Source organism: Coffea eugenioides, chromosome 1 (genome assembly GCF_003713205.1).
Source record: "Coffea eugenioides isolate CCC68of chromosome 1, Ceug_1.0, whole genome shotgun sequence".
Lineage (NCBI taxonomy): Eukaryota > Viridiplantae > Streptophyta > Magnoliopsida > Gentianales > Rubiaceae > Coffea > Coffea eugenioides.
The window spans coordinates 45,896,208-46,004,229 of record NC_040035.1 but is presented as its reverse complement, the minus strand read 5'-3'; the positions used below and the strand labels follow the sequence as shown (position 1 = coordinate 46,004,229).

Sequence of the window (108,022 nt, the reverse complement as noted above, 5' to 3'; positions counted from 1 at the left end):
ATATATCATATCACAAAATAAAAAGTACTTTAATATTATAATAAATAACATTTTTCAAATAATAAGTAGTATTATTATTGTCATTTGCTTTCCTCATCTAATTATTTTTCTTTTTAGAATTTGTTGAACAAAATGGGATTCATGTAGTTTCTCTCGGTTACCTTGAATTATTTCGCCCAATTCTTGAAATTGTTTTTTTTAAATGTATTATTATAGTATTGTAAGTTAGGAGCCTAGCTTAACTATAACTTGTAAGTTATAATTAAAAACAGTCAAATCCAAACAAAGCCTAGCTTAATTATAACTTGCGAGTTAGAATAAGTTTGAACTGGACAGTGGACTCTCAAACACACTACTTTATTCGCTCTTGGTAAAGTGGAGCTTTTGCTTGTGATGGTTAGCTTCCATAATCCGTAAAGACCCAAAAGTTTAAATTTAAAGAAAAAGAACAATGCAATCCTCAATACTCGCAATACATATATAAATAGTTTATTGGGAAAATCATTTAAAATGTCCCATATGTCTCGCCAAATGAATTTTTTCGTCCTTTAATTTTAAAATTTTAACTTTACGTCTCTTACAAATTAAAGTTAATAGATTTTAGTTGAATTTTCGGTCATTTTTAGTTTGAAAATCACCACGTGATCTAGATGTGATCAATTTTTATATATAGAAAGAAAAGGTTAAAATCTTGATTTTTTAGGAGCAAAAATGGATACGGATCGAGTCATATCTCATTTTTTCTAAGAAAAAAATTAAATATGAATCGGATAATTTGTTTAACTACAAATGAGATCTAACGTTTTTGCCCAAAAAAAAAAAAATTCATGTGTACGTCACGTGATAGATTTAAGGTAAAAAGAGTGATTGAAAACTTTGATTAGGATCATTTTGCTAATTTGATTTTGTAAGGTACGTAATTTTACAAATGATGCACTAAGAAATTCATTGAACAAAGTGTAAGGAATCTTTTGAACGAGATTTTCCGTAGTTTCTAGCTCTTATCTTACTTTCAGTTTTCTATTTCAAATGACAATTTTCTACAAGACTTGCGTTCCTTTATCTTTTCGTTTTTAAAGAGAGAAGACAATGGCAGTGCTCCATCTCACGTCGAACGAACATTCTTTGTATTTAGGAGGAAATATCAAGGGCATTTTGGTTGGATATGCATTCAACCGCACACTACATTTTGGCCGACGGTCTGACACAACAAAAATCTAATTATTTGGTTCCCGAACTGCAGCATGATTTGTTTGCAAGGCATTGGTCTATCTATCACTTTTACCTTTGCATTTGTTTGATATATGAGCTGTCGATATAAATGTCTTTTTATGTAATTATATATATGTATAATGGGAATAGCTTGGAAGGGAAGTTTACTACTCCATATTATTATTTTGTCTTGGGTTTCATGTGAATTTCAACTGGAATTCACATGATCAATGATGGGGATCCAGCATTCAACCACCCTTGTTCCTGAAGCACCCTCCCTAACTCTTCTAGTTCATGGAGTACACCAATTGCATGAGCATGCCGGAAAAGAGAGGAGGTTTAGGTGACCTAAATTGCATGAGCATGCCGGAAAAGGAACCGGCAACCGATTTTTCCAAAATTGGCATTTGATGCTCTCCACCCGCCGTCCGTCAACCATGCAGCAATTAATAATATTTAGATGCGGGCATTAATATTCTCGAGTCGTAGTGATGACTCTTCTTGGGTCGTTAGCAAACCAGTAAACTGAAACAAGGTTTGTCTCATCTATTACCCTCCCATCGATAAATTCATACAAAAATTTGGAGCATTCGAAAACAGATGGCTATGATCTCAAGCAAATTCCTTCTTTGCTTGCCATATTCAAAGCATAGGAAATTCCTTCTTTGCTGTTATATTCTGTCTAAGCATAAATTGGGGAACCCAGCTACTGCGCAAGTGGTTGCGATGCGGTGTTTGATTTCTATGACTGTTAAGTAAATCCTTAGCGGTGGTGTCTATCCCTTAGTTGTCCCGTCGCTGTTTGTCCAATTATCGCAATTAAGATGAACACTCCAAACACTACTGCTAGTAGCAGTACTATTTATTACTAATCAATTCACCCCCTATTTCCATCATCAACCTTTGTTTTATCTGCAAACACTGGAAATCAATCCAAAAGGCATTTATTGCTTTGCATCCTCCTAATTTTGCTACCTGAACGAGGCTACTCTGATAACATCTTACATACCACAGTCCGTCCATATATATAAAATCCCCAAAAAATATAAAAATCAACAAAGTCGACTAATAAATAATTAAACCTAAAAACAAGTATGCACAGGATCCACTTAATCGAGAAACACAAACAGAAGATTGCCAACACAAAGAAATTCAAATTCTATGAATTAATCAGTGAGGCAATCCATAACAGCTGATGATGCATCCAAAATATTAGACTTGCTAGTAAGTATTAATGGAAATTCTGCGGTGGTACTCGTTATCTCATCTCTCCTGCAACAGAGAAGGCTATGACCTTTTTTTTCTCTTTTTTCTTTTTTTTTTGGACTAATACTACCATAGAACCGGTAGCAGTAACATTCATAAGCAGATTAGAGCGGAAAATTGAGTTACACGTTGAACAACAAGTATGTGGAGAAGTAATCACTTGTCGGCGTCGGATGCATGAGGCTCGTCGCGGGCCTCGTCCGTTTTCTCAGCACTGTCGCTGACGTCATCAGGGTCACGAGCGGGATCAGACTTGTCCATGGCCGCTCGAGCTCTCTGGAGCCAGGGTTTGAAAGCGAGCTCTATGGTCAGCCACCCCATGGCAAGGGCTCCCAACACCACCGCCGCCGACTTTGCTGGGTTTAAGTTCAACTTCGCCATTGATTAAGTTGCTTCCCTGCGCCGACTAGATATGATAGATACACGCTAACCACTTGTCTTGCTATTATAGCTTGTGGAATCTCTGTCTCGCTATTCTGGGTTTTGGGCTACGCCGACTTGCATCCGAGTATATAGACACATTGATGCCCCTTTCGAGGGGATGGCGCTAACCAATTGGCAAATTCCTACATACGGCTCCTACTTGGGCCCAAAAGCAATTTGGCTCCTACTTAGCCAATCTCTCTCTCTCTCTCTACCCCAAAAAAAAAACAAAAACTTAAAATCTTTTTTCGTCACGAATTCTCGCTCACGGGAGAAAAAGCGCCATACCACAATGATGGCCATGGACTTTGCGTGGGGATTGTTGGATTTTTCTTTTTTTTTTCCTTCTTAAATACTCCCTCCCTTTTTTTATAACTGACGTTTAAGGTTTTGCACACCAATTAAGAAAAGTTTTTCATTGTTTAAATCTATACACTACTTTCCTTTTGTACCCTCATTAATTGTCCAATTCACCCATATTTTCTCTCACTAGAGTACTAAATGGTGCTGTTTTACTAGGCCAAAAGCAATGCAAACTAACTAGGAGTAGTAATTAAGAACCCTGTATTGGAAAAGAGAGATAAAAGGGTAAAATTGTGAAAAAATAATTAATGCTGCATGGGGATAGTAAAACGACAGATAAAAGTACTTAAGAGCAAATTTCTTAAACGTCAGTTATAAAAAAAGGGAGGGAGTATATAAGGGGATTGTTGGAATCTTTTGGGCATGCAGGAAAACGGGTCGTCAATTTCTAGTGGTGTCTAATCTAATGGACTGGTACCGCTCGCTTAGAAAAACCTTGAGCATGGATCATGGTAGAACAATCTTTTCTTAATACACGAGATGGCTATCCACATTTTCACTCTTCTTTCCGGCAAATAGAAGATTCTCTGCTCTGCATTCCTAATCAACTAAGGTATCCAGTACACGCAGCAGCAATAATCCTGACGCTCATAATTTTCACTGAATTTCGTAATCAACAAAAAGGTATTTAGATTCAGATCCCTACGTTCGACCAACGTATTCCTAAGTACGTACCAATCCTAGTCAAAACATATGACTGCTGGTAAACAGGCTGATACATGGTTTAATATAATACCGGTAATTATTAAGCATTACCAGAACACATGAAACCAGAGGATTCTCGCGGGCAATCAGAATTATTCACCATTGGATTAAGACGCATAATCTCAAACTAGAATACCGATGTAATATAACCACTGCAAGTCGGTAAGAGCAGCGAATCAGACAACACAACTGAGAAACTAATTCACATCCCTGTGCCTGCCTAAACTTGGCCACTGAGAATTTGCTGGAGTACAAAGATAAGTCGCACATAAAATTCCAACATAATATTGAAGAGATCCGTCGACCTAATTAACCATCCCTCAAGTTAACATGTTTACATAACTGATTGTCACAAAAATTGAAACCAGCGGACCAGATCTAGCGACCTCGACCGCGGCCACGCCCGCGACCACGCCCTCGTCCTCGTCCCAAAGGCCTCCCTGCATCATGACAGACAAAAAGAAAAATTAACGGAAGAATACGTAGTAAAAACAAGGAAGGACAGTAAAGAACAAGAGAAGTGGAATCATCAAGTAATGGTCATATCAGCACAGTAGATAACTTCCATACCAGTGGTTGGCTTCTTAGGCTTCACCCTAGGTGTCTCTTCCACCAGCAATGTCTCAAGGTTTAAGCTGTCTGGAAGGATGTAATAACGAATGTTATTGCCTCTCACACTCAGGTGATCCAAAGTAACTGGGTTCTTTCCCTTTAGTGTAAGTTTTACAGTCTTCAAATGTGTGTTCATGCTGATATCCACACCTGTAACAAAGGCAACAAACCTACTATCAGAAAGCAGGCCCAGCAACTAGTTTCAGACCATAATGTTTGTATGGACTCATCCAACAAGATTAAGCAACAAAATAAGCATAAGGGCCTAAAGCAACTTGCATCAGGACTAGGCTTTTGATAACTAACAAATGGGAATTTCTAGCATTTTTAAAGAAAATCACACACATCCTCAAGCATAAACTGACTTGCAACTGTTACGAAAAGTTAAAAAAATAGCTCAAGTAGACATTTATACAGTAGCAAATAGCAATCCGAGTTGTTATACACGTTTCACCAAATTAACAACCTGCAAATCAAATTTCAGCCACTATGAATTAAGGGTGGTTAGCGCCAGACAAAGAATGATCAGATCACATGAACATGCATTTTATGTCAAGCTCTCTGAAGTCTTTATACTAAAAACCAAAGACTATAAATCGCTTCTGCATGCTTTCACAATGATACATCATCATCCAGCTATCTGTCTAGTCAAAGAGGAATAACTTTCTGATCTTCTTCTAACCCAATATTGGTTTTATTGGGATTGCAGCTTTAGGAGAGAAGACAGACAAGTGAAAAAAGAACTACTTTGTTTCAGAATTGCACCAATATTTGGCACTTGAAAGGTCGCATCAGGAAACTAGTGAAAAAATCTTAAAATCTGACCTTAAGGTGACTACAGTAAACAAATTCCTAATATCAAACCAAGCATAGGGCTTATTAATGATCCCATAACTGTGTATATATTTCAATTTACACTGAGTACCAATCATCCACTGCTTAAATGTTTTAGGCACTCAATGACTAGAAACAAATAGAAAAATATATTTTTTAGCTTAAGCACTGATTGAGGCTCTATTTCTCACTCCCCGATGGCATAGTTCACAGAAATTGACTAAATAAGAGATGCAGTTTATATAACTCCACATTCCTAACTTAACTCTCTTAATAATTTAAAGGAGTGAAGTACCATAACTTCAACTAACTTATCAAAATAGAAAATTTTGAACATATGCTGGGAAGACAACCTGCCTTTTCAAATTTTAACTACGTCATATTCTAGGATATAGAATGGGCCTTTTTTTTTAACCAACATTCTCCATCTCAGGAGTAGGCCATTCAAGTAACCCCCCCCCACCCATTCTGTGCTTCATTCTAAACCCTTAACTTGACAGTAGTTGTCAACATGGATTGAAACTGGCATCCAAAGGAAAGTAAAAGACCACATTAAATAAATAAACATAAATTCAAATTTTAAAAAAAAAAATGTGCTCAAATGCAAGTGATGCTTGCAGTTTGAAAATTCAACATGAAAGCAAATGCAGAGCAACAGCAACAACATTTGGATGTTAAGATCTAAAGGCATGAAAATACAACCATTGAAGAAGACAAAGGCACACAACCATCAAGAGGGAGCAGGGATAAGAGACAGAGATCTCTATAGCAATATGTGGTATGCTAGATCATTTTCATCTCATAGCTTATCCGCTTATCTGCAAAATTTGTAGTCTAGGTCAGAGTGCTTCCAATGTATCAGCCTAACTCTTCTTTCATCTATTATTCTATCCAGAAGTTTACTTTAATTCAGTATTCTATTTAGATAGAACAAGAGTGTCATCCGTAAAAGCCAGTATCAACACAATTTAGAACATTGCAGTCCACAATCCAAAAGTCGTCACCACAAAATTACAAGTCCCATTTCTGCTAATCTGATCCAGGTTCAGAGTTGAAATTCATTGATATCTGGTTCAGTAATAAACAAGGAGAAATCCTGTGGTTAAACAAGCAGTTGACAGTTCACTATTCCCAACCCAGGCCTCTCAATATACTAGCATTACGATTTTCTGTTGGAAAAAATTCACATTGCGTGCACAACAGCAAATGACAAAACCCAATATTCACCTCAGTTATGTTCTGAACGAAGCAAAATATAGAACAATACGTCCACCACAAGATGTAAACATATAATTATCCACAAAAAAAAAGGACGTACAAAAAAAATTGCTAAAGGCATCAACACAAGTACAAAAAAGAAACCCTAAACTGCTATTGACCTAATTTCAAAATCTTATTCAGTAAAACAAAAAGCCGGAAAGTAGAAAAAGGACACCGAAATCTCTCAGAAAAACCTAATTCAAAATTTTTAAGGCGGCTTTAGCTTGTTTTCACCCAAAAAACAGATCGAGAAAACAAGTGGCTTATAAATCTCAGCGCGTCGGGAAGAGAGAGAGAGAGCAAGAGAACCTACCTGTAATGGTTCCGTGAACAACGGTGCCGTTTTTTAGCTCAATCGACACAGTCTCATTGTTCAACTTCATCAGAAATCTGTTGAAAATTTAGTTAGCATACAGCTATAATAAGCGACTGAAAATATCAAAAGTAGTAATAAAATAAAGAAATTTTACCTAACAAGCTTCATTGTTGCAGAAAGAAGAAGACGAATGCTACGGCTTGGCAGAAGCAACAACAGGGCACGGCCTCCTGGAGGAGCCAAGGGTTTTAGGGCAGAGAACTGCTTTGTCGCTTTGGACTCGCGACTACTTTAACAAAGAGCCCCGTTGACGTCTTGACGACGTCGTACACTGGCGCCCTTCTTTTGTTATTCCCTTCGTTAGTTTCTCGTCGAGATTGGGCCAGGCCCATGACACTTGTGGTAGTCTAATCGCCTTTAGCAATGGACCACAATGCCTTAAAACAAGGCTAGACATTGTTGTGTATTTTAGGCTTTCAGTAAGCCCAAATATAATTTATCTGTAAGCTATTCTCTTTTCCTTTTTTCTTCCAAACCGTCAAATAAGAATTTAGTTGGTTTTTAAAAGATATCCTAAGTTTTTATTTCTGGAACAAATGAAAAATAAAGGTTTAAGTCAAATCAGTTAAATATTGTACATTATTGAGAATTTTTGGTCATTTAACCAATTTATAATTCCGAAAAATAATGAGCGTGACTTATTATTTTTTTTTAAAAAAAAAGAATTGAGCTACAGGGGAAGCCGTGTCTTGCGAAATATTTCCATGTTGCTAAGGGAAGTTTCGAGCATTGAACACTGCTACTGCTTAAATCATCTCGATGGCCTCATTTTGGGCAGACGATCTAGGGGTGTCCGTTGCTGCAGCCCAAATAAAATTTTGAGCGATTAGAACATGAAGGCCAACCTCTTACTTTTTCATTTTCTTTTTTTTTTTTCCAATGAGGGGAGGTGGAATTTAAGAAGCGAAAATACAGATTTGAATTCAGAATGATTTGTGTGAAGGTCATCCCGTAGTATATATTTTTTGATATACATCTGGAGTAAGAATAGTTGAGAAGGAAGCCTACTAAAGGGGAAATTTTATTCCTTAACTTGTGCAACTTGCCATGAATTGACCCTAGAAAGACAAGGCCCTTGCCATGAATCGATGGCTAAACCACAAGTCCACGATATGTAGCTGGAAAAGATGCAGTAGTAGAGTATTCTTTTGCTTGATAGCAATTGCATGGCTGTCCTAATAACAAGTTGTGGTGTGAAGGACTAATTGCAAGATTAACATTCAACTGCATGGTTGCATGTATTTGAATGATGTTGAGAATCAAAAGAAGATTAACGTTGTATATGGTCCCAAAAACCATCTTTTATTCCAAGGAATAGTATAGTAATCCAAAGACACCGACCATAAGGCCATTATTCGGTGCTAAATAACAACAAAAGTAATCATGTATAGACAGACACACACAAAAAGCAGCAGCAGCAGCATGAGTTGTGACTTGAGAAGCAATCCACTCTTTGACAGAGAGTTTAGGCTGTGGAGGTGAAGTTAAAGTTTGCGCATGTGGTTCGAGAGCCCAAAAGCGTAAAGGTGAAGCCCAGTCTTGAAGTAGCCAAATCGAATTGCAAGAGCAAGTCCTCCAATTGGTACCCGCCGATCACAATTGAGGTCCTGGGATTCACTCCACCATTCACGAATCCAAGGCACAATACATTATCGTTCACGTACACCATGGAGTTTGAGCCAGTGATGCTCCAAACCACGCTTTGACTCTGCAAAACAAGATCAATTTGGGGCACCGATGGACCCAATCGTGTGCTGAAAACGTTCTTTGAGCTGAAGCACACCTCGAATGGAGCTACACCAGCAACTCTGCTGATGTTCCCCGCAGCAGCCTCGCTAATAAAGGCTTCTGTGACTGCTTTGTAGATGGAAGTCTCCAGTACCGTGTAGGGATTAACAGTGCTGATCTTTGTTCCGCCGTTGCCCCGGCTATCAATAGTCAGCAGCGTCGCGTTCAAGGGTACAGTCTTGTCGTTCACCTTGATAGACTTAACTCCAATGAAGTATTCGTCAGAGGGCTCTCCTTGGCTGGAGACTCCAGCGGTGCTAACTGGGTTGATGAAAAGCGGGGTGTATCTCAAGAACCCAGCTGCTTCGATATTGGGAAGAAAATTGTAAGGGCCGTCGCCGAAAAATGCTACACCACTGGCCCTGGTTGAAGATGACAGGCAAATGGCGAATTTCTTGTGGAAACTGAAGGCAGCAGACAACTGGGATGGGAGCCCAATGCGAGCGCGGCCGAGTCCAGCCATGCCGACTGTACCACTGGCGAGGCCTTCCAAGAGGAAGGTTGGGCCGCAGCCGAAGATGAACTGAGGAACTGTGGCGGAGGGACCGGAGTTTGATCCATCGGTGGATGACAGGGTGAGAGCGTCCTGAGCCACCTCACCCCCGGTGGAAGTGTGAGTGATGGTGTTCTCGGGGAAAAGAGCGCAGGTGTCAGTGTTGCACCCTGGCTTGGGCGCGCCCGTACAATTTCCGCAGCCGTTGTTTCCCGCTAGGGAGCACTGGGCGCTGCGGCATCTAACGGGGCGGTACGTGGAAGAAACGTAGTCCTTATCGCAATCAACCCACAAGAATCGGCCGCCAAGATCAAGAACCACGTTCAGGGAAACTGAGGGGGTTCTCTGATTGACTTTGGCCACGTATTGCAAAGTGGAAGCATCCTTTGTGACCGGAACAACTAAGGCATGCGGGCGAAAAGAGCCCTGGGCGGCGCAAGTAGTTGGACCCCCCGAAAGTAGCAGCAGTAGGACTGCTACTAGCGGATAAATGGATGAAATGACAACCTTAAAGTTGGCGGAAGCCATTAACTACAAATTTCAGAAGCAGTCTGGTCTGGTCTGGATGAGTTTATTAAATCTGCAAAAATGGGGAGGAATGCCCCCTCTATTTATAGTACTAACACACGCCCACAGGGCAGCAGGGCGGGATAGGCTGATCCAGGACACGCCACCAACTATGAATGAATATGAAAACCCACTTTCAACGAATTATTAAGCTAATAATTAGATGACTCTTTGCAAATGCAAACACCACCGATTGGCTCAACGTGAATTTTGTGTGGGACTCCTTTAAATTACTTTCAGGTCGATTTATCCGTTAACTCTCGTGTTTGTTCTAATTACGCGTGTGTTAATTTCGTTTCGGAAAAAAAAAAAGGCAAACACCAGTTAGCTGTTAATAATTTGAAGAATGATCTACCAGCCTGTACTTCTGCTTTGACTTTGACGAAATCTTTTTAAAAAAATTATAGTTTTCGATTATTTTGTTAACATGGCAAATCACCTATAGAGCCTAGAGGAGGAGAAACGTAGCAGTAATGGTCAACTATTATACACAAACGGTAATCTGGCAGCTGTAATATTCCCCCACTTCTCTGCCCGACAGAAAAGTAAGACGCCATTTTTTCTTGACAGAAATATTTTGCAAATTGCAACTTGATTTGGTTGCGTGGAATTATCCTCTTTTATCGTCGGTTTGACGTTGAAGTGCCTTTGTGGGCCCGAATCCAGATCGTTCGATTGCATATGTCTGAACCAAAATCCGGTCTATTCTTTGACTTTCTGGTCAGATGAAAATGAAATTTCTCCACCGCCACCTGTACGCCGTCCCGAGCTTATCCATACATCAAAAAACTCGTGCCCCTCCAAAGAAGATCTGAAATAATAAATGCATTCCAATCGGGTTTGTTTGGATTGTAAATTATTTGAGATATTTTTACTGTAACACTTTTTGTGATATGATGTATGTGAGATAAAAAGGTAATTGGGAAGATAAAAAGCTGTATTGAAAATTGTAATGGTGATGTAAGCAAATATATTTGGAGAAATAATCCACTATCCAAACAAACTTATTTTGCAGGTCTGATCCCGTAAATTGAGAAGAAGCAAAAGGAAACCGCATTGTTTCGATGGCTTTTAAAATTCTTTAGACCCAAATTATATAATCGAGGAAGGCCAAAAAAAAAAAAAAACAGATAAACCATTTGCATCTCATGGCTCCTTATTACAACGAGTAATAATCAAAAGATTTAATTGTTGTTCTACATGTTAATAAATTAAGAATAGCTTAATTATTAGTACTAATATCTTTTAGCAGGTGTGAGAAAGTTAATTAGGTCATCCACGAAGAACAAGGTGTGATATATTTTGCGTGAGCCTGTAACCTTCTCGGATTATTCAACACGTCCAAGCTTCAATCAGGATAGAAATGATTGACATTATTGCCGTACAAGATAACGAAATCCTTTTCTTCTCTTTTTTTTTTTTTTTTTAATCCTAGACCCTAAACCCGAAAGAGGCACCACCGAGTCTTAGTAGAAACGTTTTGTAATTTTTTCTTTTTTTCCTTTTTTTTTTTGAAGAAATTTCGTTTATGCTCTTAACAAAGATAAAAACATCATCCCTTGAGTTGGTTGAGGTGATAGAGTTAGTGTCATAATTTCCTACCAATTCGAGTTCAAATTTTTTAGGACATTTGTCGGTCACACAACATTTGCCTAATACGTCTTACCCCTCAATATGATTGACGAATTATTGCACGGATTGAAATTTATCCAATGCGCACTCTCTCAGATGACGGCTACGAATTTCTTGCCAAAAAATAAAAATAAAAAGACAAAAACGTCTGCTTCATCAACTTGTGTGAATATTAGGGAGCCAGCGTCTTGTTCAAACGGATTAATGTCATAAATTCTGACATGACCCCTTTTTGATCTCATCCAAATTAAGATTGAGCTTAATTCCCTCCAAAAAAAAAAAAAAAGAAAGAAAAGAAGATTGAGCATAATTGCTTACCACCGCCCTCGTTCTACTGAATACGAGGTCAAGTCACCTCAGGCAAATGTAAAGCTACAATAATTAATATTATGGCTGACATAAGAACGAACATCAACATTTCATCATCAAAGCCCATCTATGAAAACCTCATCTCCGAAGGTTAATTCAAGCGAGGTTCAAAAAATAAATAAAACAACAAATGTCTATGTTGAATTGATGATTCCAAAACCTGAGCAGTTAACTCGAAACAGAACTTCGTAAATTCAGTCTCGCGTCCAACGACAACGGGCACTTACGCGATTGAAAAGTTCAGTTGGGTTTCTAAATTTCGGCCAGTTTATTGTCAAGCTCATTGGGCTTAAACCAACAATACTGCATAGGCCTGCTTTCTTTTTAGCCCAATAACCACTGAAGTACTTTTTTGTTCCCCTGACACTTATTTTTTAATTCTACCGTGTAGAAAACGGGCGCCGTATAGAGTTCAAGCACAGGTCACTCACTCTCTGGTCATTTTCTTTTGGGGAGTCGGGGAGGGGCAATCGTAGCCAGCAGGGAATGCTTAATGGGTAAAAAACAAGACTGCTGAAGGATGGATCATCATCCCATGAAATTGCGGATGTCTTCTTCCGGTTCCATGTTGCAAACTGCCATTCTACCATCATCCTCCTGCATGCTTCCCCACAACACACACGTCAAAAAGGCCATGACTAATAGTCTAATACATGAACTTGCGTCATCTCATCTGCTGTGTTGGATAATACTTCCTACTTTCCACCTACGCTACGAATTTGTTTCTGCCCCGTTCCAATCCAAACCATGGAATTCAATCCTCAAGAAAAGCAATGGCACCTCTTTAAGTTCAAGGTCCAGTTCTTCTCCGTCGTTCCATTTCTGTGCATTCACCTTTCTTCTTCAGCTGTTTTAGCTCCCATTCTCCAGGATCCTTCCACTCGGCTTCAGTTTCTGTCACTTTACTTGAGAACCCCTTACCAGCAGCCCACAAAACTACTCGTTGACCTCACTGCCCCTTTCAGCTGGGTGGAATGCACCTGCAGCAACCGCTCTTCCTGCACGTACCGCTACCACCCGCTTCCCTGCGCTTCTCCTCTTTGCAACTGGCTCAATTCACCCGCTTGTTCAAACTGCTCTTCTGAACCCACCGATCCCATTTGCTCCGACGGCTTGTGCCATCTCTTCTTCGCAAGACCAAGGAACCGGAAAAGAGTGAGGGTGCAGGCACTAGCTGACTCCCTGGCACTACCCGTCACCAACGGTCGCAACCCGGGTCAGCTCGAGGTCGTCCCCGAATTTGTATTCTCATGTTCTGAGAGGTCATTACTCAAAGGCCATGTCCCCAGAGGTGTCACCGGCTTGGCAGCCCTTGGCCAGTCCAAATTGTCGCTGCCGGCCCAAGTTAGCAATTCTCTATCTTCCCCAAATGTTTTTGCTCTGTGCCCGTCGGATTCACCGTCGGCTCCGGGAGTGGCTTTTTTCGGTACTAGAGGGCCATATTTCTTTCTGCCCGAGATTGACCTCTCAAAACATCTGAATTACACTCCACTCCTTATCTCAACCGACGAAGACGAAGCATACCTCATCGGCTTGACTTCCATAAGAGTCAACGGCAGAGTCGCCGTGAAACTAAACCGGAGCGTCCTGACCGTCGATGAGAATGGTTTTGGTGGGACCACGCTCAGCCTGTCAACTCCATACACCGTATTAGAGTCTTCAATCTACGCGAGTTTAGTTGAGGCGTTCGTGAACGAATCTGCAGCTGCCGCCTTCAAGCTCACCGCAACGCAGCCCGTGAGTCCATTTAGCGTGTGTTATGATGCGGGGGATGTTCTGGTAACGAGCGCTGGACCGGCAGTACCGACCATTGATCTGGTGATGCAGTCTAATGACGTAGTTTGGAGAATATTGGGATCAAATTCGATGGTTAGGATGGCGAGGGAGGGAGTAGATGTGTGGTGCTTGGCTTTATTGGACGGTGGGGCCAAGCCTCCGGCGACGATTGTCATCGGGGGGCATCAGACGGTGGACAATCTACTACAGTTTGACCTGGATTCTCAGCAGCTAGGATTTAGCTCTTCGGTGTTGGTACACGATACCATGTGCGCCAACTTCAACTTCACGGTTAACACTTAACAGCAGCATATCCCTTAACTTATTAGAAATACAAGAATGAATAATATATGCTACTCCAGTCCACTATTAAGTCTTATCGTTGAATCGGTAAAAGATTTGGATTACGTAATTAGAAAAGTTGGAAGCCTTTAATGTACGACTGCCGCTTTAATTTCATCGATGAGGTTTACTTTATATACTAATTAATTAAAAGGCTATCTGTTTACGTAGATTGTCAATTGAGTTCAGCATCTGATCATTTGTTTATGCATCGCCCTGGTAGCCTAAATCAAGTTTTAATTAACTAGCTTTGGAATGTAAAATAGGAAGCTAATTGCTTAGATGTCTTTCACCGTAATGACATGATTAGAGTTAAGAACTTTCATTAGTCCAAAACTAAATCCTCCGGTCAAACAAGGCAGACACTACTAATATATTATTCTACTAACACCTTACCTTTTTTTTAAAAAAAAAAAAAAAAAAGATTTCAAGGGAAAAAAACCTCATTTGCAGATTTGCGTAGCATGAATCCGCGTTTTGCTTGTTTTTCGCTCTTCCCCGGTGGATGCCACTGAAATTAAAAACCGTAAAATATCAATATTCAGAAATTTCGCAATGGCACGCTGTCCAACCCCAGATGACTCAATCCTCAGATAAAACCAATTCCCAACCACCAGCTTTTGAGCGGGCTTCCACCGCCAAAGTATTAAAGTTTAGTATGGCTTCCATCAATCAATTGCGTCAATCAAACGTTAAAGTGATCTTGCTTAAAAAAAATTTAAACGGATATATAGCGTATCCGTTGATTGCAGTTCAATCCACTCCGAATTATTTTTGAATCTTCTTGAGTCCGTCCCCTCCTCTAGTACAGAATAGATTAGGTTATACAATAATTACCATCTTAAAAAAAAAAGAAGATAAAACCAATTCCCAACCACAATATCATATTCTGACTTCAGAACATGAATGAAAGTAGTAGTAGTAGAAGCTAGCTGCATTATTATTTATCCTCCACCATCTTCTTACTATAAATGGATTTCGCTGCAATGCATGGGTGGCAGTGGCATGCATATTATTAATGATTTGAAGTTGAAAGCCATGCAAGCTCCAGCTTCGAAGCCCCTCTCCTTTTCCATCCTCCTCTCCTCCTCATTGTTATTAATCTTCATCTCCTCATCTCTCCACCCCGCCCAAGCAGACCAACCCCTCCTCACACCCATCCAAAAGGACACCTCCACCAACTTATACTCTGTCTCAGCTTACCTCAAGACCCCTCTTCAACACACCAATTTGCACCTCGACTTGGGAGCCTCCCTCACCTGGGTTGACTGCACTCGTCGCTACAAGTCCTCCACTTACCGCCACCTCCTCTACAACGCCTCCCTCTGCCTTGAGCTCGACACAGGCATTTATGGCAACTGTTTCAAACGACCCGGTCCCTCGTGCTTCAACGACTCCTGCGAATTCTTCCCTGAGAATTCCGTGACTCGGCAGGTTGCCATAGGAGATATACTGCTCGACTCGCTTGCCTTGCCCGCCACTGACGGCCGAAACCCGGGCAAACTGGGCCTGGATTCGGATTTCGTGTTTTCTTGCGGTACAACCAAGTTGCTGAGGGGCTTGGCTAGAGGAGTCACCGGATTGGCGGCTTTAGGCAGGTTCAATTTCTCCCTGCCGGCTCAGCTCAGCCGAGCCTTCTCTTCTCCATTGATATTCGCGATTTGCTTGCCCAGTACGCCCTCCGCAAACGGCGCGGCTTTCTTCAACTCCGCTGGGCCATATTACTTCTTGCCCGGAATTGACCTTTCAAAATCGCTGATTTACACTCCCCTCCTCTTAAACCCCTACGGCGGCACCGTAATCACTTACCCTAACCGCCCATCGGATGAGTATTTCATTGGGGTGACTTCCATCAAGGTCAACGGCAATGCCGTGCCTTTAAATAAGACCCTCCTTGCCATCAATCAAGAGAATGGAATCGGCGGGACCAAGGTTACGACTTCCACGCCATACACCCTGCTGCACACCTCCATTTTCAAGGCCTTCACGGCCGCGTTTGAGCAGGAATCAGCCGCTCTCAACCTCTCCTCAATAACGCCGGTGAAGCCATTCAGTTTGTGCTACGAAGCGGACAAGATAGCCAGCACGGGCGTGGGACCGGCTGTTCCCACCATTGATCTCGTGCTGCAGAGTGATGATGTGTTTTGGAGGATCTTTGGCGCGAATTCGATGGTCAGCGTCAAAGTCAACGGTGTGGATGGCTTGTGCCTGGGTTTCGTGGATGGCGGGCCAAACCCCAGGACCTCAATCGTGATTGGAGGACATCAGATTGAAGACAATCTGCTCCAGTTTGACCTGGTTTCCAATAGGCTCGGTTTCAGCTCTTCCGTTCTGTTCCGGAGCACAACTTGCTCCAAGTTCAATTTCACCACCAACAAATGACTCCAATAATTCATTCATGATGAAGCGCCCCTTTCTTTTTTTTTTTCTTCTAAATATATAATAATCTGCTGTTTTAACAATAATGTACGTGTATTTCCTCCTTTGCTGCTCGGTCAGCGTTCCTCCGTTAATGAATAATCCTATAATTTAAAATAAATAAATAAAAAGAACAAGACTTGTTTTGCTTTGCTCGTAATTACTCGCCATTATAGAATCAGTTCTTAACTGGAGTGCTCGAGGAAGTATATACACGGACAGAGATAAGGTTTCGATAAGGTTGTTTTACTTTCAATCAAACTCTCCCATCAGATCAGCCTAATAAAGAAGACTTCGTAAACATATAGTTGCGCTATGATAGCACTGTTAAGTTACCAAGTTTCTTCCTTTTTCCTAATCAATTCAAGAAGTTGGATCATCAATGAGTGAGTGACTGCACAGGGTATGAAAATGCAGGTAAACAAAATATATCCTCACAAATACAAAGGCATACAAATTAAGCAGATTATTCGGTAGATGGTTTGTGGTACAAAAGAAGCGACACAAATGATCAATTAAAAGTTTGCCAAGATGTTTTTCAGCTCCAAGCAAATGTAAACTTTCACGGGGGCACATCAAATTCAGACCAAAATAGAGCCCTCTGTTACAACAACTGCTTTCCCTCGCAGAAGCACTCTTTGATTCTTCTCGTCCACATGCAAATGGAGCACACCACTTCTTGGTGATGCCTGAGTCAGGAGATCGGTTCTTAATAAGTAACGGGATAAAATCCTTGATTTCTACCTCTTCTATTTCTTACTGTCCAAATAATTTTCTGAAATTTCACCAGGAAGTGAAATTGGTGGAAACATACATATATTCATGTGTTCATGTTCAATGTGAAGAAAAAGGGAAAAACAGAGAAACAGAGTGAGAGAAAACCTGATATGCAACAAAATCGCATTTCCCAAGCTTTTTGCTCCAGTACGGTGCCAAGGCACAATGTGCACTCCCACATACAGGATCCTGAAATTTGGAAAGCAAGTCATCTGACAGGATCCCGACCATAAAATGGATTTTTTTTTTGGTTCATCAGGCATATGGAATCATGTGATTAATTCATCTACAAGAATATTTCACAAGGTTGAAACAAATAACCTCATTGATCCCATATTTTGGGCAGAAGAAGCGACTGTAGAAGTCAAATCCAGATTCAGGGGGTGCAGGTCCTGTTATAATTAGCCCTCTGCCTGGCCATCTTTTGATCACATCAAAAAGTGGTTCTGCTTCTACAACTGCCTTTCCTGATGGGAGCACAACCTACCAAAACATGACCACCATTGTCATTAGCATGTACTTTCTCAAGATTGCTCTTGGGAAATAGTTGATTAACCAAAGTTCTCGCTCTATTTTAATTGAGCATAATATCCTTAGTAGCTACATCATGTTTAAATTAGTAGTTACATCATGTTTAAATTAGTGGTTACTTGAGCATAATATCCTTAGTAGTTAAATCATGTTTGCGAAAGATAAAAGCACATAATGGTCTCTCAAAAAGAGAGGAAACTTACAAGGAGATCCTCTTCAGTAGTTGTCTTATGGATCTCGACCACTGAAGCACCATTCAAGCTTTTAGAGATTTCCGAGATCTCCGCAGAATTAGGTGCAGCAATTGGGACTACAGGGAAATCTAATTCAACAAAGTAGTCCTCTTGGATATCGCCATTTTGATGGTCCATTGAATTTGAGGTTTTGGAATCTGGCACTTTCTTGGCTGTTAAAATTCCTGATAGCGTCAGGAATTCTATCTTATCAGAATTCACCAGACCATAACTGAAGAGAAAATATGAAGCTGCTAACGTTGCATGTCCACAGAGTTTAACCTGCAAATACAGATACAGAAAATGACCAGCACTCGATGGATATCAGATATGTCTTGCTACAATGTGGAAAACTTGACTTCATGCAGTCTTCAGTAGTAGTTGCCTAATTGGAATACTTGACTTCAATATCAAAGCGCCAACTTCTTTTATTTTAGGATCTAAGATTTGGGCTGAAGGGAAAGAGATGCCCAACCACAACACAATGGCAGTACTAGTGCAAAGTACAGATGCGATTCTTTCGGTATTAACATAAAGGAAAATTTTCAAATATCAATATCCAAGACTCAACCTTGAAACTTCCGACTCAAAAGACAACGGAACAGGGGAGGACTGACCTCAGCTACTGGAGTGAACCAACGTAGTTTAAATCTGGGAGTTGTGGACTGTGAGTCAGAGTCGACAATCCGAGTGAGGTAACAAGTTTCCGAGATATTAAATTCGGTAGCAACAGATTGCATCCATTCTTCGTCTTTCTCGTCCTCTAACAAACACACTGCCGCCGGGTTCCCCTTGAACACCTTGTCCGTGAAAGCATCCACCTAAACTTACCCAATTAGACCCAATCAAATTAAGAAGGTATAAACCCTAATTCTGTGATGCGGTAATTGGAATTAAAACGCGAAAGGAGAACGCATACCACGCAGAACTTAACAGGTTTTCTGGCCATACTGCAACAGTATAGAAGCGTTATGTACCGACTTCACCTGCCTCCTGTCCTCCGGCTAAGTGAGCTACACCACTGGAAAGGTTATATGCTTGGGAGACCGAAGATGTAGGAGAAAGTGCTGAAAGTATTATATATATACAAAATGCCACAGCACATTTTCACGTTCTTTGTCCCATTTTGGCTTTTGCGATTTGTTTCCCAAGCTGGTCAATGCAAGCAGCAACTAGCAAAATTGTACTTCTCCACTAATATTCTTGCGCTACAAGCATACGACTGATTGCAATAATTTACTATTTACTATATAGATGATTGTACTTCTCCACCAATATTCTTGCGCTACAAGAATACGACTGATTGCAATAATTTACTATTTAGTATATAGGCAAATCCATCAAAACGTACATGATGAAATTTGATTCCAATCTAAATTTTTGATCATGTTTCATCTTAAATTCATCTAGGGGTGTGCATCGAATTCGATTTTGGTAGATCGGAACTATGAATTCGAAATTTTCAAAAATTTGGAAGTTGGAAATTTCGATATTTTTTAAAATTTGAATTCACAAATTTCGATTTCGATTCGATTTCATTTCGGAATTCGGCATTTTACCAAAATTAGTGAATTGAACTTATAAGTTTATAACATAGTTTGATAAATTAGATGCTAATTTTTGTTCTATACAACTAACTCAATTAGACTCGCTATTATTATATAATATAATAAGTAGTTAGATGTATTATTATATCATATAAATATTTTATACTACATATATGTATATTTATATTATATATACAATTTGAATTCAAAATAGATAGTTGATTTACCGTTTTCGATTCATGAATTCAAAACACAAAAATTTCGATTTTCTTTCCGCTTTTTGTTTACTTCGATTTCGAAATTCCGAATTGAAATCGAAATTGGTCGGTAAATCAATTATTTTTCGAAATTGCACACTCCCAAATTCGTCATATAACTCATACTTAATCATTTGTTAAGGGCTAAAATGGTTAAATCTCATTTGTAGTTAAATAAATAAGCTGATCTATATTTACTTTTATTCGTAAAAAAGTAGGATATGGTCTAAATTATATTTATTTTTCTCCTAAAAAGTGGAATCTGATCTTTTTTTTTATACTAAAAATAACTACATGTAAATCACGTAATAATTTTAGGGAGAAGCAAATAAGGAACAACTTTGAGCATTTCTGAACTTTCTAAGGTTGTGTTTAGATTGCATTTTCCATGATTTTTCATGGAAAAATTACTGTAGCGATTTGATGTATGTGAGGGAAAAAGATAATAGGGAAATGTGATCACGGAAAACGACGTAATTTTTCGACGAAAAACCGCAATCCAAACAAGGCCTAAGTTTTCAACATAATTTTCTCAAAATTAAGGGGGTGTAAAGCAAAATGTATGGTAAGTAAGAGAATTCTAATAAAAATTTTAGAAAGAAGTAAGTGAGAAACGACTAAAAAAATTTCAAAACTTTCCAAGTTTTAAACACAATAAAAATATTCTCCAAATTAAGGTGGTGCAACAGCAACTACGCCCCCTTAACTGCACCGCTAATGACAAAGGGCATCCAGTCGCGTCCGTTGATTGATGCGTACTTTGCCAGTTCCACTCGCCTTTGCAAAGACTATGAACCGCCGCCCCTGAACAAGGAATGCGCCAACGCAGAAGCAGTATGCTCAATGCTGTACATGGAAACATTCGGTGTCTTGGCAATTTACTTTTATTCAACTACATATAACAGCTAACCCTGCATTATTTTCCAGTTAGTCAGTCTCTGAGGAATCTTTTGTTCAGAATCAATTTACAAGAGATACACATTTCACCTGCTATAGGCCTAAATCAAATCTACCCGCATCACGAAACAAATCATTTTCAACAACATTTGAACTACAAGCACTGAGTACGTTATTTTTTGGTACAAGGGTTCAATGCCAAACTTGATCTCCATGAACTAAAAGACAATGCACAAATTTGTGCAATAATACATGATCACATAATTGGACAATGATCACGAGATCCCTTCTTTCGCCATCTTGAGAAAGTTACAAAGAGTGATGTTCGGAAGCTCAAAATCACCGGCCTTCTTCTTCCTTATTCTGGTCATTTTCAATGTCTCTGTTCCCTTTGATTGCGTCACTGTTACTGACACCAAGTTTAGAACTGTTGAACGGGAATTTTGGGGCACAACATCAGACTCATAACTAAATACAGCAGCCGGTTAATGACAACTGCTGCTCTTTTTCTTTTAGGAAAAGAGAGCTAATTTCTTGGCAGGGTAACACCTTTAATGACAAGTTATTGTGATCAACAACTTATCAACATCTAAGGGGAAATAATAATGACTCTTCGATGCTGAGTGCAAATAGTGAGTCTTACATATTAAAGAATCAAGTGGCCAGATATACCTCACAAACACCGTGCAGCAACAACCGGCGGAAAGGATCTTGAACATTTAACTCAAGAACACCACCATCTCCAGTCTCCTTGACAAAGTCCCGGATGCACTCCTAAAACACATAAGAGGATGAGTAAATTAATACAGGAATCATAGACAACATAAAGCATGCAAATAATACAAGATCATCACGACAATAGAGTATATGTAGGGTAATAGATGATAAGAAGAGGAAGTAATTATACTCTGTCTTGTCGATCTCAAGGTTACCTCATATCCACTTATCAATTCTGGAAGAAAGCTACGACGGAAAGCTTCTCTAGTTCTACAATCAACTCTATGCCATGCAGTAAGTACAGCAACCTTGTCTGCATCACCACAACTTTTCTGTTTCATTCCTGAACCTTTGAGGGCTTCTATCATCATCGTCTACCATAAGGACAGAAAAATTTAAAAGAATCAGGCGATATTGCCATATCACAGGCCAAATTCAAAAGGTACAGGAGAATAATACCTAAACAAATAATGAAGTGTCCATATTTTTTTCCTGTCAGAGTGTGCGTGAGAGAGAGAGAGCACAAACAAGCAAAATCTGACACTAGTAAACCTTAGAATTTAGTACATTGCTAACATTTCGTATCAGGCAATATATCCTCCTCCCATCAAATTCCTCAACAACCATACTTTCCTACACCAACGCTCAATTCCAGCAAGCCATATTAAAGAAGATATACCAGCCAACACAAACGCACGCGCACACACAAAAATGACAGATACAACATGAAAAATAGCAAGCAAATAAAGAAAAATAAGGAAGAAGACAATGGCATATTTAATTCAATAAGTCACGAAAATGTTAGAGAAAACATATCATCCAACACGGAGAGGTGAACCAAGGGCTAAAGGCATCCATGGTCTTTAAAGTTCATGGCTCACCCACACCTTGTTTACTGATCCCTCAACAAACACATGTACTAATTTTGTTTATCCATGCAAGAGGACTTAATGAATGTAATCTTTATGTAAGATTTAAAGTTAGCAGGAGAGAGCGTAAGTTGACTTCAACAGTGAAAGGACCAGTGTAATGCAACCCAAATATCATGCAAAAATAGTTTAGAGATAATGTTCGTAATCATGTGGTAACGAGAATAATACCTCTTTATCCATATCCACGGTTCTAAATTTGTCCCATTCTCCTATATTTGTCATGCTAAATGGGGACAGTGGCACATCATCACCTGTAAGATGAAGCTAGATCAGAAATATTTACAAATTCAGGCCATACTGAATAGTAAGGAAGTTACACCAAGATGACTGCTAACAAATTAAAACTGCGAAAACATATGTATTAAACAACTGATACAAATCATGACAAAGCTGCTTCCAGAGGGTTGTCTCCTACCCCAAGGCGGTGGAGCAAACAAGCCTCTAATTTCTTCTGCATTTAGACGAGGAACGAGCTCCATTAAAAGGCGATCATTTAACCATCTTCGAGATCTCCGGTTGCTGACCTGCAACAATTTGAGAAAAATCAGGAGGAATATAGCTAAGCAGGGCTGCAATTGAACGTTCACAATTTATGAATCTGATGGCCGAAATGATAGAAACAGAGTGGAATCAATGATTACATCATTTCAAGCATACCATTGACCGTTCAAATTTGCCATGAGATTTGAATCCTAAATTTAGAAAGATTCATGACTAGCTGCACGTCCTAGACATCCATTCCATTAGATAATCAGATAAAAACATTAAACCAATTTTATCACCTGCAGTGCAATCTAACAGTCTTGAAGATAAATAATAACCTACAAATGCAAGTTGCTACTGCAAACTTAGCCATAACTATTGTTAGTAACTAGTAACTGAAGAACAACAGTATCCAAGCTAGAGATAATAGGGGAAAGATAAAATCTTGCTAAAAGCGCAGAAGAAAAAATGAGAACTTGGGAAGTTACTTTTCCAGTCAAGCTCTCCAGGAACTCGATCTTTTTCTCAATATCCGTTCCTCTGCACTTCTCATTTTCTCCTGCAATTATCCCCTATAGAAAAATCAGTGATTTTTCCCAAAAGTCCCAAAAGTATATAATACATCCCGGAAACAGAATAATGTCTGTCGGGAAGACCCAGGGAATCAAGAAAATCTAGATCAGCAAGATTTATACTGGACCAGAAAATAATTTACAAATATCCTAATATCCAAAGCTATTTAAAAACTTGCTTTAACTGGTTCAGACGATTAAAAAGAAACCCAAAAAAAAAAAACCCCGATAAACTGGCAGCTGACAAAATGGAAAAAGAATGATGGAAATCGTAGGACCTTTGGGGTCATCAAAGAGGGACTGCCATAAGAGAAGATCTTCTTCTCTCTGCAAAATCTGAGGGGTCGCCATAATTGATATTCTTGAAGTTGACTTTCGAGAGTCTGAGAATTAAAAATCTCTGCTTGTCCTTTGTTGAGGGCGGGCGTTTCGTTGATTCAGCTGCTCCTGTCTGACTTTCTTTATGTGGGATTGAGTAGTTTAGGAGGCAGGGTGGAGAGGAGCAGAAATCAGAATAAAAGGGGAAGGGATTCGGAGGGAGGGAGACGAAGACCAACCAAACACGGTGTGTTATCAGATTCTACTGGGAATATGCGTTGGTGCTCTTTGGTGGGGTCTGGGTTTGCGGCGGGGGGTTGGATTCTATAACGAACAAATTGATACATTTGGCCAACAAATGCCAAAGTTATCCTTGTTTCAGCAACTGGTAAAATGAAAAGGTAAAGGTCTGAATCATCCACCAACAAAAGATGAATGTTGTTACAAAATTTTATAATGAAAAAAAAAATTAAAGAATCATAGATTTTAACTTATCACACTTTACATTTTAAAATTCTTCAATAAATAATATAAAAAAAAAGCATTTGATAGCATAAAAAGTAAGAATTGCAATTTGTATAACAGGAAAGTCCTTTAATTAAATCGAATTCCAAATGATAAAATGTACCTAGTAAAGTTAAAATACGTGCTTGTACATATGCTTATAGGTCAAGTAGATTTCAGTCTAGTAATTAAAGTTGATATTTTAGGAATTAGAAATCTTGGACCCTCTCTCGCTTCTTAAATTACACTCGCCTCCTTTTATAGAACTTTAAAAAGAAAAGTTAAATAAAAGAAAAAAGCTTAGAGTAAAAGGAAACAGGACAGGGGAGGTTTTTTTGTTACGGCGAGTTGAACTTACTTATGTTTGATATGCAAAAAAGTTGCAAAACCAGAACAAACACGATAATTTATTTAGGTAGTTATTGAAATTTTTGAATAGTCAAGATTTGATCAATCAACTATCAATATTCAAGATTTTACCTATTGAACTATCAAATATGTAAATTTTAGACCATTTCATCTGATTTTAATGTTAATTCTGTGAAATCTAAATGCTCGTATGATTTACGAGATATATTATTAATAGTTATATTTGACAAAGTTAACGATGAAATTAGACGAAATTGTTCAAAATTTATATTTTTAATAGTCTAGTAGATAAAAATATATTATGAATAATTAAATAGCCAAAACTCAACTATTATAAAAGTTTAGTGACTACTTAGATAATTTCCTTGAACAGACAAGTAAGCGGGCATAGCCGTATTAATGGTCTAATGGTTTGATCCCTAACATTAAATAGATGAACCGATTAAGCTCATCAGAGATATAAGGTGTAGTACCGGCCCAAAACAACCTCCAATCTCCTCTTTTGGGAAAATCGCCAATTTAGTCCCTAAACTTTTTTTTTCTGTCAATTTAGTCCCTATACATTATTTATGGCCAATTTAATCCCTAAACTTATATTTCGGTTCCAATCAAGGAGCTTAGCGGCGGCGCCACCGCATAATTTCCACCGGCTTCCCAATCTAGAAACCCAGAAGGGGTATTTTAGGGACTTCAATATTTTTCATATTTTTCTTTGACTTTCATCTTATTTTTATCCTTGCACGACTAACTTTACTATTCTCACCAGCCATCACAAATCTTCTCAATTTGTCTTCTCAAACGGAAATCCCCTGTATCATCTTCATCATCATCTTCTAAAATCCCATGTTCCCCATATCCGAGGAACAGAGCCCATAGTCCGAAGAAATAAAGAAAATAAAGAAGCAAAATCGAAAAATCAGCACACATGTAAAAGGGAGGAGTTTTGAAGTGGTGCAAACTGTAAAGACATACCAAACACCTTAGCTTTGGAAGTGATCTTCACAGCTCCTACCTGATTCTTGAGCTCTCCTTTTTTTCCTTTGGCCCAACATGTATGTCCAAAATGTCCACGCCCCACTTCTTTTCCCAGTTCATACTTGGCAACGAAATTCTTTTCCCACTTCTTTTCCTTCACTGTCTGCTGCTCCACCTTCGTCATGCTCAGGTATCGGCCACTCATTCGGTTTCGCCGGCGCCCCTTGTTGCTTTAGAATCGCGGACATGATGGGCTTTGCCAGCGAAGGAAGGGGGAAGGGCCACCTAAACTTCCTCCCTGAAGCTTCCTCCCTGGAGTTCTCGCCTCCGACGGCGAAGGCCGAACACCTGCAAGGTAAGGACTCTGCCATGGGCTGGCGGCAAAGGAATGAGCTGGCGTGCTCTTATTGGAGTGACCGTTGGCCGATGGTGGGCCCGGAGATATTGCTGGCCTTGGGCTTCCGGCGGCGATCTGCTGTACCCGAGTTACCAGCGGAAGTGGCAGTGGCGGAGGGGTGACCATCGAAGGCGGCGACGGGATCGTCGACCTTGTGGACTGAGACTGAAACACTTTTGGTGCAGCAATGCCCCATTAACGGCTACAATTCCGACGACGATCGGTTCAAAGTCCATTCCTCCATCGGTCAACTGAAAATGTTAGATGCTGACGCCGGCCAAAAATAACGTGGAGAAATTTATGCTCGTTTAAAGCATTTTATATTGGAGCATTTTCCACCTGGCTGGAAGACCAGCAGCTATTTTACCGGTCAGCTTAGCACAAAGGCCCGATTCACAATAATAGGAAAATAGAATGTGGAAGTCCCTAAAGTACCCCTTCTGGGTTGCTAGATTGGGAAGCCGATGGAAATTATGCGGTGGCGCCACCGCTAAGCTCCTTGATTGGAACCGAAATATAAGTTTAGGGATTAAATTGGCCATAAATAATGTATAGGGACTAAATTGACAGAAAAAAAAAGTTTAGGGACTAAATTGGCGATTTTTCCCTCCTCTTTTAATTGCATCGCATTCCCTCCCTGCATTTTATTAGTGACAACTGACAAAGGAAAGGAGCGCCAGTTGAGAAATGTACGCACAAATACAATACGTGTTTATTAAATATACATATATTTATACACTCCTATGTATTACTCTGAAATTCTCAATGGTCTCTCTCACTGGAGACAGCAGCATCATCAAACTAACCCCATTGCATTCCATTCCAGTCTCCAGTCCGTTGCTAGGGTTTTCTGGCCCTCGCCACTCACCTCTCTCCCGCATCTCCCAGTACGTACTACGTTTACTACATTAGGACTATTGTTGTTTCTTCTTCTTCTTTCTTTTTTTTTTTTCTCAAAACTTTTTTTATTTTACTTTTTTCTTTTTGGAATTACAGCTCTGTGTTCTACTTGATTCAACAATTCGAATTCCCATTTCTTGGGATTCCCTTCTGCTTTTGCAAGTATCAGGTTCTTTATTGGCGTTAAAAGTAATTTCCTTACCATTTGGTGTGTGTCTTTGCTGCCCTCAGTAATCTCTCTCTCGCTCTCTCTCAAAAAGAAACGAAAGATGAGAGAGAGGTGGTAACTGGAATGCTATGGAGATTGTTGACATGCCCCCCCCCCCCCCTTTTTTTTTAACTCTGCTTGCATCTGCATTTGACCCAAAAATTTTTTTTTTTTTTTCTAGTTTAGTTAGCTTCGTCACCTATGCACCTGGTTGTCTTGATATTCAGATGTTTTGCCTTACGACGAAGTACGACCCACAAATGTTTTCGGTTATTGGATGATTACTGATACCGCAATTTAACTTCTTTTTACAGCTTTTCTTCTCCACTTAAGCAGGTATTTTCTTCCTTGGATTGGAGACAATGGAAGATGAGAGTAATTGCAATGCCTTCCCCTTTACTACCACGACATTAGCCTTTGGTGGCCGTGGGAGCAGCTCCAGTAATAATCACAATGTTTATTATATGCAAGAAGAAGCTGATCATAGCCACTACCTCAACTTTGCAGCCGCAGCAGCTGCTAGCAACGACACCACTCCTCATCATGCTCCTACCACTTTACCCTCCTGGCTTTGCTGCCAGCCAACACCCCAGAATTATGTTCATTTTCTCGCAGAAAATGGGGCCTCCCAAGTCCATAACGAAATACTACCATTCAACAATTCACCTGGATCGTCTGGTTTTACAACCCCTGAGGCTTCTTTTGACATGGTTGGTTACAAGGTAGAGTTACAAACTCCTATGCTTTACCTTCAAACTCTCTCTCTCTCTCTAATGGAGTATTTCCCTTGCTTATTCTGGGCATCATGACACGCCCACACACACAACTCTTTAACAATTGTTTCTCCGTCGTATTTAATTTTCTCAAACACTTCACTTCGTAACTGATGAAAATGGTGCTGATGTTCTGTTTTCTTCAACTGTTCAAATGACAGAGGCCGCACACTGAAGGAGTACCTCCGAGTAACTTAACAGTCTTAGGATTTCAAATTCCCTCTCAGGTCAAGTTTCTAGAGTTATTTCTTTCTGAAACTTGTGTTGAACTTTTAATAGACCTTAACAAAAGAAGTTTTGCTAATGCAAGCAGAATTCAAATGAAAGTTATGGCACTGCTGCGACTGGTTCTCCTTCCACAGTTCCTAGCAGCACATCAAGACAGAAAGCCGCTACCGCTGATCGTGTGAGCTTCAAATCTCTTAACCAACTGTATTTACAAGCAAGCTAGTTGTTCCTTTGACCTGTGTGCTTAGCAGCATTCTATTATGTCTCTTGATAGTTCTTTAACTTCTTTTTAGGAATTTTATTCCTCCATAGTACTATAATTCTTCCATTTGGCCTTGTGGATCCCGAGTTAGCAACTTATCTTCGTCGCTGGCTTTTTATGCAGCGTCGCAGGTTGAGGATTTCTGAGGGAGTTGAGGCGTTACAGGAGCTCCTTCCACATCCAAGAGAGGTAATACATTTTATTGATCTGGACCAAGGAGCAAAGGAAAAAGCCTTCATAAATGTTGTTGAAACTTTTTGTTTGAAGTATGGCAGAATATATATATATCTATCAAGAAGTTGTAGCTTTGGCACATGATGGGTGCTTAACCACTGCAGACATTGGCTTCTGTAGCGATCATTGACCGCCTTTTAACATCTTGCTGAGCAGTGTTTTTCTGGTCCTAACTACATGATTTTCACATGGCCTGCCCACTTCCTGCTGCATGAAACACATGGATTGTTGCCTGTCGTTAAAATGAATTGTTTCTCTTGGTTTTGCAGGGTGGTAAGGCATCTGTACTGGATGATATTATTGATCATATAAAGTATTTACAATTTCAAGTAAAGGTATATCTGCGTCTATCATTTGTTTCTTAGTAGAACATTGCATATTGCATAGCTCAGATGTCTGCTGATGTAAGTCTAATAAATAATCCACTGAATCTTGTGATGCACAAAATCTGCATTGGCCTGCTTTTAGTTGTTTTACAAGGTTGGCTTTCAGATACAGAGTCTGGTGCTTTCTAAAAACAGGTAGTTTTCCAAAAGCTGCGGAACATGAGATAATAGTTCAAATGGTGTTTGTGGAAATAATTACAGCTAGCGACAATAATTGTTTATCTGCAGTATTTGGATAGAGTTGTTTGCCTCTTGTTTCTGCTAATCCTGAAGAATTGAAGATGCTCAAATTATGATTATGAGATTAGATGCCACCGAATGGTTCTTGCATTGTTTGAAAGAGTTTATTTAGATTATTTGGTTCATCGTCGAGGATTGGAGGATCTCTTCATGCCATGTGGGGTGTCTTCAAATTTGAGATTCTCTTTAGTATGCTATAATATGCTTGCACTAAACTACCATTAAATTTCTGCCAATGGCAGATTTAGTGCCAGGTTTTCTCTGTTTTTTTTTTTAAATAATTAATTATGCAAGTGTTTATGAACTAGCCCTTGCCCAAATTTGACCTGCGCAGGAACTGAGTCAAAGCAGGTTGGGAGGAGAATCATCTTCAACTCCATTCATACTGCTTGAGGTATGTTCCTGCATCCACCTAGCTAAAATCTAAAAAACATATATAATGATGTGTAAGGATGGCATGTCATTCTTGCTATGTGCAGGGTTATGGCCATTTCCTTCTTCGTGACCAGATGCAGAATGAACCTCTGGAAGAGATGATGGGGAGGCTGCTGGAGGTGAATCCATTGGCTGCAACACAGCTGTTGGAGAGCGGAGGCCTTATTGTGATGCCAATGTCTTTGGCTGAGGGGTTACGCCCCCAAAACTAGAATCTCCACACGCAGGACCACCTGTAATTTTCGACATGTAGTTGGCACTCCAATTTCTTTGTTTTGGTGTACACCCCTAATCACCACCAGCCCCTCCAAGAATCAAAGAAGATCGAAGTCAGACATCTTATACTGCCACACGGTTGGCGACGCAGAATCCTTGAAGGCAATTGCTTACTAAGCAAAGTTGAGATTGGTTGATTATCTGATGGAAGCTATATGTTAAACCGTATTATGCTTTTAGTCTTGGTCAGTGCTTTGACAGTATCTGCTAATTCATATCTTGTAGTAAACAAAGTTGGAGCTATGCTCTTTCTGTCACTATCTTCATCACCGTATTGCCTTCCTGTTTACGGCCACGCTTACCGCAGCTTAAAAGAAGCACTCACTCTCGTCTCTCTCCCCTTCTTCAAAATGCTCCTAAAGTTTCTAGGCAATAATAATGTCTTTTTCCTTTCAGATAGATAATTGCGCATTCATCTACATTCGGGGTTGCACGTTTGCTGTTTAGAACGTTTATAACGTTAATAAGTACTAGGATCGAAGGGTCAAGTAATAAAACAAGAAAGTTATTGGCTGATAGGGCTGGGGATTCAATAGTTGGTTGGCGGAAAAGAGTGCTCGGGGCGTGGAGTGGAGTCGAAAGCTTCACGCTAGGCCTTCCCCGCGGAAGGGAATGGATTCAAATCTTCGCTTTTGGGCCGATGACGGTTCATATGTCGGACTCCGTCTCTGGTTGACCTGAGTTTTCAACGGGAAAGAATTCTGTGCCTGTGGTTGCACTTGCAACAGTAGTGAATCATGAAACTTGGTCTGGGCTACCAAAAAGAAAACCATGTGTGAAGGAAATAAGATGGCGCGGCTTGAGGCCCCCAGAATGGCCAACTGAAAAAAGAATGGAGAGACCAAAAGCAGCAGCATCTGGGAAAAATGGCCAATTTCGTCCTTAAATTTTTTATTAGTATCGATTTAGTCCTTGACTTTTATTTCTGACTAATTTGATACTTGAACTTGTCTCGCAATTCTAATTTAGGGCCTTCGCGGTGGCACCACTACCTAAAATTGATTTGACTCCTAATTGACTAATTAAACAGGAGTATTATCACGAGAATGTAATAAAACAAGTAAATGGTATAACAAAATCACCAAATAAAACTTTTAAATCATGTAAAAAATCACCAGATAAAACTTTTTTAAAGTTTGATATTGTAATTTTTTACACAATTTACTTAATTTTTTATAACCCCATAAGTGATGTTTCTAAAATACCCTTCTTTAATTGGTCAATTAAGAGCCAGATTAGTTTTAGGTGGTGAAGCCGCCACAGGAGTTCTTAATTGGAAATGCAAAATAAGTTCACATATCAAAATGGCTAGGAATAAAAGTTAGGGACTAAATCAATACTAATAAAAAGTTTAGAGATAAAATTGTCTATTTTCCCCAGCATCTGTGCGGAATTTCAACTATACATTGGCAGATAGCTCAGAGAGATCACGAAGAAAGGAGCTTATTTTGATCCGCATTCCACTCCACACCAAAAAATGGGGACAAAAAGGACAAGAAAAAGTCAAACACAGAGGATAAATAGGGTGGCCACTAGTTGGACCAAGTCTCACGCTCTCCACTCTCCAAAAGGATAGAAGCTTTGCCTTTGCGGGAAGTTTCATTGAACCATTTGTTGCTTAAGGACATCATTTGTTCAAAGGTGTCCAGGACCTCAATTTTCCAATGGCCGGTCAGTGATGTGGGGATGCTCATCGTCTATGTCAAACCAGTTGTCAAGCACTCGGGATTTAATCAGCAAGAGCTAGGCTATATATATATATATAGACTTTTTTATTTATATTATTATAATAAAATATTTTAAAAATATCTTTAAAAACAGCTAATCCAACCAAAAACCATCGAAACAGCGGCCTTTTAGGAAGGAGATGCAGCGATATGACATGACAGGATGATTGTCACAATGAAAAGTACAACCTTTTGTCCTCCGATGGTACACCACCACCTCCTCCAACCGCCCCTTCTCACAATGACTGCGACCCAGGAGAACATTTTTGAGTTTGTTTGGATAAGAATTTATTTGGATGATTTATTTGAGATATTTACTATAACATTTTTTGTGATGTGATATATGTGAGATAAAAAGGTGATTGAGAAGATAAAAAGGTGATTGAAATTTGTGAAAACAAATTTTGCAAACCAAATTATCTTTGTCCAAACAAACTCACTTTCTTTCCCTCTTCCCTCTTCTTTTCTCACTTCCCACATGCCTCCGCCCCCACCCCTTCCCCCCCCCCCCCCCCCAAAAATCACCGAGGGTCGTCGCCCTTTTATGAGTTTATCTGATAATTTCTCTCAAAAATATCTTCTTTTTTTTTTGTCAGCAATGATACATTTGTATAACATACTTTATCCTAATTTAGGGAGAGGGGGAGCGTAAGGAGGTTGTGGTTGGGGGTTAGTGGGTATACAGATCCAACCCTTAGATTTTTTTCGCTGCACATGAGATTTGAACCCTCACCTACAGTCCAAGAAGAGACTTAAACCCCTCTCTGGTGGCCACTGAGCCATTGGCCCAGTGGTTCCCTCAAAAACATCTTCGTTTCCCAATATTTTCACCAGACGGATTACTTTTGGTCGCTCCTGGATTTTTGTCAATAACTACTTGGCTGAGCTATGTGGACCGGTGCTTATTTCGAAGGAAATTTTGTAAATTGATAAATGTAAAATAGTACTAGTAAGACTTGAAGAAGGATCCGTTCTTGTGAGCTTCACTTTTCTTTTTTCTTTTTTTTTCTCTATGCTAAAAAGTAGAGTATGAAAAGTGATTCCGAAAGTTGTTTGAAATTTTGAGCGCATCTATTTCTTGACTTCCAAGTTGGAAAAACGAAAAGTTGCTTCCCCGAGAGCGAATTTTTTCTTTTTCTTTTTTTATTAATGACTGAGCATCTTCTGATTTTGACATTTTAAAATACTAGACAAATTAGTCAAAGAACATCTGCAGATACCTTAAGATTTTGAAAAAAATTATTCTAATGATTGATACTAGACTGAGTAAACTAGAAGAAGACGAGCTGTTCATTAGGTGAATTTTTGTTTCTTCAAGTCTATTGGTATTTGGCAGTAGTTGTCACAATACTATTATACTAATAATAATAATATAACACAAGATAATTGACGGAAAATCATTTGCCCACGCACGATTGCAACTCCCACTTGCACACGGAATCGAATCGAAGGTAAGTTGATACTAGGAAGGGACCCATCCATCACCATCAACTAGTCCGTTTTTTCAATTTGCCATCTGTCAGAATCAACTTTTTGGCGGATTTTTTGGCCGTCAATAATAATATTTATATAATCTAATCTATCTTATTCTATAAAAAGGAGGGTAAGTAAAAAGAACTAACAGATATACAAGCCTGATTAGAAAGAAGACTCAGTGCCTGTTTGATAACATAAAAAAGTGCTGAAACTGAATTCATTCAGACATTCAGATGTTTTGGGTGTTTGATAAATAAAAATTTTTCTGCTGAACTTATTAAGTGGTGCTGAATTTGTATGTATTTTTTTCAGCACAAGAATCGTAACTGAATGCTTAATTTGATAAGAATCAAGAGATTTACTTCAACTACTTTATCTTATCTACCAAATCTATCCTTGTTTGTTAATTACATTCAAAATCCTTATCTAATTAAATAACCTAATATTTTCTATCCAAAATCCTTATCTAATTAAACAACCCGACATTCTCTGTCTAATGGCTTTCTACTTCTATTTTCTCCCTATTTAATGACTTTTTTACAATTTCTCCATGCTCCTCACATCTGTCTACTCCTTATCTTTTTCCATCTTTCTACTCTTTCATAATTTTGTCATTTTTTCCTCCTAATTTTTTTATTGCTACCGTACTCACCGATCTCAAATTCATTATTTCCAAGGTAAGTGACATTGATTATTTGTTGTTTTGCGTCAACATTTTTCCATTGAAGTAATTAACTTTCTATATAGTTTGGTGTGAATTTAAAACTTGTTTATTGCAGCTTCCTTTTGCTTATATTTGGACTTTTCTTATCAAATTCTGATTTAAAAATATATTTGCATCGATATTTGGACTTTTTCATAATATATTTCTTCTTTTATATTACTTTGATTTAAAAATAAATATTGTCATTTTCATACCTAACAATTTTAAACTAATTAAATCATATGTTCTATTTCCTTTTTTGATTAAAAGATAGAAGGGCAAAATTGTACAATTTAGCTTATTAAGCATTAAGTTATAAATGTTTATCAAACAGTATAAATATGTTCAGCATTAAGATTCAGATATTCATATATCTCTTTTCAGTGCTTAATATTCAGCAAATTAATTGTTTTAGTATTCAAAATTCAGAATTCAGAATTCAGATTTATCAAATGGAGCCTCAGTAAAAGGAGATGTTTTGGCAACCTTTTTAAAATTTTTTATTACTAGTGATGTGAGATTCGAATATCCGGCCTACCGCCCCGACTTTGGTGGCCACTAGCTTTGGCTCATTGGTTGACTTTGTGGCAGATAAGGTTGGTCAACTTTAAGGTTGATTCAGAAAAGATAAGAGAAGGGTTCCATTACGCCAGTAAAAAGGTGGATCGGGATTCCGACTTCCATTAATTACGCATCAGGAGCAATTAGAGTTTTAGCAGTAGTACTAGTGAGTTACAGTAATCTAACGATCATGCTCATGCATGCTCCTCCTCATTTCGCGGTAATTAATTAAGAGTTTCCAAATTTGTAATAGCTGGTTAGCTAGCCCCCCGTTTCTCCTTGCATATTGGAGCTTCTAGTTCATTTCAAAGCAACGCATTAATGTGATCGAATTTCTACTAAACAAAGCATATTTATATTTTTTATTTGCTTTGGCCGTTTTTCGACCCTAGGGAAAAAAAAAAGGATTATCGTGTCTCTTGAATCAAAAGAAAAGTTGAAGAGATGTATTTTATATCATTTTTTTTAACAACTTCGTTGAAAACATGGAGTGTGTTTGGATTATAAATTATTTGAGATAATTTTGTGAAAAAGTACTGTAACACTTTTTTGATATGATGTATGTGAAATAAAAAGGTGATTGAAAAATGTGTTGATGATGCAAGCAAATCAGTGTGTGTAAATAAGGTGTAAATAAAGTGAAATAACGCACAATCTAGCGACCTGTCCCAGCAAATAAAAGCAACTCTGTGTATGGAGAAGTTTTATGCAGAGAAAAACTATAATTAAATCCGAATAATGCTCCTTTTCTTTTAGTCTTACCATCATATCCTTACCACAATCATGAAAAATGGAAGTATCGATCCCAACTAGGGGTGTTTCGCGAATCGAGCAGCTCGCGAGCGGATCGCGAGCGGCTCGAATACGAGCTCGACTCGAGCTCGTCAATATCGAGCTCGAGCTAATTAAGTCGATCTCGAGCTCGAGTTCGAGCTCAAAAACATTAAGCTCGTTGGCTCGCGAGCTCAATTATATATTTTTTTTTATTTTTTATTTTAATAGTAAAATTACATATATATCCCTAATATTTTATTATTTGTTAAAAAAATTATTATTTTATTTATTTTTTTAATTTTTTTTTATTTTTTAAAAATAAAATAATAATAATTATTTTTTTTATTTTTTAAGCTCGAGCTCGACTCGAATTTGACTCGAGCTCGAGCTCGAGCTTAATATTTTGAGCTCGTCGAGCTCGAGCTCGAGTTTGAGCTTTACAAAATTAGCTCGAGCTCGGCTCGTTTGCATCCCTAATCCCAACCACTGTAGAGCTTTTGAAAGGAATCTCCGTTGCTTTACTTCTTGGAGAAACACAGAATCGAGTTTCTATTTCTGTACGAAAACTAATGAATCCGCAAATGACAATTTATAATATTTTGTGATGAGATTCTTTATGGTCAAGGAAACAGAAGATCAACAAGTAAATTCTCGGGTAGTTTTAAAAGGAGAGTTCTTAGATAGCGCGAATTGTAAAACATCGTATTTATTAAATATATTCGTTAATTAAAAAAAAACCCGGGCAGATAGAACAATGATGCATTGTGAATGTGTTTTTTTTTTTTTTGAGGAAACAGTCCATTTACTAAATTCATTTTTTTATCATTTGGGAAGATGTTTGAAAACCACTATCTTTTAGAAATTGATTTTGAAAAATCCCACCTTTTGAGATTTTACTCGAAGATGAACGAATTAAGTTAGATGCTCGATCAAATCGGAACTACACTCTTAAAAACTCCTTAAATTCTGTTTGATCGTTGCTAAATTTGCAAGCAAATGAGAATTTTGAAATTTCAAGATATCTCCAACCATACGAACTTCATTCAAGACACTCGGTGTTTATGACATTTGTGAAACAGAAAAGAGAGTGAGTAGTTCTTGACAGAAGCTGGCTTTCATAGTACAAGAAAAGATCAGACTATAAGCTAGGAATTAATCACAGTAAGTATCTGGGACGAATGTTGCAGATGAGCTTAAGCATGATTACTGATTAGTTAAGTTGAGGGTCAGAGTCCAGTCCACCATAAATATTCCACCAGGTGTGTCAGTTTGGTATTTGCTGCTTGACGCGGGAAGCCAAAGTCACAGGGCGACTGACGTTGGAGAATATATATAGCCTGATAGGGATATGCTTAACTTTGTTGCTAGGCATGTTAATGGGTCGGGTCTTATCCAAACTAACTCAGATCTAATATATTTAGGTAGGGTTTGGATTTAATTTCTCAAATTCAGATCCTATCCAGACCCAGACTCAGACCCTGTAAGAGAGTCGTGGGTCTGGGTAGGGTCTGATTTTTTAGAATTCATATTAAATCCAGATCCATACCAGGCATTACTCAAACCCATATATATTTAATTAAATAATATATATTAGTAAATTTATAAAATAATATAATATTTTATGGCTATTGGATCGAATACAGTAAGATTTTATAGTATCAGAATTTGCATTTAGTGTTGGTAGTTAGGTGATTGATGAAACTCGTGCCAAATTGCTTCTAGATGTGGTTGAAACATTAATGATTACTGATGATTGAATTGAATAAAAAAAAATGAGTAAGTGTTTATAAATTTTCTTATTCTATTATTTATTTGCCATCGGTCCTTAGTCAAATGACTTTTATATCATTCAGTCTTTTAGTGCTGGATTGCGAGACATTTACCAACATTGAGGTTTAAATAAGAAAAGAGGTAAAAAATTACATTTCTTTAATAAGACTAAATATTTTATATATGTTATGGTTGTTTTCTTTTTTAAAAACTAATCTTAGTTGTCATTGTAATTGGTACCAACTTTTTCAAGAAAATGAGAAAAGGTAAAGACAAACAAATAAAATATTGGATGTGTATGCAGTTGAATCTTTTAAAATATATAGAAATAGTTAATAATAATTCTTTCTTTGAGTTCACAGTATTACATTCAACTTGTTGAATGTTAATTTTATTATTTGAAAACAAAAATTGGATGGTATTTATATTATTTATGAATTCTATATATTTTAATTACATTTTTACTTTAATATGTTCAGAAAACACGCATGGATACCCACTGGGTACCTAAATCCATAAAGGTTTGAGCATGAACTTACCTTTTCAGATCTAAAAGGGTCTGAATTTAGGTTTGACTCTAATTAAATTAAATGGGTTTGAATCTGGATCAAAGGGACCCAACCCAAACCCTATCAATTGACATGACTATTTTGTGGCTAATCTTTGGCTCCTTTTTCTCCTCTTCGGTTTCGCGCATATATACCTGAAATCTTCTTCGCATTACGCCTATTTATAGATTGATTGATATCTAGCCTTGTTTTTCATCTTACCGGCGCCTTCTCCTCCATATCAATTAGTGCTACTGTTTCTAGTGGGGGCTGACGGCTGAGGGGAGCAACAAAACAATTGTCACTACTTTCCTATATATGGCATAAGATAAGCTGCCTATCAACTACCGTCCCCTGACCCTCCCCACCACATTTTTGAGGCGCCGCGTCACTTGATATGTATATATATATATATACGTATATAATGCGACATCAACTGATCCGAATGCTAGGAAGGATTATTCATCGCATGTAGTCTGGTCTTCTGGCTTTGTTTTCTGCGTCTGCATAATTTAATTTCTCATCCCCGATCAATCTCCACTGTACCATCTGTATAAATAGTTACACAATGACGATGAGCTCAATGTCGATGCTGAATCCAAAGCCGCCACCTTTACGGCGCCTTCCTACCAGTGCCAGTGGTGGGCTTGACATGCAACTCCTCATCCATCAGCGGCCGCAGCGGTTAGACAATGTTGTGGTGGTCATGGGAGCTACCGGCACCGGCAAATCAAGACTCTCCATCGACCTCGCCACCCGTTTCCCTGCTGAAATTGTGAACTCCGACAAAATGCAAGTATACAGAGGGCTTGACATTGTCACCAATAAAATCACTGATGACGAGCGTCGCGGGGTCCCGCACCACCTGCTAGGAGTGATCGATCCTAATGCGGATTTTACTGCTACAAGTTTCTGCAGCAAGGCTTCGGCCGTCACCAAATCTATAGTCGGCCGGGGCAAGCTTCCAATCATCGTGGGGGGCTCCAATTCTTTTGTGGAGACCCTGATCGAAGGTGGTGAGGGCCGGTCGAGATACAATTGTTGCTTTCTCTGGGTGGACGTGTCATTGCCCGTGCTACATTCCTTCGTATCCGAGCGAGTGGATCGGATGGTTGAGAAAGGAATGGTGGATGAGATAAGGGAAATTTTCAACCCGGATAGTTGCGATTACTCGAGAGGCATTAAAAGATCAATTGGGGTGGCTGAATTCGATCGGTACTTTCGAGCTAAACCATTTTGCGAGGCCAGGCTGCGAGAGGAAGCCATAAATCAGACCAAGGCTAACACGTGCAAACTGGCCTGTCGCCAACTGGATAAAATCATTCGACTGAGAAATGTGAAGGGATGGAAAATCCACCGGCTAGATGCTACCGCAGCGTTCAGAAAACGTGGCGAAGAAGCGGATAAAGAGTGGGAGAATCTTGTGGTGGGTCCCAGCACGAAAATCGTCTCTAGATTCCTGTACAACCATGCCACCGTCACAAGTGCGCAGGTGAGGTTGGGGGTGGGGAAGGCGGTGCCGGTGGCAGCTGCTGCAACTCACCAGAGAACGAGTTGCACTGTTATTAACTTATAATCATGCGGTGCCGGTGGCAACTATGCTACATGATGCAGCAAAGTTTTGGCGATGTTGATGTCTGCTGAATTAAGTAGTAGCCGCAGTAGTAGTAGTAGCCATTTTCGTCTAGTGACCACACCTGACAGTTTGAGTGTTGACACTGCACTGCACTAGTAGTAGTAGTATGATATCATCGTCTTTTCGGTTTAGGTCACATCTGTACACTACAGGATTTATCATCTTGCCCCTGTAATACACTAATACTTTGCAGTAGCGTCAAATAATCGAGCCCTGCTGTCCACCTCTCTGCCCATTGACTGGGCTGTAATATGAGATCGCTTGTTCTCTATGGTTGTGTGATGAAGAGGAGAAAATATTGCTGGTTATACAAGGTAAGTTAATTAATACAGTACTACTACCTCCAATTTTTCTTTTGTGAAAAAATAAATAAATGCTAGCTTTGTCTCAGGAGTGGTTATTCTATTGTTTGCTCCGCCAAGGGAAAATATTATTGAGGACACGACATGGATGGGGTTAGGATCTCTCCGTTGAAATTCTCTCCATTTATTCATATCCAAATTTATATAACATTATACAACTATACGATTGTGTCATTACTTTTCTTTTGATCTTTAAATCAATATGTTAAGAAATATTTTTTTTTCTTTTTGAGAATGTTTCGACATTTGAATGGTGAAATATGGGTCAAAATTTGCAATGATTAATCAAACGCAAAACTCGGTCAATTCATATGAAATTTTGTGTATAACTAACACAAGTAATAAAATAAATTATAAACTCGCTTTTCAAAAATAAACAGCTAGAGTTGCTTTTCAAAAATAGTTTTTAAATTAATTTTATTAGGATGTAATGAAGAGAATATATTGGAGAGGAGCCTAACCTCACTTGGATGAACCCAATGTTGTGTATTGATATCATCTTGTCCCCAGTTGGCTATCAGAGGAGAGGCTAGTCCCTCCCTGGGGGCGCCGAAGAAATATAGGGCCTGTTTGGAACCTGAGTTTTTTGGGAGTTTATCTAAAATTTTACTGTAGTACACTGTAGAAGTTTTTGAAAAAAATTATGTAGAAATTTTTGTAAGATGAAAATTTTTTTTGTAGAAGTTTTTGTAATGTGAAAAATTTTGTAGAAGTTTTTAAGGAGAAATTTTTTTTTTTCTTTTTTTTTCTCTTCCTTTTTTTTTTTTTTTCTTTCTCTTCTTTTCTTCTTCTTCCTTCCCTCTCCCCCCCGTTACCAGCCCCCCTCCCAGTAGCAACGCAGCGCCCCTACCCCTCCCCCTCCCTCTGCTGTCGCCCTCCCTCTCCCCCCTCTACCCGCCACCCCTTGTTCTCCTCCCCTCACCCACCCTTAGCAGCCCCGTCGCCCTCCCTTAGTTGCTATCTGGTCGCGCGACCAGATCGCAGCCCCCCTCCCCTCCACTTTTGCGATCTGGTCACGGGACCAGATCTGGTCGCGGGAAGGGGAGGGTTGCGGGGAAGGGAAAAAAAAAAAGAGGAAGGTAGTCAAACTGGATAAAGGGGGAGGATGGCAAGGAGAGGGAGAAAGGCCAAAAAAAAAGGAAATGGCGCCGGAGGTGGTGGTGGTCGGCGATGGAGGTGGTGGATGGGTTGGGATAGTGGAGGAAGAAGAAAGCCAAAGGGAAGGGAATTTTTTTTATGTGTGTTTTGTGTATTGGGTTGGGATGGTGGAGGAATTTGTGTGTGTTTTGTGTATTTTGAAGTGTGTAGGTAAAAAACTTTGAGAAGTTTTTTGAGGTTTCTGTAACAAAAGTTATTAAAAAACTTGCCCAAAAAATTAGCTTCCAAACAGGCCAATAGTCAAAGGTTATTTAGCTTCTTTCGAATCTCTTAATAGATTAGATTAGATAGTTCCATTACTCTTTCCTTTTCCCAGTACAAGACTAATTGTACCAATATCTTGTCTGGCTTACAATTAATGTGGCATTTTTCTAGCCTATTCTTCGAGAAAATACAAAATAGTACTCGTGACATTTAATGCGTGTTCCTCGATAACTCAAATTCAACTAGGACTGCTCACGGCTAGGACAACCCAAATTTGGTCTGATCAACCCGATTGTTAGGACTAAGTCTTGTAAATTATTGGGTTGAACAGAGTTTATGTTTTAACATGAGGCCTGATTAATTCACAAAGGTTTAATGAGACTCAACCCGATTGAAACCTAACCCGACCAATTAAGGATATGAGCATTTTTTATTTATTTATAATGATGTATATTATTTAATAATTATATGTATAATAACGTGCAGAATTTATATCTACATTTAACGATAGAAATAAATGAATATTATATACGTATTATATATAATTTTGAATTAAGCGCGAGTTTGAGTAAAGTCTGAATTAAGCGCGAGTCGGGCATGAGTCTCAGATATTGGACACGAAACCTGAACTCAAAAGTCCGAAAATTCTATTTTATTTTATGAGTCGAGATTAAACTTTTCGAAACCCAACTTCCGGCATCCTAATGATTTGAACGCGACTCACTACTATCCTCGCCCTATGCCCTCATCGTGCTAGTTGGTAATGGTTTTTGGAAGAAATAATGAACTCAATGACAAATCCATCAGATGCTCAGCATTAGTCAGAGGAATCGCAATGGAATTTCAGGGCCCAGACTCAACAAGTGGTGGTGCTCCTGTGGCTAGCGAAGATTTTTTCCAGGCGCTGCTACTGCTGCTGCTGCTGCTGTATTATTCATTTGTTTCTGTTCAATCATAGCAGTAGAATTTGTAGGTTGCCGGGGTCCCAAGTGCAAGTCCCTTTGCTTGCTTCCTTAGTAGTAGTAAGTAAAATGACGGCTCAACTAATGAGACGATGAGTAGCTAGTAGTCGGACAGTGAAAGCAACGTAGTATCCCAAATGCATGAGAGGACTCGCGCCTGCGTACGTATGCATTTGCATTTGCCCGTGGAACGAACATGCGCGATGTGATTGATAAATCATCATTTCATTTCATGTTTACTCACTCTTAATTTTATGTTGCCTTCGATATCATACCAACTTTCTGCTGTTCAAACGCCGCCCGTGTGTGCGGGAGATTGGATTAGAGAGCCAGAGTAAATCTGTCATCTTGGAAAAGTTAAATAATCTAACGTGGAGCACTCTGAAGTCTGAACTCTCATCCAATCAAGCTTTTCTTTCTTTCGTTTTATGTGATCTAATGCGATCAGTCCTGCTCATAAAAGTGGCCAGTTGAACGTGAAGCCTGCTAACAATCCAAAAGTTAACTAAATTTAGTACCACTTAATTTGGGCTGAACAATGCCTTTGAAGTCATCTTCATGTAAACAGAGCCAGCTTTCTTACGAAATTGTGCAATTTGTCTATGGAGCCACGCACCGTCCTTTTCTTCCTAATAGATAACGCTGCACAAAAAACAGTCATAAAAGTGACCATAGTTCCTAGGTTTCAATCAAGGCCATTTGTTGGTCCCAGGAAATTCTGGGATCCACCTCAAATGACGATAATATATATTGCCAGTTGGAAGTATCTTTGGTTGCCGCTGTCGTGCATGTTATGAGGACGAATGCGGTCACTCAATCTGTCAATTTAATTGCTGCCATGATGGCTCCGAAAAACTTCATTCTGACAAGCGTGGAATAAAGTCTCATCAATCATTCAGTTACTTGGGTCGCTATCACTGAGAGAGTCTATCATAGGTTTTTAATCTCCATCTATGGGGATTCAATCGGGAGATGATCATCTAATAAACTCCATCTATGTGGAATCCAGAGACCGATGTCACTTCAGCCATATCGGTATTGATCCACAGGCAAGACAACATTCTACGAGAAGCAATAATCTTCTTTCTTTCTGTGGTTCTAAATTTTGACTGAAGGAATCCCATCACCCCATTGGGGTCATTTCATATCTTCTATTCCAGATATGGAGTTGGGTAAAATTTCATGCGATTCAGTAAACAGGATGGACGGAATATAAATTCCATCGTTGCTAGATCATCTATATAATTCGGCGAAGAATGAACTAATAGTAGGATTTTTTGACAAATGGGAAATTAAAAATGCTCGGGGATGGAAATGAGGGAATGGTTACAATACCTGGATTTAATCAGATACAATTTGAAGGCTTTTGTAGGCTTATTGATCAGGGTTTGGCGGAAGAACTTTATAAGTTTCCAAAAATTGAAGATACAGATCAAGAAATCGAATTTCAAGTATTTGTGGAAACATACCAATTAGTATCTGGCAGCACTCGCTGAGAAACATTCTAGACTCGGAAAGGAAATAAAGTTAGTTTTGACGATGAATTTGTGTGACTGGTGCGCTTGCTTGCTTCTTTAATTTTGCACTCAGGATTAACCAATTTTTACTGATTCTTGACTTTCTTTGATCAGAAAATTAAAGTAAGGCCCAAAGATGCCCTAACTCCCGAGCTGTAGAATATTTGATTATTGGATTGGCAGAAACCCAGCTTCCACTGGAAAATCAAGTATTCAGTGGGAGATTGTGGACCTACGAGGGGCATTATCCGAGCACCCAAACAAAATATTAGCACGCCAAAATCCCAATTTTTAGTTTGGATTTCTAAGCAGCAGATTGGAGATCCAAAAGATTCACAAGTTTTAGTACTGGCACTGCCTTAGATATTCCAAGAAAAAATCTTTGATATGGAAGCGAGGTTGAAAGCCAGTCTCCCTGAGCCTCCGAGTGAAGACTATGCAACAGGCATCATCACCTAATTCATCTAGAAAATGTTGGCACAAAATTTATTCTTTTCACGGTAGAATTTCAACATGTAACCCATACAAGCTATCATCTCTTACAGAGAGTGATTGAGAACGAACAAGGCATAATTCAAGCTTTTAACCTTAGAGTAAGATGGACATCAACAGAACATTAAGTTCCCACTTTTAACACTGCATATGCACGAGTAATAACTAGGTTGTTAACCGTGATGCACACTGAAAAGTCACATTACATGAGTCCTTCACCAAGACTGTGTACTGATGGACCGGCCTGGAAAGGAAGGGAGGTAAGTAAACCAGCAGATCACAGACACATTCACTGTCAATGGTTCCCAACCAATGGCAGCAACTTGCCTCAACAGGTGTCATTGTGTGCCTATGCCTCCTGTGCCTGTGCTCATGCCGGTGCCCATCCTTGTGCTCATGCTCATGCTCATGCTCGTGTTCGTGGTCATGCTCATGCTTATGATTGTGCTGATGCCCGTGCAGGTGTTCATGCTCATGGTCATGACTGAGCTGATGCTTTAGGCTGTCATGTCGCTCAATCAGTGATGGAGGAGGAGGAGAGGGCGAAGGGCTAGGAACATATGGCAGAAATGCACATGCATGACTTGCCAGTGCAAATTGGGATGCACAGAGCGGGCGAGGAGCAATGGGAGGAGGAATGGGCCTTGGTATCCATTGGCCGTTTGTCCTCGGCTGCACAACCAGAAATACAAGAAAGACCGCTAGCTTCAGGATCTTGGGTTCATCCATGCCCCTGCCTTTTTAGTCAGAACAGAAAACCCACCATAAAAGAGTGGCTAAAAAGCATCCCTTCTTTTGCTTATATACCAGAATTGTCATAAGCTTTTCGTGTTCTCTAGTTGGCCGTTCTCCAGAATGCGGTAGATACAAGTTTGGGTAAGTGTGGTGGTTAATTAGCATAGTATAATGGGCTCAAAGTGGTTAACAATGCCTCATTCACTTCGTGTGAAGAGCAGCGGCTTACGTGAAGCATCTTCCGCTGTCTAACCTTAAAACTGCCAAACTCACATCTACCTCGAGAACTATATCTTAAGGTTAATTTTGATTTGGCACTCTAAAGCAGATGATGTGTAAATTCAACCCTTGAAAGTGATTCATTCCCAGTTAAAAAATGTCTCATTCACTTCGTGTGAAGAGCCAGAGCAGTGGCTTGAAAGTGCAAAACGAAGCAACTTCTGCTACCTAGCTAAAAACTGCAAAACCTACGTCCACCTTGAGAGATGTATCTTAAGGTTAATTTTGATTCGGCCCTGTAAAGCAGATAACGTATCCGTTCAACCCTTGAAATTGATTAAATCACATTTAAGCCCTCCAAAGTGAAGCTTTTGTTGCAGATGATCCCTTCTATCAGTTCACGTTCGGTGGACAAAGTTTGACAAAAAGTACCATTCTCATGGTATTCGGTCAACATGAAGTCAAACGTTGGTCTTTTACCATGATGCTGAAACCCAATAGAAGAAACACGCCATGAGAACAGCCAGGCAGCAGTTCAGTTGTTAAAACAGCTCGAAGATGGGAAAGGAAAAAGAACCTCTACCCAAAATAACTACTAGAAAAAATTAAAAAGGGTTAGAAAGTATGCATGGCTGATGAATTTATAAATCAAGAATAAGTTTTCAAAAAAATGAAATCGCAACCCCACACCCGGTTCTTCAACAGGCATTTGCAACTCATAATGCACACACGAGAATAAAAGCTGACTTTGGACCTAAATCAATATCCTAACTTCCTACCAAGCTCCAAAACTCAAAAAAGATATTGTTTGCTGAATAAGTTCATTATGGTTTGCATGTTAAAGAGAACATGCTTAGAGACAGCGAGTCCGGCAAAATCCCTACCAGGCACTGATTTCTCTGCTTCCTGCTTGTGTACCAGGAAATTCGAGAGAAGACAACAGCAGATTTATATCTTCCATGTTAGCTTCAACTCCTCCATGAGACACGATTTCAATGCTTCTGAATCATCTAATCTTAACTCCCGCCACCCTGCACCACCCACCCCTCCTCCGAGTGCTATCAAGTCTGACGAATACAAATAAAAGCATCCCAGGAGTGGATGACGAGTTCTTCAACAAAACTTCTTACCCAAAGCAAAGATGTACTCGGGTAGCTGCAATGCAAGAATGCCTTTTCCAAGTGCCGCAAGTACCTGATTAATAAAACAAAACCATCCCGAAATGTATGACGAGGTAGTAAAAAATCTTTACTCAAAGGAAAGGATAATTCCGTTGGCCGCAAATATAAGAACACTGCAGAAACAAATGAACAATGTGCTAGCTCTATATTGCCAAAAGTGTTCTTTCAAGACGCTGATTACTCTTTTCTTTGGGCCAAGTTCGTCGGCTTTGTAAACAAAGCTACCGCCAGAACAGTACTGAAGTTAGCCAACCAACAAGGTTCAGATGTTGAACAAGGATTTATGAAAGAAATGTCCAAGAGCATCTCATGTCATTTCACAGCTCTAGTATTCCAACAGATCCAATCTGCGCAACAGGTAAACAAGTTTTGGGAGATACACACCCTCAAAGTAAATTCAATGTGCAAATAGGCTTTTCAACAACTGTATTTTTCAATGGAAAGGAATTTTAACTCGTATCAGTGGAACCACCAGCTGAAAATGCTCATACCATCTTTAGCGCGTGCTTTAGTTTAGGAAGTGCAGACATTTTGGCATGCTTTTCACAAACTTTAACAGCTCTGCACCAATCAATTCGTTTCGGTTTTCCTTGTCATCAATTCCATGTCCTTCTCAATCATTTTTCTCTGTAACTTCAATTGCTCAGTCCTCTGCTTATGCCCCTCGGCCAGCAACTCAATAAATTTATCTTTTATCTCAATAAGAGGATCTCGATCAATCAACTGCTCACCCTTATAAGCTTCCCTGAGAATTGCAGTCTGGATTCCACCTTTTAAAGACATGTAGAAAATCCCAGAATGCCTAGTAAACACACTAGTAAATGCATTCGAGAACCTATAATCATCACAGAACTTTCCCAGAACAGGCACTGGAATCCTCTTATAAATTGAAAGCGACAACATTTCGTGAAAAACTCCGACATTCCTCTTTTCCATCTCTCTTGATGATTGTTCCAAATGCGAAACATCGTCATAAGGCGAAATGTACGGGATTTCTAACCAATCTCTAACCCATTCCCTCATTTCCTTCTTAATAAAGAAACCAGGCGGAAGCTTCCAGTTGAAAGAAGGCCTGATCTTTATCCCAGTTAACCTGGATTCCTCCTCTGCCCTCAGCTCGATGACAGATTTCGCATAATCCGAATTCCACGACACCAGTTCTAGATAAGATTTTCCCTCACCAGGAGCCCCTGCCAGTCTAAAATATTCCGGATACCTCGGAACCAAGTTAACCAAAAAATCACTGGGGAACCCAAATTCCCTCTTCACCTCGACCAACTTATCGGCACTAACCACCCTGTTCTTGGACATCATCAACAATTTACACAATTTAGACACAATTAACGGCTCGTTTTCGAGGTGAATTCTTTTCTCGTCTTCTAAGAACTGCCTGAGCCTGCGGCTGGGGCGGATAAATGGAACCGGGTCGGATTTGGGTCTGATCCGGTCCGAATAAGTGTCGAATAATCCCGGGTTTCGGGATAGGAAAGTTTGGATTTTGATGGGTAATCGAAGCCTTTCGCGGCGTTTCTCTAAATAACGGAGTGGGATTACTTGACCCGGTTCGTTTAATACCTCTCTGACCACCCTTGCGCTGAGCCTCCATTGCTTGTCGTTCTCAATCGCTTGGTCTAGCTTGGGGTCCTTCCGCCACGCTACTCTGAGGCTTGAAATTGAAGCTCGAAACTGAATGCAAGATTTGAGTATCGAGATTTTCGAGGCTGAGCGAGAAGATACAGAATAGGGCCTGAAAAGCATAACTAACCTACTAGATTTCGTTTACTCCAAGATGAATTGATTTCGAGATGAAAGAGTCCCTACTTCATTGATTGTTTTGGAGGTTGTAAAATGCTGCAACCTAGAGGATTTGGACTTTGGAGCGGGTGATGTTGCTCGAATACTCGGGGGGACGTGGGCGCCTCAAATAGTCCGAAATCTTTAACACGGGTTCGGACTTTGATGAAATGGGTAGGCCGTAAGCCCGTAACGATTTGATTTAGGAGGGAAAGGGCAATATTGTAAATCGCGTTATAAACAATTGCCTGATTCCCAATGAAAGACAAGCCCCTCAGGGTCAAGCACGCTGGTCCACCTCAGCACTACACTAAAAATTTCGTACTTTCTCTCCGTCTCTTTCCTCTTTACTTCAGTACCTGGCTCCACAGTCCACACCAGGGGATGAACTAGTACCCCCATCACCGCCAGCACCGCTACCGTCAACGGAACCGTCTCCGCTCCCGACCGCTTCTGGATACTGCTGCTGCTGCAAAAGACGAGGACCTGTGCTGTCCTAATAGTGGAGTACTAACTGTATTTGTTGGCAGAGGAGAGGGAATGCAGGTGTCTTTAGTGAATGCCTTAGCCCTAGTGGGGTTGACGGCCACCACCAGGGCATTCGTGGTGGACTCTCAGGACATTGAATTCGGGAACCCATGGTGGTTTGTCTATGCCGGAATATCTTGCATCCTCGTGCTTTTTGCCGGTATAATGTCCGGCCTCACCTTGGGATTGATGTCCCTCGGTCTTGTCGAACTTGAAATTCTTCAGCGAAGCGGCAGCACCACTGAAAAGAAGCAAGCAGGTCCACCTAATTTAATTACCTTTTTTTTTGTTTTTCTGATTGGGGACGTTTTCCTTAAGGGAGGGGGAGCGTTCTGTACTTAGAGAGGGCTACTAAATTTTGATGAGGATAACTTTTTTCTTCAGCTGAATGGGAGCTAAAAAAGACTTCGTTACTTCTTTCTTTCTTTTTTTTTTTCCTGCGTCAGCTATTATTCTGCCAGTTGTGCAAAAGCAGCACCAGCTTCTTGTGACCTTGCTTCTGTGTAATGCTGCTGCCATGGAGGTGAGTCTAAGTTTGACTACACTCTTGTAAGCTCTTTGTGAAATTTTGGTCTTTCGAATTCTGGTCTCGATCGCAACTGAAAATTTTTTTAGGAGTTTTGCTATTATTTCCTCTGTATGATCATGGAACGAATGTGTTCAAACCTCTTCTTTTTCAGACGATGTTACATATTAATACGTAAGATTGTGGTTCTCTTTACTTTTATTAGGGTCTGGGGACGCAGTTTGGGAATTTTAACATAGGAAAGTAATAGCACTTGAGCATTGCCCTTTTATTGATGATATTCCTTCTTTGGATTTTTCCCCCCATTTTTGACTCAAGAGTTGTTGATTTATCATGTTGGAAAATGTCATCTTCTTCTTCCTCGGAGAACTCCGTGATATGAGTTTTGATCCTTTTCATATATCCCGACATTTTGATTGTGTAAAGTAAGTAATTTATGTATCATCTTCACTCACTTGGTCATGTTCCTTGCAGGCTCTTCCAATTTACCTGGATAAGATTTTTCATCCTGCTGTTGCTGTTGTGCTATCTGTGACGTTCGTTCTACTCTTTGGGGAGGTTTGTTCTGTTCTTACGACATTCTACTTATTTTCTGCACCACGTGAACATAAAGAACTTAATAACTGATATTTATTTGATGCTTCATCTCATTGGTGTTAGATTATTCCACAATCAATATGCTCAAGGTACGGACTTGCTGTGGGTGCAAACTTTGCATGGCTAGTCCGCGTTCTGATGATTATTTGCTATCCTATTGCTTACCCTATAGGAAAGGTAAATTCTCTGCAGATTTCTCGTTGCCTTGCTTTGTAAATGGTCTGTGGGAATTGATACATGAAAGAGAAACTGCTGTTTGAATGTTCAATGTATTCTCTTTCCAGGTTCTGGATGCTGTACTGGGGCATAATGATGCTCTGTTCAGACGAGCTCAGCTGAAAGCACTTGTTTCAATCCATGGCCAGGAGGTAATAACTCTTAGCTGCATCTATTCCATTTTGTTAATGTAATATTCAGGCCTGAATTTACTAGGACTTGGATATCGGAGTGCTTTGGACTCAGCTTCGGTAGTGCAAAATGAAGAGTGATACAAATATGCTAGGGCAAAGTGAAGACTCATAGTAATATAGTTCAGGCTGGCTTTTTAATTGGTGAGAGGAAAGAAAATGACAAAATTGTCCGCGTAAAGTTTTGTATTATCTTATGAAAGATTGATATGCTCGCAGTAAATTCAGTGTGAGAGTGCATGATTGCAAAACAATTCAATCTCAGGGGAATAATGAACAATCTTTTTTTACTTGTCTAAGTTCGTAAATTCTTTTCTTTTCACGTCAGTAATTGTTTTCTGGCGCCATCTTAGGCTGGCAAAGGGGGTGAACTCACGCATGATGAGACTACTATTATAAGTGGAGCACTTGATTTGACTGAAAAGGTTTGTCTTGATGGAGATGGAGTGCAGAAACTGTTATAGCTTTCCTTATATGATTTCATATGAGATTGCTGACCTCTCCCATCTCGTGTATTGGGTTGTTCAGCACCAACCTCTGGTGAAGTCAATTGGTCATGCATATTTCTTTATTCTTTTTAAAAAGAAAATGATTTAGTTCCATACCTACCAAGAATGATCTGAATGTGGCTTCATACTAACTTTATTGAGTTAAATTTTTGTTTGTGTAAGTTGCAGCAAAATCCACTTGGATCTCTTTAATGCATGCAATTCTTGCCACTTGATTCTAATTGTAGTGACACTAAAAATGTTCAGAGGCTTTTCATACCATGTTACTCTTTAGATGTCTTAAGACTTGGTAATGTTTATTTTAAGTTCTGATTTTAGTGCTTGTCTGTAATAGTCTGGGTTAAAGTTGTGCTTTGGACGTTTGCAGACTGCAGAGGAGGCAATGACACCCATCGAATCAACATTCTCCCTCGATGTCAATTCCAAGTTGGATTGGTGATTTTTTCACATTTGCTCATTGTTCGAGGACCTAGTTTACAATGAAACCATTGTTTAGACCTGATGATGATGATATTCTGCTATTTTTACCTGATTTCCCTAGCCAAAATGCATGTATAAAGATTGCAAGCTTAATCTATTGTCTCCCACTGGATCGAATACTGTTCTCACAAGGGTTATAAGCTGTCTTAGCGTAATTCAACTGTTGATAGAAAAATAAATGGCCATGCATAGGCTCTATTGTATCCAGAGATAACAAGTCATTAATGCGTATAAAGACATGCCACCACCCCCCCCCCCCAACAAAAAAAAAATCATTTAGGAAACATAGTAAAGGAAAAATATCAAACTTATTGAATGCTAAAGTCACATTAAGGGATGCATAAAGAAGGCCTGATTTTTGTATTTCATTTTGTTCATCATTGAAAGCATTTGTTCAAGTTCAAAACTACAACATCTACATGTTCAGAATGGTCATGGTTGGTTCATGATTTCAGTACCCTCAAATGCTCTTCGAAGTGTGTTGGCTTGACTTCTGTTTTCATGGGTTTTGTTTCCACTTGGAATGAGGTTGAGATTTTGTTTGAAGCCAAGAGAAGTCGTAGGATGAGTTTATGCCACCTCTTCTCAGTTTCTGTAATCTTCTTGTTTAACCACTTTGTGAACATGTGGATTTTTGGAACTGATAGTTGTTTTCTCTCCTTAGCCATATTCTTACCACCCTAAGATATTCTAGTTTACCTACATAGTTATTTTTGGTTCTTAGTTTCCTCTTTTCCTTCAATTCAATGAGCATTATTTACTAAATGGCCATTCCTTCAATTCAACACGAAGTAATTTATAGAATGACTGAATTCATATGCCTGATTACTAAATGATAGTTTCTTCTTGCACTTTTGGACGGATCAAAACTATACATTATTCTATTTTGACTGTAGATTATCTTGTGGATATTCTTACATGCAGGGAAGCTATCGGAAAAATTCTTGCACGTGGTCATAGTCGAGTTCCTGTCTATGCAGGAAATCCAAAGAACATTATTGGACTTCTACTGGTTTGTACAAGACTCTGACGGCTATTAGATATTAGTTTGTCTATTTGTCTAACAGATTGTAAATTTGGTTTTTTTTTTTTTTGGTTGGAACTTTCCTGTTTTGGGGAATAGGTGAAAAGTCTTCTGACTGTGCGGGCAGAAACAGAGACTCCAGTTAGCTCTGTTTCCATCAGGAGAATACCAAGGTAGATATTTCTGCTTATTTTTTTTCTCTTATCTCTTGCTTAGTAATGAAATCCACTTATCCCAGGGTTCCAGCAGATATGCCTTTGTATGATATTCTAAATGAGTTTCAAAAAGGAAGCAGTCACATGGCAGCTGTTGTGAGGGTTAAAGCAAAAGACAGTAACTCTCTTCCTCCTGGTGAAGGAGAAAAAGTTGGAGAGAAGAAAGTCAACAGTGTAGATTCACAATTGACTTCCCCCTTGCTACACAAGGTTGATGAAAAATCAGATAGCATTGTAATCAATATGGATAAGGCATCATCTCAGACAACTATAGACAAACATACTCTCAAGCAAAATGTTGCCATGACAAACAGTTTGACCCATCTGCCTGAGGATATTGAAGAAGGGGAAGTCATTGGCATCATTACCCTGGAAGATGTATTTGAAGAACTTCTCCAAGTAACTCCTTTATTTGGTTCGCTTTTCAAGATTTCAGTCTTGAACTGGGTTTTGTCCTGGGATTTCTTATTGCTCAAGTTGCTGCAAGGCATCTTTTGTTAACCTCTTTCAACTGATAAAAAATTGAATGTGTACCAAGGAGCTATGCTCATCTTTCAAGGAAAAGAATCTTGATTACCTCAATCTCCAATTTCATGCGAACTTGACATGTAATTAGTGCATATTTGATGACCATCAATTCGTTGATGCAGGAGGAAATTGTAGATGAGACAGATGTATATGTGGACGTGCACAAAAGGTATTTGAAATGAGCTTTGCATGCTATTAATGTCTTTGGACTCAACCTAACTTAGATATGTGAGTATTAGTTGTTTAAGCCATTTGTTGAATTTTGATGATTTCATTACTGTAATTGTTGCAGAATACGAGTGGCTGCGGCTGCAGCTGCTTCATCTGTTGCTCGAGCGCCTTCCAATAGGAGGCTGACTGGTCAAAAGCCCTCAGGTGAGTACCAAAACATATATGCTTTTCAGATTGATTTGGTGTTTATGATGTTAGTCTTATCCTATTAAATTTAAACCTAATAGGATAACGAACCTGCATGGTTGAGAATTTTTAATTCTTCCACCCACCAGAAGTTGGATTCAATGTGTCTGTTCTATTTTTCGTCTATGCTGAATCTTCTATATCATTTCCAGGGAGATTTGGCAAAGAAAGGACAAACCCCAAAGAAGCCACTTAAGGATGATGTGCATTTGAGGAGATCTCAAGGTCATGCTGCCTGTAATTTAAAGGAAGAGATAATTTTGTAGATTTGGTCATCCATAAAACGGAAAATGGACAAGGCAATGATTCCATAAAATGCTCCATAGTCCAGTCTGGAGCCTCTGAAAAAGGGATAGAAAGAAAAGAAAATAATGTATATGTTGGCGGCTGTAGAATAGATGTTAGTGATAGAAGAAGAAGCTGGAGTGTAGATACTATTATGTATTTATGTGCGGACTGGATGTAATTTCGCTGCCTGTGTTGTAATAAACAAACTGTATTACACCTTGACATGTTAAATCAAGGCTCAAAAATTTAAAGTTTTATGAAATTTATTTTATCTCCTATAGTATTTTAGTGGAATTTTTGGGATTCTACATTAGTTACAGAATAATTTTTTTGTGGATTCCACATCAATTACCAATGCTACTGAACTGTGAAGTGTGTTAATACGAGTGAGTGCTCATATAGATTCAGATATCAAGCGTTTGAAAGCATGCTGTTTACCTGCTAACCATTGCTAAATCAACAATTTGATGTACGTAGAAACAATTCGCCATTCCTCATTGCTACACTCCCCTTTTTCTATTCCCCTTCTCACGGTAAGTTCATATGCCCAAAGCGGAAAAAAAGAAAGGAACAAGCCTTAGCATATGTTATTTTAATTGAAGTACGTGTGATTGGATACATATATTTTTTAAATATTTATTTTATTTGTATAGTAAATGCGTTTTCTATTTTTAATTATTTTTCATTCCACATCTGTCATATTGTTAAAAAAATGCAACAATAATTAGGAACAATTTGAGAAACCTCTCACGAGGTTTCTAATAATTTCACTGAGTTCCCTCGAGATTTAAGAAATTAAACCTGTCTCCCTTATCCATATAAAATGACGATATTAATCTTATCATTTTAATAAAACTCCCTTATTGGCTATGCATATAGAAATAATGGGATTTATACTTATTTTTTTTCCTTTTCTCTTCTTATTTCTCTTTTCTTTTTTATTTTGGGAGTAAAACTATAGAACTATAAACTATAAATATTAACTCTAGTTCCTATCGTTGCCAAATGTTAAATTAATGACTTTTTTTCACAACTCTGGATGTGATCCAATTTTTCTTGTTGATCTCTTTTTTCTTCTTTGTATCAAAAGCAACAATAATTTAAAATGAAACTATAGAAAACAACTACTCAATTATGATAGTTCGAACAATTCAGAAATCCACAAACTCTAAAAGTATTAAGACAGTACTTTCTTCTTTAACTTAGAAGGAACATGCATCCCTAGTTAAGCATTATGTATAGTAGTAGCCTATCATATTAATTGATAAAACTATTATAATAATTGGTTGTTAAATAATAAATATAGGTATTGAAGATCTGATACTTTTTTTTTTTTATATATATTTGTGCTATATATTTTACAATTGTTTTCAAAAGTAGTATAAACTTCATAAATTGAGAGTCTTTTAGGGTGTTCATTTAAAATTTTTACCGAGTCTAAGGTTTGGCTGCTAGAAGTATCAAATTAAAGGAGGTAAGTTTAATTTTTGAAACTTGAAGGGAGTTCAGTGAAATTTCTAGAAACATCAAGGAAGGTTTATGTAATTATCACGAATAATTATTCCACACAAAGCTCTATCTATCCATCCAAATAGAATAGTTACCATAAAGCAGACAGAAGCATGTTGGCGTTCTCTTGTGGGGTTGGCTGAGAAATTGGAAAGGGTCAAGAAGTAGTAGCATAGGATAGGAAGTAGTGAAGTGGGGGTGGGGGAGGGGGGGGGGAAGAGAGTGATAGCTGATTAGTAATTCAGTGACTTGTGAACCCTCCGCCAAGTAATCGGAAGCGGAAACCCTCTGGGCTCTTACTTCTAGTAGTAATAAAAAAAGTACATAGTAATAGTTAGTCAAAAATGCCCAATTCCTTAGCTGTTACGTAGATCTCCTCCTCCGGTTCCACACCTAGTAGCCCGGCCCGGAGGCCCGATCAGTAGTGTAGGAAATAAATAAACAGTACTAAGCAATACATCCACTCCTTAAAAGAAGGCTCTGACTCTGGTTTTTCCTTACCAGGATTGTTAAACCACACATAAGAGCGGTCATCAAATACAGGTTAGTTGTGCTTGTTTTGGGTTTTAAACCCTAGCATCGCATTAGGGTTCACTCTTTTCTAATTCTTATTGATTTTGCTGTTTTCGGTGATAAGTATGATATTGATAATCCATGCTCCCTCAATCATCGCCTTCCCTTGATTTCCACGCGCTTTATTTCTTTCTTTTTTTCTTTATCACCGCATTTCATTTTAGCCAGAAGAGTCCTCTGTCTCAAGAATTGGGTCAGTTTTGGCAGAGCAATTTGTTTTGCGTTGGTTGATTATAATTCTTTTTCTTTTTTCAATTCTTTCTTTTTTTTTCCAAAATTAGGCAATGGAATTCAAAGTTTTGTAATTCTTTTTTTTTACAAAAATTGGCGATTGGATCATCACTCTGTTTTTTGGTTTAGTTTTATGTGGTACGCGATTGTATGTTTATCTTTGTAAATGAATGCGGTACTGATATTATGTATTGCCAATTTCTTTTTGTGATTTTAAAGGATTCTTTTTCTGTTTTTTTTTTTGTAGAATTTAGTGACAGCAGTTGTTGACAATGGGATTCAACAAAGTTTACAAGGTGTTGCTGGAAATATTTCCGGAGGTAGGAGAATTTTCACTTCCATTTGTATTATGCGGTCTTATTTTCCTTTAAACTAATTTGTACATTATCTCTATAACTTGTTGGAGAAGTTTTTTTTTTCTTTTTTTTTTTTTGGGGGGGGGGGGGGTGTGTTGGGGTGTTTCTGGCAGAAAGGGGGAGGGGAAGGAACCATCGTGTACTATAAGTGAAGTAGTAACTAGTGAGTGGAGCATGTGGTATTGAAACTATTTTTGCACTGCACAGTACACTGGCAAAAAAAAAAAAAGGTTGAGTTGAACACTTAAATTCTTGCACCGTAGAAGTATAGCAGGTGGAAATACATCTTATTATGAAAATTTCAGATTGATATACATGCACTTTTTTATTTTTGGTGTCTAAAGTTGGATGAATGAATATCTTTTTTTGGTTCAATACTTCTTTTTAACTGATTCTTAATTTAACAAGAAAGAAAAAACTGGAGAGAGAGAGAGAGAGAGAGATTTGTGACAATCTGGATTGGAGTAGCTTTGTCAATCTGAAAATTGTGAGAAGTTATTAGTTTGCTTTAAACTTGATAAAGTATGCTTCTGACTGATGTTTTAACTCTTTCTGTTTTGGGTAGGTTGATTCTCGAGCTTTAAGGGCTGTTGCAATTGAGCACCAGAAAGATGCTGATTCAGCCGTTGAGGTAGTTCTAACTGAGGTCATCCCTTTCCTGACAGAAAGATCTATGTTTACTACTAGCTTATCCTGGGAGAGTGGAGCTAGACTTCAATCACCTGAAGGTAATGTTTGCCCTATGTGCTTTTGACTTGTTAATTTCATGATTTTGGAGTTTCTGTTGTTCCTGGGCTTTTTGATCTTGTTTAATTGGTTTTAGTGGCTGAACTTTTTTATTGCAGCCGGGGAAGTCTTTGCTAATGGAAACTCTTCTGGACATAATGTTGTTGAGGAAGTGAGATGTCCAGATGAAGAGCAACATGGCCCCTTTTATGATGCAAAAGATGAACACGATCAAACTTTTGATGACACATATGACTTGAATCTAGTTAGCAGACATGAGATAGTGACCTCAGCGAGAAAACGTGATGAAAAAAGCATAAGCATATCAAGTGGTGATGAAAAAAGCATAAGCATATCAAGTGGTGATGAAAAAAGCATAAGCATATCAAGTGGTGTTGATATGTCCTTTTCCGTTTCAGTGATTCATGGGAATGGGGCCACTTCTGATGGTGTTAAAATATCTGGAGACCATGCAAGTGAAGAAACTCCTCCTCAAGAAAGCAGCTTCAGAGTTGGATATGATCAAATTTTGCAGCCAACATTCAGACCACTGGAACATGAGACTGTGGAGTCCATTCAGAAGTTAAATGATTGTCTGCATGCTGACTGCAATAATAGTCACTCTGAAATGAACATTCCTGTGGGGAATTCTGTTGGTCTTCTTTCTCAGTCAAACTTTGAACCTGTAACTCGAACTTCTTCTGAAAGCACGATTCAGTTGGTAGACATACCTATCAATCACATTACTAATTTGGAGAAAGAACTTAATGGTCCTAAAGATGCTGCTACTAACACGGAGTCCTTCCATGAAATGGTTGATGTTGAAGAACCTATGTTGAATACAGTGGTGACACGATCTGGCCAAGTCTTTAGCATTGATCTTCTTGAAAATATTATTGCAGATGCAAGGAATAATAAGGTATTCTCCCTGTGATAAGGCATATTTGTCTGTTTTGTATTCCCAGTTATTGTGTCATGAAAGGTCATGTGGACTTTGTTGTATGCGCAAGGCTCAGTATATTAGTATTCTCAGATCTCTGATCACTTTGGTTGATGTTTATCAGTTCATGTTATCTGGTTAGATGATTTTAAATATTGTTCCTGATTTATGAGTACAGCTCCATTGGATCCTTCAGTTTTCAGCCTTTTGTGCTAACCTGCATGAAGATAATTTTTATGGCTTTGAACTCCTAGTAGCTTGGATGATGTGAAAGCACAAAAAAGATAGAGAAATGGGAGATTGGATGCTAATTAGGAGTTTCACTTATCTTTGGTTGTGTCAATTATGGTAGGTCTATTCTCCTTTATTGCAATGTATCTTAAGATATCCATTATCAAAATGGTGCAGAAAACCCTGCTTTCAGCTATGGAGACTGTCATCAGTTTGATGATGGAGGTGGAATTGCAAGAGAAAGCTGCTGAACAAGCAAAACAAGATGCTGCTAATGGTGGCTTAGAGATGCTCAAGAGGGTGGAAGATCTCAAACAAATGCTGCAACATGCCAAAGAAGCAAATGACATGGTTGTGTTCTTTCTGTTGACTGCTCGGTGGCATCTTTCATTCGACTATTTGAACATTTTTTTTGTGTTCTTTGTCTAAAGTTTGTCATTGTTGTTGCAGCATGCAGGAGAAGTATACGGTGAGAAGGCCATCTTGGCTACAGAAGTTAGAGAGCTTCAGTCTCGCCTGCTCTGCTTGTCTGAGGAAAGGGATAAAAGTCTTGGAGTTCTCGATGAGGTTGTTAAATCATATTAACGTTGCATACACGAATCAAGTTCATTCAAGTTTCTTCAGATGACACATTGTGGGTTTTATAAATTTGATATGGGTATACCTAGTTATGTGTGACAAAGGCGTACATTGAATAATACTAATATTCTCTTAATGTTGCAGCACTATTTTACTTTGGTTAAATTAGTGTTATAGTATCTATTTATTTCCCATTACTGTAGCATTTTGCATTTGTAATAGTTGATTGTTGATCATGCCTTTTTTCTGGCCACATGGCTTGTAAAATTTCATGTATGTCCTGTTTATTCTGTATGCTTTTTTTTTTCTTTTACTTTGGCAACTATCTGTATTTGACTCTTAGGCTGTCTTTTCTATTTGGAGGTTTTTACCCCATTGCCTCTTGCCACTTTTGACTTTTAGGGTTCTTTTCTGCAGATGCGTCACAGTTTGGAGATGAGATTAGCTGCAGCTGAGAAAGAGAGAAACATGGCTGAGGAAGAAAAACTTGTAAAGGAAGATATTGCATTGAAAGCACTAAAGAACCAGGAAGCTATCATGGAGAAGGTGGTGCGAGAGGCAAACATCCTGAAGCAAGAAGCTGAAGAGAATGCTAAGGTGTTTGTTTATCTCCTTTTTTAGTCACTCATTATCTAAAAGTTTTCGAATTCTGTATTTTGATATTCTCCTTGCGTTGCAGTTGAGGGAGTTCCTTGTGGATCGGGGCCGGGCGGTGGATGCAATACAGTAAGTCATATTTCCTGGAAAACCCCCCTATTTTATCTGGTGTGAAGTTGATGAAGTTGTTCAGGAATATATTACCGTGATGAGGACTTGCATGTGTGCATCTGTGGTGTACATTTTTCCCCCCTCCCTGCACTTTCATGTAATTAAACTTCAGAATTTTTAGATTAGCTGTTTTTGCCGATACTTAATGACATTCCCTGTTGGCCATATTGAGCTTGTGAGTCTGGTAAAGTTTATCTGAAACATTTTTGTGCTGAGGGAATAAAATTCTGACCGTTATTCTTGACGGTGCTCAGACTTTCAACTTGATGTAGCCCTGCCCCTTTTCATGGTTTCTTCGATAGACTCGTCTCAAAAGTCAAACTGATGGGAACCTTCGGGTCTGCTTGCATTGTAGTTTTCCCCAAGAACTTGAATTTGAACTACAAGTCTAAAGTAACACAACCCCAAAGCACCCAAAAATACAACTCAAAACACCTACCAAAAACACCAAAAAATAACTGAAAAAAAAAAGAACACCATTCCTTTCTTTCTCCACCACCACTCCCTCACTCCCCGCCTCCCCTCCCCGCTTCTCTCCTCCCTCCTCCTCCTTCCCCTCCCTCCCTTCCTTTCCCCTGCACCCCTCTCCTCATCTTCGTGGTGACTAGGGAAGGGAAGAGGAAGAGGGAGGAAAGTAGGGAGGAGACTGGAGGTTTGGGGGAGGGGGTGCTACTGGTAGTGGCTGGGAGAGGGGGTTGGAGAAGTGGTGGTGGGTGGTTGTGTTAGGGTGGATAAAAAAAATTTTAAAAACACCTCAACAAAGTTTTAAAATTTAAAAACACACCCGAAAAACTTTTAGAGTGAAAGTTTTTAATGTACAAAATTACAGTATGAAAAACACCCCTAAAAACAACTATTCATTATTCTTTTCTTTATTGCCTTGTGCTTATTCTACAGGATATTGAAATAAGTTTCTCCCTGGATATCCCATATCATACGCTCTTGCAATTGATTTATTTGCTTGAAAAAATTTGAGATATTGTCAAGCATCTAGCTTCTAGCTTATATATGCAAAAAAATTTTTTGTTGTTCTCATGTTATTCTACCCTTACTCCTCCTGTGGTTTTGGGTTGTAATTTGCCATGTAAGCTGTTCATTCAAATCACGTGTGAATCAAGGTGTTGATTAGCTGGGTTACAAGATTATATTTTCTATTGAATATTAAGAGACTTGGTTATGAAATTGGCATTTTTTTAATATTCCTGCAGAGGAGAGATATCTGTTATTTGCAAGGATGTAAGACTGCTGAAAGAAAACTTTGATGAGCGTCTTCCACTTAGCAAATCTCTAACTTCCAGCCAGAAAGGCTGCATTTTAACTTCCTCAATTTCATCTTCAAAGAGTGTGACATCTGAACAGGTGAATCGGGTCCATGACCATGATTCATCAGAGACCACAGAGAAAACAGATCTGACGCACTTCTTTAGTGAGCCGGAATTTATTCGAGAGGAATTGGCTGCAGCAGATGATGAGAAGGAACTCGCAGATGAGGGATGGGAAATTTTTGACAACCGTGATGCTTATATGTAAATTCTGAGTAAAATGTTGGTGGAGGTTGCCTCAAGGAGACGATTTGAGTTCTGTGGCTGTATATTTAACTTCAGCGTCTGTTTTAATCTGAAATAAGTTTCTGGATATAATACTAGAGCATCCAACCTTGCTGTCCTAGTGCTAGTATTTTATAATCTTGAATTGGATCCGGATATCTGTCCGTGACTTCCAAATTCCAATGTGTACAGTTCGTGTATATAAACGAATATTTGGCTGATGATTTTGTGGTAGCTCTCACGCAGTCGAGATCATAATTAGCACATTGATCAACAAATGGGGTATGCAGTCTTACTTGTGAGCTGTTATAAAAGGGGGTTTTACTTGTGAATTTTTAATTTGCCATTGCAGCTGAGCCCTCAGTGTTAGGAAACTCCTTCAAAGACTTTGGAACTGCTTTTCCATTATATCGTAACCAATTTGATGAAAAGAACAATCAAAACATTCACCGTCTTTACAGGAAAATCAGAAAGTTCCGAAAGGTGCAGCCGAAAGGACATGATAAAAAGATTGGGTTTTTCTATCATGTGTTCGTGATTTCGTACTCCGGCTTCTAAATTCATACCCTCGACTTCTCGACTAATGGAGACTGACTGACTATACGTCGTGGCCATCTCTGGTCAAAACTGAACTATACAAGGATGACCAAATCATGTGTCAAAATTTACAACACTGAGGAGGAAGCACACTACACTAGTGTGTTGAGTTGTGCACTGTGCTCCTGCCTGCTACGCTACGGACAAGGGGCACGGACGGTTGCAGGTGCAATCGTTCCGGACGATTTTGTTCATTTTCAATTGTACGTAACTTTCTTTGTACATCGCGTAACTTTATTTTGCACGTCGCGAAGCTTTACAGCAAATTTTTGTGGGATCCACACATGACATTAAAATCGAGTTACAACTTGTGATCTCAGCCGCACAAATTTTTGAGGGCAGATCATGACCATTAACCGTTCAGGACGGTCATCAGTATGACCGTCCCTGCCCCATTTCCGCTACGCTACATACATCTGAAGCTCAGTCATGCCAGCATACGAGCAGCACCGTACATCTCCAAATGATATAAAGGCGCGCCCGCTGCTCTCTTAGCGGCTTGGAGCATCTGCTGAATGACCGCACTTTGGAGACACTCCTGAAAGACAGCGCATTTGCAGCCATGGGATTGGGAACTGGACCTGTTCTGTACTACTGTAAATTGGCGAGAGCGAGCAAGGGAAGCTGTTGAATGACGATTTCAAGGGATTCTTGTGCCCTTAAATAGACGGGTAGTACTGAAATTTATGTGTGACTGTAAGAGAGGCAACGTGTGTGTGGTGAACGGTGATTGATAATTAAAGGTTGGCCCTACGGCTTGGGGTGCACTGCGCTAACAGCATATGACACAGTCGTTGGCAAGCCACCATTCTTGTTCCCCAGCCAACCTCCATGAGAATGACTTCACCGTATCCGCTTCCTGTATAGGGTCATCGCTGTCTCACATGTGATGTATATACCCTTTTCAACCCACATGCATGCGTGTACGGATGGATATGGTTTTCTTTTTTGTCATGGCAAGATATACTAAAAGTGTTCGAGCGACGGAGTTAGGGAGAGGAGGAAGTCAACTAAGCAGGTTAAAGAATAGGGTATCTAGGTAGGATTGAGCCAATAGAAAAAGGGCGGTGGGCATTTATCCCAGATCAAACTTGAAGAAATTTGAGGTCTGTGTTAGAGGAATAAATGCAAGGAGGACAGAATGGGATCAGAAAGACACAGGTAGGTTTTGTTACACAACAAAATACAGAAGGGAACTCATCCCTCCCCTCCCACCCCCAACAAAAAAAAAGAAAGAAGGGAAAATCGTACTCCACTTGTAGTGGAAAGAACTGTCAAAATGTGAACCATTGGCATGATGTGGTTAGCTTTTCTTTATAGCTGTTGATGATCAGTAGAGTAAACAAATTTCCTCTTAAGATCATAATTGATGGGTTTAGGTGGGAAGTGGGTTTGCCTCGAGATTTCAATTCTTTTTCCTTTTGTAGAAGTTACTCCTCAATTAGTCTCTAGGATTTGACATGTTATTTGGCCCTTCAAAATCGATCAAATGTGCATCACATGTTGGTTGGTTTTAGATCAATATAAGTGGTCGGAATTAGGCGGGAGGGACAAAAAATTACTAATCTAAATGCGAGAGATGCAAAAATGTCTTTTGGCCAAACGTGAGGGAGGTTTTCGCCAATTAAGATGCAACTGGTGGAGCGTAATAAAATGAATAATAATAGTAGAATATAGTAGCGTTTTTCTAACACCGATTTGACATCACGGTTGAATGAAAGACACGCAAGTAAATTTTAAATTTAAATTTTGTACATATATTATATATTTAAAGATGATAGTATATATATTCACAATCATTGTATAGAAAATTAATCTAATAAATAATAATACTAGAATACAGCAGCAGCGTTGATGGAGATCCATGTCCCCGGAACTAGCGGATGCTGGCGCGACAGATCTTTTCAGCACCGATTTGACATGTCAACAAACAAGATTTAATTATCAGATTAAGAAGCAGATGAACTTGTGAAAAAAGCAATAATGCATTCGCGATTTTAGTTGGGATTTTAATTTTACCACGGGAGTCGGCACTAGTAGACACGTTATATATATGCGTTGTAGGCACGTTCCAATTAAATTGGAGCAACCAAACAGACTACGGTCTCTCCCAGTCAATTAAGTACTTGTACTACCAGACTGACATGCCGATGCCGATGCCGATGCCGATGCCGCCCCACTTTATCATTTGTTCTCCCTCCCGGACAAATCAGTTTCTTCAAGTCATTTTTATACTCGTATAACAAATAAAAAATCATGCACCACCACCACGACCACACATTTTAGACTTCCTCCGCCCTCATCCCCACCACTTTCGTCGTCTTTCTGCTTTTCCTAAGCTCCACAAGAATGTTTTATGACAGACAGACATTCCCCTTGAAGCTTCCTCTGGTTCCCAATGGATAGGAGTAGAATGACCATTCACAATTAGCGAGATTAATAGAAATGATAAAAAAGAGAGAGAGAGAGAGAGAGACTAGACTAAACACATATACACTGACTAGCAAACTGAAAACTGAGCAAATTTTCATTTAGATGATACCGCACCGATAACAGCGGTCTTATGTATTGTAAAATGATCGGAGTACCAGACAACCGGTTCAAAATAGCCCGCCTTCTCAATCGTGTCCCAGTGTTGCGTGAACGAACAGCATCTGAAGCTTCATCACCTTATCTAAACTTCTAACCTGAAGCAACCAATAATGCAAACTAAAGAAGTACTACTAGTATCTGGAGCGCAACTCCGGCCGCCCTAACAACCTTTCCTCATTTGCCAGACTTTCATAACATCTCATGACATTGAGTCATGACTTTCGGTTTTGAATAATTTGTCAACGGTTAATACCAGAGTGTGATGGATAAAATTAAGACAACACTGGGGAAGAGGGAGGAATTTTCGAGGTTCGGCAAGGACCCTACAACAGTCTGGAAAGATTAAATGGCCATGATTTGATCAAAATCAAGAAGAAAAAAGAAGGTTAAGACTCAAAATCACATCTCGTCCATTAATTTCACGTCAATTCGATAACGTTTTAAGCAAAGCACTCTATACCAACCAGGCAACAATATTGGTCAGCCACGCAGGTCGAATTAAGGAACCCAAGTAACCTGTGTTATATTAGATTGTGCTTACCGGGTAATGCGGATAAGAATTACATAAAATAATTTATCCACGCAACGGGGGAAATAAAAAAGAAAAGACAGTAGATTCTAATTTAAAAGCTTCTAGTATACTAATTTAAGACAGTGGACGAGACCGAGTGCTTGTATTGTATATACGCTTTTCAAGAACCATGGAATACTCATTGGTGTCAACCACGCACAGGAAAATAAGAAATTGACGTATTAACAGAACAGACCCCAGAAGCCTCGACGCTCTTTATTCATCAGATATACTGCCTCCATTTATCTGTTGTGGACCTGAATTCAAAGCCGTCAAATATCCCCCAATGCTTTTTGAATATCTGCCTGCACCAGAAAATGAAAAGAGGCTGCATGTGAAATGATATTTCAGGATTGGAATGTACAGGATGAGAACATAGAACAAGGCCTCAGGTAGGGATTGTGGGAGGACATATAGTAACCAATCAAAACTGGGTCACCCCGACTTTTCTTCATTAGGCGGTGGCAAACCATAAAGAGCAACGGATGGGAACTTTTCCAGAGCATACATTTCCTCTGTGTTACTCGGACTCGGGTACGTGTCCAACTGTTTAATTCATCAACTATCTAGAATTAGGATACAGGAACACTTTTAAGGACTCGGACACGGCAAAATTTCTAGTAAATATATGAATTACATGAAAGCAGCCAACATACAAGTCATAGCTCAGTATGGATTGAAGAATTCTAAAGTAACCAACAAGTCATAACTCAATCAGGATTCCAGTGCAACAAGTCTCCTACGTCCACGAGTTTTCTCACCCATGTCTCCTCCTCTTACATCGACATCACACCTCATAAAAGTCAAAAGTGTCCAAAAAATTCCCAACCAGTGTCGTGTCGAGTAAACACAGATACTTCGGGGTCAAATGAAGAGTCAACGTAACATAGCATTTCCTAGAATATGGTTTAACAAGAACTTAGAAAAACGAGAGACATTACGAACAAAGCAGATTAGGCTTGTAAGGTTTAAGTAATTCAATCATATTTCTCACGAGGCATGTAACATAAATGCTTAACTTTAGTTTCTTAAGCACAATGTAGCCAACTTACTGGAATTGTTTCTTTCTCTGAGAATGTAAACAAGAAAAGTTGTCGGAACTCATGGACTCAAATAGTTAGGCAGTGATAGTTTTAAAAAAAAAAAGGATGCAGATGCCCATTCTAGCTTCTACCCCTTATCCATTTCCCAATTACAGCTCAAGCAAACAAGTATCTCTGAACTATAGTTTTTAACTCAAAAATCAGACCTTTCTATGTCAATGCAAAGAAGCTAATACTGCAGTCCCTTTTGTATTGATAAAATTGCTTGTTTATGTCATACCAAATCAGAATAAAATCCAAACTGAAAATAGAAAATACAATTAAAAGTTGTGAAACAAAAAGATATTGACATGTAATGCTGTCAATCCACTAAAACGTAATTGGTGTGGAGATCAGAGGATGAGAGTCTAAAGATCACCAGAAATCTAATTCTTTGAAATTTGGTGACTAGGAAGACCTAAGTTATGAACAGCATCTAAAGTTCTCAACTAAGTGGTGACCAGCATGCAGCAATGTGTACATTGAAGTTACTTGGAAAATTTTATAGACCACAACTATGCGAGACATGTGAAGGGCAGAATGGTTTAGTTTGCCTTCACTGCTTGCCAACGTGCACGATGCCATGAGTCGCAGCATGGGCCATATAACCCTTCAATGTTTAATATGGTTCACGTTTATATACCTCAATTGCTGATGGTTGAGTTGAGGTGCCATAACGGCGAATAACTCGTCCTTCCTTGTCAACAAGAAACTTGGTGAAGTTCCACTTAATGCTAGACCCAAACCAACCACCTTTACTGGCTTTCAGGAACTTATAGACTGGTGCCGCAGTTGGACCATTTACACGAACCTATACAATAAACTGTTCATCATAATTATGAAGAAAATGACAAGAAGGGCGAAATGAAAGAAATAATTCAAATTCCTTTTTTTTCCCTAGGCCCAAATCCTTTCTTAAGCTTGAGACGAGGAGCAGAAGTGGGAAGCAATTAATTACTTATACAGTAGAGTCCATGTTATAAAATGACACAAAAGCAAAATCAATCAGGACGATCTGCCCCATGTAATTCAATAAACCCTCGTACCCCTGCGAAAATTGAAGGCATTATTGTGAAGGGGTCATATACCACCTCTACTATACTGCTCCCTCACTACTACTTTGTATTTTTTAGAGCATGACTCTATGCATGCTCGATCCAAATATTAGTTTTTAACTCAAAAACCGAGTAGGGTCTGTGCAAAACCTCACGCCACTACATGATGTTTATGGATAAGTAACTAAAATCCTTCTAAACAGTCTTATAGGTGAAATCATACAGTGATTATTTTGTCAACCACACAGTTGTCTTAATTTACTAAACATACAAAAGTTAAAAATCCAAAATAACAGAAAGTTCTTTAAATTTTCTTGAGGGTAACATCGCAGACGATCACTTGAACGGACAAACTTCCGCAAGGTGATTAAATACTTCCTATTTTCTTCTCACAGAAGTAATAAACTAACTCCCTCTTTGGGCAACACGTTTTAGTTTTGCTTCTTTCTTTCTTCTAATTGCTCAATTCACTGACCATTCACTCGTGTACTTAAAATTTTTTCAACTAAAAAACTGTTTCTTCAAGGTCATGATATATGCAGAGAATTGAACTATTCCGTAATATTGACCATCCACTCGTCAAACTTCAGACTTTTAACTAAAATCCTGTTTCTACGACAGCCATGAATGAAATCAGCAGAGAATTGATCAATTCCATAATATTGATAAAACGAGATAGAGGTGCCTAATGACAAAAACATCATATAGATGGTACCACTGGAGCGACAACTAAGCTACTAGTGTGAAGCGTGGTAGACTGCTTACCTTTGAAAAGATTGGATACTCGGCCTTGAATCGTGTGCATGCAAATTGTTCAGCTTCCTCACTTGTTCCAGGCTCTTGCTTCAAGAACTGATTGCATGGGAAGGCCAATATCTCAAAACCTGTCAATCATGATATGAAGAAGTTCGGGATACGTAGTGCAGCCACAAGAGATGCAACAGATGAGGCAAAAGTAAATCCTACCTTTATCCTTGTACTTGCTGTATAGCTCAGTCAATTGAGTGTAGTTAGAGTTAGTGAATCCACTGTTTCAGCAAAACCAATAAAGGCCCGTATGTCATAGAAGTAAAAGCTCGGATCTTTATATGACAACCATCAGTTAAAAAGAGTAGCATATAAAGCAAATTTCTCATTAGAAAAAACACAAAAAGAAAAGAAACGTAGCATTTAAATGACACAGGAGTAAATTCCAAGGATAATAGGTGATTTTTCAAACGACCACCACTACTTAAAAAGGCCAGCAAGTTGCATCGGGAAGCACCCATTACAATAATCTAAAATTTGAGTGAAAATCAAAGATCTCCATCAAACTGGACATTACCATACACTAGAAAAAGGAAATAAAAGAAAAAGGGTACCATTTGGAAGCAACATTAACAACCAGAAGCACCTTCCCCTTGTAATTGCTCAGGTCGACATCTTTTCCTTTGCTATCCTACATCAATCAGAGAAAAAGAAACCCTAATTTCTCAGAAACAAAAATTCATACTGCATTGATTATGTAAGAGAGATGCAAAGGAGTATACCTTAACAGTGAATTCGTGAATGGACGTCTGTGGGACAGAGGGAGCGGAACCCATCTCTGCGGCCAATATTACTACTAGTGGATTCTCTTTTTCGATGCGAAAGAGAATATTTCCATCTACGTTTTCATAAATGGATAATTTTGAAAAGGGCTTTGCAGCTTTAAAAATGGAAAGGGAAAGGTTCGGCCGGTTCGGCAGCACCGCTGAGAGTGGAGGAGGGCTGGGCCCCCGGTGTCGGGTTTTATGATAGCTGTAGGCTCGGTCAGCAGACGCGGAAACATTAATTTAATTTGGCAAGTCAATTTTCGAAAGTGTATGTCTAGTTGCACACGTTCAAATTGAGGAGGGAAGGTGTAACATCATTTGTACATGGTGTAACATCATCTGTACAAGGTGTAATAATAGAACAACAGCGAGTAACAATAGAATAATATTTTTGTGAGTCCCACACGGCATAAAAATCGAGTTACAAGACGTGATCTGAGTCGCACAAATTTTTGAGGCCTCATCCAGGCCGTGAATTGCCTGGGAGAGACAACCGTCCAGGCCCCTCGTCCGTTGAAATGTATCTGAGGCCTTAAATTTTTTTAAAAGATAAAAATTATTAAAAAAATATAATACAAGAGAAGGCGATAATTACTGAGACAATGCTTTAGTAACGATAGTTATGATAACGAAACAGTTTTTTACCTGATATAACAGGTTGTTGTACTTTTAGCGACCATTTGATTACTTGATGGACATGTCCACCTAAATAGGATAACACTTAAAGATAAAAAAGTAAGTTTCCCATCTAAAATAGTAAGTTAACCGTAATAAATTAGTAATTTTTATACTTCAAAAGGTAAATTGGAATAAATATTAAACTTACTTTTTAGAGAGTAAGTTTAATTCAAGTAATAGTAAGTTTTTATACATAAATAGTAATTTTTACTGATAACATGGTAAATTTGATTAATAATCAAAACTTACTAATTTATGGGACACATGTACTATTTTACTTTAAAACATATTTCAAACTAGTATTAAGAAATTTATTTGAAATAACAATAAGATGTTTTATTAATGATTAATACTTAGTACCTTAGTTAGTAAGTACTCGTAATATACCTATATAATACATGATTATAGGCATAATTTAAACAATTTTTTATTTATACATTTTAAAATACTATGAAAAAAAGTTTGACTTTTCACGTAATCTCGTAAAATATGTAATAAAATTTTGTCATATTATAAATTTTTAATCATTTTCAATTTTTGAAAAATTTGAAAGCTTGGATAACAATAACAACAAATCTTCCTAGTTATAAATAGAATATCACTTGTTTATATATCACAATTTTTATAATTTAACACCTATGAATATAATAAGATGATAAAGTTTTAATAAATTTACATCTGGGACACAAGAAATAATACGAGTTAAAGCTCAAACAAAATGAGAAATAATATAACAATAAAAATGACAAAATTAGTATAACAATTAATATAAGAAAATCAGTATGATTTGGACTTTTTTCCTTGGGAGATTGTTCATAAAAATGGGATCCAACAATTATAAATGAAAATCACATGCATATATAATCTATTGTATAATTTAAATTAAATTTAGTTCACGGATAAAATGGTCCTAAAATAATTAGTACATTATGATACAATGTTATTTTAACAACAAATTTTTTTTTTTTTACTAAAAGTCTCAAATATCCATGACATACATATGAGGGATATTTTACCATATTTGTATCTGACATCTAATCATTAAAGTTAATTTGAGGAAAAATATTTTTGACAATAGAATTATTTTGAATTTGGTTAACAAGTTGAGATTTTTTAAACAATAAAAGTGAAATATTTTGGGAACTTAGTTGTTTATTTTCCCATAATTAAAAATTGCTATATTTTAGCAATTGTTGCCATTGACTTTTCATTTTGTAGACTAATTTTTATCAATGCAAAATTAATTTTATTAACAATAATTGAAGTTCCATTGATCCAAGGATTGGCATTCTATTTCTATTATTTTATATGTAAATATTTAACCTAATATTATTTCTATTTCTATTATTGTTTTTGTACACAAGATATATTGGGTAGAATTTAAACGTATTGGTTCATTGAGCACCCTTAAAAATGCCCTTTACAAACTTGCTAACGACAGTTGGGTTTGCTCTCGCTGGTTAACAAATTAGCACCGGCAATGGCAGGGTTATACTGCCCGCCCAGAGATGACTAGCACCGGCGGGATTATGCTACCACCTAGAGATGGTAAACGAGAATGCGTTGTGTAATTGCTATATATTATGTGAATTATATACATATATTAGTGCTTGAAAAAATTTTTGGAATAGTATGTCATCTAAAAAATGGTTGTTTTTGGATTGGCTGTTTTTTGGGGTGTTTTTGAAAAATTTTGCTGTAACAGAGTTTTTAGATTATATTTTGGGATATTTAAGAATAGAAGAGTTTCTAGAATATATTTTCAGATATTTTTTAAAATTTTAAAAAATTTAAACTAATTTTTAGGTTACCTTTTAGAGTACTTTTTAAAAATTGGAATTGTATTTGAAAAACTAGTTTTTGAAAAACACTTCCATCCAAACAGTTAATATAGAAAATTTAAAAAAATTTTAAAAATATAGAAAGAAAATGATGAGCTAAGCCTTGGCTTTCTCCCAAAAAAAGAAAAAGAAAAAGAAAAAGAGGCAAGTATTAACACGCTGTAAAGATCAAGTATTAACACATCATACAGAATAGCTCGATAGACTCTTGTTATTTTGTTGTAAACATCAGAGCAGCATATTGACAATTTATTCATTATTGTATTTGTAATTTGTCATCATAAACAAATTAGCAGTGGCAATTTTTGACATGACACTGCAACACGACCCCCAATTAACAAATATTAAGATGATCCAAACTCAGGTTCCGTTTGATAAAACTGAATCTGAATTCTGAAGTCTGAATTCTGAAATCTGAATACTGAAACAATTAATTTGTTGAATTTTAAGCACTGAAAAAACTATATGAATGTCTGAATTTTAATACTAAACTTATTTATACTGTTTGATAAATATTTGTAACTGAATGCTTAATAAGTTTAATTTGACAATTTTGCCCTTATATCCTTTCATTCAAAAAAGAAATAGAATCTATGATTTAATTAGTTTAAAATTATTAGGTATGAAATGACAATATTTATTTTTAAATCAAATTAATATAAAAGATGAAATATATTATGTGTGGAGTATGGAGAAGACGTGAAAGTCATTAAAAAGGGAGAAAAGAGAAACTAAAAATCGTTAGATAGAGAATATTATGTTGTTTAATTAGATAAGAATTTTGAACATAATTAACAAACAAGGGTAGATTTGGTAGATAAGATAAGGTAGTTGAAGTAATTCTATTGATTCTTATCAGAATTAAGCATTCAGTTAGGATTCTTGTGCTGAAAAAAATACAAACAGATTCAGCACTGCTTAATAAGTTCAGCAAATAGATTTTCATTTATCAAACACTCAAAACATCTGAATGTCTGAAAAAATTCAGATTCAGCACTTTTTTATGTTATCAAACAGATCCTCAATTAGTTCATTGGTGGGTTAACCTATTAGCAAACCGAATGTGAACAGGTTGGGTTGGATCAATCCTTGAGGTGACACACTTATCCAATAAAATGGCTAATTTATAGTTTTTAAGCGCTACAAAGACTATTTTGAGCAATTGATAACAACTCACTACAATCAAATTTGGCTTGAATATTTTAATTAAAATTTTTAAGGACTCAAAAGTTTTATATCTTATCATATATGGGACTATTAGACTGCATTTTTGTTAGATACTGAAGATTTATAACTTATATTATGCATATTCGTTCGGATTAGCCGTTTTTGGGGGTATTTTTGAAAAATTTTGTTGTACCAGAGTTTTTAGATTATATTTTGGAATATTTTCAGAAAATATTTTGGGATATTTAAGAGTAGAAGAGTTTCTAGAATATATTTTGAGATATTTTTTAAAATTTAAACTAATTTTTAGATTACGTTTTAGAGTACTTCTTAAAAATTGGAATTGTATTTGAAAAACTAGTTTTTGAAAAACACTCCCATCCAAACAGATATTTTGAAAAATATAAATTTAATGTTTTACTATGTATTGCAATGTTAAACTTTATTTAATTCTTTTAATGAAAACTTTATTTTTAAGATTTTGGACTTTGTTTTATGACTTGGAAGCTTTATTGTGTATTTTGATAATAGCAAATATTGGATGGATTATATGATAAAATGGGTAAAAATATGTTAATAAGATGTTAAGAGTTGTTTTCAGCATAGGTTAGTACTAGTACTCAATGCACACTCAATGTGTGTGTGCAATCAAAAAATACATAATATTTATGATAATATATTTTAATAATTTATTACTGAAGCAAACTTTAATCTTCTAAATATTTTTTCATAAAATAATTTTATATTGATAATTATAATGCTTAGAAGTAGTTATATTGAAAACACATACTTAAATAGTTAAAAGTATAAATAGTCATAAATAATTATATGCAGTTAAAATAAATTTTTATAAGAAAAAAAAGAAAATTCATAAAGCAACGATAAATATTAATCCCAAACCCCTCCTCAGCCTTTATATATAATATAGATGTTAATCTTGTAAAACAGTGAATTATGTCAAAATGATTTTAACCGCATAAAATATTTAATAGATTGTGTGGAGTGTTACAGCTCTACTTGTATATGTAGATGACATCATCATCACTGGGAATGATCCAATTGAAAGAGAAACACTCAAAAAGTGTTTAGCAAAAGAGTTTGAAATTAAAAAAAAAATGGAGAGTGGTAATAGCTAGCGTCAGTCTGAGTGTTTCCCTCTCCCCTTTCTCCCATATCGGTCCAGTGAGGGTTGAGTGACGAGAGTTTAAGTCTCTTGGTCCAACTTGAAAGTCAACAATTGCCTTTTGAATTGGGTTGAGGATTAGGTTTAAAAATTTCTTCCTCTCTATTGTTGGAAAAAAAAAAAGAGTTTGAAATTAAAGAACTAGAGAGGCTGAAAAAAGTAAAGCCAGAGCAGAGGTTTTTCGACCCAAATACAATAATGACACAACACAATCCATTACGACCGTACACAAAGTGTCCATACAAAAAATTAAGCACAGATGAGAGTGACATAATGCCATTAACACTGGGAAGTTTGTACACCTTCAGCGGATGCAAAGTGTTTAAATGCTAAAAACCATCCCTATCAACACATTCTGGAAGATTGTTCAGAACAAAATCACAAGCTAGGCTCCAGGGCTCGGCTGTGGTTGGAATGCAAACAAAAATAAATGGGGCATTACTTTTCTTAACGTATTCAACAAACAAAGTTGCGGTATGATTGCATTGTTAAGATTTTCTCAAAATATAGATATTGAATAACAACCATCGAAATGATTGCATTGTTAGCAGCGGGGCACCCTGTGGGGTTTCCTATCCCACGTCGAAATGGGAGGGTTGGGTTTCTGGGTAGACTGCCGGCTTTTGAAGGTTGTTCGGGGATCTAGGTTTATTTACGCAAAAGTCTGAGTTTCTCAGCTTTGGCAAAAAAAAAATAACAACCATCGGGGAAAGGAAAATAGAAAATCCGGCAGTTGGTACCATTTCCTATTGCAAGAATATTACACTCCACAAGGAACAAAATGTTTGTGACATCGAGGAATCTCCAGCTTCAATCATTCTGATCAGCTGGGACGAAATTATACTATCTGGAATGTACAAGCAACATTTAGATTTTTACAGAGACTAAGCAGAGCCACGAGGAAAAGAAGAAAGGGTCGTCCTATAATTTTTGCCAAAAAGTTGATGACAAGTCCTATGCCACGCTACTGAAATAAATAGGACTACTAAAAGTTTCCAGAGTTTCAAAAAACTATATATTAAGGTACCAAACTCGCAGCCTCAGGGATACAGCTCCCTTTCCAATTACTCGAGGGGATTCATAAATACATATTTACAGTCACGTAATGGCTATGCTGTTATTTCCCTTCGTGGACATCCTCCTCATCAACGGTACATATCTTATACAAGGTACAGATCAGCCAAAAATTCTCCATATTTTGAACAAGCCGCAAAAAGAAACCGGTTGCACCTATCAACAATATCCCAACAAATTGAAGGTTTCCTCATTTTTCTTTAACTAATTGAACCAGAGATACCAAAATACTCAAAGGAAGATGACAAGGCGGAACCATATACCATTCACTTGAAGCCATTGATGATTACTCATCTCGGTCTCCAGCAGTTGGGACCTGTAATACAGAGAAAACCAAAATTAGGCCAAAAACACAATACAAACCGGTTCCCTCCTGTAGAGTTTCATAAAAGCTGCATACAAGTAATGCAAACCATTCCCCAGCATGCAACCTTCAAAGTTTCCTTGTCTTTTGAACAAACTTCTTGCTTAATCAGCCCTACCTACACCAACTCGCATAAATTGGCCTTATATAGAGTCTATATAATAAATAATAAAAGGATAGAAAGCCGCCTTCCGCAGGATTATATGGCACAAGCTACATGGTAACCCCTATTAATCTCATGTTACCATGTGTCTACTGCCTTTCAAGTAAATTTGATGGACAACCTGTTACTACTTTTCTCCTTAAACCTTTGCATACATTTTTATCTCCATTTTCACTTCTCATCACCCATCAGAATCTTTTCACTACCAGAAACTTGTGCCAATCTCCCTATACCCTCCCTCAAGCAAACTCAAATAAATGTTGGCTTCCAATTGAGTAAAAAAGGACATCAGGCAGTAATTGTAAAGGGAATATGGTGTGATATTCCTAGGAAAAAGTGCAGGAAAAAATACCTCTAGCTGCCACAGGTATTGGACCCCCAGAAGGGGGCCTATGAGGCATATGATTCATGGCTCGGGGAGGAAAAGCCCAATGATTGCTTGGTGGTGCTGCTTCACCAAGTTGGCTGGAAAATGGAGCGGGTGCACAAGGCATTCTTGATCCCTCAAGATACCGTGGCCCTGAAAAGAAGTTTCTTAATTCTTACTACTGCCAGCCATGCAAATTGGAGGGGGGAAGGAAAAACAGAATGCAACTCAGAACACCGATAAAAGCTAAGGAGAATCTTTACCAGGAAAAGGTGGGGGAGCCCTCCACCGCTCTCCAATATCATGTGGTGCCAATTTCATCCTATCACAATCTCTGTAAAAGTTTCCATTATCAGTGTTCTGTAAATGGAATCTGGTGGGGTGGGACGCTGGTGGGATATCCCTCGACTGTGCTCGATGATCGACTTGCATGTAGGAAAACTGATTAGATGGAGCAGGATGAGGCGGACGTAAATGGAAACCCTTGTTGAATGCACCATCAGCTGGTGGATTATTTACTGTTCGAACTGGTGGATGGGAGACAGGTGGGCTACTGAATGAACAATTAGTTGAGTTTGGTATTTGTTTTGGCACCTGAGAATGAAAATCAATATGGCCATGTGAAGAACATTGAGCTGTCTCAGAAATCGGAAGGTTGAATCCTGGTGCAATAGACTGATCTGCAGTAGATTTTTGCAAGTCATCTTCTATGTTCTGCAAATCCATATTGCATGATATTAAAATTAGAAATTCTGAAATGTCCTGTCAATAAAACTCAGCCATATGAAAACTGAGAACAAATATGAAAGGAACACTAATACTCTGAATCTGAGTTTACCTGTGAACAAGTAAAGAGCTTAGAATTAAGACTATTTGCAATGCAATCAGGCCTTTCAGATGGAAGAGGAAGAGACGCTCGAGGAACTGGGAGTAGGGGTGGAGGTGGGGGTGGAGGAGATACTGGCAGAGGAGGAGACATTGGTGGAACATCCTTGGGTAATGGAGGAGCAAAGACCGCAGAAGCTGGATTTCCAATTGAATGATGTGATGCATGCAGAATATCAGTTCCCGCACTATGACTAGTGGAAACAACAGCATCAGAAGAGGGAGCCACATCCTCCATTTCAAGCTCACCATCAACATCTTCCAAGATATGACGATGCTTCTCAACTACAGGGACAGGCTTCATATTTCCTTCAGATTTTTCAGTGTCACGTTCAGGAGTGACTGCCTCGAAACTCTCTCCATCAGAATCACTTCCATCATCTTCATCCCTCAACATAGGAGGCATGCAGAATCCAGGAAGTTGAATACTTGAATTGCTGAAACAACAGAAGAAGATTGAATAATGACAATCCAGTAGCTCACCCCAGAAATAAACAAATAAAAAGAAAAAGGAACGAGTAACACAAGAATTAATAGACCATTGAAGATAGTAAAATTTAAACTACTTCCCTGTCGTTTCCTCTAAATAGTTTGTAATGCATAAAAATTTATATCAAACGAGATGGAGGAGCCATACCTTCCATATTCATCAACATTCATGCCCTCCATTTCTCTAATTGGATCATCAAATGCCCTTTCATTTCGTAAAGGACGACGTGAGAACGCTCTAGAACAAGATGAACCACAGAGAGAATCGAGTTCCCGGATATGGTGGCGAACAATGGATTCTGGGAGGATCCTTCTTTCCTGCCAGACCCTCAAAACCTTTCAAGTAAAATCACAGCAATGTTAGGAACTAAAATTCAAGAATACATGTACAAATAACTGTTCACAACATAGAACATCAATTAAAGAAGAAATCTTACTCACTTTCAAGCACTGCCTACGATTTTCCTGAGAACTACTTCCAGGAGGAGCAGCAGCTGACAATAAACGTGGCAATACTGCTAGAATCGCTGAAGGATATATGCCACCAACATCACCTGAAATTTTGACATTTCAGCCCAACTACCCACATACAGCAATTAATGTAATAATGGAAGTCTTAACTGGAAAAAAAATCACCATATATCGAAATTCATAAAAAGATAAACATACCTTTCAAGCCCCTTGAGCACTGCGCAATAGAGTCAACTAGAAAGAATAAGTCCACTCTTCGGTGTAAACTTGATTCTCGTTCCAAACTCCGTGCAAGAATTTCTACCACCTAAGAGTGAATGAGTGAGAGAGAGAGAGAGAGAGAAAGAGAGAGAGATTTAAGTTTTCCACCAACATCAAAGGATGAAACTACCAACAATACTCAAATTTAATGTACACATTTAATCTTCTATGCATTACATTCATGTTCATGATACAGTACATCCTCCTACCTTAGGATACATATATTTCTTTAATAGATTGATTATCACAAAATACAATAATTTAGACCCCAACAAAATTGAATATACCACATGCACCTTTTTTCACTTTAAAATTGGAACATACAGAATTAGCCAAACCAGTTCGTCATATGCCTGTATGTTCTACTATTTTGAAAAACATACAGAGTTGTGCAGGGTCCATCTACAACATGGACTTTTGATTGGATGGAGTAGTATTCACCATTTGAACTGCATTGCAATTTAACAACGGAAGAAATGAATTGTCATAGGAACTATAAAATCACATGATTTAACAATTTCATCACCAATCTATTGCATCAATGATTTTGTAAGAGAGGAAATATAAAAAGGATTTGTACAAAGGCCATGCTTGGATGGCTAATTAATGAAGTGCACAATTTTCGGCTATTCATTGCGAAGAGTATATGCACAAAACAAACTACTAAATTTACACAATGAAAATGGATATAGGGTGTGAAAGCCCATACATATCCTTTGTAAAAATATCTCAAACGCATGCCCTTTCTATAAGAGTATCCCAAGGACCCCCCCCTCCTTTTTTTCCACAAATTTTCCAACACGGGTGTTTGTATAAAACTTATATATTTTCAAGGAAAATTTGTCATTTGATTAACCTTCCTTGTTCTTAACATGCAAACCATATTTCAGGAATTAAAATTTTTTTTTTTTGAAGTTTTGTATCTCTAGCTTCTAATTAAAAAAAAACCTTGAAAATTGAACATCTCTTAAGGCCTTCAGGTCACACAAAATATGGCAAATGAGGAACATATATTGTTATCATCTGCTTACAAGAACCAAATGCTCAATATAAATATATCAACATGAGCAATGGAACCCAACAGTTTCAAACTCAAAGACAGTCAGACATCCTTTCACTAAATGATAAATCCACTAGAACGAGTCTCTCATCTAAAATATCTGGGAAATGACAGGACCAAAACCAAACAATAAATTAGTCCAATAAACCTAAATTAAAGCCTTCCAAATTTAAACTTATAACTTTAACTTGACTCAAGCATTAAAGTTTATCAAACTTTTGTAGCCCAAAGTAGCAATGCATCTTTCCATGAATACTGCAATCTAAGAATCCCTCAGAGTCACCAAAATTGTTAACAAGTTTGAAAAAAAAAATGAATAAATTGCTACTGCAATTGAACACCTAATTAACCAACACTCCTGGCGGTAAAAGGATGAATTGATTTTACAAGTTCATTCAAGATGACCAACCAAGCCTGATAATCACACTTCCATTTTCATGTATCATAAAAACATTCATCATCCCAAGTAGGCCAAAGAGGAACATGCATGAACCAAGACCAATGAAAATTAGAGTAAATGGCATAAGAGGACTTTTAGGTATATAATATTCTTTCTGATTCATGCTTATCTCACATAAACCACTTAATTGTGTTTCTTTCCAATTGAATAATCCTGAAAAAATTCTCATCACTAGAGCTTTTGTTTTCAATTTTTCTGATCTTGGACTCAAGATAACCTAGATTGTATTGTTTCATACAACCTACCGGATCACATATCTTTCACTTATAGCTCAGCAGAACCAGCTGAGTTTAACTGGGACATACTTGATTCACAAACACATACAAAGGATTTTTCTATATTCGTAACAATCCTCTCCCACACTAGGTAAATAGCACAAGCAGTTTAACAGTAAGTCTGCTAACCTGATGCAACCTTAATTTCACTCCATGACAATAATCCTCAATTATGAACTTCCAAAAGAACCTTAAAAACCAAAACAAATAACTAGCATATATCCAGAACTATATATGTACAAACTCATAAATCATTGAAAGGAAATGCATTATAAAAGTCGAACAAGGTCGAACAAGGTTTTTTTTGAGCTTGCTTACAATTCTAAACTGATCCTTTCAGTTATTAAATGACTAAAATTTTGACAGTTACTGGTAGCATAATGAAATAAAAATAACCAAATACACACTCAAGATCTTTGCTTTCTGAAACTAAAATGGTGCTTGATTAGGGAATAGGGAAAATGCACCAGATAACCCATTAAAATCCTGTAAATACATCAGGAGAAGCATCAAGACAACACCTCAATTGCAAAGCAAAGCCGCAAGAAAAACAACCATGGCATTTTTTTTTGCTGACGCTAAAATGTGTCTAAATAGCTTCTTCTAGTTGCCCAAAAAAGTATCCACTATCAACAGTCAAAGCTCATATGGACTATTCAATTCCATTAAGGGGATTTTCTTCTGCAAATATGCATAATTTTCAATTTCATACTTTGGTATATCTATAAAGAGGACACAAACTATAAATGTCCTCCATCTAAAAGGCCAGCCAAAAAGGGACAAAGGAAAATGACGCGAAGAACAAAACCTACCTTAGCAGCAACACCAAATTTTGCACACTCAATGGCACTACGCGTCGCTCGACCAATGCTTTCCTTTGTCCTTGTTAGTAATCCAAGAATAGACTCAAAAGATGTCAGAGCAACATTAGCTTCTTTGTAGTTCCATTTCTCAGCAAATTTTTGAGTCTCATGATGGGAATGAACAGCAGGGCTACAGGAACCATTAACTTGGATAGAATTATTAACTGATACAGGTGCATTGCTGGTTGAATTATGCGGTGTTGCACGTATAATGGAGTCCAAACCATCAGACAGAGATGATGACGACTGGGTAACTGAAACTGTTTTATCCCCTGAATGATCATCAGAGATAGAATTAGAGTGAGAGTGATCTTGATCCTCTTTGCCATTAGTCATAACATCCATGTGAGCTGAAGATAACATAGAATCACAATCCCTTATGGTGGGTCCAGTTGCTCCAACATCCTTCAACCTATGGAAAAATTCATAATCAATTCAGTGTGGAAAAAAATTATAAAATTGTAAAACTTCAAAAATATATTTACAACAGCGAGATAGTTAAAAAGGATACAAGAGCTCGGTACAAAAAAGAAAGGTAATTAATTACTCAGTTGATAATCATAGATAAGAAAGCATATCAAAATATGGTTGGCACACTCACAATTCATTAACTTGTTTCTTGTCCTCTAATATGAATTGACACGACTTCATAGTTTCATCAAATTTGGCATCTGCATTATCCGTTTGCATATTGGTAGCACTACGTGGTGACTGAATGGTGGCATCTTCCGCTGCTAGAAGATTAGAACTTAACAGGGATGTTTTATCATCAAGAGTTTCCGGAGACTTGCCCAAATCAGTTTTTCCATTTGTGCAACCACCTTTTAATGGCAAGACCGCATCCAGTGAACCATTAGTACTCACATGGGCCTCTTTAGTTGACAAAGATTTGGGGCATTCTAAAATTAAAGCAGCATCAATGAGGTCACCAGAAGAAGATTCTAAAAGATTTTTACCATCAGAATAATCCACATCATCTTTGCATGACTTACTCTTTGAGCTATCATCACTGGAGCGAATTGCCACCACTCCCGAACATATCCTAACTTGTTCTATTGGCAAGTCAGACTGCACAGAAAACTCAGAGACACCATCCCGAGAATCATTATTACTAAGATTTTCCTCTGCTAAACTGACTCCAAATTGACTGACTGACTGTCTTTCCAGAGAGAACTTTGTGTGGTCATCTGACGACGAAGAAAATCCATTAGTGTCAGCATTTGTTGTTGATGGTCCATCTGAAGCTATTTGATTGTCTTCAGCTGCATTCGCTGACATGGCCTCCAATGCACGATGCAAGCGTTTTGATGGAGGTAAAGCAGCTTCACCATCTAAAGAACTACCGAAGTGTTGATTCTTTCTTACTTCCCATAAGTGACACTTCATGGCATGAGAATTATTTAATGGTGGTGAATTTTCTACATCTCCTTTCACAGTAGAAGGGTTCTGATCTGTAGAACCATCTCCTTCCCGATCGGATGACACATGGACATGATCCGAAAGGCTATTACAAACGTCTGGCCGCTTCTCTTCAGTATCTAATGAAGTTTCAGGTTCACGTCCAGTAGATGATGCCCTACCCATACGAACCCTAGCTCTTTTGACCAAAGGCAGGTGCTCATCACCATCTTCCTTGGGGAATCTTTCAGTTGATCTCTCTTGATCACCAGGCAAGATACGTTCACCCTTAACAAGATCAGCATCTGAATCTACCTTTTCATCTGGTCTAGCATTGAATTCGACAACCTCAGAATTAGGCCTTTTTCTATTAGGCATCCTTCTCTTTTTATGGATGCCATTTCTTTGGAAGTCAAGCCTTTGGTTCTCAACATTTCTTTGAGCAAGTTCAATAACAGAGTCGGGATGTGTATCCTTACATTCAGACTCAACAGTGCTGCCCTCATTCAAGCTCAGTGAATCAGAGTCCGCTGTCAAGATTTCTGAGTCATTCCCTTCAATACTACAATTTGAAATCAAATCATGCGAATCCATATCATGGCCAGTTAAAACATCAGGTGATTTTCTAATCCTTTTATTTCTCCTCCCAGATCCATCCCGAAATACACTAGCTGTGACCCCAGAGTGGGTTATGAAATTTTTAACTTTACTAGAATCTGCCCTGCTTCTAGCCCGTCGAGCAGAGGGAGGCCTTCTACGTGTGAAACATTTTTGTGACCTATTGCTCTCAACAATTTTTCTGTAGGAGTCAGTATTTGCCCAGGCCATTTCTGTAACAACCTCATTTTCAGGCATTCCTCTGTCTGGCAAATCTTCTTGTCCATTTACAGCAGTACCACTCTTGGATTTCACACCCACATCATCTTCTTCTGCAGTAGAATGTGTCTTTTTCTGACATAAATGAAATGTTGTACCAGCAGCTTCACCATTTGCATAAGATTTGATTGATAGTTCCCCAGAGTTATTTTCACTGGCCAGCGTACCTTCAACTGTGGTGTTTGCATTATTGACTTGATCTTGCCTTTTCAGCTTCTCATAGCTTTCAATTATCTCATGCACAGCACGAACAAAATCAGAACCTTTTCCATGACGTCTGCCTAGAAGAGATTCCTTTTTCTCTTCAGTAAACGCTTCAACATCAGCAGGATTACAGAAGGCTCTGTAACGACAGAGAAAAAACAAAATATCAAAAAATGTTGCATATATATATTTAACACAAATAATTGAATCCTGGCCTACAACTTCACTTGTATTTATCTATTTTGATACCATTATTTGTTGTCATGTGTTTGGTGTGCATGCTTAGTTTATTTGGTTTGAACATTTTGTTATGTTGAGCTGGTTTTTACATTTTGTTACATTGGGCAAAAGTCAATCAAACAATAAGGTGAAAGCTGCCATAGCCAACAGGCTAGATCCATCCAAAGAAAAGGAAGAAGAAAGGATGCTAAATCCCCACCATTCCACCATGCCATCAACTAAAAATAAGAAAGCCCTAACTTTCTCTAATAATGCCCCTCAAGTCTCCAAATTTTTTATTTCACCACAAAATTCAAACAAACCCAAAAAAGCAAAACCACAACATGTTATTCCCACTGAGAGGAGCAAAAGACTGGATTAGGAGCTGAATTTTAAGAAATCTAATAACAAAAGACAAGTGCATCAAACACCCAAAAAAAACTCCAAAAAGATCATCTGTTGAGCACACGTAAGTCCACGGAAACAACATTCTATCTGCACATCACCTAATTGTAAGTGTCTCCTGCTTGTTGTGTCAATATGTCATCCTTGTACTATGTCTTGGACATATAGTACGGAGAGAGACAAGTAATTATACTGGGTTAACCAGTGAGATAGTCCTAAAGGTCAACTGGAGTAAGAAGCAGACCGAGTAACAGGAAAAAAGGAATGAGAGAAAGACAGAACAAAGGCCACTTGGAACTATCAATGTTTTAAGAATTTCCATCAGCACATAAACTCAGCCACCCCAAATTGACTTCTAACCTGACAAACTTGGACCTATTTAAGTTCTATATCAGTTATTCTAGATAAATCAACAATGAAGTTACATCATGGATTAACTTATGGACCAGATGTAGACCAAGGGACTACACGACCCTTGCAACAATCCTTCAATTAGGTGCTCCAAGGCCAAGAAATGGTGTTTTGACTATCCCCAGCAGTGGAAAAAAGTTAACACTAAAATGCTTAGCAATGATTCGTAAGTTAGTCAATTACCTAGATTTCAAGAGATATACAGTGGCCTCCAAGCTTAAGGGGCAAAACAAAGATGAAAAATGAAACCTCAAATGTCAAACAGATAAAAGAATAATACTTACCTAGTTATCTCTAGATAGTGCCCAAAAAATTTTATGCATATAGCCACCCAATGCATGAACAAACAGACATCATGTGCAGATTAGACAAATGTAACAACATAGACTTTTACTGAAATGTAATACCATTGACGTATGTAATGCCATTTAACAGGAAAACCAAATAGCCACAAGAGAAGAAGCAATAGAACTCACATCTGTTGAGTTCCAAAAAAGTAGACAAGTACTTTCTTCCAGTCCGTAGCATAACCCCACTTCTCCGGCTCACTTACCTGCAAACAGCAACCAAGCAGGGTCAATTTACTCTTTCTACTGTATTCATTCTTTTGAAGAGGATTAAACAACATTCAAATTAACAAGTATAAAATAACTATCGTCTATATAATTAGGCCAGGCGCAAAAAGAGGAATATATTACAATTGCAATTGAAATGACTTGCCATGTTCCAAAATTCACTATCAACTACAGCGTGAATAAAATTGACTACTTGAAGAATGGGACAGCTAAATACTGGTGTTGGGACCTGTATTTTGCCTTCAACCCTTTTAATGTAGAGAGAGAGAGAGAGCCTATCATATTTTGTCACCTTAAAGCTAACAAAACATTCTGTAGCTAAACTCCTGTTTAAGTTTATGCTTCTTGAACACACTGATGGAACAATAATTCAAAATTCTCACATGCAGAAACACCAAATGACACTAGGCATTTCATTTAGCAAAAGCATTTGATCTAGATAGATTGATATATTTAGTCAACTTTTCACACGATTCTCCTTCTAAATGAAAATGATACAAGCCAACAGAATCACCTAAACAAACAAATGGGAAAAAAAAAGCAAGGAAAAAGAAACCACAGCCTCTTGGCATCAAATTAATTCTTTTGGGAGGAAACTGAAAGATTGCCAGATTGCTAAACCGATAAAGCATGACATGTTCAAGTACTAGCTAGCAAGCATTTCTAGAGAAATGTAATTGGAGTGACACCTAAAGTAATATCATTAGAAAAATTCATAAAAGTAGTAGTGAGCTCATCTAACAAATAAAAAGGAGCAGACATCTCTTTGCAGAATAAAAGTTGAGCCTTATTGTGCTTTTTGGTTTGACCCATACTGCGCTTCTGTTAGTAGTTCATAGGCCCTCCTTGCAGCAGTGAAATTTTGCCATGGTCCAGAGTTTTAAATAAACTAAATTTCCTAATTTCATCCTGTTCTACCATTTTTATGTTGTATAGGAAATCTCAGTCTCACTCAATGCCAGAATAAGTCCTCGGACAACTCCTTATGAAGTTACAATACTGGGCCTACCAAAGAAAAAATACAGATGCGAGATCCCCACCAACCCAAGGTTTACGAGACTCATTTCTAAGTCCAAAACGCATAGAACCATAAAATGTGGAGTTCCCTCTACCCTTTCCTTGAAAAATTATATGTTCAATTCAACTAGTTATGAAGCAAATACAGCCTCACCAAGTAAGCCACGAATAAAACCACTCTTTCCATCTAACAGAACCAGGAACAGCCATATGCAGTGAAAAGGGGACCAAATAATTAAACTTGGCATCAGATCCACAACCACTAACACACATCAACGAAATCTAAACCATATTCTGAAAATCTCGAGGAAATTATGACAAGAGAAAAAACTTACTAGCTAAGTGGGGGAGACTAAAAAAATATGAGCTAAGTTTTTTTTTTTTTTTGGGGGGGGGGGGGGGAGGGGGATGGGAAGAGAGAAAGAGAAAGTCTGAACCAAAAAGCTAGTTGGAACATATAAGCAGTAGACATACCGTAGCAGGCCAGGCCGGAAAACCTTTAACTTTGGCAAGAACGAGATCACCAACCTTCCATTGTCGGCGAGCCGCGGCGGCGGCTGCGGCCTTATTGGCACCCTTTCTTCGACTTGGCGCCATGAGGACCCAAAATATCAGAGAGGTGGGAATCAAATTAAGGGCATGCGGAGAGTAAAAGATAAAAAGGAAGACGAATTGGAGGTCTTTGTGGATGAAAAAACACCTAAATCACCCACTTCTTTATAGAAAAAGCAAGCGCTTTTCAACTTCCTAGGTTTTGCAACACAAGATTTGATCTTTCGTGGCCCAGGCATTGAAAGATCATTCGCTCCCAAGAAGAAAAAATAACCTGCCGGCGACCAAAGAAAATGTCGAATTGAGAAACCCAAAATATATAAAATTAAGGAAAGCCTGTTTGGGGGGCTTTAAAACCCTAACCCTAATAAGCTTGTTAGAGAAAGGAAGTGGAAGGGAGGGGCGGGGGCTGTAAGAGAGTTTTGTGGAAGAGAAGCGGATAAAAATAAAAATACAAAATAAAATGGAATACTGCAGCAGCAGCAGCAGCAGGTACACTACTAGTACGGTATATGAGAAATGGTTTTTGGGGCTGAGGAGGATTGGCAGGTGCTAACTGCTAAGCTGCGCCTGCGCCGCGGATGTTTAGGTTAAGGGGTAGTTGACTAACGTGCGCGGTGTGCGGTGATTGTTTGCCCTGCGGTCCACCTGTCAAAGTAGTTTCTTTCTTTGAAAAGAAATTACTATTGTCGCGTGACAGGCATACTTTCAAAATTAAGTCCGTTATTACGTATATATAACATCGATAGCCAGCTTCTATAATGAATCGACCCAATTTTATCAAATGAATCAATTTGTGTGAGCCACCACTTTAATAACCATGCAAGCACTAGTAATTTTGGTTTGTCTGGGAGATTATTTGAAATAATTTTTGAAAAAATTTATTGTAATATTTTATTAATGTGTTATATGTAAAAAAAAATGATGATTAAAAAATATTTTTACGATGCAAGTGAATGAATTTATAAAAATAATTTACTGTACAAACATCTATTTTATTTGTGTGGGATTTCGAGTTTTTTTTTTAAAAGAAAAAACCGACGTCCCTCTGTCATCAACTGCAAGTCAGACATCAACCTACAGCAGATCATCAACCGGGACAGGAATTCCCGTCGCGTTAACGCCTGTTGGCATGAACTTTGACAGAATTGGGCTAGCCCATTTCCTTACGGCTTGGACACCACCGGACCCACTCCAGTGGCCATCTGGTGGATATGCCATTGCCTGAATGGATATTATTGTCCTTGTGGCCCAACAAATCCCCACAGATCATTTGAAATGTGCGTTCACTAGCCTGTTGGGCCAATGGGACGACAATTACCAGCCGTGTTTATCGTCTCTTGTTTAGGATTCTTTTTTTTTTTTTTTTTTTTTTGGGGTTAATAGAAGGAAAATAAAAAGGCTGGTAATGTCTCTATGAACACGGGCGCCTAGCAAAACGCAAACCTAAGCCAGATGCTTAATAATTTCCTTTGCTGGTAAATTATTCTTGGTGCATCGATATCGAAGAAGAATCTCATTAATAGATGTGCCATGAATAAAACAGCTACAACTTGAGGGAAACTGCGTTGAGATTTGAAATGGTATGGACACAATGCACTTTGCTTCCCCTTTTAAGTTGGTTTTGTTTCGTTTATCAAGAACTAGGAACATTGGAAAAAAGAATAAAAATAAATTTATGCACCTTTTTCAATTTATTGCAAATATCTTCTTATTCATATATACTGATAAATTTTACTTCAACACGAGGAGTTGAGGATGTCATATGATCAGTTATCCTTTTTCTTTAGCTAATTGCCAAATTCTCGTTGCACGTTTTAATTTCCTTACGCTCACAACTCGTCTCTAAATAGAAATAACAGCAGAACGTGCTTTTCGTTTTTTGTTTATTTTTCATTTAACGTGATTGCACATCTCTAATGGTAACCTCATTCTACTATAAATATTATCAGGGTGTTTCATTAATTTACAAAATAAGATGTTTTGGGAATGAAAATAAATATCAATCAATTACTAGGAGATTCTCGCATTAAGAAAAAAAAACAAAATAAAGAAATTTATAAAGTAGAAATAGAAGAAGGAAATCGAGCCAAAAACAAAAAGAATCAAGAGTAAGCATTTGAAAATCCTCAGCCCCCGCGTCATAATCAACAAAAAAGAGTACCGATGAATGAGACAAAAATATGGTCTATTGGTTGTTGGGTGGGGAACAAATCACATAGTAAATCCAACAATTAACCAACGGGTTAGGGGTAAAAGGCACAAAAAGTCAGGGGTATTAAAGAAAAAGCAAAAGCAAAATTTCACACATAAATACTCATCAGTCCTTCACGCCAGGGCCTCGCGGTGCATGAATCAGTCGGATGCATTTGCATGCCGCCTTCCCTCTTCCATTTCATCTACCTTCACTTAGAGATCATTTTCACCCAAAATCACCGCCTCTTTTTCTTTAAACGAAAAAAACCTTGATCTCCATTCCATTCCTCTGCTCTTCCTTTTTTACATTCTTTTCCGTTGTCAAGTTAATCCTTTTCCTCATTTCATTACATTCCTTAATTTTGTTTTTTTCCCCCCTTTAATTTCCTCAATCTTGCATTTCTCTTCGTCTCCAATGAAAAGGGACTCAATTTTTGTAGCAAGATTCCGCTTTTGGATGGTGGAAAGGCGGATGTTATGAACATTATTCATTCATTACAAGCCGAGAATCTTATCCCAAAGTTGGTTTGGCTTTCTTGGGGCGAGTTTTCTTTTGCTCTCTTGTTTTTTAGTCCAGTTCTTTAATATTTATGCTGATTTTCCTGAAAATATGGACTTGTTCAGTTTTTATGTTTTCATGAAAGACTGCCATTGTTTATTGAAGCCAGTCTGTCCTCCCACATGTACTCTATTGCATTCACTTTACGAGGTTATGTTCATTGCATCGTTCATCAAATTTGATTCTAAACTTTTGATTGAAAGAGTAAAATAGTTATACTGTACCAAACAACTATCTTGCAGAGGCATCAGCATGACCACTCGTATTTTTTCACAAGAACGATCATTGCATGTACTATCAGCCATAATTAATAAGGTGTAATATTCGAAGCATTTTACAGGTTGAGTCCACATTTTCTTTTTTGCCAAAGAAAGTGCGGGCCGTTTATTTCTTCTCTTTCAGAGGGTTCAAAATACACATTTCAGGTATGTCAGAGTTCCTATTTATGTTGAATGAAGTTCATAATATGGCTTGTTCTGTTCAATTCTTTCGAAATACCATTTTGAAGCAATTGAATTTGGACTTCTGAGGTTTGACTTGGCCATAAATTAGAGTCACCATTTTCATGTTTTCATGGCTGATGAGGTTTGAGGCCTTATTAGCTTCTGGTGGAAATAAATTAATTAAAAGAATGTCTAGTGTGATTGTAGAACTGGGCTTGTCTGCTGCAGTTGCATTGTATTGCGAACTTATCCCCTTGTTAAGGTTAGATTATGATATGTCTCAACTGTTTTCTCAAATTTGCAGGTGATACGTAGTAGTATTGAAGGACACTATGGCTAGTGTTTCAGATATTAGCGTTTCAGCTGCTATCAATCTTCTTTCTGCGTTGGCATTTCTTCTGGCCTTTGCATTTCTACGGCTGCAACCAATTAATGATAGAGTTTATTTCCCAAAATGGTATCTCAAAGGTATAAGGGCAAGTCCTAGAAGTTCGGGACCTTTTATGAAGAAGTTTGTCAATTTGGATATAAGAATGTATTTGAAATTCTGGACTTGGATGCCTGCGGCATTACGGATGCCACAACCTGAGCTTATAGATCATGCAGGGCTCGACTCAGCTGTATATATTCGCATTTATCTTCTTGGGTGAGTTTCTAATATTCAAGCCTATAACACGATACCGTAATTAGTATAACAAAGAACTCATAGACTCAAGGCTATACTATTAGCATCTTGCGGAATGGAATCAGCAAGTTCTGAAGCAGTATAGAAAGATAAGTTTCTATTTTTAACGTTTCTCTAATTCACAAATTAAGTGCAGATTGAAAATCTTTGTCCCAATAGCCATACTTGGTTTTGCTGTCCTGGTGCCTGTCAATTGGACTGGGAAAACATTAGAGCATATTCACAACTTAACATTCAGCAATATTGACAAGCTTTCCATATCCAATGTTCCTTCAGGATCAGAGAGGTAAGAGTCTAAACTATGTCAGTCCCTCTCGGACTCTTCTCTGTATTTGGTGTTCCAGGTATCAAGATGGTGGAACAGGGAAATTTTCCAACTTTTTGTTGAGTAAGCACTTCAGTGTATGAGTAGGTTATTGTCAGATCATGATGCAGTAAATCAGCAAATAAAAAACACAAATCTATTTAATGTCTACTGTCAACTCTAATTGATGGATTGTGGTTGTAAAGCATATGAGAGCTGGTTCTCCTGTACAATTAAATCATATGCAGCTACTTATGGTTACATTACTTCATGCACTCTCTTTGTGAGATTTAATTCTTGAGATCCTGAACTGCAAAGAACATACCTCTAATCCTTCAAACTATTAGTCTCTGTTTCAGATAAACCATTATCCTTTATGTGGATTTTTATGTAACAAGTACTTCCAAAATGTTAGGTATTCGTACTGCAAAATGTGCTGCATGTTTGTTGGCTATGCTACTGCTTTATTGAGATTGGTATATGGATGCTATTTGATGGCTTCTATGATATTCTTATTTTGATAGTTATGCTGATGGGATATTCTCACCAAGGACAACATATCCCTCTTTCTTTTCAGGTTGTGGGCACATCTACTAATGGCATATACTTTCTCATTCTGGACATGCTATGTTCTTTACAAGGAATACAAGATTGTGTCTACCTTGAGGTTGCATTTTCTTGCTTCTGAAGGTCGTCGTCCAGATCAGTTTACTGTGAGTAGGTCACAAGTTGTATTGACTAACCATGTTTTGGTCTGAGTTTCTCATGTTCTCACGGGTTCAGATTGGTAAAAATAGGAGCCTGGTGGAAATACATTATAAAACTGGTCGTTCACTTGGAAGAACTTATAGGGGTATAGCATACTAGTAATATATTTGCTAAGGGAGGAAACTCTTCTATAGGCAACCGTCTTGCATACATATTTGATTCATGTTAAACTGCATCGTGTTTATAGAAGGCTGTCTTATACATGTTTCAATGAGGTGTATGTCTGGGTATCTGATAAAGTCCCACACTAGTAAGTCTTGGGAATGAATGAACTTAAGGTCTTTACCTCTTCTAGATATTCTTTTGTTTTCAATATGTGAAAGAAACAGACAGAGTACAACATTAAGCTTCTGAAATAACTATGCAGCATCTTATTTTTTGTAAAGTTGGTCTTGTTGGTCTCCATAATATTTCTTTTTCATTCTATCATCAAATAGAAGGCAGGTCGTTTTGAATGTTATGGTTACCATATTACTTGCTCACTTTAACAGAGTTGTGAATGCAATGGTAACATTTGATACCACAAGGCTGAGTCATGTCAATTTAACTACTTGTTCAAATTTGGACATATATTTGCTTTATCTAGAGAACATATTTCTTCAATCAGGAATAGGTAGAGTTGAGGCTTCTTAATGGGTTGGACTTCTTCACATGTGCTCTGGCCTTTACTGTTGCCATTAGACTGCTGATGATCTAAAAGAATACTGATCATTCTCATTTATGCAATCTTCTTGCTAAGTTGGATATATCAAGTTTGAAATTTGTATACCTAAATTATTCAGTTCTAATAAAAGGGCCATGTATGTGGATACATCAGAGTATCAAATTAAGCATGCAGCTATTGTTTCCTCTGCAAGTTACCATCATTTTCATTGTAAATGGATTACAATATGCATGTCTCTATGTGTCAAGGAGGTATCCTCATGATTTGCCATGGCACTTACATGTATACAGTATTCGTGTAGTCTCTCAAGAGCAGGTCATTTTCTGATCCATCTATGCTAATGTATTCAAATATTGCTGCAGGTTCTTGTGAGAAACGTACCTCCAGATCCTGATGAGTCAGTTAGTGAACACGTTGAACATTTCTTTTGTGTAAATCACCCGGATCATTATCTCTCTCACCAGGTGTTAAGCTTATCAAAAACACTGTTTAATATCTTGGACAATCTATTAGAGTTTTGTTTTGCCTTCCATATATAATCTGAATCAGGAAAATATGTGTCTTTTTTGAGGACTAAACATTGAGATTAAAAACTTTTTGTAGAAAACAACATTATAATCTTTTGCTTTCAATTAATGAAAAATATTGGACATTTTCATATGTCATGTTTTCTGCAACATTCTGAAGTAAGATGTTTTATTAATTTTACGTAGGTCGTATACAATGCAAATAAACTAGCAAAATTGGTGGAAAAGAAGAAGAGTTATCAAAATTGGCATACTTACTACCAAACCAAGTACGAGAGAAACCCCAAAAAAAAGCCGACAACAAAGGTATTTTATCCGTATGCTAAGATGCTAGCTAGTTGGTCAACTTGTATGTAAACATTATTATATAGCTTATTCAAGTGATACATGACAATAAGTTCATGACCTCACATTTAGACACGTGTAGACAGGTTTTTGGGGACTTTGGGGAAAGACTGTTGATGCCATTGACTACTATACAGCTGAAATTGAAAAGTTGAGTGAAGAGGTAAGTTTCTTTCACTCATAAATACCCCATGTCTTTTTTTCTTTGAGTAAAATAAATGGCCTGTCTCAATACAAGAATCATGAATTAGCATAAGTCTGTTTGGATTGGGAGTTTTTTCCAAATACAGTTCTTCACAAAAAAAAAAAAACACACTTCAAATGCAATGTCAAATACACTTTAAAAAACACTAAAAAAAAAATAAAAATCGTACCACCTCTTTCTTCCTCAACTCCTACCGCCACCATCATCTCTCTCTTCCTCCTCTTCCCTGTTTCTCATCTCGCCTCCACTACCCCTCCATTTTCCTCTCTTCGGCGCTATCACTGATGCCTCCACCAGCCCTACCTCCAGTGCTTGCACCACCACCTATGTACTCTTCCCCCTCCTCCTCTCTCCTCCTTCTCTTACCCCTACCTCCCCTCATTGCCCCCTCTCCTTCCTGCCTGCAACCAGATATGGTCATCAGTCGTGACTAGTCTAAGAGGAAGAGGAAGATGGAGGAGATAAGAGGAGGGGAATGGAGGCAGGGGTGGGGCAGTGCTGCTGGTGATAGCTAGGGGAAGGGGGTGGTAAGTGGTTATGGTGGGGAAGAAAAAGAAATTTTAAAAATATCTCAATAAAATTTTAAATTTTAAAAATACCCCCAATATATACATCTAAAATGAAAGGTTTTAATATACAAAAACAAAACTACAATAAAATTTTTAAAAAACACCTAATTTGTATGGACCCTAAGTATCATGGACATGGTTTAAGATGGTTTACTTAACAAAAAAGCAAATGTTCTTCTAGCCTTGATTTTCTTAGACTGTATGTGTCTATATTTCTCAATCATCTACTAAAGCAATTAGATTCTTCACAAGGTTAATGCATTTAAAGCTCATGGAAACTAGAATATTAAAGTACAGGCCTTTGGAAGGCTTTCCTATACTCGGCTTTGGTAGCTCCTAATTGTCCTGTTATGTTGGATAATGAAACTAGAGAAATGGATTGTCATGAGAAATCCCAATGCCAAATTGAGAGTGGAAAAACAAACAACAGTTGCATAATGAAAGCATATATTAGTATGTTGCATCTCTGTCTTATCATGATTACAAATCCTTCAATGTTGAACTAGGAAGCTACAGAAAGAGAGAGAGTCATGAGTGATCCTAAGGCCATAATTCCTGCTGCATTTGTTTCATTCAAATCCCGATGGGGTGCAGCAGTTTGTGCACAAACCCAACAGTCCAGTAATCCGACAATTTGGCTGACAGAATGGGCTCCTGAACCACGTGATGTTCATTGGGCAAATCTTGCAATGCCATATGTTGGACTCACCATTCGGAGGCTTTTGGTTGCTGTTGTATTATTTTTCCTCACTTTCTTCTTTATGATCCCTATTGCATTTGTGCAATCTATGGCAAATATCGAAGGAATTGAAAAAGTTCTTCCTTTCTTGAAGCCATTAATAGAAGCGTAAGTAAATTTTTTTAGCATGTACACGTTATGATTGTTTCATATGTGATTTTTTTTTCTTCCTCATTAAAAAACAAATTAACCTCTGTATTGCAGGTCTAGTGTGGGTATAGCAAATTAATGATGCTTTCCATGTTCGTCCATAAAATTTAATCTAAGAGAAGAGAATTTAGATCTTTTTGTTTTCCATTTCATATTTAAAGACTTTCTTTTTTTGGTATTGGTCCATATTTATACTCATCAAATGTTAGAAATTTCTGTCACAGCAAAACAGTCAAGTCCGTCATTCAAGGTTTCCTTCCAGGAATTGCTCTGAAGATATTTCTGATTCTTCTTCCAACAATTCTCATGACCATGTCGAAAATAGAAGGCTTCACATCCCTTTCATCTTTAGACAGAAGATCTGCTGCAAAGTACCACTTGTTTCTGCTTGTTAATGTTTTCTTTGGCAGCATCATCACAGGAGCAGCATTTGAGCAGCTTCAGAGTTTTCTCAAGCAGGCTCCAACGGAGTATGTTCCCTTTCGTTTTAAAATGGGTATTAATTTGTCTCAATCAGAGTTTCTTCCAGTTATATTTAAATATATAGATGTTATTCCTATGAATAAGATCCAGTTTAAGCCTACTTCATATATAAGGTCACAGGGTGGTCATAAGCTCATTTTAACTCATCTGATATCATAAGTTCCTTAGCATCTAATGACTCACTGATTGAGACCTTGATCGATTCTAATGATCGAGTCTTTGCAAACATATATGTAATGTGTGGCTGCAGGATACCAAAAACTGCTGGTGTGGCTATTCCCATGAAAGCAACATTCTTTATCACTTACATAATGGTTGATGGTTGGGCTGGCATTGCTGCAGAGATCCTTAGATTGGTTCCATTGGTTATGTTCCATTTGAAGAATACTTTTTTGGTCAAAACGGAGCAGGACAGGGAGGATGCCATGGATCCTGGTTCAATAAACTTTGCTACCTCAGAACCCCGCATACAGTTGTACTTTTTACTGGGACTTGTGTACTCGGTTGTCACACCTATACTCCTTCCGTTCATCATCATATTTTTTGCCTTTGCTTATGTGGTTTTCCGTCATCAGGTATGTCTTTTTTAAATGCTTGTATGATTATCCTAAATACAGCAATGGATGCAGAAAAATAATTGTGATAAATACAAATTGGTCATTGCTTTTCATACTGTGTTCGTCGTCTTCTTAACATTTTGTATTCTGGAGAAGTGAATTCAAAATTTTTTCTCATGTCAAGATCATCAATGTGTACGACCAAAAATACGAGAGTGGGGCAAAATTCTGGCCAGATGTGCATCGTCGTATAATCGTTGCTTTGGTAATATCGCAGCTTCTATTGATGGGGCTGTTAAGCACCAAAAAAGCTGCCAATTCAACACCATTGCTGATTGTACTTCCAGTCTTGACAATTTGGTTCCATCTCTTTTGCAAAGGGCGATTTGAGTCAGCATTTGTAAAATTTCCATTACAGGTTACAATCTGATATTGTGTTTCCATAGCTATTCAGAAATACTCAAAAATCATCTTTAGCGGTGACTGATCATATAATCACTGTGTGTTCCAGTAACAACTCTCTTTTTTTGGCCGCATTCTTATAATAATGTTTCTGTTATATTATTTTTGGTTGTGCATAGGGCTAAAAGTTGTTTCTTAAGGTGATGGCATCTGATTTGTTGAATGCAGGATGCAATGGTGAAGGATACATTGGAAAGGGCCACGGAGCCAAACCTAAATCTGAAAGCATACCTCCATGATGCTTACATACACCCGGTTTTCAAGTGTGTTCAGCTTGACAAGCCGAAAGCAGTTGATGATGAGGAGAATAACCCACTTGTTGCCACCAAGAGAAATTCCCGTAGGGATAGTAAAACTGGGTCCGATGGCATTCCTGAAACATCAGTTTGAGATACTTCCCTCATATGCGATTTCAGTATAATTTATCTTGATTCTTCTTTGAATGCGATAATGATTTACTTGCACCAGGGTTTGTGATTGCTAGAAACAGTTTTGGATGTACACTTGTTGATAGATATGGCATTAACTGTGCATGTACATAATGATTGCAATCAGAGCTAACGTTGTCAAACATTTTGTCATTTTTGTCAAACTTTACTTAACAGATGCTTCATCAATTCACTTTGTGAGCCCGTCGTACGGTCATATATACCTCTCGAATAGTCATAGCAATTCTCTGAGCTTGTCAAGACTCAGAGAGTATCACAAGGGGGGAAAAAAAGAAAGAAATCTCCCCTCCCATTTCCACAAACATGAAGTAATAATACAAAAAATAATAAATAAAGCGGCCAAGGCAATCTTTGCGTACTTGAGTTCATTCCCAAGAGGCCGAGAATGTCAACGAAGCCTGTCATCAAAATTGTGAATGTCCCATGACGCTACTATTTTGCAGTGCCACAAATATCCAATCAATCAGGAACGAAGGTTGTAGTTCCTGGTTCCAAACTCTAGACAAGTAAAATATATGATAAGAAAACTGCAGTATAAATTAGGACAAGAAATTAAGATACCGTTCCATTTCAAACCCAGGCGGCTCCTTTTTAGAGGCGCAAAAATAGAGTATCTTTATTATGTACAGCGCTTCAATATCTGTTGCTCTATTATGATATACATGGCAGCGACTCTAAAGCAGCTAGATGAACTAGGGTTAGATAAGTATCTACCAGGAAAAAACTACACTTCAGCGACTAGTTGATGGAACAAAATTCAGTATCCAGTTTCTATGATTAATTCAGCAGCTGCACCCATTGCACCAACCCCACTAACTCCCAACAAAGCCAGAGCCAATTCTTCTTCATTCCACTGCTTAAGTGCCCAGCTTAGCCTCTTCAAAACATCTACATCCACCTCATTCATCCATTTTGGTGTACAACCCACCATCAAGCTCACAAACCCTGAAACATATGCTCTCCATGTTGCCTTGTTACAACCAAGTGATATCTTCCCATCAACTGCACTAGCCAGAAATTCTAAGTGTGCTCCAAGAATCTTTGCTCGCCGCTTGGAGGCCCCCAATGACGAGTCTACTCCCCATCCAAAAGTTCCAGAAAGCACTGCAAAATATGCAAGAGCATAACCACCCAGCATGGCAACCATTCCTCCCGGTTCCCCTCCATTAGCTTCTGACCCTTGGGCTGATATGAACCATGATGGCAACGTTTCTTTGATCAAGGATTGAACTAAACTTAGTCCACCTGTAATCCAAACTATTGAAGCCCCCAATGAAGCCGCAACCTTGACACGAGTCATTGCAGCAGCGAGAGAAACCTGACCATATTTCATGCTGAATTTTGATTTCTTTAATTTCTCCTGTTTCTCTGCAGGTAAACCACTACTTACAATATCTTTAACAGATTGCATCAAGAGAGAGACAATTTCTTCAGTCATGAACATGACATTTCTTACAGCTCGATGGACTCTCAAGTACAGTATTCCAGGAGCAACAGGATCCATACCACCATAAAAATGAGAGCCAAATCCATGACCAAGAAGACCTCCCACGCCACCATTGCTTGAGATAGAAGAAGAATTCAACCCAAGAGTGGTTGTGAAACACGCCCTGAGGAGTTGGACCACAGCATCACTATTATGATGGAAGACTGTCTGGGATGCAGAGAAAACCAGAAAGTCATTCCAACGCTTCACTTTTTGGGCCCACAGAGCAACTATAATGGGCATGCATGGCCAAGGGCAACCAATGGCAAGGTTACGTAAGGAAGGGCCGACCAAGTTAAGGAAACGGTCAGTGCTTCTCTCAAGTTTATAGGTTATCGTGAGGCTCACATAGGCTGCAAGGGGTAAAGGTAGGGTAGCTGGAGAATTGCCACCTGCAATGAAACCAAAATTTTAGGCAAGAGACTGACAACTAAGTCATTAAAAACCTCTAATCCCATTATACTATCCAGCCTATGCATACAAACTGCAAAACAAATGTCAATAAAGACAGTTTTATGAACTACTTGTTAGGCCTTTTTCCCCATTGACTAATTGAAAGATTAAAACCAGGTAGTACCCAATAACCGCACAGGACACATAGTTCAACTTTTTTTTAACTTGCGTTTCAACAGTACAGAAGTCAATTAGTTCAATAAACAATACTATCTTATGCAACACTTTCTAGGCTAGAGGAAGGAGTCGAATGACTAAGACAAAGTACACCAAGAACATACCTACAGGTAAACTTGGTATATCAACACCAGTGGCAGCTAAAATCTTCTTTATCTGCTGTTCGACGTTGGCTAGATTTGCGGCTGGACTTGGCCAATCAGAACCATTCATACAAGCATTCTTCCACACACCTCGTGTCACTTCAGCAGAAAAGTAACTTGCAATTGTTGCCAAAGATGCAGGGAAAAAATCGGCCAGATCTTTGAGCCCTAGAAACAGTGTGTACGAATAAGTTATGAAGAAAAACATTTAAACTATCTAGAAATTTTTAAAGAAGCAATGAACGACCAGTCCTAACAAAGAAATGTGCATGCCAAGTAAAAAGAACAAGGAAAAGGCAGAAATCAAATACCAAAAAAAAGGGGTTCTTTTCAACATTATTACAAAGGTAATGATTGCTTAATATTTGGTTAGTGATAGGAAGAAAGGATACAGCAGTTTGGTCATGTTTCTTTTTGATTTAGTATGTGCAGGAAAAAATGAATAATGTGTTGAAATGTCACTTAATTTTGGGTGTACACTGTGCTGACAGAACTTTTCCTAATGTGCCTCATAGGGTGTCTATCAGAAGTTAAAGAGTATTGTAAAATCAAGGGTATGCAAAAACTGTCCAAGCTATTGAACATGTAAACAAGCAGAAAATTCATTGGGCAATCATGAAAATGTCCAACACCCTATGAATGAGATAAGAAACTATTTTGACAGGCATAAAAATACCTAGTCAACATTGGAGAGAATATCGATATATCACTGTGCAACTCAAACAATAAACCATTACAGATGGATTGTGGCAGATTACTAGATTTCTGTCCATACTTCTATCAATGGCATAGAACGGGCTCTAGTGAATAAATATTATCTTACCAGAAAATTATCATCATGAGTTAGACAAATAAATAGGCATTGACAAAAATTATAAGAAAATATAGCAGCATTTTTTTTAAAAATGTCAATAAAACTCTTGAATCAGCTAAACAATTAGAATTCTAGCATATAGTTCATGACGCAATAAATAGAAATGACAAAGGTCCCCATTTGTTAAGTTCCTCAGACAATTTACTAACCCGTAGCTAGTTCACGAGGTGATAGTGTTCCATGACCACAAGCTGTGAGGGCAGCATCAAGCATGAAAGGAATAGCTTCTAAAATATCCCAAGCAGGGATTTTAAGACGAAGGGAGAAGTCATCAATTCCAGTTCCAGATGAACTATTACTCCCAGACGCTGTTGGAGTCATTGGTTGAGCAACTCTGTTTATTCTCCTAAACATCATGGTCAAGAGGCTATCGACAATCTGATGAACAGTTCCAGGTACAAGGCCAGATAGGGTTGATGCAATACATGCTTGATTCTGCCGGTACCACTGTTTTACTTTTGGAAAAGAATCCATGACTATGGGTTCTCTATCAGATGGACTTGAAAGTCTTGAAAGTCTCTTGCTCTTAGATTGCCCTATAGGTGAATTCTCGGATGACGTCAATTGCAGGTTGCGCACCAGCAAAAGGTATTCAGGAGTCAAATGGGAGCCCACAGGGGGCACATCACCAAAAACATGTTCAAGTGGTGGTTGATCAAATCTCCATAACTTCAGCAGAAGAGTGAATGCATTCGAAAAGACAATGTGGGTAGAAATTTCTTCCCCTGTTGTAAGAGTCCATGAGACATTGGGAGCACAGGAACCAAAAACCTCACAAATTGGCATCAACGCACCAGCAAGCTGTGGAACCTGGAAGACAAATCAAATTCACTAGGACTGTATGTAGCAAACAAGCCAAACTTGAGCAGCCTTAAGCTTCAGCATCTTTGCATTAATTTCCTCAAACAAATTTTTATTTTCTACAACACCTACACAGTTATCATACCACATAAAAGCAATAGCAGGCTTTTGCTGCAATTGACGTCCAGAAATTCCACTAATTTTCATGTAATGTCCCCCCAATATGTTTAAGCTACAAAATGCAGGACAGCTACGTAAATAACTAGTTTACGAAAGCCTGCAAAAGCATTATTCAGCAATATATAGAAGTAATACAACAACATTATTCAGCAAGCTCAGATCTGCTAAATTCAGAAATTTTGTCATTCATACTACATATTTCAGCAAAAGCATTAGTACATAATATTTTCACCTACCAATCCATGCAAGGAAAAAATCTGGATTGTGTCAACAGGTGATATCCCAACAAGAAGAACATTCAGAAATGGAGCATAGCTAATTAAATGACTCGCTGGGCCAGAATAATCAGCAGGAATAGGAGGTGAGAGCAGTCTAGTGATGAAAAGAACTGTATGTTCCTGCATATGGAAACAAAACTATGTTTACGATGGGGCAGTACAGAGTTAAAGTTATAATAAATTAGAAACTTAGCTGCAAAAGGAGATGCCATTCCTCAAATTAAGGAACCATCTAAAAAGACAAATTACTCGGCCATATGATTTACTTTCTGAGGTAATGACATGTACATATTAGAGGGGTTCAAAAGTATTGTGCACTTAATTAAATAAAATTCACAAAGCTCTGGTCAATAAGCTCACAACAGGATACCTGTATATTCCAACCACGAACAAGAGATGCCCCGCAGAGAACTGTAGCAGCAGAAATTTTCTCGTCATTTGATCCATTGGCTGCAATCTCATATACTTTCTCTATTTCTGCTAAGCTTCCATCAAACCCATGAGCTTAAATTCAGTTTCCTTATCACTGGGCATATTAACAGAAACAGAATCTGATATACTTGGCTACAGAAAGAGAAGGCTCTAACTAATGACCAGGCGACTTCAAGAAAAGATATAATACTTGTAGCCATCAAATATCAATCATTAGAACCTTGGGATTATCTTCTTTACAAGGACAAAATTGAAATAACATAACTGGAGCCATCTTTAGCCCTTTGATCTTGCAAAAGGCTTGACTTGCTTAAACTTTCCAAAACTCAAGCTCAATCCCGCAATGTCTCCACTTGTGATATTAATTTCTTGTATTTTTTGAGGCTCTTTTGAGGTAGACAAAATTTTTAACATTTTTCTAGTAACTCAAAGTTTCCACTGTATTACATAAAAATAAGGATGATTTAAGCTAATTTTATTGCCACCAAAAAATAGACATATACTACTAAGAAAATATCTCAAGCTTGATAAAGACGAGCCAAGCTTATTGCACTAGGTATGTGCCAACAGAAGAGCTGAATCATTGTAATCTCAATTCATACTATAATAAAAGAAGAATCCAGTCGAGCTTAGACAAAACCAAATCAGCTATATCTCTGGACAGCTGACACTTTAAACCTGTACCAATTGACCGCTTTTTCTTTGTTCGGAAGTGTCAAAAATCCCTTTAATAATTAATGGGCTGTCAGTCATGCAGCCAGGAGTTCAATGTATACCAAACAAGACAATGTCTGTGTATAACTAAAATACCTCCTAATGGAAAAGTTATTATTCTTCAACAACTTTCTCAACCGTCTTCCCTCCAGATTTGTTCAATATTCATAATCCAGCCTTAAATGCAGAAAAGACCTTACAGCATACCGTCACCTAATTTCATTTCATTGACAACAAAAAGCAAGAAAGATGGAAGACAGAAGAATAGCTACAAAGCATTAAAAATGTAACATATTATAGTAAGATATAAAGAAAACCCCTCTAAGAACCCTTTTTCTCCTACCTTGAAGCAGGAATTGAACCCAATGCACTGACCAATGGAGGAGTTAAAGGAGATCCTTTCACTAAAGATGACCAACCAGGCATTTGGCCAGATATGCTACGTGGCATTTGGTTGGTGCGGCCTTTCACATAGCCAGGCCATAGATATGATGAAGTATCCAAAATTTCTCTAGCAATGCAAGCTTCAACAATTAGATGCAGCAGGTTTCCAGCTACACAGAGTTGCAAACTATCAGATATGGAAATGGAACACGGAGCCAGGCTTCAGTTCCCAGCTATCCAAATACAAATAAAGAACCAACAAGGTAGCACAATAAACAATAAACTTGAGCAATATCTTTCCCATTATACTCAAAGATTCAAGCAATATCTGCAGGGATGTAAATCTATTATGGTTTATACCATGAAAATAAAAGTCAAGCACACACTGCAAACACTTATAAAAGCCAATTATGTAACTATAGAACTGAAGGAATTCCACTTACAACAAATCCTACAAAGCTGCAGATCAAAATTTTGAGAACAAAATTTCGTGAAGCATCTTGAAAGCAGGAAACAAAATTTCGTGAAGCATCTTGAAAGTAGGATCTAATATAACATTACGAACAACAATCTAGTTGCTTTACACCATGTAGAAAGCAAAAAAGAGATACTCACAACAACCCATTGGCATATCATTTAAACTTATGCCATCAAAATATCCACTGCCAACTGATAGACCTGAAAGGAACATCATCGCCTTCGCAGCAGCTTGATTAGCCAATGAACTAACAGATAGAGGTGGAGTCAACAGGCCTTCATAATCTTCTAATTGCTGCAGGCTTGCCACTAGATCTTTGCGACGCTTTCCAACTGGATGTTTCTCTTTTCTTGAACCAGTAAGGTGGCAGCTTTCAGATCCACCAGAACTTTCTTCCTCCTCAATGATGTTCACAATTGCAAGTGGGGTGATAGACAACAACAAACACAAGCAGGTATCTATGCGTGGTACAGGTGCCTCACTTGAATCCCTTTCCTAAACAAAGAGAATTAGGAAAACTCAGCGGGAGGAGAACTAATTACCATGTACAAGAAGTTTTCAACGAACCTTCCAAATGAGGTACAATGAATGGCTTAAAATAATAACCAACTCCTTAAAGATTCACTTAAATCACAAGTAAGCTAACTAGGTAACTTGATGCCTATCTAGGCATGCCAGGGTGAAACATCTTATATGGCCAAAAAAATGTCTACCTACAGTCACAGAGCCAGGACCCTAAGATTAGGGGATGAAACTGCTCTAGTACTCTTAAGCAACCATCAAAGGAGAGATTACAATTTTTTTACACAATACACACATTCACAAATATAAGAAAATAATGATGGCTCTCTTAACTTTTTACAGATCCAAAAAATTATAGTAAGATCTGAGACAACTACAAAATGCCTAAATTTATAGAAATGTACATAAACAATGAATAAAAATGTAGATCATATGTCAATTTATGCATTAGTCTTCAAAAGGCTTTGCAATTTGTATGTTTCCAAGTGGCATTTATTTTTTATAATACATAGGTTATCGTTTTTGATGGTAAGATTTAAAGACTTTTATGTGTGTGTATAATTTTTTTTTGGGTGGGGAGGGGAATGCAATTATGGGACAAAATTTAGATTATTAAAACTTTTCCTAGCCTACACTCAAATTTTTGAAAGTTGAGGGGCAGCAATTGCCCACCCTCACAGCACTGTAGCTCTACCCCTGTCCACATGGTTAAGGGAAGACTTGATCAATTCACAGCATCTGAAATAAGCCAAATGGTCCAATTTGTCATAACTTTTTAATAAGTAATTACAAGCTTAGAGTAGAATGCTCCACAAATAACATACTGCTCTCCTGCAGACCAAAGAGCCTCAAAAGTAGAGCTGTAAACGAACCGAATCGAACCGAATATCTCATGTTTGAGCTCTGTTCGTTAAGCGATTCGAACAACATTCGTGTTCGTTCGTTAATTTTCGAACTCCAAACCTGTGTTTGTGTTCGGCTCATTAAGCAAAGTTCGTGTTCGAGTTCGAGTTCGTGTTCGGCTTGTTTAACATAAACGAGCCGTTCGCGAACATGCTCGAAATGCTCGAATCCAAATTATTTTAAGCCTTAAATATGCCATGCAAATCATTAATCATTCTCAAAAACAATTAAAGCACTAAGTGACTAAATTCTATTATTCATTAACTATATAATTAACATTAACATAAAACAACAAATAAAACAAAGCAATTTGCCCTCCAAATATAAAAGTCTAGCTATAAAATTAGCCCTAAAATTTGTCAAATGATAATTATGTTCGTGTTCGCAAACGTTCGTTAAAACTCGTGAACATGCTCGTGTTCGCTCGATTATTAATCGAACAAAAAAATTCGTTCGAACTCGGTTCGTTTAAGGTTTCGAACGAGCCTTTCACGAACACAAATGAGTCGAAACGAACCAAGCTACCGAACAGCTCGGTTCGTTTAACAGCTCTACTCAAAAGCACATGAAAGGACGTTTAAAAATGATCGATTTTATATTACCATAACTGGTTCAGGAAACCAAAAAAAAAAAAAAAACCCTAGCCAGAGAAGCAGCAAAATCCTAATTTCTCATCCTCTGCCTTCTTACCCTCTGAACAAGCCTTAAAGCAGCAATCCACAGGCCAAGAAATGTATCCTGCCAAGTTGTCCGATTAACAGCCTGAATAGCCTTCACTAGACCTGGAATTTTGATCTAGTTTATTATATTCTCCAGGAAGTATGTAACACACAGGTCCCCCTTAGTTCTTGGCATAACCAGAGCTTGAATACATAAAAGAAGCATACCAGTAAGAGTTTCAACAGCACTTGTAGCTGTCACTTGTGATCCATCCATGGTATCTTCCAAAAACATATCAATTGGAAGCCAAAGTGCTGAAAGACTTGTACCGTGGCACTGACCAGCAGAAGATATGAGCGATCCAGAGACCATTACTGCATGGAACATTTGCTGTGAACTTGTTTTGCATTCCCGTGATAGGACCCTACGTGTACTGGACGTCAATTCTAAGAGAGCTTCTGGGGAAATATTCTTCGAATTTCTCAAAGCAGTTGATTTTCCTGTGAGCAAGTGCAAATGCTGAATGAAAGATTCCCAATGCCCAGGCCTAATAAAATAGAAAGACCAAAGTGTAATTAGATGCCAATCATGATGCTATATAAGCACCACAACTGCAATTACCATATTTTATAGAAATACAATTCAAGGAACAAATTCAACTGTCAACTGTCATGTCCTTTCTCCCCCTCTCACTCCCCCAGGCAGGAAGATTAAAGGGAAATAGATTCTAAACTGTGCACCAGTAATGATCAACTGTACAAGGAAGTCACAAAGGTCTGCACAAGAAGTTTGAATAGAACATGTAAAAGGATAAGATTCTCACATGTTCCGTCCTGCCAGATAGAGAATTCTGGAAGATACTTTATTTCGGAAAAATTCCCCAATTAATTCAATAGCCAATACAGTATTCATTTTCGGCATGGCTTCCTGATTTTCTGTAGTCTTCAACTGAATGCCATCATGATTATCTATTTCCATATCTTGATTCCTGGTTGCCCACCTGGACTTCTTTTCAGGAGTGATTTCGAGCAACCCCTCATCATCAAGTGATGCATCAAGCAACTCCCATACAATTGAGAACACAAATTCAACAACAAGAAGCCCAGGTTCACATGCCTGAAGCCCAAACATTTGGGTAAGATGAAGAACATTGTCTATAGACTCCATAATCCTGAAATTGCATTTGCAAACTAGTGAGTTTCTGTAGTTATATCAATGGCATAATTAGAAAGGACCCTCTTGTATAGGAAGCGATCAACAATGTAAACTGAATAACTGCAACTCATGCATTGACTATTGTATAGCCGTGACAGGAAAATATATTACTCACGAGAACTATTAGCTATATATATATATATAGACACACACGCGTACGCCTGTGTGAGGGTGAAGTTCCTCATGAAGTTGCAATTGATGGAGAACGCAAATTAATTAAGCAGCGAACAGACGGTATTGCTTCATTTATGTGAAATAAGTAGTAATTAATGAAACCATATGAACAAAGAAATCAGAGCCTAGAAATTCTATGCGAATTTTCAGAAAGCAGGACAAGCTTCAAAATGACAAAAAGATATCATACTTCGGATAGTTGGGGCCATGCAAAAGAGATGGCAGATAAAAGGCATATCTTTTAAGAAGCTCCATATACAGCCTGTATGCCGCAGGATACCTGTTTCGATTCGGAATTACCCTGCAGAAATTTTTTTTTAAAAAAAATGGAGGAAAATGTTAATCCAGATAATAAAGGTCTAAGATACAGACATACACACATACAGAGAGGGGGTTACTATGGGAGGAATAAGAGCTCAGCACCTGGTAGAGAGAAGAGCAAGGACGAGCATAGGGGGAACGATTCGGAGGGTGAGAGCTTTTTCAAGAAATTTCCAGGCGGCAGGAACGTTGTTGGCCCAACAAATGTGAGAGACGAGAAAGTTGGCAAGGTCCGGTGAGGGAACGGAGAGACCAGCGGAGGTGAGGGTGGAAGACAACTGCATCGCCCACATGAGAGGGTCCATGTTCCTGTCTTGCGCTGACTTGGTCAACTCCATCACCCCCTCCCATGGGCTCCCTCCATGTCCCTGATTCTCAACAAACCCTACCCCTTCCGACGCCATCATAGCACTATGAGTATTTCTTTCGAGTTGTTCTACGCCAAAAAATTCCAAGGTTACAGTAACAGATCTGGGTCAAGCGTGCTCTATCTCAGCATGAAGAAGAAGGTCCAGAAGTGAGTAGCGTACCATTCGGGCCGTGTGAGCGAGAGAGGGAGGGAGACTTTTTCTAGTCCACTGTCGTGACTTGTGACTGTGCGTGCTGTGTGTGCCGGGGAGCCACCTGATGTTGGGGTTTCCAAAAGAAAAGTCAGTTTTGGGGGCCTGGGAATAATACAGTAGCACTACGACTTTATTATGAGTAGTATAAGCTTGATTGGCTATTTCTTTCTCGATCTTGCTGCTTGGTTTCATACTCAGCCGTTACTAAAGAAATGTCAAGGGATAATTTGAGAAAACTCTCCCTAGATTTCTTACACTTTCACTTACTGCCATCCTCTGAGATTTACAAAATATCACTAATCTCCCTTAAAACATATATCCGTACAATAATTTTTTACCCCAATTCAAAAACAAAAATAACAATGAAGAAAATAATAATGTTTTTACTTTTTAAGTGGTGCGGCAAATATTTGATAAACGGTGCTGTAGCCCCTGCTACTTGTAATACATATTATTAAAGGATAGTAGAACAACCCAGAAAAAAAAAAAAAAAAGTAGAACAAATCAACCAGGATATCCAATTCCTGATGAATTGGAGGACCATTTTATTTTTTCCCAGGTTATGCTGCTGATGCGGCGTAACACTCAGTTGCCATACCCTAAGGAGGGAGAGCGGACCGCTCGAGCTACCCCGCGGGGACAAAGACCAGCCACGTAGAGTATTCAGTTGTCATACCCTAAGGAGGGAGAGCGGACCGCTCGAGCTACCCCGCGGGGACAAAGACCAGCCACGTAGAGTAGCAAGTCGTGGGAGACAGGGACCTCTAGCATCCCCAAAGAAGGGGATGACCACCGGACCAAATGGCCAGTGGCGGCATAACATTCAGTTGAGGGTAGGAACTGGGAAAAAAGAGGCGCATCAGTTCAATCGCCAAGTTTCCACATGTGATATTTTGGTACGTAGCTAATGACGAGCCTCAAAAAATGCAAAGGCGTCAATATGATATAAAAGGAAAAAAGAAAGTCTAAAACTTAAATTGTTAAACAAATGAGTCATTTTAAAAAAAGTAACTCAAATTTGATTGTATCATCAGTTGAAACTTATAAAGTATCATCACTTGACTCGGATCAGTTGTCATACCGACAATTCAGATATAAAAATTTATACGCTTTCACTATCATCTTTTAGTTTCTCAATCAAAAAGCGAAATTTTAAAAAAAAAAAAATAACAACGTAAGGAATTTTAGATTAACTAGTAGTTCAGCAAATCCAATTAAAACTGTATATCTTGACACGATGAACTCTACCACCAAAGCAGAACAGTTGCCAAAAAAACGCGGCATCCATATGAAAGAAGTCTCTCATAAACTTAATGCACATCAACAAAAACTCTCCAGTCATAATAACTAACCTCTAAAATGACCAAAGTAATGTACAATGAGAAAGCAAACATCACTCCCTCCAAGAATTTGACATTTCAGCTTTAACGCAAGTATTGCAAGCATGTTCAAAGGCTTGGCTTGAATCCAAACACCAACATTTATAGTTTGACCCGGATATCCTAAAGAGTTCAACTGGCGTCATTTGCTCAAGTTCATTTAGTTTGTATGAATCATAAACAGTGCTTGAACAGAAATTGTCTTGAACTGGCAACGACCACCCAATCCCATCCATCCGGTGATCTTGGGAGCGCATTATCTTATACAACCTCATCACAGAGACACAATCTTCGTAAGGATCGCGCACCCCAATTTGGATATCATACCTGTAAAGCAAAAACGAACACAATAAACAAGTTAATAAA

At 38.2% G+C, this 108,022-nt stretch overlaps 17 protein-coding genes across 30 annotated transcripts in view; 7 read left to right on the top strand and 10 right to left on the bottom strand.

Moving 5' to 3' along the window:
- Window positions 1-2,256: 2,256 nt before the first annotated feature.
- Window positions 2,257-3,062, bottom strand: LOC113776224 (outer envelope membrane protein 7-like). Its single transcript, XM_027321341.1, has one exon. It carries the CDS (start codon window positions 2,857-2,859, stop codon window positions 2,635-2,637), a length of 225 nt encoding a protein of 74 aa, XP_027177142.1. The 5' UTR covers window positions 2,860-3,062; the 3' UTR covers window positions 2,257-2,634.
- Window positions 3,063-4,076: 1,014 nt separating this feature from the next.
- LOC113763247 (small nuclear ribonucleoprotein SmD1a) lies at window positions 4,077-7,272 on the bottom strand. Its single transcript, XM_027307005.1, has 4 exons — window positions 7,146-7,272; window positions 6,989-7,065; window positions 4,540-4,731; window positions 4,077-4,409 (listed from the first exon to the last, which is right to left on the bottom strand). The coding sequence occupies exons 1-4, from the start codon at window positions 7,157-7,159 to the stop codon at window positions 4,348-4,350; spliced, it is 345 nt and encodes a 114-aa protein (XP_027162806.1). The 5' UTR covers window positions 7,160-7,272; the 3' UTR covers window positions 4,077-4,347.
- Window positions 7,273-8,334: 1,062 nt separating this feature from the next.
- On the bottom strand, window positions 8,335-9,933 carry LOC113777736 (basic 7S globulin-like). The gene has a single exon (XM_027322923.1). The coding sequence runs from the start codon at window positions 9,858-9,860 to the stop codon at window positions 8,517-8,519; it is 1,344 nt and encodes a 447-aa protein (XP_027178724.1). The 5' UTR covers window positions 9,861-9,933; the 3' UTR covers window positions 8,335-8,516.
- A 2,559-nt stretch (window positions 9,934-12,492) lies between these two features.
- Window positions 12,493-14,150, top strand: LOC113749066 (basic 7S globulin-like). The gene has a single exon (XM_027292716.1). It carries the CDS (start codon window positions 12,648-12,650, stop codon window positions 13,977-13,979), a length of 1,332 nt encoding a protein of 443 aa, XP_027148517.1. The 5' UTR covers window positions 12,493-12,647; the 3' UTR covers window positions 13,980-14,150.
- An 853-nt stretch (window positions 14,151-15,003) lies between these two features.
- Window positions 15,004-16,741, top strand: LOC113751940 (basic 7S globulin-like). Its single transcript, XM_027296110.1, has one exon. The coding sequence runs from the start codon at window positions 15,009-15,011 to the stop codon at window positions 16,398-16,400; it is 1,392 nt and encodes a 463-aa protein (XP_027151911.1). The 5' UTR covers window positions 15,004-15,008; the 3' UTR covers window positions 16,401-16,741.
- Window positions 16,742-16,840: 99 nt separating this feature from the next.
- On the bottom strand, window positions 16,841-24,019 carry LOC113752014 (uncharacterized isomerase BH0283). 4 transcript variants are annotated; one of them, XM_027296315.1, is made up of 11 exons: window positions 23,661-24,007; window positions 23,299-23,369; window positions 22,743-22,851; window positions 22,496-22,578; window positions 21,611-21,769; window positions 21,351-21,452; window positions 18,595-18,798; window positions 17,948-18,259; window positions 17,535-17,696; window positions 17,319-17,402; window positions 16,866-17,125 (listed from the first exon to the last, which is right to left on the bottom strand). In XM_027296315.1, exons 1-11 carry the CDS (start codon window positions 23,731-23,733, stop codon window positions 17,018-17,020), a joined length of 1,467 nt encoding a protein of 488 aa, XP_027152116.1. In that variant the 5' UTR covers window positions 23,734-24,007; the 3' UTR covers window positions 16,866-17,017. The 4 variants fall into 4 exon arrangements, with proteins under 4 accessions (XP_027151978.1, XP_027152116.1, XP_027152023.1 ...); XM_027296222.1 differs by lacking the exons at window positions 16,866-17,125; window positions 17,319-17,402; window positions 17,535-17,696; window positions 17,948-18,259; window positions 18,595-18,798 and adding an exon at window positions 20,648-21,227 and having other exon boundaries at window positions 23,661-24,019; XM_027296270.1 differs by lacking the exons at window positions 16,866-17,125; window positions 17,319-17,402; window positions 17,535-17,696; window positions 17,948-18,259; window positions 18,595-18,798 and adding an exon at window positions 20,648-21,105 and having other exon boundaries at window positions 21,322-21,452; window positions 23,661-24,017.
- Window positions 24,020-26,625: 2,606 nt separating this feature from the next.
- On the top strand, window positions 26,626-30,175 carry LOC113777077 (transcription factor bHLH69-like). 6 transcript variants are annotated; one of them, XM_027322125.1, is made up of 9 exons: window positions 26,626-26,832; window positions 26,942-27,014; window positions 27,390-27,775; window positions 27,988-28,053; window positions 28,140-28,232; window positions 28,440-28,505; window positions 28,820-28,885; window positions 29,511-29,570; window positions 29,656-30,175. In XM_027322125.1, exons 1-9 carry the CDS (start codon window positions 26,689-26,691, stop codon window positions 29,821-29,823), a joined length of 1,122 nt encoding a protein of 373 aa, XP_027177926.1. In that variant the 5' UTR covers window positions 26,626-26,688; the 3' UTR covers window positions 29,824-30,175. The 6 variants fall into 6 exon arrangements, with proteins under 6 accessions (XP_027177926.1, XP_027177935.1, XP_027177938.1 ...); XM_027322134.1 differs by lacking the exon at window positions 26,942-27,014 and having other exon boundaries at window positions 26,745-26,832; window positions 27,368-27,775; XM_027322137.1 differs by lacking the exon at window positions 26,942-27,014 and having other exon boundaries at window positions 26,747-26,832.
- Window positions 30,176-38,064: 7,889 nt separating this feature from the next.
- LOC113751389 (adenylate isopentenyltransferase 3, chloroplastic) lies at window positions 38,065-39,143 on the top strand. The gene has a single exon (XM_027295395.1). The coding sequence runs from the start codon at window positions 38,099-38,101 to the stop codon at window positions 39,020-39,022; it is 924 nt and encodes a 307-aa protein (XP_027151196.1). The 5' UTR covers window positions 38,065-38,098; the 3' UTR covers window positions 39,023-39,143.
- Window positions 39,144-43,818: 4,675 nt separating this feature from the next.
- Window positions 43,819-45,269, bottom strand: LOC113751093 (pleckstrin homology-like domain family A member 1). The gene has a single exon (XM_027294959.1). The coding sequence runs from the start codon at window positions 44,504-44,506 to the stop codon at window positions 43,943-43,945; it is 564 nt and encodes a 187-aa protein (XP_027150760.1). The 5' UTR covers window positions 44,507-45,269; the 3' UTR covers window positions 43,819-43,942.
- A 152-nt stretch (window positions 45,270-45,421) lies between these two features.
- On the bottom strand, window positions 45,422-47,892 carry LOC113783518 (protein WHAT'S THIS FACTOR 1 homolog, chloroplastic). Its single transcript, XM_027329679.1, has one exon. The coding sequence runs from the start codon at window positions 47,668-47,670 to the stop codon at window positions 46,483-46,485; it is 1,188 nt and encodes a 395-aa protein (XP_027185480.1). The 5' UTR covers window positions 47,671-47,892; the 3' UTR covers window positions 45,422-46,482.
- A 143-nt stretch (window positions 47,893-48,035) lies between these two features.
- Window positions 48,036-53,496, top strand: LOC113783504 (putative DUF21 domain-containing protein At1g03270). 2 transcript variants are annotated; one of them, XM_027329658.1, is made up of 13 exons: window positions 48,038-48,493; window positions 48,681-48,757; window positions 49,235-49,318; window positions 49,421-49,534; window positions 49,642-49,725; window positions 50,118-50,189; window positions 50,641-50,708; window positions 51,678-51,765; window positions 51,877-51,950; window positions 52,016-52,391; window positions 52,643-52,689; window positions 52,813-52,895; window positions 53,090-53,496. In XM_027329658.1, the coding sequence occupies exons 1-13, from the start codon at window positions 48,247-48,249 to the stop codon at window positions 53,131-53,133; spliced, it is 1,458 nt and encodes a 485-aa protein (XP_027185459.1). In that variant the 5' UTR covers window positions 48,038-48,246; the 3' UTR covers window positions 53,134-53,496. The 2 variants fall into 2 exon arrangements, with proteins under 2 accessions (XP_027185468.1, XP_027185459.1); XM_027329667.1 differs by lacking the exon at window positions 50,118-50,189 and having other exon boundaries at window positions 48,036-48,493.
- Window positions 53,497-54,972: 1,476 nt separating this feature from the next.
- LOC113761101 lies at window positions 54,973-60,963 on the top strand. 2 transcript variants are annotated; one of them, XM_027303952.1, is made up of 10 exons: window positions 54,974-55,277; window positions 55,786-55,858; window positions 56,460-56,622; window positions 56,740-56,962; window positions 56,999-57,539; window positions 57,969-58,142; window positions 58,242-58,358; window positions 58,788-58,967; window positions 59,050-59,096; window positions 60,347-60,963. In XM_027303952.1, exons 2-10 carry the CDS (start codon window positions 55,811-55,813, stop codon window positions 60,666-60,668), a joined length of 1,815 nt encoding a protein of 604 aa, XP_027159753.1. In that variant the 5' UTR covers window positions 54,974-55,277; window positions 55,786-55,810; the 3' UTR covers window positions 60,669-60,963. The 2 variants fall into 2 exon arrangements, with proteins under 2 accessions (XP_027159743.1, XP_027159753.1); XM_027303942.1 differs by having other exon boundaries at window positions 54,973-55,277; window positions 56,740-57,539.
- A 103-nt stretch (window positions 60,964-61,066) lies between these two features.
- On the bottom strand, window positions 61,067-61,992 carry LOC113780330. 2 transcript variants are annotated; one of them, XM_027326145.1, is made up of 2 exons: window positions 61,693-61,992; window positions 61,067-61,423 (listed from the first exon to the last, which is right to left on the bottom strand). In XM_027326145.1, exon 1 carries the CDS (start codon window positions 61,844-61,846, stop codon window positions 61,706-61,708), a length of 141 nt encoding a protein of 46 aa, XP_027181946.1. In that variant the 5' UTR covers window positions 61,847-61,992; the 3' UTR covers window positions 61,067-61,423; window positions 61,693-61,705. The 2 variants fall into 2 exon arrangements, with proteins under 2 accessions (XP_027181946.1, XP_027181941.1); XM_027326140.1 differs by having other exon boundaries at window positions 61,067-61,413; window positions 61,683-61,987.
- A 2,380-nt stretch (window positions 61,993-64,372) lies between these two features.
- Window positions 64,373-85,867, bottom strand: LOC113773679 (protein HUA2-LIKE 3). The gene is made up of 19 exons (XM_027318307.1): window positions 85,337-85,867; window positions 83,747-83,823; window positions 80,359-82,374; window positions 79,707-80,169; window positions 77,037-77,145; window positions 76,809-76,921; window positions 76,516-76,703; window positions 75,832-76,315; window positions 75,257-75,707; window positions 74,979-75,146; window positions 74,463-74,491; window positions 74,390-74,415; window positions 68,112-68,361; window positions 67,944-68,020; window positions 67,549-67,610; window positions 67,348-67,466; window positions 66,171-66,338; window positions 64,867-64,991; window positions 64,373-64,750 (listed from the first exon to the last, which is right to left on the bottom strand). Exons 1-18 carry the CDS (start codon window positions 85,457-85,459, stop codon window positions 64,881-64,883), a joined length of 5,034 nt encoding a protein of 1,677 aa, XP_027174108.1. The 5' UTR covers window positions 85,460-85,867; the 3' UTR covers window positions 64,373-64,750; window positions 64,867-64,880.
- Window positions 85,868-88,547: 2,680 nt separating this feature from the next.
- LOC113782247 (CSC1-like protein At4g02900) lies at window positions 88,548-95,609 on the top strand. The gene is made up of 12 exons (XM_027328150.1): window positions 88,548-88,594; window positions 88,917-89,258; window positions 89,434-89,583; window positions 90,179-90,314; window positions 91,396-91,497; window positions 91,747-91,866; window positions 91,988-92,068; window positions 93,186-93,526; window positions 93,793-94,038; window positions 94,302-94,626; window positions 94,793-95,026; window positions 95,239-95,609. The coding sequence occupies exons 2-12, from the start codon at window positions 88,945-88,947 to the stop codon at window positions 95,458-95,460; spliced, it is 2,271 nt and encodes a 756-aa protein (XP_027183951.1). The 5' UTR covers window positions 88,548-88,594; window positions 88,917-88,944; the 3' UTR covers window positions 95,461-95,609.
- A 449-nt stretch (window positions 95,610-96,058) lies between these two features.
- On the bottom strand, window positions 96,059-106,352 carry LOC113751892 (mediator of RNA polymerase II transcription subunit 33A-like). Of its 2 annotated transcripts, XM_027296044.1 has the most exons (13): window positions 106,245-106,350; window positions 105,817-106,150; window positions 105,584-105,694; window positions 104,828-105,175; window positions 104,232-104,551; window positions 104,035-104,126; window positions 102,057-102,414; window positions 101,401-101,611; window positions 100,282-100,396; window positions 99,870-100,031; window positions 98,802-99,462; window positions 97,740-97,946; window positions 96,059-97,397 (listed from the first exon to the last, which is right to left on the bottom strand). In XM_027296044.1, the coding sequence occupies exons 2-13, from the start codon at window positions 106,119-106,121 to the stop codon at window positions 96,277-96,279; spliced, it is 4,011 nt and encodes a 1,336-aa protein (XP_027151845.1). In that variant the 5' UTR covers window positions 106,122-106,150; window positions 106,245-106,350; the 3' UTR covers window positions 96,059-96,276. The 2 variants fall into 2 exon arrangements, with proteins under 2 accessions (XP_027151845.1, XP_027151843.1); XM_027296042.1 differs by having other exon boundaries at window positions 105,817-106,352.
- Window positions 106,353-107,476: 1,124 nt separating this feature from the next.
- LOC113751993 (RNA exonuclease 4-like) overlaps window positions 107,477-108,022 on the bottom strand; it is a 3,991-nt gene continuing 3,445 nt past the window's right edge. For both annotated transcript variants that reach the window (XM_027296139.1, XM_027296144.1), the window contains one exon: window positions 107,477-107,983. In XM_027296139.1, the coding sequence (XP_027151940.1) occupies window positions 107,671-107,983 (313 nt within the window). In that variant the 3' untranslated portion in view covers window positions 107,477-107,670. The remainder of the gene's footprint in view (window positions 107,984-108,022) is intronic.

Bases quoted from the DNA above. Each gene is read 5' to 3' on its own strand.
- LOC113783504 (XM_027329658.1), top strand. From the start codon at position 48,247: ATGCAGGTGTCTTTAGTGAATGCCTTAGCCCTAGTGGGGTTGACGGCC. The intron at 51,951-52,015 runs GTAGATATTTCT...CACTTATCCCAG, and splicing joins TCCATCAGGAGAATACCAAG to GGTTCCAGCAGATATGCCTT. The intron at 52,392-52,642 runs GTAACTCCTTTA...TCGTTGATGCAG, and splicing joins TATTTGAAGAACTTCTCCAA to GAGGAAATTGTAGATGAGAC.
- LOC113773679 (XM_027318307.1), bottom strand. From the start codon at position 85,459: ATGGCGCCAAGTCGAAGAAAGGGTGCCAATAAGGCCGCAGCCGCCGCC. The intron at 75,147-75,256 runs GTAAAGATTCTC...ACTTCTTTTCAG, and splicing joins GGCTCCCCCACCTTTTCCTG to GGCCACGGTATCTTGAGGGA. The intron at 68,021-68,111 runs GTATACTCCTTT...TGATTGATGTAG, and splicing joins TTCACGAATTCACTGTTAAG to GATAGCAAAGGAAAAGATGT.
- LOC113783518 (XM_027329679.1), bottom strand. From the start codon at position 47,670: ATGCTTTTCAGGCCCTATTCTGTATCTTCTCGCTCAGCCTCGAAAATC.
- LOC113777736 (XM_027322923.1), bottom strand. From the start codon at position 9,860: ATGGCTTCCGCCAACTTTAAGGTTGTCATTTCATCCATTTATCCGCTA.
- LOC113751940 (XM_027296110.1), top strand. From the start codon at position 15,009: ATGGGTGGCAGTGGCATGCATATTATTAATGATTTGAAGTTGAAAGCC.
- LOC113782247 (XM_027328150.1), top strand. From the start codon at position 88,945: ATGGCTAGTGTTTCAGATATTAGCGTTTCAGCTGCTATCAATCTTCTT. The intron at 89,259-89,433 runs GTGAGTTTCTAA...AATTAAGTGCAG, and splicing joins ATTCGCATTTATCTTCTTGG to ATTGAAAATCTTTGTCCCAA. The intron at 95,027-95,238 runs GTTACAATCTGA...TGTTGAATGCAG, and splicing joins TTGTAAAATTTCCATTACAG to GATGCAATGGTGAAGGATAC.
- LOC113751389 (XM_027295395.1), top strand. From the start codon at position 38,099: ATGCAACTCCTCATCCATCAGCGGCCGCAGCGGTTAGACAATGTTGTG.
- LOC113749066 (XM_027292716.1), top strand. From the start codon at position 12,648: ATGGAATTCAATCCTCAAGAAAAGCAATGGCACCTCTTTAAGTTCAAG.
- LOC113777077 (XM_027322125.1), top strand. From the start codon at position 26,689: ATGTATTACTCTGAAATTCTCAATGGTCTCTCTCACTGGAGACAGCAG. The intron at 27,015-27,389 runs GTTCTTTATTGG...CCACTTAAGCAG, and splicing joins TCTGCTTTTGCAAGTATCAG to GTATTTTCTTCCTTGGATTG. The intron at 29,571-29,655 runs GTATGTTCCTGC...TGCTATGTGCAG, and splicing joins CTCCATTCATACTGCTTGAG to GGTTATGGCCATTTCCTTCT.
- LOC113761101 (XM_027303942.1), top strand. From the start codon at position 55,811: ATGGGATTCAACAAAGTTTACAAGGTGTTGCTGGAAATATTTCCGGAG. The intron at 55,859-56,459 runs GTAGGAGAATTT...TGTTTTGGGTAG, and splicing joins TGCTGGAAATATTTCCGGAG to GTTGATTCTCGAGCTTTAAG. The intron at 58,359-58,787 runs GTTGTTAAATCA...TCTTTTCTGCAG, and splicing joins GTCTTGGAGTTCTCGATGAG to ATGCGTCACAGTTTGGAGAT.
- LOC113752014 (XM_027296315.1), bottom strand. From the start codon at position 23,733: ATGGCGACCCCTCAGATTTTGCAGAGAGAAGAAGATCTTCTCTTATGG. The intron at 21,453-21,610 runs GTAACCTTGAGA...TATGTGTTTTAG, and splicing joins AATTGATAAGTGGATATGAG to GAGTGCATCCGGGACTTTGT. The intron at 17,697-17,947 runs GTAAGTTTCCTC...ATGTTTTGGTAG, and splicing joins CTACTGAAGAGGATCTCCTT to GTTGTGCTCCCATCAGGAAA.
- LOC113776224 (XM_027321341.1), bottom strand. From the start codon at position 2,859: ATGGCGAAGTTGAACTTAAACCCAGCAAAGTCGGCGGCGGTGGTGTTG.
- LOC113751093 (XM_027294959.1), bottom strand. From the start codon at position 44,506: ATGGATGAACCCAAGATCCTGAAGCTAGCGGTCTTTCTTGTATTTCTG.
- LOC113763247 (XM_027307005.1), bottom strand. The intron at 4,732-6,988 runs GTAGGTTCTCTT...CCTTTGTTACAG, and splicing joins TGTTCACGGAACCATTACAG to GTGTGGATATCAGCATGAAC. The intron at 4,410-4,539 runs GTATGGAAGTTA...GTCATGATGCAG, and splicing joins GCCTAAGAAGCCAACCACTG to GGAGGCCTTTGGGACGAGGA.
- LOC113780330 (XM_027326145.1), bottom strand. From the start codon at position 61,846: ATGGCTGCAAATGCGCTGTCTTTCAGGAGTGTCTCCAAAGTGCGGTCA.
- LOC113751892 (XM_027296042.1), bottom strand. From the start codon at position 106,121: ATGATGGCGTCGGAAGGGGTAGGGTTTGTTGAGAATCAGGGACATGGA. The intron at 100,397-101,400 runs GTAGGAGAAAAA...GTTTGATGGAAG, and splicing joins GGTTCAATTCCTGCTTCAAG to CTTAGCAGAAATAGAGAAAG. The intron at 97,947-98,801 runs GTTAGTAAATTG...CACTGTTTCTAG, and splicing joins ACCTCGTGAACTAGCTACGG to GGCTCAAAGATCTGGCCGAT.